The sequence below is a fragment of the Thermobia domestica genome, chromosome 5 (assembly GCF_964235325.1).
Source record: "Thermobia domestica chromosome 5, izTheDome1.hap1.1, whole genome shotgun sequence".
NCBI classification, from domain to species: domain Eukaryota; kingdom Metazoa; phylum Arthropoda; class Insecta; order Zygentoma; family Lepismatidae; genus Thermobia; species Thermobia domestica.
Genome location: NC_137458.1, coordinates 172,509,646 through 172,653,824, shown reverse-complemented (window position 1 = coordinate 172,653,824; position 144,179 = coordinate 172,509,646). Strand labels below are relative to the sequence as shown.

Below are 144,179 nucleotides of genomic sequence, written 5' to 3'. Positions count from 1 at the left end.
ATGCCTAGGGTATGAAATTCCTTCCCATGTATCTGAATGACTAACAGCGTTTGGCCTATGATCGTCGCTGATTTACTCCCAAAAGCAGACGTAACCCGTATATTCTTCGCACTCAAAAATGCGGGTGTGGGGTGGCTATTTGAGACAGTGTCCCAAATTTCTTTCGAAATTGCAGAGCAAGTTGCCCCGGTATCCAATAGAGAATTGACTTCCTTACCAAACAAAACTACTTTTATCTCTGGCAGTGAGATGACGTTATTCGTAGGTAGTTCATCATTACTAGAATCAAATAAATTCTTAAAAATTCCGTTCGCCTCTTCATAGATCGCCCTATCTAAATCAATGTTTTCTCCATTCCTACACAATAATGTTAATTTGTTCTCTAACATTCCTTCACTAAAATGCTTCTTCGCCTTTATTGCTAAACAAAAATTACAGTTTTCTTCTTCTTTTTCTTCTTGAGTTACTAAAATTTCCTTTACTGCGGTTTCACAAGAGTTTTCCTCAAAATGTCTAATTTCTACATTATCTTCTAAATGTCGCACATACTTGGAATTTAAATTTGACAACTCGGGTGTACTCACTTTCTCCAGTTCCATCCTACCGTTGTTCCAAGCATATGCGGACAATCCTCATTCTCGTGATGAAGAAGAAGAGGATTGGTTAGTCCTGGTATTGTTTATGTTTTGGTTGGTAGAAGGGGGCGCCCGGTCATAACGTTCGAGTAATTGAATTTCCTCGTTCTCTTGACGGAAGGAATTTCCTCGTTGTCTATCCGTGCTGCGCATTCCACCCCTCCTACCGCGGGCTACACGACCGTTGTTGTGGGTGGAGTGGGAGTTCCCCCCACGTGACCAGCCAGACGACCCACTTCCGCTGCTCTGGTTGCGAGGCGGGGAGCGCTGGTGGTTGTTTTGGTTCGTGTTGGATTGTCTCTGTCTCTGATAAGGACGCTGGTTCTCTCTCGTTCTGTTTTTCTTTCGAACAGCGTGCTTACCACTATGGCCAGAGGGGTTATTGTCCTCATTTTCCATGATTACTTGGAGCATGTTGACCCCTTTCCTCTGGTTTGTGGGATAGAACTGGTCGCGATTGGTCATCGACGACTGCAGCTCTTGGACCAAATTTAACAACTCGGCAATGGATTTAGGGCGAGAAGAGACTATTGCCCTAAATAGCCAGTTGGGAAAATGTCTAGGAAGTACCTTAAGTAGTGTCGCATCTGACATGCGGGGTTCCAATATGCTATTTTTATGCAGTAAATCTAATAGATATTCTGCCGGTGATTTGTGTACTCTGCTATCAAAGTGGGACGTGAGAATATTCGCTCTTAGAGTAGCCAGCCGCTCTTCGCTAAGATAGCAATTTCTAAATTCATTTACAAAATCATCATAGCAGTTCATTTTGCTTCGGTTCACCTGGAACCATTGGTAGCAGGTGTTCCGGACGGCACGCGGGATAAAGCTAAGTCTCATCTCGTTCGGTACTCCGGTAACCTCGAAATACCGGTCGAGATCTTGGAGAAAATTAAAAGTTTCAGTCTCTGATTCGTTTCCAGTATACACAGGCAGGGTGACATCTCTGTGTATCAGTCCTAACGCAGTCGCAATGCTTTGTCTCGTCTCATGATTGCATGAGCGAGACGTCGACGGAACAGGGTCTGTCTCGTGGGAAGTAGCGAGGTTCCCAGGTTGAGAACCGGAAAGGTCGCGACTCGAGGTGTTTGGTGGAGATGGAGGACATTCTTGGGAGGCGGAGACAGAGATGTTGGCAAGTCTCCCCTCAATCACATCACTTGTCTCCTTCTGGATGGAGTTTTTCCACTCCTCCATTTTCTTCTCAAGTTGTGCACACACATCTTGAACGGTATCTTGCATCTGTTGGATGCTACCGTTACATTCAGATCTGATCTCCTCGAGTGGCGTTTCCTGTTCTAGTTCCCCCCTGAGCCTTGCTAGTTGGGAAGCGAAACTCACTTCCACTTGCCTGACCTGTTTATTCAGTTGGAGTGTGGTCTGTTCGACCCGAGACGAGACCTGTTTTACGCTTTCAGAAAGCTCTGAGTAATTTTCCTCTAGTTGTCTGGCTACGCTTGTGGCATTCTCCTGTAGTTCGTCTAGCCTACTAGAAGTTTCAGCTACACGGGTAGACAGTTCTTCTCGGGTATGGTTAATCTCCCCCCTGAGCTCTGCAGTAGTGAGCTCCAGACGCTCCGTCAGCTGACGCTCACTTTGCTCAAGTCTTGAACTCATGGACTCCAGCTGGAGTTCAAGACGAGCGTTGCTAGCCTCAATGGCTTGCTCTAGCCTATGACAACTTGATTCTAACGTACCATTACTTTCGTCTATTTTCCTTTCTAGCTTCTTCAACCCCTTTGAACTTTCTGCTAATCTATTTTCCAACTGGGTCGCATTTTCTACTATCTTTGATTCTAACCTTTTCTCTAACTGGGTTGTATTTTCTCTTAGCTTTACGTCTAAATCTTCCCTTAAGCTTCTATTATTTTCTTCAAGTTTCTTATCAAATTTCCTTTGACCCTCCAAAAGCTCACTAAGCATGGCCGCAATATTCAAATTACCCATGTTTCAAATAGCACTACTTGTATGTGACCGGCTGGGCTAACTTCTCGGTGATTTTCTCTGATTTCTTCCCTTTCCTCCCGCAATGGTACTTCCGGTTCCCTACCAGAGACTGGCGGGACCGTTTCCACCACTTCAGCGTCTCCCACTACGCTGATGGTGTGCTCATTTCCGCTATGTATTTCTACAAGTACTTCATCTGAGAGCTCGTCAGCTCTCTGACCGAACTCTCCATTCACGACCTGTTTTTCCATACTTTCAACTTTTCGAGTCTGTGCTCGCGTTAAAACCATTTACAATTACAACACGAATTACAAGGTTTCTTCCCCCCAAAGTTCTAAATAAACTGAATTCTCTAACATAATTCAAAATTTCAAGCACAAATAAACACAAATAAATTCAGAACACAAATAAATTTCAAACACAAGACACCTCCGTTCTTAGAAATTTTTTTTCGGGAAGAGAAATAAAAACCATATACCGAAAATCTTTATATAAACCGTATGCTGACCAGGGAGTATATTGAGTATACTCTATGCCCTTTACGCTGCTGGCGCCAAGTAATTTGGCGCAAGAGCGTGAGATATTGTGCCCTGAAGCTGGGCGCCACTTTATTGTGAGGTGCAGGTAAGCTGAGCCGAAACTACTGTTACCTAAGAACACCAACACAAATACAATTAAAATAAACAAAGTGGAGTGGCTGGGGATATTCAAATTTACTAAGATATTTGCAAAAATGTAAATTTCATGACATCTGAAAATGATGTTTCCCTCTTGGAGATAATGGTTCTCTCCTGCAAGAGCCGCCACTCCCTCAAGTAAGTCGGTAGAGCATAAAAGGTAGTTATGAAACTAGAACAGCAGATCTCAGGGTTATCTGCATAACAGCCATGGTCAAGACGCTACTATAGTGAGTCATTTTCAAAATTACCAAAATAGGTTAAAAAGAAAAAAATATATGCTTTTAAACTTTACAGGTAGCAGCCTGTTATTGAGCTCACTATACTCATGACTGTTATTATGGTTCCTTGGGCATTAATGTTCTCTCTGGGCCCCGTTCAGAGAGCCGGTCAGACATACATACAATAAGGGAAAATGGTTCCTTATATCACTCTCCTGAAAAGCAAACATAATCATTAGCAGTAGGTACTCACCCTGCAGCAAATGAGTTGAACACAGATTCTGGATAGAGATGTAGGTTTTATTTCCATATAAACCCACATGAAGATGGATGATGTTGAGTAATACTCACTCACATATACACACACATTATTTTCCTGTAGTAGTGCAGCACTATTAACACTTACACAAATATTTATGTTATATTTTTCTTTATAGAAAACACTTCCTTTTTAGATTTAAAAATAACCAAAGTGGGAAGGATGAAATATAGATAAATGTAAGGTCTGTTTAACCTTCTGAAAATAAAATTAAAAAAAATGATATATACAGATATCTTAACTCCTCATTTCTCGAAGTGTATATAGTCTCTGAACAGTCTCAGAGGAGTAACCAATTTCACACAAATTATTATATGTTAGCACCAATCTAATGAAGAAACACAAATCGAAAATGTGTAAATAGCATGTCTATCTTGTAGCACTGTTCCAGAGTTAAAATAGACGATTGAAACACGCACAGTTCTATATCCACGTCACAAGTCCTTCCACATTCTTATTCCACCATGGAGGGAAAATGTTCTTCACTCTGTTAAACGACTGGATAATGATGTATCCTGATGTAGGCATCTAGAATGTCCATGAAGCCATTCAAAATGATGCTTATAGCCTTGTACATAAGTCCAAGGAAGGCTCTGTGTAATAGGCGATACAGGCCTTGTTAACAATCTCTACTAGAGATGTGTTACTTTACTTGTTTTCCTACAATACTTAAATGAAAATTCTTCCCCATATTTTAGAGTGGGGTTTGATAAGATATCCACTTGTCAGTACGTGACGGTTAGGACAATAAAAAAAAATCAAGTTATAGTAAATGGCCTCTATGGTTAAGTGCCATGATCAACTTCAGTAAGTTGTAAATCCATTCACAAACGTTTCAGATATGTGCTCTGGTTAACACATTCTTATAACCACTCGAAATGTTATGTAGAAAATAAGTTCACTACCCACACGAGTTTTTTTTATATGGCTCACAGGAATCCACGGGGAAACTAATGTTTCCACACACCCTGGGTTAGCCACCACTGATAAAGTTAGAGATGATAGTTTACATGTTCACACTACTGAAGCAAGAACGAACTCCCCTTGTTTGCAACCGAAAACAAGTATATCTATTCGACAAAAACCAGGAAACGCAGAAACTCGCTTCGTCAAGAGTCTCTGACAAAGGTTTTTGTCCCTTCAGGCTATCTTCCGGGTGGTCTTTTCTGCAGAACACCAGTTCAGCTGCTCCTGGTGGCAAAACCAACCCTTCACCTCTTTGACAGGTGCTGCTCTATGCACCTGACGGAAAAGTTTGAAACTTTCTGCACCTAGCAGAAATCTATGAGAGTTTATATAAACAAACTGTTTATCATACTTATTTCACACTATTGGAAAAGAAAATTACATATTAAAATACACAGAAATAAAGAACAATATTTATACAGTACATTGATATGTTATTCATACACTGTCATCTCTCCCAGAAGCAGAAATTAGCCCAATTTCCTGCGGCCGCCCTTCAAGCTGTCTGCTGCAATGGCAACCATGTTTACATGGAGAGAGATAGAGGAAACCTATTTATTTATTCTTACTTTTTGATAATTACAAGATCCAAACGTCTTGTACGAGTAGGGATCACGATGATAAAATAAATATTGAATTTTGACGGTATTTCCAAGAACGTTTTTGAACTTAGTACGTAAATATTAATATTACACATAGAAAATAAGTCAACACAAAGTAAACATTTTAAAATGGTGTTGCATCTTGGGAACAGACTAAAGGTTCGCTGGCTGACGATTACCGGTCCTGGGTGAAGAGGGGGTGGAAGTGACGCTAGAGCGCGCTACATAGAAAATCACACCTATAGAAAACTAAAATTTCGCATGTAGAAGAGAAAAATTTTATGACTTTTGAAACAATACAACTGCTGTGTTTCTACCCACTGTATCCACTTCAGTGTGGTTCCACTAAGGAAGTTTGTAGGCTACTTCCTGTGTATAAGGAGTCTTATTTTTCCTTCTTCTGGTGATTTCTATATATGATGAGTTGTGAAGACCTCACATCTCGAAGTATTGGCGACAAGAAGTCGGGAGAAAAAAAAAAACTTCTCTCAGCGCTAGCTCTGTCTTCCATCATTCTGAAATCCATGCATGATTCCTATAGAATCTGCCTATTTCTTCTTTAATTTATCCATTGTATATGAATATTAATATAATTCTTCCTTCATCCCCTTTTAAAACATACATTATACAACGACTCGGTAATTAGATGCAACTCGAAAAACCACTATAACAAGCCTATAAAAGGAATAAACACAATTGAACAAATACAATATAATACAATATTGTATTAATATTTACGTACTATGTTCAGTGTTTTACATATCTTTAATCATAATAACTAATTAATATGCAATGAATATGCTAGAATTTAAGCAATTAATTTTACCACAATATATATATATATTTACATATCAATATGTAAATGTGCCCCTCATCTGCATTTCGATATGCAGATGATGGAGAAGGGCATGGGCCTTCTACACCCTCCTATTGTTTGCTTCGGAATATTAGGAATAACCTAACTCCAGGCCCTAGTCTGCGTCAGGACTATGCATTTCCTTTCTCCTGGCTTAGCCTGTTTCGTGGCTTTATCGGGAATCCCAACCTCAGCCGCTTAGCCTGCTTCGGGGTTCTGTGGTCACTTAACCAACCCACTGCTTGCTTCGGAGCTTTGGACCCCTAACTCCACTCTACCTAGCCTGCTTCGGGGCTTTGCAGAAATCCTGTCTGTGACCTTACGGTCAAGAACTACCTATAACTAACCTTGTAAATTTGGAGAGATTATTTGTATAGTATTTTGTAAAAATACTTTTTATAGTGGAACTTTCATAATAAAAACGGAAGTGGGAGTCGATTCCGGACACACTTTTTATTAACGCACTACCTATAACCTATATGGGACAAAGTTTTACAATATTAATTATCAATCTATCGATATTTTGAATTAATGACATCATATGATTCTGTGCCACATCTTCTTTTAATTATTTGTACTGCACTTTAACTCCATGAGATCTTGTTTTAGGAACTTCCTTGAAAAGACACAGGCTTCAAAATACTCCAACAATCTCGTAAATTTAGATTAATTTAAAAAATTTAACTGACAATCCTGCTCATAATCGCTTTCTATTACAATATAGGGTAAATTTTACTTCAGGCAAACTCAGAGTAAACCCCAAAATTTTATTTTCCCATATCTTCACTTGCTACAAATGAAAGTAAATGTATTCAGCATAGAAGTTAAGTCCAGTACCTTCAAGTTAGTCTTCAATTCCTGCATTGCATTTCAAAATGCGAACTCGAACCTCTGTTCATTAGATAATAATGAACTTATTAAATTGGGGACCGTTTACATATACCGCAGGAATTGCAGTAAAAATCGATAGTGTACCAAAATCACGTTACTGAAACTTTTATCAAATTCCCTGGCGTAGTTTTCAAGAACAAAACAATTTAATTCTAATGCGCGATTTTCGAAAAATAAAATTTTACTAATCTAAAAATTGATGTCTACAACAATCGCACGTTAATGAAAACTTATAACAATTTTTCAAGTACAGTTTCCGAGAACAAAATATCATTCTCGTGCGTAATTTCGAAAAAGGATTATAATTTTAAAAACTGATAGAGTAAAATATCACGTTCCTCAAAGTTCTGACAAATTCTTAGACATAGTTTCCAAGAAAAAATAATTTAATTCTCATGCGCAATTTTCCAAAAATAATCATTTTATAATTCTAAAATTGGTAATGTACAATAACCACGCATTAGTGAATACTTTTAACAAATTCTCGTGCACAGTTTTCGAGAACAAACAATATGATCCTCACATGTAGTTTTTGAGAAATCAGATATTTTGGAAACTCGGAATTAAGGCGCTTGAAGAATCACACCACTGATGAAAATCAAACTCACACTGAATAACAAGCGAAATGCGTAGCTTTTGAGATAAAACTTGTATTTGGGTAAAATTTTAATATTCGAGATTACAGCAAATAAAACCGAAAATAATACTGAAATTGCCTCAAATTCGTTCCGTTGATTTTCAAACGAAAACTTGTTCTGTTAAATTGTTAAAAGCCACAGTAATAAAACAAAGAATAGTCGTTGATTAAAAAATACATACACAATCAGATCAATAATCTACACCGGTATACAAATTGAAAATCAAAAGTTGATTTTTATATTGGTCAACGACCAATCATATAAGAGAATGCTAATAAGTAATGCCATTGAAAACCAATCAAAACATGGAGACACTACCAATTTGAGAAAGAATAAGCTAATGGATGATGTAACTGAAAACCAATCGGAACAAAATTTATAAATGTTACACAAAAATGAAAAATGTTCAATGCAGCATTATTAACTATAAACCTAAACGACGTACAACAAGCAATTTGATTGACTAAGCGTTGTCATGTCGTCACTGAATGCCAGGTTGATTATCTGCTGATATTCAAGTACGTGTCTCGAAAGTTGCTGACACATTAATAGTTATGGCATGACACTATTTTTTAATATATGATTTGATATATGACACTCCTAACAATGTAGCTTACCCATCAATTCTGATCATGATATTATCACGAATTCTTTTTCTGAGCATCATGTCACCCTACTTGCCATTCTAACTTTAAGAAACTGTGACGTCACAAGGAAAGAAGTAATGATCATAAGTAGCTTTACAAAAAATGTCATAAATTACAAAACAATGATGCAAATTCATTGACTTCGTATTTTCAATTACCACATGTTCAATAAGCAATAAGCAAAGAATGTCGACGTTTGCTTTCCTGAATGAAGCTGACAAAAAATGTATACATCTGTAGTAAACATATGTAACACGATTGCAGTTGACTCCTAGAAAAAAAGAAGTTGACATTTGATTTAAAAGATATGATTATCAACCAACACAGGAAGAAGTCTTGTAAATAGTTTTCAATATTTTAAATTTAATCTACGAACGGAAACGATATGAACTGTAGTGAATATCTAAAGAATTACTAACCGGATTCTGGACGCTCCACTCTACCCTTTCCTTTTTATTCTACTCAAAGAATGAATATATCCTTTCAGGGAGAAACATCACACACTAGCTTTTTATTTGACAATTAAGAGGGGTCTATAAAACGTAAGAAACCATCACGAAAAAGGTCAATAACCTACTATTTTTGGTAAATTTTAACCCATTAAGCGGAAGGAGGTGGATTAACCCATCCCTAATTTTTTATGTTCTTTTGATATAACATCTTATTTGTATTTTAACAGAATTGTTTTTATTATATTTACGAAGTAATTCTTGTAACTTATGCTTTTATTATAGTTTCTTTGGTTTTCTAATATTTTTGTCTTTCAATTCTCAAATAATGATATTGTGTACCTGAAATATTTGAAGGAGTAAAATAGTGTAGTATATTTTTCTGCCACGAAGAACGCAACAAAATAATGTAAACAAATACGCGTGATTGAAAAATGTCTGTTAAGATCATTACTCATAAATATCTTTATGTACGTCACATTTGGATTTGCCGGTAGTCTCAGAGATATATCCGAAGTGTGTGTAGTACCCCAGGTTGTCAGGTTCCAGACAAGGAATGTCCACCTATTTCTGCTGGTTGACATGATTGGGATGCTTAAGACGCACCAGCTTCGTACTCTGGTGTTTCCTATACATGTTTTCTCAGTCTGTTTGTGAATCATGCGTTATAGAATATGCAGCACGAAAGCCCTACTTGCTGCTTGTTTGGAAGTTTGAAAAGATACCTTGCTTCCATAATGTTGAAGCTCTTCATGGCCTCGAGGTTCCTCGGAACAGTACCTGACGTCAAAAACAATGATATGGGCCAGTTTCAACAACGTACCAGGCAAAAAATTTCGAAGCATTTGTCATATACAGAGGAATACAGGATAGTTTTCAATTTACATACTTCCCCTAGAGAACTCTAAAAGTTCTATCTGAACACATAAAAGAATGGGCAGGAATGGGAAAGATTCACTCAAAGAAGATTTTGTTTTTCTCGTAGAAGGCACATATGTAGAGTACAACATAGTTATTAGTCTATTTTGTGAGAACATGATATTGTTGATACATTTTTGTGAAATCAGGGTAAAATGGTGGTATTCGGAAAGTGACACAGACTCAAAGTGATTTTCTTGCAACCGCTAAGAACCTCATTTTACAACTTTTGATAAAAGAACAATTTGTCTCCGCTGAGCTCCTTATTCTTTGTTGGTGAAGATGCTGAGGATGTGTGCGCATCTGCAGAATGTCTCGAAAAATCTACGTCTTAGGTAGAGTCTAATTCTCAATCAGGTCAAAACTGATGGATAATATTCCTTTAGGATGACTGTTACGTTCTTGTATTGCTTCCTCCAGTAAGCAACATGGAAAGCTAAAAGTTGTTTGGACAGCTGCGCATTCTCAAATATGTACTTATCGCTACTGTGGTTACAGTAATAGGGCCCTTGGGCTTTCTCCGCTCCCTTCCCAAGTATTCTTCAAGTTTGTTTATGTGATCGTTTGCAGAAAACTCCATGTTCTAAGTGTTTAAAGACAATAGTGTTTTTGAATGTTTTTGGCAAACGAAGAAACACTTATATCAGTCCGCGATATTAAAGTAGGTCGGTAAAGTTTAGAAGAATATAAGATATCATTTGTTTTTTCAAGAACTGTTATACAAATTAAAAGATGCGGTTTTTACTGTGAACACCATGTGATCATTCCCTGCAAGACTATTGACTGAAATGAGCAAATAGGTTTTAGGAACAACCAGTTATGGACATGGTAGGTTCTGGAAAAAAATATAATTAACTCTGCTATTCACATAGGATTCTATTAGGTGTTTCCACACTTTTTATTTTGTTTCAAGTAGCAAGAAGTAGGAAGAACTTGAAACAAGCGCTATATCAATTTTCGCTAAAAAGAACTCTGAACGTAGCGTGTTTTGGTAAAGGCCTTCACATACAGTATGATCTAATCTGGTCTTCAAGCACGTGCCTATACATTACATGTCTTAGAAAACATTACTTTCAGCACTTAAAACTCTTCGAGCACCTATCCGCTAGTTACCACATTTGTTTTATGATTATTTAAAGTGCAACTCCAGAAAGTGAAATAAGTAAAACCTGCATGGCACTCATCCATATTCACTCTTCTAATCTCATAAAGCATAAAACTTAAAGAAAATTAATTATGTACCTCAATTTGGTCCCATTATATAAAAACAAAATTTTTGATTTGTAAAATATTCAAGTCAGTGACTAAATCGGAATTTACACATCTTTGTGATAATGTATTGCTGTAATTGTTGCCTACACGGCGAACAAAATCAACTCATCTCAACATTACAAACATCACGCCAATTCCGAAGTAGTAACTGATTTGCATATTTTGCAAATCAAGAGGTTTTTGTTTTTAAATAAAGGCACAAATTTTATGTATCTTTTTTCAGTTTGATATATTTAGGAAAATATCAGTTTCGTTTATACTTTAATGAAAAGTATAATGGAATATGTATTCAGTCATTATATAAGTTCGTAGACGTAAGTATAAGTTTGTCAAATATCATTTGTTAAAAAAATGAATTTATACCCTAATAATTGAAGTGTTTAGTTTTGGTCGTCTTTATTCTCTATACTTGAAATGTACCATATATTTATTGCATATATTATGTGGGTTATAAACTTTCAAACAAGGTATGATGAGTTATGATTCGACAATAAGCCCTGCAAACCAATATTCTTGAAAAGTTTCCAGTGATTAAAATATTCTTTTAATCAGTGGACTTGCGGACATAAATACATCGGGACATATGTTAAATTTCATATCATACAACGGGACATGTATAAACCCATCAACTATTTGAAGAAAGGATATCAACCTTTCACTTATATATTAAAGAAAGCCTGCGGAATAATCCACCTTGATGCAGATAGCTTTTTTAATAGATAGAATGGTTTCTTTGACGGTTTACTTAATACGCATACAGAAACTAATGTTCGTGCAGAAAGGAAACTGCACACAGCAGAATGTATACAGACTGAGCACACAGAGTGGACATTACGGAAGGAAACTGAAAATATCAGACAGTTTAATCAAACAAAACTATTTCAGGAATATATTGTATTTCGTTTTCTATAATCTAATCTCAATTGTCAACATGGATGATATATAGTCCGAGAGTATTAAACACACACACATAAGCCACAATCACTTTACTTCTTAAAGCGGAAGTCTACATGTTGTCATTTATCTTTATAAAGTAATGCATAATTAAAGTTGTCTTTCGTTATTATTTGGTAACTAATAACATTACCAAATTCTTCATTTAGTAAAATGATTTCTAATTATCACTAATAGATTACGTCAGTACTATTCAACTTGCAAGTGGGTCAAATGATTACGTTGGGTCTGCAACAATCGCAAGTGGATGGGGCCAGCTTTCCGATAGTAAGTACAACTATTTGTATCAAAAAAATAGAAAGAACTACTACTAGATAATGAACCAAAATTATCATTATTGTTTCCTCATTCTTTCAGTTGGGGAGAAAGTCAACTACTTCCTTTAATCTGAAAATTAATTGTCTCTTTCAATCATGACGTAATTTTTACCCTTGTGTACTACTGTGGGACCCCAGCAATATTATATGCAGTTAGCTCTTAAGTGAAAGTGGGTATCTAAAAGCCCGTTCTTGTATGTTTAATATATTGAACAAAATTATTGTTTCCTGTTGTTTTGCTTTTATGTATAATATGATTGTTTACCACTGGTTTCGTAATAGGACCCAAAGGTAATACCCATGTAAGTAATCAATTATTTCACTTTCTTGTTTCTTCTTACCAAACGAGCAAAGTTAATGGTTTATATAGTGCTGAATTGATGGCAGAAACTCCTAACATATTGTTCATTAAAATTACTTCATTGTTGACATAATAAAGTAAGTTGGCTGTGTACCAAAGAGAAAGGTTTCTTACATTACGCTACATCGTTTGTGACCTCTTTTTCTTCCTAAAGTTACTATTTGAAGCGATAGATAACTTGAAACTTATTTATATTTTTGAATAGCTTGTGAATAACAAAGCCTCTAGTTTCAAATGAGTAAAGCTTGTTACTTAAGGCCATAGGCGCCGACTTCGGGGAAGAGGGGGCTGACACTTTTGGTCCCCCCAATATTTGAAAGTAGGGGCCTCACCCCCGCAATATAATCCAGTCAGATGAAAAATTAACAAAGAGCATGTCTGTCTTAAACTTCGTCGTGCCTTTAATTCAATATTAGGAACAGCTTTCTTATTCGATAGAAAACGCTATTTTCGAAACTGTTTAGTAGAGCACTTAAGCTTCAACCAACACTCTAGCAGCTTTGATATGACAAGTGACGATCAATGTGGTGCGCAAACTTGCAATGGAATTCCCAAATTTTCAACTTGAATTTGTTTGAATCTCTTTGGGCAAATTTGACTTAGGTGGTGAATTTCGCAGCGGAACGAAACCTATGGGGGGGGGGGGCGTTCAAGCAGTTGATGAAAAACGGCTGAATACGATGATATAATTATTCATTGCTTGCCCCCCCAATATTTTCTTCAAGTCGGCGCCTAAGCTTAAGGCAACAATTCTAACAAGATGATACTTTGGGTTATAGTTTCGCTGTTACCTTTAGACGATTATAATCATCAAATATTAATTTTATATTTTGGAGGAGTATTATGCCAATGATGTCGAAGATGACAGTCTGAGTTAGAGTGCAATCAAATAAAGTATTGTTTTAAAATGTGTATATATAAAATTTTGACCGAAACAAATATAATTATTAATTTTTAGTTGGGATCTCTAAGGAACCTAACGGTATCTCTTATGCTATATTTTTTTTCGGTAATATACAAGGGTTAACTCAAAATTCAACATCAAACAAAGTCCAACGTTATTAAATTTGCAGTTACAGGAACTGACTACATATTATAAAATAAGTAATAAAAGAATATGAAGGGTTGGATGCAAGAACCAGGTAGGACAATTTTTAACAATTTGAGATTTTCACGTGTTCCGGTAGGAAAAGGAATGGAAAAGGCAAGAATCATGTGGATCTGATGATTATATTCAGTGTTTTAATGCAAAGGATGCACCTACAAAAAGTGATCATCGGGAAGTTAAAGCGGGAAGTAGTCATCCCCGGAAAAATTTCGAAAAGTGGACATACCTGGTTCTTGCATCCAACCCTTCATTATTGTATGAATAGCATTTACTAATACCTAATAGAGAGAATCTTATATGTTTTCATTTAAAATACCTCACTGTGTTATACTTTATTAAGAAAACAATAATGTTACTTTAATAGCATTTTAGTTTAAAACAAAGCAGTACAGTATATTTACGTTATTATTAACCTGTTATTTAAATAATTCAGTGGACATATAATAATATCATAATATTGTATATTGAAACTGGAATTGAAACTAGAAATTTAATAAATGTTTTGACTTTTAGATGCATCAAGCAGTTCAGAGTTGAGGTACGTAGTGCTACCCATTATTACAAATGACTTATGTGCTGCATATTATGGAAGTACGGTTGATGAAGCTGATATTTGTGCTGCAGGACCAGGTGGAGAGGGTCCCTGCATGGTAAGTAAACATATTCTGAAACAATATGCATTTTCAAATATTTAATATCGCGTCGTTTAAAACGTATTCAGCCTTTTGTACTGGATATGACGTTAAAGTCCAAAATTTTAGTCGGAATTGCTCATGCCTTACGTCATTTGACAACTTGTAGTTGAAGGTGGTTCGAATGTTGGAATTCTTGTAATCAGGTGTAAGGGGTTACGGCGTGAAAATAAATGAAGTGTTTGCAGTAGTGTTACATTAAATAATGTTATTACTATAAAGCTGCAAATACAACTGTGTGCAAAACGCAATCTCTACTGCTACTCATTATGATATAAAGTGTATCCGCTTTATAAAATATGTCTTCGTTGGTGTTCTAATTGTCACAAACAGCATTGTAACTATTTATGAATTTTCAAGATTTTGTTTCGAAAAAATTCAAAACAATAATTCAATTTATTTTTCAAATCTAGAATCAAAATAGATACCTAATTCTGAGTCTCAATATCATAGTTTTGAGCCTAAAATGGGATTTCCAATTCTATGATCTACTAGTTGCAATTGAAAGCTAAAAGCAAATTTCATGTCCTGATTATTAACTAATTCAATAGCTTATGTTTCAGAGGGCGCTCCTAAATCTATATTATTAGACTACATCCCAAAATAACACAGATGCAATATTAAGAAATACATAAGCATAAGCTTATATGTAGAACTGATTAGATTTGTACCACATTAATTTCTTGAGTTGGTTAATTTATATTGCATAAAATACGCCATACCGAACAGAACTAGTAGGTCGTTCAGGCTAGGTACGTAAATGCGTGAAAAGATTTCTATGCAACTTTATAGTTGTTGATTGTTCCTATCATAGTGCCAATCTTATGCTAAGTGAAGTAAAAGAAAAGACTAAAATTAATAAAGCTTATTACCAGGTGAACAATATGGAGATGTAACACCGTCATGATATTTCAACAATATATGGCAGGGACACATCTGGCATTGTCATTCACCCAGTACAATGCATGTAGTCATTCGGTCAAGTCAGTGAGAATGTATATGGAGAGGAAGGCACGTGCAAAAGAAATATATATCATACATTTTCATTCTTTCCCGCGACATTCCCTGACACACTTCTGATGGATTTTTCTCGGTTCCCGCTGTTGATGGGAGAGCTGAACTGTCAACTTCACGCACACTCGATGATCCTTGGAAAGTTAGTCAGGAAGAATTTAACAGAGTTTATCAAACAACGCTTTAATGGAGTCCCCTTTGGTAGAAATAAGATCATGGCGAAAGCTAACAGACACGCATTTCACATCGAAGACAGCTGCTGATAGCACCGTAATAATTCTTAAGCTGATGATTGTGTTAAATTCGTTAGTATAATCCTCAAATTACCTTGTGTATAGCATTGTAATCATATGTGGTTAAACATTAAATGAATTTATGATTTAATTTAATGGGTTTCACTTTCATACAAAATAAAATATTTAAAACAAAAAGCAGCACTGTTTTTCTGATAACACTACACTAATGCGGCGTTTGTAATATACAGTATTTCCAAGTAATTTGCCACATTTTTCGCTCTTTTCTGATGAGTTTAAGTATTCTGCTAAATGCATTACTAGTTATAAGAGAACAATACTTACAAATCCATTCACATCTTTGAATAAGTGATTTACTAATTAATTTTAATTTGCTGCTTGACCTCACACAAATTATTCAGATAAATAGATATAACTGAAGAATATAATTTTATTTTAGAGTGAAAGCGGTGGCCCATTGGTGGTTGATGGCGTGCAAGTTGGTGTGACATCGTTCATTGCTAACGAAGGATGTGATGAAGGTTATCCTTCTGGATATGCGCGAGTATCATATTTCAGAGAATGGATTACAAATAACGTCATTGTGTAACAGCTTGATGTGCTGTATACCGAAGGATGGTTACTTTCTAAGATGATGGTGTAAATCAAGATACCAAATACAGTTGCTCTCATAATCGTGCTTGCTTTACATGGTTATCTGATTGTCATCCCTTTACCTGTAACTATTGCGTTCGTTTTCACCTCCTGAACATGAGAAGTTCATCCCTAATGTGCTACTACTTAACTCGCAGTTTCAAGGCAGTATATTGAAAATTATGATTACAAGAACCAATATGAAAGCTTCGCTCAAGTTTAGATTTCCATATGATTTCCTTGTAAAATATTAATAGCCAGTTGAAGTTTTCGTCTTCCATAAAATGAAATTTTATCAGTATTTGGATATGCTAATAATTGAATAATGTAATCATTGGAGTGGAAGTTAATGTTTACGTTTTATTTAGTATGAAATCTGCAATTAATACTGGGTAAGCGTACGTTCTATTTTTTAAATATTTCTCTATGTCATATTGAACATTTTTATATAATGGCTCAAACCATTTTGTATGGAAGCTAAAGCACTTAAACATAAGACCTTAGTATTCTTTTCCGTGGAAAGCATAAACAGATTTCCAATTGCAAAATCTCCCATTAATACGATAAGAAAATGGGGAATTGAATGTAAACGTATTCCTTACTTTGAAATGTTCACAGTGCATCTTCAAATAAGACACAGACATCTCCAACTGTCTGTAATGTTACACAAAAATATCTTGGATAGTAAACAACAAATGACTACTTTTGGTATCATAGTTACAAACACATATAATGCCATGAGACTTCTATCATACATTCACTATAATAAAAGATGAAAAAAAAAACAGTGTAAAACATTCCATCACAAGTAACACTACAGCATTCCATTCCACGGAAAGTAACACCACGATGGTCTAGAAAGGAATCAAAATTCAGAGACTTTGCCCATTTTAGCTAAAGATAGCATACGTACTTATTAATGAAGAAGGTAAATTTTCACGGTATTTAAGACAAGTTTGTTCTCATCATATTGTTTGTGGATTGTTTATAGTTTATTTTAACTTATGCTTTGAACCATATTATGCTAGTTTTATATTATTCTTCGGCTCAGTGGTAGAGCGTTCACCTCTGGTGCTTGGGGTCCCGGGTTCGATCCCAGCCCACGCCAAGTGAACTTTGTGGTGGGCAAAAGCCGTGTGCGTGGGTTTTCTCGGGGTTCTCCCGTTTCCTCTCACTTTATTCATTCCACCATTTTACTCATTACTCATCATCACCGTCTCCTTTAGCCTAAACGGCATAACCGCGGGACGTAAAACTCATTTCATTTCATTCTTTATATTACTCTTCATCAATTTCTCAATAATCGTTTCCAGTATACAAGTTTTCGATTAAGTTTGACTATGTTGAGGGTGATCTCATCACAGATCCAAATCCCATAAGTTCCTACATTGAATCGATTCCTGGGCTCTCGCACTTGACAGTATAATAAATCAATATTGAAGATACCATTTTCTCAGTTATAGAATTTTAAATTTTAAATTCATATAATATTGTTTCCCACTAGAATTTAGAATGAATAGAGTTGAAACAGACTTAGTCAAAGAAATGTTCTTGGACTGTGGGTTACGTTAGCAGCACGCATTAATAAACAACATTATATGAACACTTTGTTTTCTCCAATATTTGTAAGTACGAATACATGATTAATAAACTATACACCCAAACTGCTCAACAATTTCATACGCTACCTCAAATCTGATTTTTTCTAAAGTGATTTCCAGTTCCACAATAGGATTAGTTTCCAGTCAGAAACAAAAAAGTTAGTGGGAAATGATTCTAGTCTACATGAATTGCAATGTATACATGTTTTCTTGGAATAAGTCACATCTTACAGTCACTATAACTAATGTAAAATGGATTAAAACTGTGGAATGAAAGATTGGAACAATTGTTAATAATAACATAGCATTAACAGAATTGTAATGATAATTAACTTAATAATAATATTTAATGAGTAAAATTAATTATCTCAACTAACGATCGTCTCTTCATAAGTAGCTAATCAAAATTTGCATGAAATAATTTAACAAGTTAACAGCTTCTGTGGAACAACACTTTATTGATTAACACGTCTAAGTTGTTATTGTATCAGGCTTTTACATAAAGGACCTAGGTTTATGATAAAGCAGGTCTGAAATTTTTAATATGCTTCAATTTCAATTAAAACTTACTGTAATACGCACGATCTTCTCTTGTAGAGGAGAGAAACGTTGAAATGACTTGGAATTCAGTAGGACAAGAATAAAAACAAAGATTTACAAACTTGTTTCCTTCAATTGTGCCAAAGTTTATATTTCCAGTTTATTTCAATCATTGTCTAATTCATGTATGAACAGTGTTTAATCTTTCTTCTCATATGCAGTTTGCAGATTATGCAAATACATTACACATACAACGAGTTATAATCTCTTTAGTATTCTTTGGACAACATGCTCTAAACCAAGGTTCGTATATACACTACAGGTTGCGCCAGCCCAATCGTTGGATGTGTGACGTCACCGGGTAAGCAGACGCGAGTATTTTCTTGGCTCAGTGAAGCCAGTCTTTTAACAGCAAAATTCCCGTCCAAAGCCACAAAATTTCCCGATGTGATGCCAAATTTCCCGCTAACCTAAATGGATATAGTTTTCATCTAGTAAACAATTTTAAAAAATACCGTTTTAGACTGACTATGATGTACAATGGAATTCATTCTCGTAGTATAAAAAGGTATTATTTATAGTTATGCATGATAAGGTAAAAAGCAAATTTTTAAAAAATAATGTGTACACTTTTTTGTAACGAACACTATGTCGTTCTTTATGGTTTGGAAGAGAATGCTATGTTCAGGAAAGCCAGAATTAATTCCGTTGTTTTGGCCTAACGATTTTTGTGTTGCAGTACATTGCCCGTTCCGTCACCAAAAAAGCAGCGAAAAGCAGGGTATTTTAGAATTGCTTTACATTAACTTGATTTTTCAAGTATTTTTGTATTTTTGAGGTTCATTTGTATCACAAAAGAGCTCAGTGTTAAGGGTCTTAATGTCTCCATTTCCCGTTTCCAGCCTATTTTAAAGAAAAATTCCCGCATTCCCGCCAGTGCTCAGAATTTCGCATTTTACGGGAAATTTCCCACAATCTGGCATTACTGGCTTGGCTGTGCTTACCTCATGACGTCACATGGTATTCGGCATAGTTCGTAATATCAGTTTGCGGCGCCCCCCTGCTCTAAACCATACTGAATAATCTTGAAAGGAGAAATTTTTATATATAACTGTAGAGCTAAACCACAGTTTCACAGCCTAGGCAACTGTCATCAACTACTTGAAATGTTAGATATGTGTTGGGTGACATCTGTCAACACGTTTCTGATACCAGAAGTTATAGCAGTCAAAGTGAATTACGACTGAAGGAGAGACTGTAGAGATACACTATTTATTTAGGTGAATTATTATTGAAATATAACCTCATGAAACTCTTTGTTATGAGGCTAGCAGGTATATAGTGTATAGTAATATTCGAGCGAAGTTTTCACAAGAAGCAAGGTGACCAGAATTTTCACTTGCGAAAACGGGACGAATACGAATCGGCTACGCGGGGGGGGGTATCTGACTTCCAGATTGCATTTTGGGACTCAGAAGTGTTCTCAATTTACAAAATACACAAGTAAGAGTGATAACACACCGTTTCTAACTTTACGTGTACCACACAACAAATAATGGCTTCCGATTGCAAGTTCTACCCAACAATTCTTTTAACTAGTTGAACAATCAGAATTCCCACTCAATTCCCACTTGAACCACGAACACTCAATTCCCATTTGAAAATTCAGAAGTTCTAGACACGGCTGAACCTTGACAACGAGTGTTGGTACGGAAGAGAGTAGAATTTCCATTGACGATTTATATTTTGAATAATAATTACGGGACACCTAGGACATTTTTACTTAAAAACGGTACATTTAGGCGTCCCGTTCGAGAATCAGAAAAAAACGGGACAACGGTTGGAAAAAAGGGACTGTCCCGGCGAAAACGGGACGTCTGGTCACTTGCAAGAAGCGATGTTTTATGCAGGCTGTTGTTCACCAAACTGATGAATTTGATGGTTTTTAATATGCTGGAATACAATATTTATTTATATATTCTATGTCAACAGTACAGAGTACTTGATTCCTATCTCCAAATTTGACTACCACATTCTTCCTTCGATTTCTCAACAACGAGAACAAAATATTTTTTATCGTCTGTCCATTATGACCGGGCCAATCAAGATAAGTAGGTTATTATGCAGTGATTACATTAACAAAAAGGTGGCATAGAACCAGCAACATTGTCAGACAATATTGCCTATCGGGCATTTTCAAGATAGATGTGTAGAGCAGAGATGGATTAACCAATAAGCAAAATAATGACGTGCTTACGACATCAAGGAAAGGGATATCACAGAAATTTTTCATACCCGAGTTTACCGTGGTCCATGGGAAATACGATGCAACACTACAAAAGGCTTACTTGAATCAGTATCAATAAATGGGGCCCTAACGTTAAATGAAAATATTCCATATTCTAAGACTAACTATACAGGGTGTTTCAAAACAACACCGACAACGTTTGGGAGGTGATTCCTGACACCAAGATAAGACGAAAAGTATAGACCAACCTGGGTGAACACATGCTTCCTTTCGGAGTTATAGGCTGCCGAAAACATGAGAAAAATGAACTTTAAAGATCCATAGCTCCAATACTATTGGACCTACCGTAGTCGGGTCAAGACTTCGTTTAGGAACTAATACGTGCGGTATCCAAAACTCCATGTTTCAGAATGCAAAAGTACTCACGCAACAATTTTTATAGAGGGTGTTTTTCTACGGTCATATAACTTGAAGTACTCATCAACTACCTCTATAAAAATTGTTGCGGAAGTATCGCAGGATTCTGAAATGTATGTTTGGATAGGACACATACTAGTTTCTAAGTGAAGTCTTGACTCGACTACGGTAGGTTCGAGTAGGTACGGTTTTAGAACTACAGACCTTTAAAGTTATTTTTTTTTTCATGTTTTCGGCAGCCTATAACTCCGAAAGGAAGTATTTGTGCATCCAGGTTGGTCAATAATTTTTGTCTTATCTTGGTGTCAGGAATCACCTCCCAAACGTTGTCGGTGTTTTGAAACACCCTGTATATAAAATTACATGATCAGACTTCATAAAATAAAGAGTACTTCCGTTTGGCATGGAAAGTTTAAATTTGGCATGAAAGTTGGTTAGCTTTTTGGGACTAACGAACAGAAAAATTCCCAAAAGTGAATATTTTTAAGTTGCAGGAGGTATAAAGGATGATGAAGAAATTCCCATGTTATTTAAATGGGTGTTTTTTGACATATAATATCATATTTTAGGTACTTGAAATTTGAATAAACAATTGAAATTCGATATGCTTGTACGTTTTCGTTATCGTTACCGAAGTAAATCACCAATAGTAAAAATTTCCAAATTTAGAGCGTCTTTATGGGCAATTGTAAAATCTTTTCCATGTTATTTATATGAGACATCTCCAACTTCCCAAAATGTTTAGGCACTTCCTGCAGGATTAGAATAATGGAATTTGGCATGATTGTAGCCTTCGTAACTAACTCACAGAAAAATGGCCAAAAGTGCATGTTTTTAACTTTTATGGGATCTAAAGAGCTTATGAAGAAATTCCTATGCTATTTAAAAAGCGTTTTCTTCGGGCACAAAATCGAATCTTTTAGTTAGTTGAAGTAAGAAAAGAAATTTGAAATTCAGCAAAATTATAGGTTTAAGAAGTACAAGACCGCCGGCCAAGCAAAGGCGGAGTCCGGAGGTGAAGCCTCCAGCTGGCCAGATTTAGAAAATATTAGAACCAAATGCACGGAATTCACTGTTGATGCAAATGGTGATACAGAAGAGGTACGAGCAAATGTGGGAGTCTGGTGTCGGAGCCTCCAGCTAGTCGATATATGCATTAATGACAAGAGAAGTAGACTGTACAACCCTCTACCAAGGTTGACGAAACTCAAGAGAAGCAAATGACTCACATAGCCTAAATTAAAGCAGAGGAAATTTCTATACAGTCTTTAAAAGTTCTATACATCCTGTACAACATTAGCGAAAAATAATATCCATACACATATTTCGTCAAACCCTTATCATCCTTTCCAGGAATAAAAATAATAATAGATGTAATGATAGAAATAATGATCGATAATAGTAATGTAATGATTGTGATCGATAATAATAATGAATTAAGATCTGATAAAGACTTTGTATTTCTAAAATAATATGACAAAACTTTCGAAATATGCATAAAGTGAAAGTGTTAAAAAATAAATATTGCTTTTCGTTTTTCTGCAGATTTTGTTTATTTTTTATACAATCTTCTATTCATGCTTTGTTATTGTTTATATTTTTAATTAAATATATATGAGGGCATCACAATCTTTTAAGTGCTTAGGGCCATGGTATAGAGAGTATTCGTTTGATTTTTAATCGGACTATCAAGTGTAGGATAGGTGTATACCCGGTTTAATACACCACCAACACAAAAATCAATTTATGTGTAACACATTGCTAAACGTTGGGAGGTTACTTCCTATGTCAAATGATAGGAAAAAGCTCGAAGAGGTCCCGTAATGAATAAAACTCTCACAGCAAGAATTAAAGTATTTCAATAGTTCGCAGTACAGATGATAGATACATATGTGAATCGAACAAATGCAAATGTTTTCGTCCGCGAAGTGAAATTAATTTATTGCAACTGTAAAATGAAGTGCTATATTGATAATGTCGAAATTTTGCATTATGTCTCGTTTTCTTTGGACACACTACTACAGAAATGATACATTATGTGCAGCTTTTCAGATAAGTATCTCCTCTCAAACGACTATAAATCCATTAGGTCGGGTCCAGTTCTTTTGCTGGTGCCTCGAATTGTGAACAAATATAACCCAACTTACATATAACAACTCTCACAACTAAAGACATTTAGTAACTCAAAGCAACAATGAACCATTCTTTTGTTGTGGAGTTAATGATGCACAGAAAATGTCTTCATTTGAAATGAATATATATTATTTTAAGTATTATTCAACGAACACCACACATTAATGAAATAATAATTTAATGTGTATATAATGTATTATTTAACTGTATAGTGCATATGAAAAAAAAAGAAAATGACTTATCGTATATGAGTACTATGATATGTAAATTTTTAAGCACCAAGAAAAATAAGATGTGCTACGAAATAAAAGCAGGCTTAAAGGTACAAGCATTTACATTGAGCAGGACTACCCCTACAAGATAAGACAGGACAGAGCAAACTGGAGTTTTATTTAAATGATGATAGGAAAATGGATCTTATGTGTATCTGCTATTCAAGTATTTACACATAGAAGGGAGGAAATCTACACTAAGTTGTAGCATGGAAAACACTGATGAAATCTGGAGTCCGAAGACAACAGGACGCCTGTGTCGCCAACTGAAAAGCCGGAGGTTACGGTCGTTCAACGGTCAACTGTCAGTTAGGAATCCCAAAATAACCTCTTCTTTAACTCGTTTCTCTGTTCCTTCAAGACAATGGGCAGAGAGAGCAAATTTGGTCAAGCCGAAATCAGACAACATCAGATGAGGAAAATGCCGCAAGGAACTGGTATTGTAAGTACAAGAAACGCTGCCAAACTGTCTGATCTTTCTTGTGACCAGTGGCGGTTTTCCTTAATGTTTGTATGTTTGTACAAACCTTCTTCCAATATTTTCAATGTTTATTTGTGCTAAATTAATTTCCGTTTTAGTGCGCTTGAAACAGGGCTGGTTAATACCGCTAGCTTTCTGCTTGGAAGTTTGTCAAACTTCCCAGCTGGGTCACTGCGCGGGATGCGAGGATGCTTATAGTGTCTCATAGGGATCTATATGTTTGCAGATCTTTTGCAACAAAGTCTACCAACACAAACAACTTTCCCAAAATAAAACCCTTTGGAACTGGAAATTCTCCACCGTCTTTCTCCCTGCAATATTGGTTGACACAGTTCTCGCCTGAAGGCCTAGTCCACTCCTCCACACAGAGGGAAAAAAACCTTATGCCTTGCCTAAATGCGAGATTGCCAACTATAACTATAACTATTGTTCATAACTATTGGTACTGTCAACCAAGTAAGGTCAAGGCAGCTAGGGAGACAGTAAAGGCGACTCCGTAAAGAGTGAAGACAGATTAACAATGTCAATATTTAATACACTCGTATTTGAATGAGTAGAAATTTGGCAGCATAGAGACAATGTTTTCCTTTTCATATATGTATGGGTGAATGAGAGAGTTGGAGGCGTATTTCAGAAAAAGAGAGTTATTTAGGGAGAGGTGAAATTTTAAAGCGGACTGCAAGCCCTGTCCTCGCAAAGGCAATATAGGAGAATATACGGGGCAAAACCCTTTCTTTCTTCACTTCCCCCTTGCGCCTACTATCACCTACGCCTTTGACTGCTTAAATAGGGGCTAACACCCCTCTTAAGTATAGGCCTTTGAGCGGGAGTGTTTCGATGATTTCTTTCTGCGTAAAATAAATAACACCGAAAAGAATCATGTATTTTGAATCGAAGGGGAGTATGTTCACGATCAAATTGTCAAATTTGTTTGTACTTTGTAGTGTTGTGTGTTTGTATGTGTGTATCGGTCTTTGTTGTTTATTGGAATATGGTTGCTGTAATTGCATATTTACGTGTCTGTCCCTGATATACGTGAAGTAACAATGAACTCTGTCATATTTCTATTAAATGAGCTGTTATCAAAAGGAACTTTAGAAGCAAAGCTACTTGTGAAAAACATCAGAGGGCCGATTTCGACTCTTAGTATAATGCAAGTAATTGGAAGTCAGGAACGAACATTTACAAGGAAGTTTAATCTCATCCTATACAAACAGCATAAGTGGTTATGTGGATATGAAACAAAAAATGCTTTGTTTTGTTTTCCTTGTTTGTTGTTCAGAGCGGAGGAAGATGCATGGAATAAAAAAGGTGTTGTGGATATCCAGCATTTGCACAATAAAATCAAATCAAAAGAAAAAAAAACACGAAAATTCGTGAGCTTATTTAAAACATGTTAATCTCATTGTGTTGGGAAATGTGAATATTGCTGCTCAACTAGATGCTGGTTATAGGCGGTCCATTGAGAATCGCAATCAAAATGTGACGCAAAACAGATATGTACTCAATATAATCATTAATTTCAGTCTTTTTTGTGCCGCCTTGAACTATCTATAAGAGGACATGATGAAACAGACTCTTCTTCAAGTCCAGGCGTATTTAGTGGATTAATTAATTTCAGTGTTGAACTTGACAGAGCTCTCAGGAGTCATTTAGAGAACGCAATCATTTTTAATGGTACGTCAGAAATCATACAAAATGAGCTTCACCATTGCATGTTAGTAGTATACCATGAAGAAATCGTTATTATTGTTATGATTATTATTATTATTATTTATTATTTATTATTATTAAAATTATTAATATTTGTAATAATATTAGTAATAATGTAAAAACGAGGGCATATATTGTGCACCACCTAAAATTCAAAGCTCAAGCCGCCATTGCTTGTGATCGTGTTGAATCTCGTGAGACCTGAGGCTAATTTTTGGTTGCTCAAGCAACCATCGGATTCTTGCGAGTCCATGCGTCGTCTCAAGTTTCAGCGTGAGCTGAACTTGATGGTTGGTCGAACAACCTTGTACAAACGTAACTGAAAGTGCAGAATTGTATTTCTTATTCCACCACAAATGTCAGCACAATCGACAAGTAATCAGCAGTCCTACTAAAATGGACGTGCCTGCAAGACGAAGAATGATTATTTTTTGCTCATAATTTGTAAGTTATGCTATTAAGGAGATCACCACCCGGAAATCAGTACATATTTTAGCTCACTCCCTTAATTTCTGCGCAATGAAACGTTACATATTATAAATATTGTCCTGTAAGATAGTTATGTTTCAGCTACACCACAAAATACTGATTCATTTTGTTGTGTCTTCTGATATCGAAAAAGATAGCAAATAAAATAAAATATTTAATTAGTTTTACAATGAGCACACAAGATGGCACTCGTTGTTAGATCTTACTAGAAGTGCTCAGTTTTATAAAACGTTTATTTGCATGTGTAAAGTATTTTAAAGTAACGATCTTATTACGAAACAGATATATTGTTTGACAGTTTTTCATGTTATGTTTCATATTTTATTTAAATATTAATTTACATTTAAGGAAATAGATTTTGATAACAAACTTGCGCAGAATGCCCTAATGCGTTGTTGCCAAATTTGAACGTTTAGTGTGGCAGTCATGATAAGAAAATTCCTGGATTCTAGCGTTGAAGTTTGAGAAGCGGAACTTAGCTGTGAATTGCGGGAAAATTCGAAAACTAATTTCTCCAGTAATTATCCAAGCAGAATTCCATCATTACTTCCTTTATTATCTGGCATCAGTAAACACTCTACACTATCTGGCAACGCTACACTATTCAGGCAGCGTTTAGCATAGCACCAAGAACACCTAGTGATCCACCTTAACAAAATGTGTGCATTTTGGTAAAGCGAATGTGTAAAGAATTACCACATATATTTAAAATTCTGAATTTACAAATTATTTGATCGTAATGTTTGATGAAAGTATGTGGTTGCTGTAACAACCAGTAGGTTACTATTGGTAAGGTACAGGGCGACAGGAAATAACCTGTATAAACGTTTACCATAAATTTATTAAACGGAAAAAGTTTAGCTAAAACAACGCGTAATACCAAGATCATGAATATTTAGGTACAATACGTTCAGCAGGTTTCGAAGTGGCTGCCCTTGGTGGCTATACAGAGGTGCAAACGTCCTGTGAAATATTCAGCGATGGGTCACAAGATCCTCGGGCGACAATTGGTTCCACTCATGGCTACACCCCTTTACTGGCTTAGGCAAGCAATGATCAGCTCAATGAAGAAAGAAATGCAGAAACCATGCGACTAGTATGTCAACTGTTTCAAGAATATATTTATTTCTTCACTTACCTTTTCCATTTTTTGTTATTATTTCTTTCATGCTTGAAATAAAACTTTTTTGTATTTACACTGTTTCTATCGGGATTATTACCTTTAATTTGTTTGTGGTGTGTTAATTTAATTTACTGGCTTTAATAGTGTAGAAGTAGTATTGTTTTCCGAGACGGCATATTAAAGGCACCTAATTAGCCTTGAAACAGATGTAATGAGATTAGTAGAATATTGTTATCACGAAACGATTTTGAAAATTTCACAATCTTAATCAAATAGTTGTTAATAGTCCACAGCTCTTTGGTTATATCGGTAGGCCTATATCTTTTTATCGCACAGATAAAGATTGTATTTAATTAAAACTATTATGATAGTGAACGACCAATATGACACTGTGTGTAACGTTATTATGTTAGTTTGACTTGATTCCCATTGATTTTATTGTTTTAGATATGTATTATTGTGAACACTTTAATGTTTTTGCTGCGTCATTCTGACAAATGTTGTCTTTCTTGTCAAACATCGTATTTAGTCTTTGTTTATTTTTATTCGTCATAATTGCTGCCTTTCGACCACTTCCTGCTTTTCTTTCTATTGCTCCGGATTTAAGTATCGCATAAATTGTTCTTTCTGGCACACCTTCAGCAGCAAAGTTTTTTACACAATATGATTTCCTCAATTCGTGATGTTTTTCGTGGAAATTTACAATGCGTGCACGAAGGACCTCTTCCTTTGACGCCATTTTCTACCAATTACTTCGCATATGAAAGAAAGCAAACATATTGTGAATTAGCCAAAGAGTGTACTATCAACATACCAAAGAATAGCGATGACTGTGTCAATAGGTTTTATTTTATGACTCCTCACATTTTGTGCAGATTTTTAGTTGTAACTCGTTATTATGTTAGTTTGACTAACAAACGTTCATGTTAATACACGGCGCTACCTACTGCTACAGTTTACTTACTTGATGCTAATATAAGTCGCCATCTGTGCTTTCAGGTGATAAGCTGTGCGACTAATTTGCCAATTGAAAAACTATTAGTTATGATAATACTAAATATTATTATTCTATCTTGGGTAGCTCCCTACAATTTCTTTATGTATTATATAAAAAGTTGTTGCACATGAATCACTTTAGAATACTCTGCAGCATGCAGCATATAGTTATTTTAAATTTCGACTTACAATAACGTGCTAACCTTGAAGTGTATGCTTTTATATTCTTCCATTGCTTTTTTCTTGTATGTGTTCTTATATTTCTTTCTAAAAATTGAAAAGGAAAATTGAGAGGTAATAAATTGCAATAAAATTGAGAGGTTTTTTTCATTCTTATAAATTGCAATAAAACTTCAAGGTTGAAATAGCAATTTTTTTTTGGAAAATCTTAAACGTAAAAAAACTCTTTTGGCAAACATTTAAAATAAAAGTATTACAAGTAAACACTATAGTATCCAGTAAATACTATAGTACTTAAAATGAAGCTACTTATCACTATTTGTGAATATATAGCAAATGCAATTAAATAGAAGTAACATATTTTACGGACTATAAGACGCATCTAAATTTTGAAACATTTTTTAAATACCGTTACATTTTTACCATTTTTATTATTAGATTGCACGTTTGAAGGGGAACAATGTTTCTTAGTAAGTGGGTTAGCGCTGCCATCGATTTTCGAGCTTGACGTCATGGGCTGTCGAATAACAGATCGACTGGTTAGTTTCGTCGTCGCATGTTAGAGGCACTACAGTTCGCCTTTATTCCAATTTTTTTGGCAGAGATTGCGGTCTGTGTATTCTAGTCTGTGGTTCTGGGTTTGTGATGGCAGAGCGGGAGAGAGACAGCGTTAGCAAGCTTGTGAATCCCAGCAGCTCATAGCGGAGGGGGAATATATTTATATCGAGTGAAATCGCGCACTTGGTGACAAGTTTTCGCAATTTTGCATGGTGTTAGATAAAGACATAAGGTTTTCAAAAAGCAAAGCAAACAAGCTGAGGCTGACCTATGTTGGTCTGTTTGCGTAAAACCAAAATGACCGCGGGCGGACTACGTCTTTCTAGAGCTCAAGTACTATAACTTCCACAATTTTTTTAATCGAGAACTTTCTGATTGAGTGAATATTTAAGTAAGATATTGGACATTTCATTTTACTAAAGTGTATTGCCATAGCGATGCCATCTTTTGAGTACCGCGTCCTTAAATCGCAAAATTACTTATTTTCAATCCATTTTCTTTCTATTTAAAGGCAAATAACTTTTTTTTATTACCAAGTGTAGGCAAAACCACCCTGAAATGGACGTTGTTGGACAGTTCAAGAGCTTTCCAACGAGATATGTGTAATGTTTGTATCTTTAAAATTAACGGAACCAGCCTATTTTATGTGATCTTAAGTGCAGTACTTTATGACTTTAATAGAGCCAGAAAAATTTATCTGAACCTTGCCTTTAAAAGTTCGTGGGCTTTTGCTTGATGACATGTTGGGTGTTGAGAGAAAACATCTTAATTAGAAGCTATCTAATCGTGTGGTATTAGGTGTCAAGTCGAAGAATGTGGTAGTGACCCGGGAGGGGAAGGGGGACCGAAATGGACGCCGGCGGAATTCATTTCTCTAGGTTCAAAGTGAAAGTTTTTTTGCAATCTGGCATGATGTTAGGTATAGAGATAGTATTTTCAAAAAGCATCGCAAACAAGCTGAGTCTGGCTTCTTTTGGCCTGTTTGCCTAAATTCAAATTGGCTGCCGCGCGATATCTTTACCTTATGCTTTAGTTCCACTTTAGCCCTTCATTTGTTCGATTATTACTTTTATAACTGTTTTCGATGAGAAGAATGAATCTTTATATATTCTGAGGTCATTTACAAATAACAAATAACATTTCAAGGGCTTGAAAGACATGACACTTTTACCAACAGAACATCCAAGCATCCATGAAGCTTTCATTGAGGGAAAGTTTATAGTGTAACGCAGTGAAAAAAAGTTCTCTCATGGCTCTTGATGAATGTCGAGAGCATAGGATCCGATTCCTTAAAGAGGACAGTGGAGCTAAGGGCCTGTATGGCAAGAAAGAAGAGAAGAAATTCATTGAAATACCAAACTTGAAGTTCTGCGAATTGTAAAAGAATTTGAAAATCCAAGTTTATCTGCATCAACAAAAGAAAGTAATATAGAGCATCCGGAGTCATCCTATGCAGAACAGAAAAAAATCCTCCCACATTCCAAGGCTCTACTTAACCTAGTGAAGGAAGGAACTGTTATAAATCCTTTGAAAGAATCTGGTTCAGAACTTGTCACATTGAACTCTGGGAAAATAATGGACCCTGACATCACCAAGAGTTTAAACGAAGCTGAAAACATTTGGCGAAGCAATGTTTCGAGATTTCTTGCGTGACAGAATTGAAAACGCCACTCAAGCATCATTCCTAAGCCTAAGTTGTACACTTGTAGCAACCGTCCACCTGCAGATCTCAAAAAGGGTTCTAAGAAATTGGCATTGGCAAAGGCAAATTCAGCTCTTATTACCAAACTCTTTTTACCCCTCTACGCACGATCTGATGCTGACATAGATGACTTTTTAGACATGAGAACCAGCGAGAACTAACATCTTTATGCAGTAACAGGAAACTGATATCAGGCAAAAACTCTACTCTTCTTAGATGTCTGCCAGAATTACCTGCTCCTGGGCACTCCTTGGCAGCCAAGCAGGAGTCAGTGATTTTGCTAGATATGTCAGCAATAATTCACGTAGTCAAACCCCAGCGTGCTACTGTGTTTGAAGGCTACACTAAAATGCATTTACTGCCACTTTTGGAGAAACAGACAACCGAACATACAACTCGGGTTGATGCAGTGTGGGATAGATATCTGAATCCAAGTCTCAAGTCTCAAACTTGCATAAAACGTAGTGAAACTGGAGGACGTAGAATTAGAGTCTCACCAAATATACCAATTCCTAAGGGAACTGAATGGCAGAACGTTTTGAAAGATTCCCAGAATAAGGCCGAGCTCTACCAGTTCCTTAGTGAAGAACTTGTGAAACACACCAATGCTACAAAGTATTTGTTGCTTACAACAAAAGAAGACCAGGTGCTTAGCAACAGATCGAGAGACGTAACTTCCCTGACTGCATGTCGTCATGAAGAAGCGGATACACGGCTTATGATCCATTTACATCATGTTTCTGAGCAAGGGCATAGAAAAGCCCATATCCGGACAGTGGACACCGATGTTGTTATCCTAGGAATCTACTATTTCAACTAGATGAATCTAACAGTTGTGGATCGGCTTTGGACCAGGAAAGGCATTCAAAGAGATTCCAATCCATTATATTTGTGAACAGTTGGGATTTCAACGATGTCAGGCATTACCCTTCTTTCACGCCTACACAGGATGTGATTTAACGTCGGCAATGATTGGAATTGGTAAGAAGACAGCATGGAATGTTTGGTTTAATTCCCCTGAGATTATTGACACTTGCATTGCCATTACCCAAAAACCAAGTAGCTTTACACTTGAATCTAGTCACATGCAACGTTTGGAGTGATTTTTAGTATCCTTGTACAGCAGAAATTGCAGATTCTGTGAATGAGGCGAGGAAAGTTATGTTCATACACAGCCTGGAAAAGCTCAATTCTATTCCACCGACACAGCATGCATTATTACAACATGCGCAGCGTGCTTTACTTACTGCTGCCTTTATTTGAAGGACAATCTCTTTCGAAAGTACAAGACATCCCTGCCCCAGATAACTGAGGCTGGGAATGGAATACTCGAACTGAAATGTGGATTCCATATTGGACTGACCTACCGGACGCAAGCAAGAGGTGTTCCGTTGCTTGTAAGGGTAATTGCAAATGTCATCGAACTGCAAGAAATTGTGGTCCGTTCTGCAAATGCGAAAGAGATTACATAAACAGTTTCACTAATGCATCAAAATGTGTCCGTGAATAATATTTGTGTGCACCCTTCAGATCGCATAATATCAAATCTTCTGAATGTATAGTGGAGAACTTGGACAAACTATAAATGTAATGTATGAATAACATGTCTATAACGTAAAATATGTGAAAACATAGTTAATTAATGGTATAATAATTGTCAATGGTATGTTAATGAATATTGTGAGCAATATGCAGCTACTCACTTAGATGAAGTCATTATGACCTTAACAGTCAATTTTAATATGGCAAGAAATGCAAAATTAATATTTTATAAGGCAAGGGTAAAATGGATGTGAAGCATAAGATAAGTTTTCGCGCGGCAGCCATTTTGAATTTAGGCAAACAGGCCAAACAAGAGGCCAGACTCAGCTTGTTTGCGATGCTTTTTGAAAATACGATCTCTATACCTAACATCATGTCAGATTGAAAAAAAAAAAAAACTTTCACTTTAAACTAGAGATAGTATTTTCAAACTACCCGGGCCACTACCACATTCTTCGACTTGACACCTGATACCACATGATTAGATAGCTTCTAATGAAAATATTTTCTCTCTACACGAAACATGTCTTCAAGGAAAAAGCCACGAACTTATAAAGGCGGGGTTCAGATAGATTTTTCTGGCTCTATTAAAGTCATAAAGTACTACACTTAAGATCACAAAAAATAGGCTGGTTCCGCTAATTTTAAAGATACAAAAATGGCACATATCTCGTTCGAAAGCTCTTGAACTGTCCAACAACGTTCAGTTCAGGGTAGTTTTGCCTACATGTGGTAATAAAAAAGTTCTTTGCCTTTAAATAGAAAGGAAATGGATTGAAAATACGTAATTTTGGGATTTAAGGACGCGGTATTCAAAAGATGGCGTCGCTATGGCAATATACTGTAGTAAAATGAAATGTCCAATATGTTACCTAAATATGCACTCAATCACAAGGTTCTCAATTAAAAATTTGTAGAAGTTATAGTACTTTAAATCTAGAGAGACGTAGTCCGCCGGAGACCATTTTGTTTTTAAGCAAACAGGCAACAGAGGTCAGCCTCAGCTTGTTTGCGGTGCTTTTTGAAAACCTTATGTCTATACCTAACACCATGCAAAATTGCAAAAACTTGTCAGCAAGTGCGCGATTCCGCTTAATTCCCTCCCCGCTATCATGTTCGTCGCGTCGGTGCATTGCTGCTGCCAATTGAATCCAATGTTGCCAGATAGAGATAGGTTTCCCGTTGCATCGAATATATGACCACTTTACGAGTGGCGGGAATTGCAAATCAAACACTGGACATTTTTATATTAATTTTGGGTATAAGACGCACCTGAATTTTGGAGGCATTTTTTCGAAGAAAAAAGTGTAGTATTGTCCTAAAATACGATAGTAAGTCATCTTATATACACAGACCCAATCTTGTCTAACTTTTCTTGTCAGTCTAGAAGACTCTTCAAATTATATAAAAATTCATGATAACATGAATTCTAAAGCTAAAAGAATACATTTTTACGTATCCGGAGTATAAATACAATGGTTCTCTAAACATAATGTGCAATACACTAAGTAGTACCGTCAATACTTTAAAAATGGGCATTTTTCACACAACATTTTGCATAGCTCTCGGACAACGGGGAGGGGGATGAGTTCTTTGTGCCCAGCGCAGTATATATTTTGTACTTATTCTTCTAATTGTTTCTTTTAGAAAATGTGTTATTGTTCTATACGTTTAGCTAAAGAGAACACCTTAATATATTTCAAATTTAACGTTAGTGTGCATCATAAAATTTATTTTAAGTTGGTGGGCACAAAGTTGGTGGGAGACGTGTCTGACGTTTAGTAGTGTCACTCTAGATGGCAGCATAATAAATAGCTGCTTGTCTTATTCTTTGTACTGTTCACTTCAGTCTCTGTAGACTTTTGTAAGAGATTCTAATTTGTTTCTTTTGGGAGATATATTTAATATTAACAGTTGGGCACAAAATTCGCCCCCCCCCCTTCCTTTGGTAGTCTGCGTTACAAAAAATACCAAGATATTGCGAGGGAGAATGACAACAGGTCAGGCAAGACTTTTATGAAATAGTTTCAAACCACCATTAACAGTTTAGATTGAGTTTAACAGTTATATAAACTGTCCGAGCTCATTATATTGATACACTACCTAAAAGTTACTAGAAACTAGTTATGTAATATACTTTTATATATTAGGTGAAAATGACTCTTAGATTTAATACAACGTATTAAAATTAATAGTTATTTTCCTTTTATGTTACAGGCTATACCATTAGGTTCGCTTGATAAGAATATAATTCATGTCCAGGGCCGGCCTTAAGCCGATTGGACCGATTATTTCCAATCGGACCCCGCGCCTAAGGGGACCCCGCGCTAGTGCCGTCTACTCTGCTGTCCAGTTTAATCTATTTTCCAGTGCCGGTTTAACAGGCAGTGTAGTCTTAGGTTCCAGAGTAAACAAGTGTGTTGTGGTCTCTATTACTAAATTTTGCTCCTAATACATGTAATTAATACATGCCATTATGCTCGTGGGACCCCAATGCTTGCGGGGCCCCCAGCCAAAAGCTATGATACCGTTAAGATGGCTCTGCTACTTTCGATTGTCAAGTACACACAACAGCATATTACAATACAGGTACACCCATAGATTCCACAAGGGAGGGTATGGCCTCTCCCTCACAAGGAAATGAATAGGCCTAGTTTGTATTAAGGTTCCAGGCATAAGCATATTGCCGCAGTAGTTTATTTATTATTTTTTTTACAACTTCTGTTTTAAAAATAGATATTACGTCCAGGGAGTATTGTGTAAACCCCCCAAAACCCCAAATTTTCTTACATACAACCCTCGGCGTAAAAATATTGTTTTCTTTGAATTTGTGTAAAAATGCATATTATATTGGGTGCACACCTTCTTTTATTTTGAACACCCCAGTAAGTAAAAGTTCCTGGCGTTCTTACTGATTATGTAATGTGATACTGACGCAAAAACCGAGATGGTATCAAATAAATCAGTCTCAGTGCTACTTCTTTGCATATCCTTTCTCTTATTTCAGCATCGCAAATCTGTTTTCAACATTGAGCGAGACGGGTAAGCCCGTTCCACTTTTTTCTTTTATTTATTTATTTATTTATTTATTTATTTATTTATTTTTGAGCGATGTTCAAAATATTTATAAAGTTGAAAAACAATGCTGTGTGGGATTAGCAAAGCAGAGCTGTCTTCAACATTGGGAGGTGGGCAGAGGCTTATTCTGAGGGAAAACAATTTCATCTCACTTTCCTTTATGGAAGTGGGACACAAATTATCACATTTCTCTCAAAAAAAAAAAAACACATTTCAAACTGGATTATTGGGAGGGACAGTCCCCCAAGTTCCCAGATTGGGGGACATGTCCTCCTCATTCCCCGGGATTTGAGCCAGTGCTTATTATAGCTATTAAAAATACAAAACCAGAGGAAAAACTTTGCCCTCTCCTGCGAAAAATCCCGTGATTTTATTTTTAAAAAATCGTCAGCAAATCTGAATGTATACTATTTTTTTAGTAGTGCACAATGAATAGGTGGCTGCTTATGAAGGTTTGTCTTCTAACTCGAATAATCCAATGGAAAATATGTTATTCTTCTTCCAGCAGTTCCTTAAGGTTTGTGATCGTCTCATCACCATTTCATTTTGTTTGCAGATAATGATTTCAACCTGATTATACCTTTCATAAGTAGATACCTACGGTATTCTCACTACCGTACATTAGGTTTTCCTGATTTGAGTTCTTTTCAAAAAGATCTTCAAAGATTTGAAGCATTACGTGACCCTCTTGCTATTGTAAAAGTCGAGAGAAATACAAGATGACCTACTTCAAGACGGCGGTCATGATAAGCATACCCTCAAATAAATGTGTACTTCCTCCCGGTGTCAGTTAACGTGTTTTTTTTGTTTCTCATCCCTTTACCCGTTTTACAAATGAAATAAAATTTTCAAATTTTCAAATGTCTTCTGACTCAAGAACAAAAACGCACTTGGTACCTCCTATTCGTGGACAATTTGAGACTGTTAGAACGTGATTTGGACGACTATCTCTGTTGATTTATCACTATGTATGATTGTTAGGTACACCATTACAGTCAGGAACAAAACAACAATCCAAACAATTGAAGCACTCCTCCTTTCCTCCCCAAAGAAGGCAAAGGTGACTTCCTTCTCTGGCAAAGTGATCTCCTCTGTTTTTTGGGATTTCAAAGGTGTGATATGCATTGATTACCTGCAAAGGGGTAATACCATCACAGACAATACTATAGTGACCTCTCGAAAAAAACTTCGAGTCCAAATTCAAGAAAAAGGGACGCAAATGATCTCCAGAGGTGTTCTCTACCATCATGACAATGCTCCCGGCCACGCATCAGCACTTGCCATGGCTACTATTCATGAATGCGGCTTTGAAGTCGTTCCTCATCCACTCTATTCTCCAGATCTAGCCCCTCAGACTTCCACTTGTTCCCTAATCTAAAAAAAGGCTTTGGCAGGACGACGTTTTGCAAGTGATAATGACGTCATGACAGCCGTGGAGGGGTTTCTGTGGTCACAACCTAAGGAAATTTTTTCTACTGGGATAAGAGCACTGCAGCACGGTTGGAGCAAGTGTGTTGCTGTCCAATGGGATTATGTTGAAAAATAAAGGTATCTGTACTTCTTAAAGTTTCCTCAAGGCTCAAAACTTTTCAGTCATTCCTCATATATATATACAGATGGTGATCAGAAAAATAGAAACACCTGTAGTTGGCAACACGTCAGATGTATGGGTTGGCAGTGGTGTCGTGGCGCCCGCAGCGCCGGACCGCTGGTGGTGGTGTGTTAGGTCGGTCTCCATACTACGTCAGGCGCAGTGAAACAGCAGTGTCCAGTGGCTGCAGCATACGGAGGTAGTGTAAAATGGGAGACCTCTCAGATTTTCAAAGAGGGCAAATTGTTGGTGCGCGGTTATGTGGAGTGAGTGTGACGGCAGTGGGTACTGTGTTAGGTGTGTCGCGTGGGACAGTGTCGAAGGTGATGACGGCCTGCACAAAACACGGGAAAACCACATCGGGGAAGCGGAACAGTGGGCGGAAGAAATCATGAGTGACAGGTCACGCTGGGTATTAAAGCGCATTGTCACACAGAACCGTCGTTCCACTGCGGAGCAAGTGACGGAGGAATTCAATCAGCATCTCCCCCGCCCTGTTTCGACAATCACAGTCCGCCGCGAATTACATGACATGAACTTACGGGATCGTGTTGCACGGGCCAAACCTCTCATCAGGGACCATAACGCTCTCGCACGCCGCAAATGGTGCCGCGACCATGCAACTTGGACCGTTGAGGACTGGAAACGTGTGATATGGTTGGATGAGTCATCCTTCACCCTATTCCCAATCACGGGCCGTGTTTAAGTGTGGAGAACGCCCAAAGAATCTTATGATCTGCAGTGTCTCTGCCCAACTGTGAAACATGGCGGCGGCTCGGTGATGCTGTGGGCCGCCATATCATGATTTTCATTGGGTCCTGTGGTCACACTTAGCGGATAAATCACTACCAACGATTATGTTGCAATTTTAAGAGACCACTTGCATCCTATGGTCCGGATGTTGTTCCCGGACAATGACGCCATTTTCCAGGATGATAATGCACCCATTTACACAGCTGGCGTTGTTGCAGCGTGGTTTAAGGAACATCGGGATGAAGTTCAACACCACCCCTGGCCTGCCCAATCCCCAGATCTAAACATAATTGAACATCTGTGGTCCGTCTTGGAAACACGACTCCGGCGACGATTTCCACCTCCATCCTCTCTCACAGAACTGGTCGATGCCCTGCACGAGGAATGGTGTAAAATTCCACTTGCTACCATTCACGACCTCTATGCCTCCATCCCACGTTGCATCAAGGCTGTTCTGAAGGCGAAAGGTGGCCCGACACCATATTAATCTGGTAAGCTGCAATTTCTTTCAGGTGTTTCCATTTTTCTGATCACCATCTGTATATATATATATATATATATATATATATATATATATATATATATATATATATATATATATATATATATATATATATATATATATATATAGTTTTAAACCTGGGGGCCCGCAAATGTCCCCAATCGGGCCCCGCACTACCTAAGGCCGGCCCTGCCCATGTCTACCACGCAAAATGACTTTTTAACACCGCTATAAGACGTTTGGGTTCAACCACATTATATGTCCTACTTGGTACTTCCTATAATGCAAGAGCTGAATTGTAGTTATGAGAGGAAAACTTCGTATTTTAACGCAGTACCATGGTCTTAAAGTCACAAAGGACACTCGATCAATGAATTGAGGGATGTGATTGAAAACTTGATAACCTTCAAAAATTAAATTGTTACAATTGAAGTGCCAACTTAGGTGAAAAATCTTTTATATACGAACTTAGTGCTCGAATTTAGCCTTCTAGTTTACCTTTACTCAATAATCATTTTTGATTAAATTGGTAATAATATTATTACAATGGTTAAAAAATTTTGATAAGTGCATCAGGTATATACAAAATTCTAATGAGGATTATCTATTTTTCGACTACACAGTACACACCTAAATTATCTTGTTAGAAGCTGTATAAGTTTGGACAACCAGATGTTCATTTTGTTGTAAAATATACCTACACGAACAGGTTTCGCGTGAATTACCTTAAACAATCATATTATTACAAAAAATTAAGAGCATTCACTATTTGTTGTAACCAAGTAGTGAAATATGTTAGTTACATGCCACTTTGATGTTATAAATAGGGGCGGCTCCTCCATGTAGGCGAACTAGGCAGCGCATCGAGCGGCAAATATAGAAATGGCGACTCGAGTAATTTTTTTTTTTTCATTCTGGAGATTTTAACATTAATAAGTCGAACAATTATTCCAGGAAGCTATGTAAAAAACAATAAAGGTTGTTACCATATACGGTAGCAAGCTTCACTGCATGCTTGATATAAACATAAATTTCATTTAATTTAATTTAGGTTAGGGCATCTTTGTTTGGGTAAAAGCTGTTTGCAAAAAAGGAAAGGAAAAAATGAGGGCAAACCTAGACATGACAAGGGTTACCGAATTTTCCTAGCCTATAGTGTAAACGTAAAAATAATAATAAGTAGTAGTTTATATATATATATATATATATATATATATATATATATATATATATATATATATATATATATATATATATATATATATATATATATATATATATATATATATATAACTATCGTAAAATAAGTGAACCTGTTTTGTCCTTGTAAAGGTGACAGTGGGATTATACTTCACTTTAACAATCAATACACGATTTCCCCTCATACCTATTCCGTATATGTTGTGTATTGGTATTGGTATACAATCTTCTCCCTCATATCTATTACGTCTATCAATACATGTTTCTTGTTTCCTATACTATTTTTTAGGTACATTTGGATTGTGTGCTTTTAACCTTGACCACTCCAGAGGGTCCAAAGTTGATGGAAGGGAATTTTGGAGGGAATTTTCCCAACACTCTCCCAGTTTGCCATGTTCAAGTATGTTAGAGGTCTCAATACATAGCACCTCTCTAAAGCATGGTTCATGCTGAAGAGAATGAATCATATACAACGACTTTTCAATGGACATTGTTGATGCAATAGCTTTTTCACTGCGTGTCTACGATTTTCTTTATACTAACAGGATTAATGGGCTCCAAGGACTTACTCCTTTGTCCATGGCACCTAATTTTTTTGTACATGTACATATCATTGTTATGTTCATCGAATGGACTAGGTTTGATTAGGAAGTCCCGTTGACAGGTTCATGTCCTTTTGTTATTAGTATCTACCTGGAGCTAGGTTTCAACTACTAACTTGATTAAAGGCCGTATCCTAAATGAGTATGAGAGTTCAAAATGTATGCAGAAAATAAAGCATCTCATGAGTCCCTTATGTTAGAAAAATGAAAATCTGTACATAAACTGTTCATTATAAGTAAGCGGACATGTGTTATAGCGTTTTCCAAAATTTCATTTTAAAGCTGCAGCAAAGGTGTACTTTCTATATTTTTTGGCTGTTGTTTGTGTTAACGTCACGAATAATGGCTTATCCCTTTGAAATAGATCTGAAAGCAAAGTTGGTCCTTGCCTTAAGGTTTCATAACACATTCATTAACATGATTACCCTAAAGGTTAGTTCAAAAATGGAGTATCTTATGAAATACATAACAAAAGGGGGAAGGGGATTCAAATCGTTTCCATAAACCGTGCGAAGAACGGATATTTACATTAGTTCTTAGATATACTGTACTCGAGCAGAAGGATTACTACAAAAATATAAATTTATTTACGAGGTTTTACATGTTTCATAACTCTCATTTATAATTAATGTAAATATGTACTGAATTGTACTCAACCCCGCGGATTTTATCATCAATATTGAAAACGAAGGATTTAATGAGTTTCAATCCTTCTAGTTTTAGTAAAGAGTTAAAGATGAAGTTCAAATTTATTTCTAGTCTATTGAAGAAGACAATATCTCTCTATCTATGACCATTTTAGCTTTGCAGGCATCAACGTTAATCAATGCAAGATATCTTTTATTTCTACCAGTTTCGGCTTGAAGTCGGGTCTAGATAAAAATTCGACTCCTATATTTTAACCCTCTATATTCTAACCAAATTTGGTGAAGATTGATCAAGTAGTTCCCGAGATTTTTTGTCTCTCAGACGAAAGCAAACTCATTTAAAACATAACAGTTTTAAACTCGAGTACTCATTTGAAAGGTATTTTAATCTCGCTTGTCCAACTAAATAACACAGTATTGATAAAAGTGATAGACATACCGCTGAACTGAATATGTGGCAATTATTTCAGCATATATTACTCACTAATATCCAGGCCCGCAAACAGTGGGGGGCTAGGGGCCTGGCCCCTCCAAACATTAACACAAAATGTTATTATCAATGCAAAACACACAATTTAGCTATTGGTAAGAGAATGTTTAATGACTTGGCCCACTTAACATATTCATGGCCCATTCAAACCTCTGTGGCTGGTTGCTGGCCTGTTAATATTATGTGTATGTGTTACTCAACAATTATTTAAATGAATTAGCTACAGAACTCCTGACAAATAAGAATAGTTTTATATTTATTTAATATTGTTTTCTTCTGTCAAAGAAAAAATATATGTGAACATAAAATATGTCCTAAAGTATGCAATGCCTGCATTTTACAACGTGCTATCTTATTTTCGGAGACCATAATTACATTACTACGTAAAACGTGGATTTCTCTTAGCCGAAAATATACTCTTACTGCCTTAGAAAGTTCTCCTTAAGGAATGAGTTGCATTTATATGTGCGGATTGACTGTAGGGGCGCTGACTATACATACAAGGTCTACTATGGCATAATACTACAATACGTTAAACATGAACAAACTTAATACCACAAATCAACTTGTGCTAGTTGGCCCCTAGAAAGCATCAATGCTATCTAACAGAGTCAGGGCACGATAGCGAGGTGGTGCGTCCATGAATGTATGCATAAAGGAGAATAGGGGCAAAAAAAACTTCGTACGGTGTTGCGTGTGGAACAGCTTCATGACTATTTTGTAATCACTTTGCACGTGCCTTAAGATAACACTTCACTTTATGAGATACTACATGGTAAATAGAACAGTTTGTTTTGAGATTTATAAACTCAAGAACAGTTAATTTGTTTTAAAAAATTAAATGTTCTTTGGTCTACTGTAAATTTCAAACAGCACACTGATAACACACGAATGCTTATGATGTCGAGTGTTTGCAGTAATCAAATAAAGTACCTCCATTATGTATGATCAAAAAATTTTGATATGATAACGATTTACAATCTTCCTGCAGGCAAATGAGAACAAAAAGAAAAGAAGGGGACAAAAGAAAAAGAGGAAAGAAACAGAGGAGAGAAAGTAAATAATAATGTAATCTTAGAAAAACAGGATACAAATCTCCAAATAAGAAGTACAAATGTAGGATGTATATCAATCTTGACACAAAAGGAAACGAAACTAATTTATGTTGCAAATAAATTGCGGCAGCATTTTTTCCTAAGAAAGCCAATAAGGCAGCATGGAATTGAATGGAATTATTTAAATAGATTTTCTCAACATCCTAAATGTAGCACTGTACAAAAATATCGTATATATATATATATATATATATATATATATATATATATATATATATATATACGCCTGGAACTGTTTTAAGTCTAATATTAATATGCATAGTCTACTTAAGTCAATTTAGTTAAATTTACAGTACTAGATGAAAGAACTACTTTTATACAATTGCTTTTAGGGAAAGTATAGGCACGGAATGAATTTGAATGGTATAAAATATATATTCAAATACATTGAAGTATATACTTAGGTAGTTTTCAATTTAAAAATGTAGAAGCCATCTTTATTGCTAAGTTGATGGCTTCAATCTGTTACAATACTATTACCAAAATGGCATTCATGTTTCTATATGCCTCACTTTTTAATCGGGACTTAAACCTGGCCATAGTAATCCTTTGATCACTATACAACTTTTTCAACCTCTAATCGAAATTTAAACGTTTAATATCTCCCCTGATGCTTCAAAGTTTGAAAGTAAAAAAACACATTTATTAACGGGAAAACAGTAATACTATGCCTAATTAATTCTCATAATCTCTTTCACCATAATTATATTTGATCATTCCGTCAAATCTATCTCATAAACAAAGAATGAATTAGTTACAACACTATTGTCCTTCAGGCGTTATCTTATATCAAAGCTGTACCAGTTGAAGTTATTTCCTTCGTTGGAAGTAGTTCATGTTGAAATCGACGTTAATGGAAATAAAAATGCAGTATAATAAAGGATATGTAGTGAGTTAATGATTTATAATAATTATTGAGGTTAAAGTTATTATTTGAGTATTTATCGTCTGATATAAGTGAGATAGTTCGATTTGAGATTTGTAAATTTGTGATTTGTGTTTCACATATAGGCTTATTAGGCATACGTTTAATCCTTTATTTGACATTGTTGCTCTCAAGCAAAATCGAATTTTATTGCGCTATCCGCACGAATTATAACTTCAGGGATAATTTAATTTGCATTATTGCTTTCATACAATATCCGTATACATGTTTTCGTGTCTCTTCTTTAGATACTTCTTATTTTCTTTAACAGGGGACAGTGAAATTTAGTATTGTAGAAGCTTTATCTCCTAGTTCCGCGAAGGTTCTTTTCTACTTTTTTTTATTTGTGCGTTCTTGCTCTGTAGGAAAATATTTCAACGAAACTGCTGCTAAATACTGAGAGTATTCTTATTATATTTTTCCATAATAGAACAATGCTGCTCAGTAGCTATACATAATATGGCAATTATGTATGACCTATTTTATGGCAATGTTGCCTTGAAATAAACATCCTGTGTTTGTAACCAAAGTGCAAAAATAAAAATTACGAAATTATGATCAGGAAGACATGGTTCAACCATAAAAGCAAAGCAAACACTTTAATGGTAATAGTACCAATGGTTGCCAGTTATAGCGTTAAACGGGTAGCAGTGAGAGTAAATTTTAAGTGACGAGATATATGATTTGATAAATACACTTAAGATAGACATAAGCAATAACTTTGTCTTGCTGAAATGCTGAACATTACTAAATTTTTTATTCAAGTCTATCCTGTGCAAAACGTCTACTTGGAGCTCAGAATGTTCTGTCCTAATCAGAGCAAGGACGAATACACATGAAAGCAACTGAGATTATAGTTCATGAAAGATGGGGAACTAACATGCTTGATAACGGCAGTACTGTGATTAGATTGGCAAAAAATGCATCATCAACAGACAAGGATGTTTTATTATTCTTATTAGAATTTTCATTAATTGTATGCTATTTTAAATGGAAAAGAGGATACTTATATTTTGAATTATTATCAAAAGTATCAACTATCTTGTTGTCGGTAAACTCAACATCATCTGTGATATCATTTACAGTAAGTTATGTCAAATAATTTATTTTTCATAAGAGTCAAAAATACTTTTGTTTGGAATTAAATTATTTTTCAATCTACAGTGGGCTTTAAATTCTATAATCACTAAGCGTACATTGGACACATGCTTACAAGACACTGAATTGTACATAGGGCTCTGTGAAATGGGCACCATAGTCAACTTCTCATACTTTGACATTTCTCAAATTTTGAACCACCAATCGCAAAGGTACATGTGAGTAACACTTTAAATCCTTTGTGAACAGAAACAAATAGTGGTCAAGGAAAACCAATTGAAATGAAATAAAATCTTTGAGGTTTTTGTCCTACGTTTATGCCGGCTAGGCGAAAGGAGACGGTGATGATGAGAAATGAATGAAATGGTGGATTGAAAAAAGTGGGAGGAAACGGGAGCACCCCGAGAAACTCCCCCCCACACACGGTGTTTGTCCAACACAAAGTTCTTAGCGCGAGCTGGGATCGAACTACGAATCCCATACACCAGAGGAGAAAGCTCTACCACTGAGCAAGCGCGGCCCCGAAAACCAATTGAATGGAACTATTGAATGCATTTTGAGGGTCCGACCTCTTCAGTTTGTTTACCGGAAACTTTTATTTATCGTACTTTTCTCTCCTTTGACTTCCAAATTTGACCTAAGCCTTCTGAAATCTGATAATCATGACCTTCGTCGATAAATTTATTACAGGCATCAATTAGAAGGTGTATCTGGACTCATACACACACACACGCACATACAAAAACACACACACCTCCAAACTATTAGGAATTAAACATAGAATCACTCGCATGGGAAACTACACCAAGGCATTACTTTAATTATTATAACATATTAACATTTTAGCTTAAATATCTTAACAGAATATTGTTGCCTAATATTTGGTAGTAAAATCCTGTTAAATATTGCAGCTATCTTTGATAGCAACATATTTATGGCTGCAGTTCACCCAATAATTTCTTCTTGATTTAGTAAAGAGTAAACTAAGGTGATAGTAAAGTATGGCAGATGATAAGAAAGAGGGTAGCAGAGTGTTTAGATAATATCCTTACTAAAGTCAGGAGCGATTTCTGATTACTTACTTAAAAAATTTTCGTTTCTTCGTAGATACAACACTTATTTGGGAAACATTTTTAGAATGTCTAAGTTTAGCAAAATAGTATGATATAGGTTGACAACTTAATACGTTTCCTCGAACTACACACGGGCGAGTGTCAGTAGAAGTGGCCTACCACTTCAAATCTGTTCCTTCAGGTTCGCTTCATAAAATTGCAATTACAATCATAAGGAATTTTGCTGTGCATTTAAGAAAGTGTAGAGCTCCTTTCTCAGAAACAAAATCATGTTGCACTTTGATTTTAAATCCAGAATAGGACCAGAATGTTTGATTCTTCAGTATCTTATATGATATATAACTATCTTGATGGCTGTACACATAGAGTAGAATATTTTTAGAAACAAAAGCAGGGTTATATACAACAAATAAAAAGTTACATGATCTGTAACATATCTCGTCAACATGGAAATATGCGAGGAACTTCTCTTGGTTATAAAAGATACATCTATACATGCAGTGTATGAAACGTGAATAAAGTTTTGAATTTTGTTTTTAAAAGAAACTCGCGGTCGGTACGCACCTCTGTTGTCAAGTTACAGACGTTTAATTACGCATTAAGTTCGGCAATGTGTTGAATAGTTGCGGCGCTCAAAGTATGTAATGTGCAAATGAAATCACAAACGAATAGTCAATTTGCTCTGTAATTTTAATTAGTCTTAGAGTTAGAAATTGGCAGAATTAACCGTAATTATACGAAAATGAAATACGTATTTTATACTCGAAGTTCAAATTTCAACCGCTTATAATTAACACTACAATTCTTCATTTAAAGTGAAAAAGAACATTGAACCTGAAATTGTGAAAGTCATGCCGCAAATTATTATCATTATTAAACGTTAATGAATATGTGTTTCATAGAAGTACGAAAACTACGTTTCAATAGTGTTTTGTAGAATTCCAAACAATGCTATTCATATCTGTTGTAAGACTACACATGCCATACACCATTCCCTAAGTATGCGGTTATTTTAACAGCATTTCTTGCAAAACCATCAACTTATTATTTTATTAATAAATCACATTGCCCAACATGTGCGAATTACACCTGTTGTAGTATTTTTGCTGGAGAATCGTTTCCAGAATGCAAATGTGTTTTTCTCTGAATACATAAAAACTAGGCTTTACAACTGTCAATGCTACAAAACAAAACGAAATGTTTTCCCATCCGATAAATATGGATGCATGCTGCACATTTACATTAAGAATTACTGCGATTAGTTCCTTTTTCTGTTTATTGCAATTAAATAAGCAATTTATATTTTCTGAATTACGCATGTGGTCATTTAAACTGTTACTAAAATGCAACGTTACGATTTGTCTCAGTGGTTTTATTCTCAAAATAATTCCATAGACAACGCTAACTTTTGTCAAAATAAATAAATAAATAAATAAATAAATAAATAAATAATGTCTCTATCGTTGTTACTTCAAAAAATCTACTCGATCTAAGTTGTGGTTGCATTTCTTTTGGAACAGTCTCTAGTTGTTTTCGCAATGTTGCTGCCAAGTTAAAATAGATTGGCAAGTAGCTTCGTAATTACGTTATAATTTAAACCTCAAGACCGCCCCTACTCCTTAATTGTCAACATTTACTATATTACTTGCCAAAAAAATCTTAGGCTGTATAGCAACGCCTCATTGGGGAGGTACAGCTTTTACCTATGTCGTGGAGTGTACATTTAGTAACATATCAACTTCAACAAACAGAATCCGTTAACTTGGCTAAGTTATCAACAGCTATTGCTTAGTTTAATAATAGTTATGAGGAAACATACATATAGTTCTGGAAAGGCAGATGAGTAATCCCTCGTAGTCGCGCTTTGTTTTAATTATGCTGTTTTCCCATAAGGATAACTATCAAATTGAAATGTGACGTGTTCCATCAGTGACAATAACAAAAGGATAGTTTTCTTTTTATTAGAAATGCAAATATCATTTCATAAAGCTTGTTTACCAACATGGAATGTGCACCATATCAATTCTACTTCCTACAGGTTTTTACTTTCGTGGCCAAAGTTTCTTGCATGAAGGGTATTTTGAAACTCATTCGAAAAAGTGTGTTATATTTAGACCTTATACAAGTGATATAAATACAGTTACAAAATATTCTTGATGTTGATCGAACGTCGAAATTAATCGTATTTGTCACATACATGTAAGTAGATTTTTTTTTTGGCAAGGAATATATCTATATAAAACAAGTTTTGTAATACATATATCTCTGCTGATTATCCTTTCTGTTACCCCAAAATGTTACCGTAAGTCTACGATGTCACAGTACAACATTATTTGTGTATTCTATTGTAATTATAACAAGAACAAGAGACATATAAGCTTACGTGTTATTTGAACACATACTACTAAGAACTGGACATTTTTCTATAGAAATGGAAATTGATTTCTATGTTCTTTTGGTATGCTTCAAACACTGTGTAACAAAATTATTTCTTTAAGTGATTTTTCTGTGTGTCTGTAGCACAATCCCGCTAAATACCAGAGAAGTAAAACTCATTATGTGGCAAATTGCTTTGGCTATATATATATATATATATATATATATATATATATATAGAGAGAGAGAGAGAGAGAGAGAGAGAGAGAGAGAGAGAGAGAACATAGTAAGCATGAAGTGAAAATATCTTACTCAGAAACGGTAGTACGACAGACTGACAATTATATATGAATAGGACAGACTTCTACATTCTGAAAATACAAGTATGGTTAATATCGTGTCTCAAGTAAAGTATACAAAAAGAAATTTATAATACGAGGTAAATTATTCACTTCATCCCACACGTGGGGGTGAAATAAATATACATACGGGGTGAAGTTGTGAGAAAAAGTGTCCGTGACATAATGTAAATAATTAGATACAAACTGCTGTATTATGAGTATACAGCTAACGAAGAACAGCTTCGTGATGTAAAGGAACATAAGCTATTGTTGTAGAAATGCTTAAGAAGGAAATAGACATACAGATCCGAAATCGTGTCCAACGTACCGTCTCGGAAGCATTGAATTGTTCGATCATACAAGAAAGAGGATAATATTTGAGTTCCCAACAGGTCTTTAACCCAGATTTATCCTATACGACACTGTGATTTGAAGGCAGACAAGAAATAAATATAAATATGTTCTTTAGTCCTTGTATACATGGAATGATTAATGATTAATAATATATAGAACGATTAACAGGACTATTCACACCATCCCAAAATATGTTAGTCGCTTCATCCCACATCGACGTCTTTTTTCAAAACGTTTTTTGTATCTTTATGTTTGCAATATATTGAGTCATATGTATATACATGAGTTCCTAATAATCGCCTCATGCTGCTGTGGAAGTATTGGTTACAACACGATACTTCAGGAAAGAATTGCCGTAGTTTCTCACTGTAACATATTAGAATAGCAATAAAAAGGGTACAAATCTACTCACTTTCCCTACTGTCCATGCTTGCTGCATTCAATAGTTCGCTTCTTTCCTGTGTAAACTACCTTTTCGTCAACCCCAGACTCAATACTGCACACACAGGGGCTTTGCAAGGTCAGCGTCGATTATGCTTTGTTGCACATATCATTAAACTGAATTCTATTCACTTCAACCTTACGGTCATTTCCCTTCGAAATACTCTCTATATATTAATTTGAAGTAAATGATTTCATTTTCCACAATACAAATAAGTTCTATAATTCTGTGTGATAAACAGGATCTTGAATTGCAATTTAGAACATTTATCAAGATAAAGGGTGCAGATCGGGAAAATACCTAGAGAAAGTGTGTGAGTTTATAATGTTTCCCTATTAATTCTTTTGCAGGTTACATTAATATCTCGGACTAGTCTCCTGATGTAATCTCCAAGTTTCCGTTTACTATACAGCTCCTAGTATCACCTTTGAGTCATTGTAGATATTGATTAAATATCTCACAGTTTTTTTTTTTCTAAATATGTATCCACGTGTGACCTGAAGACGGCCATGCAGAGAAATGCAAGTAGAGAACATGTAACTTTAGTGATGCTTTGCTGTTCATTAACTTGTATTTCTTCAGATGTCCCAGTACTACATCACAGAAATCTTCTTCTCTGACTAACGAGGAAACTATTCGATATATGAGAGAAACTTACCAAAGTTTCACTTTGAACATGTACAAGCTTTATAATGAATTTAAAAACATGAGGTAATTTGTTCTCTTGTTAGTTAACAAAGATCCCACCCGTGGTCTTAGCCTCTGAGAGTTGGATTAAGATTATTTGTAGACACTGGAAAGTCTATATTTATATGCAATGCTTTTACAAATTGCTTGATGAATTAAATACTTAGGTGCAATAGAGCCATAAGTCTCGTATAGGGATTCATGAGTAATTCGAATTTTACATTTTCTTACCATCCGTTCTTAAAGGTCACACATTTCTCCAAGAACGTCTGATTCTATCACTTATTTCCGATTATGAGCGATTATTATTGTGAGATACTAGTTCTTGCATTTGATTTCGTTAATCTTAGATCTCTGATTTTTTTTAAAGTGTTATGGAAGAAAGAATATATAAAGTAAAATAAAATAATATGTACTCAGTGGAAATGGATAAAATGTTGGCAGCATGCGCATATACAGATCAAGGCAATCATGATATGACGTCAGGTTGACCGTACGCCGGATAGATGTGATTTCCCAACACAAAGAAACTGAATGAAAAGGACGAGACAGTATCTGTCACTTAAAGAGCTTTCATTGTTCACTGTGGTGATTTTACTCAAAATAAATGCCAGATATAACATTTGGATAACTTTATACGGGGAAAATCAGTAGAAAACTGCAAGAAGGTTGGAGTTTATCGATGTGGCCTAGGAATTTTTATCGCTCATAGCACTATTCAAAGTATGGAACGAACCACAGGCAATGCTGTGTGAAGAAGAAGTGGTGGTCGACCATGGAAATTAAGGCAGCGGACGACCGCTACATTGTGCAACAGTCAAGAAGGATGCATATGGCGGATGCAATTGCAAACGAAGCTAAGAGGACTGCAAGTCGTAATCTCAAACTCTACAGAAGTACATCGACCATATGCAATTGGTCTCACTGCCCGACAGCCATTTCGTTGTGCTTTGTTGACATCCGTACATTGGTGGCTACGCTTGCAATAATGCCAGGAACATTGAATTGGACCGAGGAAGTAAGGGATCGCCTTCACTTCTCAGATAAAGATTCAGTCTTTGTAGTGTGTATGGAAGTATACTTACTTGAGAGAAGTGTAAACACGCAAAGTGCTCATAAATTACATCGAATATGATCGTTTTCGTAGTTTGTGTTCTTGTGTAGAAAGACAAACTTTTCATGGGCATACCAACGTAACAATGCTTGAATTTGTTACATTATTGTTCAACGTTTCTGTGGCAATGTACTATTACCTGCGTGCTTCCTTTCAGAGGCGAGGTTGGCACAGACCACATCTTCATGAATGATAATGAGCAACCACGTCAGAAAGAGCAAGTAGTCAAGACTCAGAACAAGAGGATATTCGACGAAAGAACTCACCTGCCCGTTAGCTCAACTTGAGTCTAAGCTAACGCGGGTGGGATACTAAAGACCCTTTCTAATACTTTCAAATGCACAAAAGACCTTCCTTCTATCAACAGTGCTGGCGAAGGCATAGAACTCCATACTACAACTCATTACTAACTTTGTGAGCAGCATACGACAACTTTGCATAGTATATTAGTAGGTGGGAGGCACTTGACACACGGTAGCTACACAGTTGCCTTTCTTTCAGGGTCTCCTGATAGCAAGGACTCAATTTTCCAGTGTCGCATGATACGTATTGCCCCCGTACCGTCCAGGTATTCAAAGTCGAACACGCCTCTTTTACTACTCATTTTTAGGGATGTATTTGTTCTCTTTTATGACCCTTTCTTCAACCCCTAGTAGAGATCACAGAAGAAAGGCATTGTATTTTCCCAAACCCTATGTAACATAGCAGTGCCGATAAAAGAGTACGACACCTTTTTTAATTCTTATGTAATATAGCAGAGAATAATAGGGGTGTACTCATTCTCTTTTGCGATCCATATTTGAACATAGCAGAGCTAATAAAAGAACACGGCTTATTTTTCAAAGCCTATTTAACACAGCACAGAAAACATACGACTATGAACCAGTAGGGGGGTACCTTTTATCAATCCCTATGTAACATACACAGAATATGAAAAACTATGAACACATTTTTCAACCCTTATTTAACATTCCAAATATTACAAAAGATTATGGTATATAATATAATTTCCAACTTCAATATAGCATAGCAGAGAGTAACGAATACGAAAACATATTACAACAGAGCAACCTTTAAACCTCTATTTAGCATATAAGGGTGTACTCGTTCAGTTTTGTGTCACATTTTTAAACCCTTAATTAACGTAGCAGAGATTACAAAAGACAATGGAGCTTCTTTCAACTATTATTACCAAAGGCTACTAGTAGTGGTTATCAACCCACAAGCAGAAACTTCGTTTTTTTAAAAACAAAAACATATTTCGAACATGCTGTTTACAAATATTATATTAGTATATGTGGGATACGCCCTTTTATAAAAATTTTAGTCGATTTAAATTAAACTTGGCATCTAGAGGTTTTCAAACGTACTGATTACGAATATAATATTCATTTTTGCCTAGGCATTACAGTTTATGGAATATACCCCATTCTTTATCATTTTCAATCGATTTGCATGAAACTCGGTATGTTAGGTTTTCCATCATGTTGATTAGAAATATAATATTTATTTTTACCTAGGCCTTACAGTTTAGTGGGATACGCCCTTTTATGTCAATTTCAACTCTTTTGGGTGAAACTCAGTATATAGTGGTTTTCGAACATGCTGATTAGGAAATTTATTTATTTTTACGAAGGCTTTACAGTTTATGTGGGATACGCACTTCTAAATCAATTTTAGCCGCTTTGGATGAAACTAGGTATATAGAGATCTTTGAACATGTGGATTACGAATATGATTCGCATTTTTACCTAAGTCTTATAGTTTACGTGAGATACGACCTTTTTAGTAACTACATCTTCTAATAACGATGTCAATGATAAAATATTTAACCGTGTATAACTCGTGAACGGAATAAGATATTAAAATAGTATTTTCGCATTTAGCAACAGGGCATTGAATACTACGAATTAAAAAGAGCTCAACTCGAGGTCAACGGTCAAATATTTAACGAGGCGTACATCGTAAATGATACAAAATATTGATATTCTGTTTACAGTTTTGGTATAAGAACACCAAATATTTTATGCGAACAATGTTTAACACTTATAAGAGTATGGCACCTATGTATAATCCTATTTAACGTAGCAGAAAGGGAGAGTAAGGTCACAATAACGGCTTTAGTCTTCTTAGGTCCTTTTTCTCTATTATAGTACAAGTTAAGCAAGGAAGACAACCACCATTCTAACAACCCTTATGCTACATACCTAAAGATTATATAATCAATTTAAAAGACTATATGTCCTCTTTTAAAAATGAAATTCCAACATAACATATTCTCTTAAACGTACGTAAATCTTGCAGTATATAAAGATTTTGTTTTTGTATTTGATATGAGGGTATGGGAAAATGATAATTTTCTGTATTTCATGAAACCAACACAGTAAGAAATTTTTATAAAAGGCTATTAAAAAGTAGTGACTACGAACCAAAATGCACTTATGTTCGCTAACATCTCCTAGTTGGAAGTTGCTTAAATATGAACCCAGTAAGTTATAGCGTAACAATTTCAAACTTAAATATTAACTAGCTTAGAACTTTGCTCTACTTTATACATTTTTGTACGAATAAAAACAAATTCAATTGTATGGTGCAAAATTAGCTAGTTTGGAATTTTGCATTATATGTCTACTTCTTTTGCAATATTTAAGAAAGAAAGGTGAGCCACTTTAAAAATTAAGCCACTTTAATTATTTGTAGTGCAATATTTTTAAATTTAAATTTAACTAGGTAAGAATGTTCTACCTTTTCCTATAATTTAAATTAACTGAGGATAATTATTTTAAAAATTGGGTGACCTGTTAATGTTTTGTACCACCCAGAAAAAATGTATTATTTAAATAAGAGAAGAAATGTCATTTTAACTAACTGAGAATTTTATACCTTTTGTACTATTCAAATGAACGAAGGAATAAATTTGAGATACCTATTCAATTTTGTACCAAGCATAAAAAAGTGAACTTCCATTTTTTAACTAGCCCAGCATTTTAATACCTTTTTCTGGTATTCAAATAAATTTAGTAAATTTAGGTGGAAATTTAGGAGTAAATTTAGGTGGAATATATATGTTTGTACCGTCCACCCAAAGAAGTGAAGAATGAATAAATATGGTTGCCGTATTTACTTCTCTACCATTCAGGAAAAAAGGAAAGAAAACCCACTTTAACTATCTGACAATTTTATACCTTGTGTACTATTCAGATAAACGAAGGAATAAATTTGAATGATTTATTCAATTTTTTTACCAAGCAGAAAAATTTGTACAATGAATAAATTTTGGTATACTAATTGCTTCTGTACCAAACAGGAAATTAAAGCAAATAAATGTCATTTTAACTCTCTGAGTATTTTATACCCTCTTTACTATTCAGATAACGACGAAATACATTTGAGTGATCTATTCAATTTTGTATCAAGCAGAAAAATAAGAGAAGGATCATTTTAACTAGCTCAATATTTCTGTATTATTTGTACTTTTCAAATAAAGGAAGTAATAAATTCGGGTGTCCTATTTACTTCTGTATCAAAAAGGAAAAAAAGCAAATAAATGCTGTTTTAACTAACTGAGAATTTTGTTAAATCTAACTGAGAGTTTTACCTAACTCAGATAATGTGTCTGAGGAAGGCTATGTCACATACCCAAAACTGTAACACAAATATATAATCTTAAAATATATACACTGCTTTGGACAGTTGGAGTTTTATTAGCAATCTTGAATTTTCCATAGTAATAATAAGCCTCTTTCTTTAATGGCACCGAATGTCTGTTAATACCTTTTGTACTATTTAGATAAACGAAGAAATAAATTTAGCTGTAGTATTTAATTTTGTACCAAAAAAATAAGGGAAGAAGGACAATTTAACCTAGCTGAGAATTTTATACATTTTTGATCTACTCAAATAAGCGAAGCAATAAATTTGTGTGCCCTATTTACTTCTGTCGCAAACAGGAAATAAAAGCAAAGAAATGCCACTTTAACTAACTGAAAATTTTATACCTTTTCTGCTATTCAGATAAACGTCGGAATAACTTTGAGTGACCTATTCAATTGTGTACCAAGCAGAAAAATAAGCCAAGAAGTACCATTTTAATTAGCTCAATAGTTGTGTACCATTTTGTTCTATTCAAATGAAGGAATAAATTTCTGAGTGCTATTTAGTTCTTGTGTAAGATTTTGTACTATTTTATGTCAACCAGGAAAGAAACATTTTAAACTTAAAGGATCAATTTTTGTGATGCAAATTTGTAATTCAAAATTTTATAGTATGTTTGTACATTTTGTATTACTAACGAAAAAAATGTGACATCAAATTAATGAAGAAGGGCAATTTTGTTACGATGCGCCATTTTTAAATACGATTTTTTACCAACAATAAAAATATTCCGTTTAAATAAAAAACACATTGTTGTGATACTTCGTGTGTAGCAAAAAACATTTTGGTAATAGGCCAAGTTCGTTATGAGCAAAAATGTTAAACAAGTTAAAAAGACAGCCATTTTAAATTTTAATTGCCTCTCCAGTCACTAAGTAAGGCTGGTTAATGAACGCGCGTTTAGCGAATTAATTCTTACGTTTAGTTATAACTTGACGAAATACTGAGACGCTGAAGTCAACTTCCCCCGATACTTTTGCTACAGGAGTAAATAGGACACCCAAATTTATTCCTTCACTCATTTGAATACTACAAAATGATACAGAAATATTGAGCTAGTTAAAATTATCGCTTCTTCGTTTATTTTTCTGCTTGATATAAAATTGAATAGATGACTCACATTTATTCCTTCGTTTATCTGAATAGTACAAAAGGTACAAAATCTTTAGTTGGTTGAAATGATATCTCTTCTTTTTCTTGTTTGGTACAGAAGTAAATATGACACCATACAACGATAACGTTGTATGTATCATTGGCAATCTGTGCTTATTTACAGAAAGGGGATCAGAGGCGAATTATGTGAGCAATATAATGTATAATGAAAAAGAAAGACATGTAGAGATTTCGAGATTATTATTTTGTAATCGGTAGTTAAAATATGAGTTGTTGTTACTATAGCAACGATAAAAATAATTGTACATATACGTACACATCTTAACGAGTAGATAAGTGTGTATGAAGGTCTATATATATTTTATTATATGTGCAGAAAAGTTAATTATATATACTTATCATGGTCAAATATGAAAAGCCAATTAAGAAAGTGATAAAACGCGTTGAGTTATTTAGAAGATTAACTTAAAATACGAACCAGGCCCTTATAAAAAATTGGTACCTCACCACGGGAATTATATAAAGTGTCGAAGGTCTAGTAAAAACGGCATTTCAACGCGATCTTAATATCACAATTTTGCGAAGTGGAAAAGTAATTAAACGAAATATGGCCACGGAAAGTAATAATTTGGTTGACGGAAAAAGTGTGAATCTTGAATTGACTCCGAGGGACAATTTGGCAGACATTCTAAAAGATTTGGCTCAACAGATAAAAAATCAGTCCGAGCAGATGAAAAAGCAATCGAAGCAAATGCAACAGCAAATACAACATGTGAATGAAAAATTGTATCAGCAAATGCAACATGTGGATGAAAAGTTGGACCAGCAAATGCAACAGTGAATGAAAAATTGGACCAGAAATTAAGGCAACTAGCCAATGACTTTGATGAAAAAATAGTAAAGTTGAATCAACGTAATGAAGATAGATGGAAGCATGTGCAACATCAGTTAGATCAAATGAACTTAACGAGTAGATAAGTGTGTATGAAGGTCTATATATATTTTATTATGTGTGCAGAAAAGTTAATTATATATACTTATCATGGTCAAATATTAAAAGCCAATTAAGAAAGTGATAAAACGCGTTGAGTTATTTAGAAGATTTACTTGAAATTCGAACCAGGCCCTTATAACCAAAATGTATTCATTCTACAGTTTTCTTCTGCTTCGTACAAAATTGAATATGTCATTCAAATTTATTCTTTCGTTTATCTGAATAGTACAAAAGGATAAAATTCTAAGTTAGTTAAAATGGCTTTTCTTTGCCTTTTCTCCTGAAAATACAGAAATAAATAGAACAAACAAATTTATTCATTCTGCACTTTCTGGGGGGAATTACTAAATAAACATTCCGCCTAAACTTACTCCTTTGATTATTTTAATACCATAAATGGTATAAAAATGCTGAGCTACTTAAAATGGAACTTCACCTTTTTATGCTTGGTACAGAATTGAATAAATCATTCAAATTTATTCCTTCGTTTATATGAATAGTACAAAAGTATAAAATTCTCAGTTAGTTAAAATGACATTTCTTCTCTTATTTAAATAATACATTTTTTCTGGGTGGTACAAAACATTAATAGGTCACCCAATTTTTAAAATAATTATCCTCAGTTTGTTTAAATTATAGAAAAAGGTACAAAATTCTTACCTAGTTAAATTTAACTTTAAAAATGTTGCACTACAAATAATTAAAGTGGCTTAATTTTTAAAGTGGCTCACCTTTCTTTCTTAAATATTGCAAAAGAAGTAGACATATAATTCAAAATTCCGAACTAGCTAAATTTGCACCATAAAATTGAATTCGTTCTCATTGGTACAAAAATGTATAAAGTAGAGCAAAGTTCTAAGCTAGTTAATATTTAAGTTTGAAATTGTTACGCTATAACTAACTGGGTTCATATTTAAGCAACTTCCAACTGGGAGATGTTAGCGAACACAAGTGCATTTTGGTTCGTAGTCACTACTTTTTAATAGCCTTTTATAAAAATTTCTTACTGTGTGGGTTGCATCAAATAAAGAAAGCCATCACTTTCTAATACCCTCATACCAAATATAAAAACAAAATCTTTATATATTGTACCGTTTATGAGAATATATTATGTAGGATTTTGTTTTTGAAGAAGAGGACATATGGTTATATAATCTTTATATATTCTTTTTATCTTTATATATAATTGATTATATAATCTTGAGGTATGTTACATAGGGGTTGTTTGAATGGTCATATTCTTTCTTGTGTAACTTTTACTATAATAGAAAAATACCTTAATAATACTATATCCGTTCATGTGATCTCACTTTCTTTTTAACTACGTTAAATAGGATTGGACAAAGATGTCATTCTCTTATAAGTGTTGCACTTTCTTTGCATAAAATATTTGGTGTTCTCATATCAAAAACTGCAAACAAAATTTCAATGTGTTGTATCATTTTACGAACTACGCATGGTTAGTTGACCTCTTTCTTTAATTCGTAGAATTCAATGCTTTATTACCAAATGTGAAAACACTATTTTAATATCTTATTCCGTTTACGAGTTATAGACGGTAAAATATTTTATCATTGACCCCGTCAGTAAAAGGTGTACACACTAATTTAAATAGGGTGTATCCAACATAAACTATAAAACATAGGTAAAAATAAATATAATATTCCTAATCACCATGTACAAAAGGTCCTACATACTAAGTTTCTTCCCTGTAGCTAAAATTGACATAAAAGAGCCCATTCTACATATTCTGTGAGATCTAGGTAAAAATGAATATCGTATTCATAATCAACATATTCGAAAACCCCAGCTATTCGATATGCTGAGTGTCACCCTAAATGGCTAAAATTGACACAAAAGATCGTATCGCACATAAATTTCAAGGCTGAGGGAAAAATGAATATTATATTTACAATCAGCATGTTCAAAAAGTCCTATGTGCCAAATTTGATACAAAATGGTTCAAATTGATTAAAAGGGCGAATCCCGCATAAACTGTAAGGCCTAGGTAAAATATATATTATATACGTAATCAGTATGTTCGAAAACCTCTAGATACTGAGTTTCATCTAAGTCGGTTAAGATTGTTATACAAGGGCGAATCCCACATAAACTAATATATTTGTAAATAGCATGTTTGAAATATGGGTTGTAAAATTCGAGGTTTCTGCTTCTAGGTTGAAAACCAGTGCTTGTAGCCTTTGGTAATAATAGTTGATAAAAAGCTCCATAGTCTTTTATAATCTCTGCTATGTTAATTAGAGGTTGAAAATATTTACCATAAAAGCTAACGAGTACAGCCTTATATGCTAAATAGTGGTTTAAAAGTTACTGTGTTGGAATATGTGTTCGTACTCTTTACACTGTGCTATGCTATATACGGGTTCGAATTTCTATTATATCCCATAACCTTATGCAATAGGGGTGCTACGAAAATAGGTGTTCGTATTCTCTGCGTAATCTCTGGTATGTTAAATAGGGGTTGAAAGATGTGTTCATAGTCTTTAGTATCCTGTGGTATGTTACATAGGGGTTGATGAAAGGTAACCCTGCTAATGGTTCATATTCATGTTTTCTGTGCTGTCTGAAATAGTTGTTGAAAATGAAGCCGTACTCTTTTATTAGCTCTGCTATATTAAAATAGGGGTCATATAAGGAAACGTGTACACCCCTTTTATTCTCTGCTATGTTACATAAGGATTAAAAAAGTTGTCATACTCTTCTATCAGCACCGCTATGTTACATAGCGTTTGGGAAAATACGATGCTTGTAGCCTTTCTTCTGTGATCTATACTAGGGGTTGAAAAATGATCATAAAAGAGAACGAATATATCCCAAAAAGAGGTAGTAAATAAAAACGTGTTTTCGGTATGTTAAATTTTCCATAGCTGGACGGTACGGGGGCATTACCTATCGTGCGACACTTAAAAAGTATATCCTTGCCATCAGGAAGCTCTGAAAGAAATTCGATTTTGTAGCTACCGGGTGTCAAGTATCTCCCACCTACTCTTGTTTCTCTGTTTGTCCTCTCTTCTAATAAAATTAGTAGGAACTTCAGATTAAGTTATTGTTTCTGTAGAAAAATAATTTTTATCCTTTTAATGATGCCTTTTTTTCGGTTGCTTCCTGTGTCATACGCTAGCACTAGTTTTTAATTATTTTTCAAGTTTCACCGATCTGTATCACTTGGTTCTGACACAGTATGCGATACTTACTTTTGCCCATAAGTTGTGCATACTGGCGTTATTTAACTCATTTTGCGTAGGAAAGTGAGATGTGTTCTCTTTCTGGCTTTTGGTATCCAGTTCACTACTAAAACTCATATACTTTGTCCATCGTCATGGAACACACATCAACCTGACTCTGTGCATTATGCCACAGAATTAATGCAGATTTGGACATTCAAACATATTGGTCATTTTACTTACCTTTCGTGTGATGAGACATGTTAACAAGGGCGAAGTTGCGCATATGGTCTGTTGATTCACGCACGCCTGAAGTACAATAATTTTTTCTTATATGTTCTTTCTCTTTTCCAGGGCAGTAGAGCTATAACACTCATGGACAATATGCGACTTTCATTTCTTGTTTCGGTTACCCACAAGAACACTAAAATATGACTTGCAGCCTGAACTCAAATTATTGACATCCTTGACTTCGTGCTTTACCACTTTAAAGCTTCGAAATGTATCACACAAACAGAAAAACCAGTCTGGATAATATTACAAAGGATGGGAAGATGTCATATTGAGACAATATGATTTTGTAATATATAGCAATCAAATTTTAGATTGATTTATAATATGCTGCCGGACGAAAACTTTCGAGGTTTGTATGAATTAAACTGGAAAACTGCATAAATCTTCATAACGTAACCCATTGTACACGATGGGAGAATAAAGCTTACTTAACCCTTTCGAGACAGGGTGGCCAAAGTGTCACTAAATGTAGTGACACATACTTAAACCCTCCTATGTGAACACGAATTATATACCAAGATGAGATTTTCTATGCCAAGTATGACTGAACCATAGCTGATGGTAAGCTTTTTCCTGAGTGTAGAATTTCCCTCTCAAATTTGAGCTCAAAGTTAAACATTCGAGAATTTTCGAATTTTCTTATTAGTTTTTCTTCACTATGACTTCCTTCGTTTTAAAGAGATCTACTTAGGACTTGTCAAGTAAATACCTAACTTTTAGACCAATTTGAACAACTCACAATCAGTGTTGCCAAGTGGGAAAATTAAAAGTTTCCTATTTTCCGTCAAAAATTCGAAATTTTCGAATTTTATTGTTATAAATTCGTGCCCATACATAGGAACGCATGTCAACTTAAGCCAGCCGAATATAAGTCCTTACTGAACAAAATCAAGTACAGATTGTTACAATTGGGTAATTAGGTGGCATATGACAAATTCGAACTTAGGTTCTAAATCTTGATGTTTTTACGTTATCATAATCTATTTTTAAAATTACAAGCTTCGTTTTTTAGATATCGACATGATAATTGTAAGATATATTATTTCCATTTTATTGGCTACATTAAAAAACACAAACCATTAGCCTTTGTCTTTGGCCTACACAATGTAAATCACATTCACTTGGATAGTTGTGATTTTTTAAGGAAGAATGAGATACTTTTAAAAATAAAGTGCTTAGTTAATTATATCTCCTCATTACACTTATAGGATATATTAACGACGTGCTCACTTTTATATTAAGATAGTTTTCGTCTGCCTGATAGCAATGTTCTGGTCCCAGAAAATTTCAATTGCCGATTTTAGGTGAAAAATTCGGAAAATGTCCCCCTTCTACTTTACAATTTCTCTTTCATTGGCTACATTGGAGAAACCTTATCAGTATATGCAAGCCTCGTCATTGGTCAATACTACACACCATAGAAAGTTTCAATAAAATATTAGAAACGATGCAGCCCTTACATAACTCTTGATTTTTATTTCTGAGGCGAAAAAAGTGTTAAAATTTCATGTGTACAGTTAGAAGGAATTTTTCTCCCTGTCTTTCGATGGAAGCCAACGACTTAATGTGTTTACTGTACATTGTTGACACACAAAAGATTTTTTGAGATGACTTGCATTCATGTAACAGCGGTGCCAGCCCCAAAAATTTTAAAATTCTGTTAAGGATTTTTAAATGAATTTTTACTCCTGCATTCCCCTCCCGTTTGTTACACTACAACGAATCGCCATAAAATTACCACATTCATCTAGAAAGCAAGATATTAGCCATGTCAATCAAGTAAATTGTCTTTGAGATATAAATCATTAACCTAAACTTTACTAAAAAGCCAAATATAGCCCTGTCTAGGCAATCAGATTTTAGATTGATTTACACTATTCAGCAGGACGGCAAGATGAAATAAACTGGAAAGTTGCGTATATCTTCATACCCATTGTACGCGATAGAAGAATAAAGTTTACTTAAACAGAGTAAACATATTTTTGTTATACTGTCCAATTATTTTCCTACTATTTATACCTCACAATCAAAATCAATAATACATTTTTCAGTCTGTAAGAAAACAGACACCATATTACCTGAAAATGATGTTGACAAGTTTTATTCAGTAACATGTTCTCAAAATTCGATGCTAATTCATCTATGTTCCTTGAATAATGTCAATCATAACTAAATGAGTTCATTCAAAAATTTAAAAATGCAAACGATATGCTCTATAAATTTACCATAATTGCTATTAAAGTACAGTAAATGTTACTTGAAATAGGGAAAATCTATATATTATTCTCTATTTTATTTTAGTTCTAAACAATAGATCCCATCGAAGTGGCTATAATCAGTAGCTATGATCAGATCAAATTGGTGAACTCAACTACTTACCTATATATAGTTAAATGCTAGACAATTGAATGTTCTCAATCTGAAACAAACCACGTGCGAACAATACAAACAAAACACACTTAAACAAAATGTTCCATAAAAGTATGATTAGTTATCTTGTGTAACGAACAAATTCTCATTAAAATCTTAGAGATTAGAATCATATTCTTATCTTGACTACTTCAACTTTAAAGAATGTGAATGATTGCAAAACTTAAAGAAAATATGTAATAAGTCTTCATTTGGAATTAATTTTAAAGAAAATTAAGGTGTAAAATTGAATTATTGTCGTTTAAATAAGACTAAAATCTGACGAAAGCAATAAAATATTATCAGTAAATTTGTTTTCATCAGCTTTTATTTTTATTTATTCACACGTAGTTTCTAACCTAGAACGAAAAAATTTCAAATTGGTTATCACATTATGTACAATTACAAAACACAAACGTAGATTTATTTTTATCAATGTCTCTTCACGGATTTTGATTTCCGAGAATAGGCTGGTTTTTTGACCTTGGTGCAACACAAGCACAATGCCACTAAAATCAGATAAACTCTACTTCTCCATTCCTAAGTCTCCTTCCGTCAGCATCCGCAATCGCAATTTAACAGACGATTGTTTCAACGTAGATTAAGGACATCTCCACTTAAATACCGTTTACTGAATGAAAGACCGTAGAACCAAAACCCAAGTCACTGTTTCATTCAACAGATAACCAAGGGATCCGTGTAGTGTCTAAACTATTTGGTAGTCTAAAATTAACACAATCTAATATTTACTCAACATGCATTTCTCACATGAAACTAAGTAAGGATGTTAGTCATCGTCTTAACTAATTTGTCATCTCTCATAGAAAACCTAAATTTCCACAAGTTCTGAACTCATCATCGATTTAACTGTAAGCTGATATGATTAACTGTAAGTTGGCTTACTAAGTTGTATGTTGGGTCAATCCTGGAGTTTTCCCGTGCGTGGCGGTGAGAGTTTCACTCGGTGTTTAGCACTTCCTCTTATCTAAACGACCATACTACCTTCGAAGATTCGAAAATCTAACCACAGTCGAATTCTGAAAGTACACTATTCGTTTGCTGCAAGTTTATGCTGTTCCGTCATTGCAGCTGACTTCATTAAGGCATGAGCCTTCGTTTCCATCACACACCAAATAGCATACAAGTACACAGAAATTCCATCAAGAATTTCGGGCGTTAATATGGAATAAGAAATGTAGCATGACTTTAATTTGTTTTATTAGGAAAGTTAGGTAAATTTGTATTCTTTTCGCTGTACCTTCCTCACGCATAAGAAATATTTAGAATTTAACATGTGTTACCTATGTTTAATATTTATTTACAAACAACGAAACCACAGTAAACTTCCCATCGATCATTCATTTCAGCTTCTGCTGCGTAGTGGTCACCTAATCACATAGTATTGTTGTAAGTTTACACAATGTCTTTAGTTACAACGCCCTAGTACAAGGCATTGAGAAATGCCATCATTTTTAGCAACAGACCTGTATCATCGTTTGCAATTAGGGGCGGTGACTTCTGATCATTTGTAAAGACAGGCATGTCGACGTATCAAACAAGCATGCCGCTTTATCAAAGATTGTGATATAGCACTCTCTTTTGTGTCCTGAAGTCAGTAGATTTTCCAACCGAAATGTGCTCTGTAATTGAGAAGTAGATTGGGACCACAACAATGAAAATAAACTGTATACAATAAAACATATTTTGGTGAATTGGTTGACCTTTCGTGGCATTTACTGTTCATATTGTGAAAACTGTATCGTCAAAGTAAGTATTCGGCACATTTGTGTAGAATGTCCAGAATACCCATGTACGTTAGCACCTAAAAGAACGTTAATTTCAATGCAATATGTAAGATTTTATTTGATAATTCGGTCTCTAGTGTTTCCTATTATTATTTTCTTGTTTTTGCTATTTATCATTTTTTGTGCAACTTCTCTTTTCATTTTTTGTTTTGCTTCAATTTTGTTATTATTTTGTCCAATTTTAATTACGACTTCACGTTTTAGAAGAGTTTAATCATTAATTATTAATGTACTGTATGTGATGGCCATTGTCCTCATTCTGACGCAACAATATAGCCTCACTGCTTGCATACCCGTTAAACTGCGATCAATTAGTCATACAGTGGGCTTTCATATTTGCAAATTAAACACCGGGATACTCTATAAAATTTTATAATTAATTCATAGTCATGTACTTGCTCCTTGCTGAAGTATCAAAGTTACACAATAAATCAACATTCTTTAAAAGTGAGTGACAAATCATAAATTAATATTATCAACTGAGTATCAATCTCTAATAAAACTTTTATTGTACAAATATTATGAACCTACATTTTAGAAGGAAACTTGATGTTTTGAGTTTCTAAAAATTCCTTCGAACAGGGACACAATAATGTAAATTTGGAAAAGTTTAAGCTAAATAGGTACGTCTTGTACCCCTAGCCATACGGCAACGTTACAGTCATGCGAGCAGTGAAATATGTTTTGAAAACAGCGTGCTACGCATTATAATGATAATTCCATTTGAAAAGCAATACTCAGATTAATCTATTAAACCATCTTTAGATTTTTCTAACCGATTCTGTTTTGTACTATCAGCTAGACAGTTTAGAAAGTTGAAAGAAAAATCAGTATTGAGAATTACTTGAAGATACGGTTTCACCATGCCCTAATCCTTGTCACAGGAGATAAGCTTGAAAATAGCATAATTATATGTAAAAGGGACAACTGGAATTTGGTTCACAAACTTTCGGTTGCCTATTGAAGTCAGTAGGATGTAACAACTATGAATGCAGAAAGTTGGTCAAATTGTCCTATGTGTTTTATTGTTAAGAAGTAAATTAAAGTGCTTATGTAGAATTACCCGTTTGAATTTTAATATAATATATTAAAATGTCAAATTCCTGTTAAAAGTTCCCTATGTTAGTTACTATCATCTCAGTATTTAAATTATTATTATTGTTACGAAATACAGACTGCGTGATTATCGCAATATAACAAGGCTATAGAAATATAAAAATAATGTTTTGAAAGAAATATTACAGAATTTACTATTCATAATTCTGTGTCATTGTCACAAAAGAAAATAATGTTTCTCGCAGGATAGTATTTTTACCGCTTCAAGCAATGGAATATATGAGAATATCAGTTATCTTAATAATGTAATTGACCTTATTAAAACTTTAACAGCTATGCACCTTGGTAAAATAACAAAATATGTTATATTACATTTGCAAATGCAGTTTAAAGAATAAATGACACAAATATTGAAACAAGCAGAGAAAAGGTAAAAAGACTGTAACAGGGTAAGTTCTACACAACAGAAACATAAAAATCATTTGCATGTTTAAAGATTATGGCAGAAAAACAGCACTTGAGTATATAGCTGAGTGGGTAACGTTAGTACCTACCAATCAATTTATTCACGTTCAAATCTTCATCAAGTACACTTTTTTTGTTTGGTGGAAGGGAAAGCTTTCTATCCCGTCTATGCCCTAAATTAACTTTGTGAAAGGAACTAGGGATAATTATTAAACATACTTTACTTGCATGTTTTAATTACATATAGAAACATAGAGGAAGGGGCTGTCAATTGGAGGTGACGTTCGGCATTATACCTATGTGCAACTGACATGCAGAATCTTAAAATATGCATTATTTTGTGATATCTGTAGGTATTACAATAATACAATTTTTTCACTTTAATCTATCATAAAACCCATTGTAGAATCCAATATATTAGTGTCGAATCAATAGTTTTCGGAATCTCTGATCTGAATAATGACAATTCAGATGCCGTTTAAATCTAAATTCAGCCTCGAAACTTGGGGGAGAATACATAAAAATGATCAAAAATGACAGATGCCAATCACTGCATGCCGGCTTTTAGGCCAAATTATTTTTTCTTTCCATAAATTTTAGAAAGAAAGGATAAAGTCAGCGTTTCACGTGGAACGTAAAACTAAAAGATTTCATTTTTTAATTGTATCAAACACGATTCTGCGCTCCCTTCTCGCTAAACCAGTAGTAATTTTCTTTTTCTCTTGTGTGTATTTGTGTCAAAGTATAGCAGTTTAAGATAATTCAAACTCTATAAGAGTAGAAACAAGTGAGGAGTACAGAAAAGGTAAGTTATAGGATTCCCTTATAATCGTTAAAATTTAATCAAGCAGGGCCATAATACTACTCGTGTAGAAAGAGGAGATACTGCAGAGCTCAACCAGTGTTTTGTAAAATCATTTTACGAAGTGTATCCAAAACCGCTATATTAGTTTTAGTATAGAAAGCTAATAAACATAAAGTTATGTTTGAAATTATTAAGACTTGAGAGATTAAGAAATGTCACACAGAGATTCAATCATATGAGTGTTCGTGCTAGAACAGTTAAGATTATTAATTCTAGAAAATGCTGTAGAGTAAACATCTTGGTTATTTTCGGACTTCAGGCGTGTCCGAATAGCTATGTTTGTTTAAGTTACCGGTTCCATTCGAGTAAGAGAGGATATGTTAACAAATTTCAGACACAAGTGACGTAGATAAAAGTCGTGACAGAAACAGTTCAAAATGCAGCAATATTAAATAATTTGGCAAGAAATAAGAGTGTACAATATTGATAGCAAAGACACTTTTGCGAGATGAACAATCCAAACATGATATTCTGAATATTCACTATACAGATTTTCCTTTTTATCAGAAGTAATTTTTAAGTTAGGTTTTAATGATAAATTATTATATGATCAATTTTCAGTGTTGAAAAGATGTTTAGGAAAATATTAAACTAAATTTGAGAAAGTTAAGAGAATGGCATAGAAAAAGTGTTGAAGATTATTCATGCAAAAAGTCTAGTGCCCATGATTTTTTTAATTAATGAAGAGTACATTAAATGAGATACACAAAGATGAAGTTTTGTGCTTAACAAAGAATACCTTGCGATAACCGAGATTTTAGTGACGAATAATCTCTTACTCCGTTAGTAAAGCTTAAAATTTAGGGGGCAATTTCTAGGGTCAAAATGAAACAGAATCAAATGCTTCAAAGCATTAGCATGAATCAAAAGCATGTGATTCGAATCAAAAGGCCGCAGCGTGAACATTTGCCTCGATCTCTGTAAATAAGCACGACCTTTTACTTCGTGCTTGTATTTGCCTTCATCGAGAGCAATTATCGAATCTTTGTGCCTACATAATGCAAACCTTTCACTTAGTATACACATTGAGGAAACAATTTGCACAGGTGAGGTTCGGGTCCTGTAAGGAGTTGCAATCGTTGAAATGATTATTAATGCTTGGATACTTTTCCATACATTTATTTCTGGAGGGATTGAATACGAGTTTCGACATCCGAACTTGTGTACAATTCAATACCTGATGCATCGCGCAAAATTATACCTCACACGCCAGTACACTTTGGTACACTGTGATATTCCTTGAGTAGATGACGGAAGTTTCAGACGGAAGATGACGGAAGAAAAATACCTACAAGTTTGGATGCTTTTATTTATATCGCAAATTTATAACATTTTTCTGGACAAGCCATGGATGGGTATGCTTTAAAATAGTTCAATAAGATTTATCATTCTCAAATTAGTATAAGAAAGCAATTAGAACTGTATCCATGTTTGGACACTTTTACCATTGATATAAGTACTAACGTACATCAAAGATCCCAACTTCGAGATTAATTTTCTCGCGGATCCATGCACAGATATCTTTAAATATAATGCCATTGGATTCAACATTTTTAAAGTAGTAGAAAAAGTACAATTACAAATATATTCAAGCGGGGCAGATTTCCATTGCCACGTGGGGGTACTTCAAATATTCCAACTTTGAGGGAATTTTCCTCGTGAAACCATGGTCAAATATATTAAAAAAAAATATATATATATATATCTATAGAATTCAGAATCCTTAAATTAGTATAAAATATACAATTATAAACTTTCTCAAGTAGGGGCACTTTTCACTAGCGGTATAAGGTCGGGTAAATAAAAAGAACTATCTGCTTTTGCTTCAAAATGATTAAGCAAATACTTCAATGGGAATGAACAAAAAATTGAAGTAAATTAATTTGCTTAATCAGAAGTGAACCAGTTGCTTTCACTCGCAAGCATGTACTCGAACCGCATTATGAATAAAACAAAGTTAGAGCTCTAGAAAAGAAGGAAGTGTTTTCGAATTTTGAAGGGTATATGCTAACATTAAGCACGGGAACGATGGCATATTAAGTGAATTTACGTCTTGTTAAACGCTATTAAGAACGTATGATTACTTAGGAAAAAAATTGAAAAATCCTGCCAAATGGGTTACTTCCCCTTATACTAATTCGCACAACTTCCTCTTGCTCACACATAGTTTTGTTTTTCTAGTTTCTATTTTCGCCGATTTTCTTTTTTAGGGTGCCCTCCGTAATAATTTTCTCCGCTGCTCTCCATAATAATTGTTGGGTTGAGATTAGCTGATATGTCTTCTCCGACTTTTTATGACGGGCTTCTTTTTTGCTTCTCTCTTCGACTGGCTGACTTCTTTAAATACTTGAAATATATTTTACGTTCTTTTTTTTTTTTTTTTTTTTTTTTTTTTTTTTTTTTTGTAAATATCACATCATTTTGAAACCATATTTACTCGTGGTCAGAGTCCAATTCAATTTTCGCGATTACGACTAGCGGATTGAACATCAACTTGAATTCGACAACCTGCTTCTAGAGCATGTATATTAAGAAGAGGTGGGAAATATGGGTTTTTTATCGGCGAAATTTTCAGTAAAAGACGACTGTATTGAAAAGAAAAAGGAAACGCTTTTACTTTTGTGATTTTCTTTTTACAATACCATTTTTCTTTCTTTGTAGTGAACTTCACAATTAAGCAATAACTTAACAACATCCAGGACATCTGACTTTTATGATCAGTCCCGGACAAGTTTTCTTAATTCGTTTTCAAACTGTCATTGCCGTTACTGCCACGAAATGTAAGTTATGCAACCCTTATGTCCCAAATGTCGATTTGGTTGCCAAAGCACCTTATCAAGCACCTAGAGGTTATACATTTTGGTATGTGTATTTTATAATGGTTGTCTAAATTCAATTTGGTAGGCAAGAAAAGTACCATAAGCGAAGAAAGAGATACCTAATCATTTTTGTTTAGCTATGAAGTCTAGTACTATACCTGAATTCCATACGAAATCATTTTATCCTGAGCTGCAGAGTTCAGTTTACAAAATTAAAACCAACAACGATAAGTTGGACATGATATGTTATATTGCGCCAGAATTATTGAAATAAGAAATTCGTGATAACTTTTGAAATGTTCTCAACTTCGAATTCTAGCGTCTCAATAAATGTAATATATATATAGGTATAATAAAGTTTTTGTTAATTCATAAATTCTAAATAATAAAGTCTACTACATTATCAGAATAATTAGTGATAACTTTATTTCACCTTTTATTAAAAGTTTTCTGTCGTTGGAATTTAATATAATAGCCCTATACATAATACATTCTAATAGACAATATTATGGCCCGTGGGATTATTAATGCGAGGTCTCAACCGTTAGGCTTTGTACCCAAACTTTTTAAAATTCCTACATTAAGCGTATAAGGAAAGTAATTTAGGATGGTCGGCCTTAGGATTCAAACTCAATTTTCAGATCATGAAACTCAAATAGGAATTACTCCCTACCTTCTCTCTATAAAACTGCTACAAGAAAATATTAATTACTTTTCTCCTTATATCGCTTTTCCTCAATTGTTGTATAACCTTTCTGTTCTCAACAGGAAGCTACAATGCATCATACTTTAACGTAGGATTTTACATGGTATTTAAATCTCAGTAACCTCATCCAGCCCAGTATAGAAGCTGGTTTTGTCACACTTAAGGTAGTAATACTACATAGTTACGAGAACCTTCGTTTTTGCAAAGTATTATTGCAAAGTGTACTAAACAAGAGTTATTTATAGCAGCTTCGAGTTCAATTAACCGATCAATATTTATACCTTTTTAATATACCTAATTTTTTTTAGCTTTTAATATGATTATATAATTGTTTTGATAGAATTATCTCTCCAAGTCGGTAATATATTTAGCTAAGAAGAATGATTTTTAATGTAAATTTATTGTAAACTTGAAGAAGAAAGCAGAACTACAATTGTACCAGTGTTGCCATATACGGCAAGCGAAATTACACACACCTTCCGTCCAAATTGCACAATTTTACACACAAACTGGAAGACAAAGCACACAAAATTGCACAATACATAACAACCTATATATAAGTACATTATGTCTGACGATGTACCTACATATACGTACATCGACCAGCCATTGTTCAAGAATTCAAAGTTTGATTTATTATTATTATTATCATTATTATTATTATTAAATGCAGAGAAAACAAAATACATGGAAGTGCGACGGGACCGTGATACGGCAAATTGTGGATGCGTTAAAATATTAAATAATACTTTTGATAAAGTGGATGCTTTCAAATATTTGGGATCAATATTAACAGACGAAAATCATATTCACGAAGAAATTAAATGTCGACTAAAAGCAGGGAATTCGTGTTACTATTCGGTTCAAAATCTCTTGTTGTCGCGAATTCTGTCGAGGAATTTGAAGCTTAAAATATATAAAACGATAATCATGCCTGTTGTTATGTATGGCTGCGAAACATGGTCGCTTACTCTGAGGGAAGAACATAGACTGAAAGTATTTGAGAACAGGATCCTGAGAAGAATATTCGGACCCAAGAGGAACGAGAATGGGGAATGGCGGAAGCTTCATAACGAGGAACTACATAGTTTATACGGTTTACCCAACATTGTTAGTGTCGTGAAGTCTAGGAGGCTTAGGTGGGCAGGTCATGTAGCTAGAATGGAAGAAAGTAGAAACGCTTTCAAAGTCTTGACTGGTAGACCCATAGGAAAACGACCATTAGGAAGACCTAGGCGCAGATGGGAGGATAATATTAAGATGGATCTCGCAGAGATAGGAATACAAAGTAGAAACTGGATGCAATTAGCTAAGGATAGAAGTCAGTGGAGAGCTTTTGTGAACGCGGCACTGAACCTCCGGTTTCCATAGGCCATAGAGTTTGTTGGTTAGTTATTATTATTATTATTATTATTATTATTATTATTATTATTATTATTATTATTATTATTATTATTATTATTATTATAGCAAAACCGAAACCTTCTTCCCCCCATAGTCACATAAAGAGTATTGAATCTTTGATTTAACTTCTCTCTTTTTTTTTTCTATTTTTATCCTTTGTTCAATAAGAGAATTTCCATCCCTCTCATTCACTCTGTCGTTTATGTGCTTGAAAGATAACATTTTCCTGACTAGTGCTGAGAAGCCAAAAAGACTTCTTACCCCGTCCTCCTCATGTTTTGGTCAACATCGAGGGTCAACATTCATTAATATTGCTTGGCTTGAACAAAGAGGCTTTGCTTGGAGATGTGGGATAACGAGGCCTTGTCATTTTACAAAAACTTGTAGCTGTCATAAAAAAATCTTGAAAGCCAATCTTTCTCTTTACTGTGTACATATTAGAACTTCTTGAAAGCAAGAAAGGTATTTCCACCTATGCAGCACTGCACTCTAGTGGACAAACAGTGAACCTCCCTATTAAAAACATGTATTTTGGCGCACTCCCCCTCCTTGTCCAAAAGAATCCTTGTTTCGAAAGCGGCGAAACTTGTTTTTCCTTTATGTCAGAAGAAGGGCGATAGAAGGTAGCTAGCAAGACGTCCCAAAAAGTTGCACACCGTTGAACTTCTTGTAAGATGGAAAAAATGTTTTATGACCCTTTCAAGATTATGTGTACATGGTGAAATATTGTAGGGTTTCAAGATTTTTCTTTTTTATGACAGCTACAAGTTCTAACGTGGCAACCCCCTTTAACGGTTGTGATACCCGCTTCTGAAAAACGGGAAGTGAGGTACCAAGGAAGCAAGATTGTTTTATTGCGAAGCCCTGGAGTCAGGCGTTGGCAATCGTAGTTTTTCAAAGGCAATTTCCAGAAAAAATAGAAATAGCAAATATTTGAATGAAAGGAACTTCGCAAAAATCATCAATGATAATTTTGAATTGACCAAGGTGCAAAAAATGCACACAGATTAGGATTACACACAAAATGCACATACAGGGAAAAATTGCACACATTTTATGTAATTACACACACATTGGCAACGCTGAATTGTACTTAATAACAAGGATACCAAACGCACTCAACAGATAATGAAATGACAATGTTGAATCTATTATTAGATAACAAATAATAATCAACAATGGCATTTAAATGTAATCTCTTTCTTCTAGGACGTTGATGATAGCGCTCGCTGTTTAGTATTCTGATATGGAAAATCCAAAATATTAGCAACAACCAATATGATATCTTGAAATTACATTTTACAATGATACCAGAAAGTATAAAAAGGAAATAAGCAAGTAAGGCTGTCTGCATTCCTTTAGATTCACGATGAAGGTTTTCGTTGTTTTTGCTCTGCTTTTGGTGGCAGCTCAGGTAATATTTTCATTTTTTACTGAAAAGTATTCAACTATATAAGAAATGATCCATTACTAGTTGTTGCGGCCTACCTTTCTCTTCTCTCATCTACTTCAATAAAAGGATCACTATTGTGGCGTCTAATTCTGTTCACGCACTAATTTTGCGTTACGAGAAGTCATGTTCTTTTAAACTGACTACACTGCTCTTTCAAACATAGTCATTGAAAGATATACGAAGGATTGTAATCGTCCGTACATCATGTATTATCACACAAATTATATGAGCACGTACGCATTCCAGTAATTTCTTCTTGATGTAGAATGTTTACAAACTGCATATTTTGAAAATCGGAATGAAAGCATTTTTGTTTCTTTTCTTTAGGGGTGTACAACAAAATGGAAATCAGTGGATCTGTGTGTTTTGTTGACTCCCCGTTATCTATATGCGACGAGAGCGTGTTTACTATTTTCTCATACAGCTAAAAATGTGCTCAAAATATAAGGAGAAATGACTTATACGTTAAGTTTAATGCTTTATGTAGTTAGGGTGATGTTGCATGTATTTAAACACCTTTGTTTCATTTTTGATTTGTATGCTTGTTTCGTTTTAATTTTAGTCGCACGCATAATTTTGCGTATTGATTGTTGTCTGGTAATGAATTCCACTTTAAATTTTCTGAATCATATAGTCCCTAAATAATGCTATATTTTTTGGCATGTTGTTTATTTTGGTTCAGTAGCTGAACGTTTCCAATCATGAGAACCAATATTTCGTTTCAAGTGTGTATCACTTATGAGCCTAGTAAGTAAACAGGGCATGTTAAATAATTAGAAGTTGCTGTATTTTGCGTCTGAATTCGAACAAATCTTACTAATACCGTGAGTGTAAAATGTTTACTTTCACAGAAACGAGTTTTAATCAATAAGAGAGAAATTTAGTTCAACCTTTATTTATTTGTATGTTTATTTATCCTTACTTTTGTCCTAGAATGTGGAATACATTCGTATCCTTTAGCGAATGAAGTCATTTTGAAATTGTGAAGAAATCTATATTATCAGGGAACCAAACTTCTCCCTACATACCCAGAGAAAGCACACGAGAATAATGTTGTACATGACTAATTCGCATGGCCTTTGACCGAACTACGGAATGATCTACGACTGGACCACCATGTTCTCATGGATGATTTAATTTAATATTAAACATAGTTGGCATTTTCTAATTACAAAATGAAAATGGAAATGAAAATAAATGAGCATTTAGCTTGAAAGTACATTTTCATCAGTTTTTATGTTTAAGAATTAGCTTAAATTTGCGTGCTTTTGTGGATTGAATTTATCTTCACTTCAAGGAAAACCAGAATTCACTTTTCCTTAAAGGACCGAAACGATCTAATTACATTTCATAAGAAACAAATAATAAGAACTAAGTAATACACCTTAGTCATTTTAATGCTGCCATTTAGAAGTTGTTAGTGAAACCAAACTTCCAATCATCGTATTTTAGTATCAGAATTTCATTAAAGGGCGTTGAAAATTAAATATCTCACTTTGCCTCTCTTACTTCTATACTTCATCCTGTTGTTCTTACTGTTGCGTAGTACTTTAACTTAGATACTATTAGCATGTTTTCTTTAAATTTGAGTTTAGCATCGCTTTCAGCAGCGAGGCTGCATTAGATATGAACATACAGTTTCACGAAGGACCCCGAGCAACATAAGATCTTGCTGCGAATCGAACCCGGATCTCCCGCAGGAACTTTAAGCGTGTCTTAGTTATATTGCTTAATGATCATTGCGTTTCCAAACTAACCAAATATATGGAAATGTTAATTCGAAACTTTTACTAAAGTTAGTTCTGAAAACGAATACACTTGTGTTGAGAAACTAGGAACGAAAGTAGCTCCCATATGCTTTGTTACTCCCAAGTGGCATACGTGCATTGCATAAATAGTAGTTGAAACACAAGAGTCACATTAGATAGTTGTGTTTCAACATTGTAAGATTTTCGTAGCTGATAATAGATTGTGAGGCGATGAAGTATAGCCAGTGGCAACGACTGTGTGTTATTGAGTCAAAAGGAACAGTTTCGTAGAGGAGAGGAGTAAATTGAAAACGTCATAACAATATATTTCGGAAAGATGGTGACATGGGTGGACCACAATTGAAGTGGTATGTGAGTGTTACGCACACTAGGACCTTCGTGATGATCGTTTCGCCAAAATGAACGAACCCTTTCTCGTGAAGCACTACGATACAAGAGAAGCCATTATTCGTGGCATATGGTGATCGCTGAGGTACACCGAAAAAAAAATGATGTGCTGATGGTATACGATGCCTTTCATATGTGTGTCAGAAAGTGATTGGTATGAAAGAGGATTACATTGAAGAAATGTAAAGGCATTCTTCTATGCATAAAGTCAGGTAAAAATTACAAGAATGTTGTCGTTATGTTTTATCCAATCCTTGTACGTAGAGTGGTGAAACTTGAACCATACACAGAAAGTATTTTTGCAGTATGATAGAAAAAAAACTAAAGAATTAAATATGTGATTAGAGTAAAAATGCACTTTTATACAGAGTGAAATACAACAACTCATGATGCTCCCTGATCTTACAGAAGTAATAAGCTGATCCTTAAAGAAACGTGTAATCACCAAGGACAGCGATGCACACTCTGCAATGTTGTCCCATTCTGCTCAAAAAACATGGTAATAAATTGTTCTGATGTGGAGTCTAATTTCTTTGTCTCAATTGCTGGATAGTCCTTGGTGCATCTGGTCGTACTGCGAAACGTTTCTTCATAGCATCCCATGAGGAACAGACAGGTCAAACCTTTCGCCGAATATTCTCTTGTTCTAGGAGTTTCGCCTCCTGTACTGTGTGTTGTGGTCGCGGATCATCATCCATAAAAATGAAATCGGCTCTGACTATTTCATTGGAAAAACACAAGTGGAAAATAAATACAGGGTAACAATAATGTTGACCGGTGAGTGTACCGGATTCAAAAATTAAGAAGTCGGTATACCTGTGCCACATTATGCCTTCCCACAAAAGACTACCGAACCATCAACAGAATCTTGTTTAACAATGTTCCATTTTTTTATTATGTGTTCCCAACTCCTTTTAAATGAGTGTAGATCCAGAATCACTATTTAGACTGAATCTGCTCTCTTTAGAGAAGAAAACGAGACCTCCTCTTGACTGTGAACAATCAGACAAGGTGTTAGGAAATAGTATTAACAAAAGAAAGGAGTTACTATGAATATAAATAATGTGTAATTGAGTTGCTATAGGAATGTGAGCCATAAGGGATGAAGTTATGCGTATGTTTAAGGGAAGCTAGAGCCAAATGTGGTATTGATATTTGGGACATCTTAGGTTGCAGAGACAATAGTGTCTATTAATGTTTTAGGTTGAAGAGCCAAGTGTGGCTTCTAATATTTTTAGGCATATGATAGAGCCAGGTGTGGCTTATGTTATTGGACTTGTTTTGGGGATACAGAAAGTTTCCTGTTTATTAAATGCGGTGGTATAAGTCAATTAAAGGTAGACTGTGAACAACAAGTGGTATAGTCATTCATATATAGACTGGCAGATTTGGAAAATTAACTGAAAGTAAATATTTTGTGCTTGTAAAAAATTAAACAATAACCTAATATTGGCACACACTGACTCGTTCCTTTCATTCAAATTCTTTATGAGCGAGTAGCAGAATCATGAGGTTCTGTGGTCGCCTTGATTTCACGTTAAGCAACGTCCTGACCTTGTGCACGTGTGAGAGTCATCTGAAAACATGTTCTGATATTTATTTTCATCGGCTACCCAATACTTTATGTTACTTTACCCGTATTGTTCTTCAGTTTTCCAAGCCAGTGTTGTTTGAAAATTACGACAAAGTTTATAATGAAACAGAATAGTAATAATAATAATGTTACAATACTATTATTGAAACCTGGTTTACTGAATATGTGAACTCCCTATAGCCAGTGGATAATAAGTACAGTGGACAACAGTGAACTCCTTATAGCCTCACATTTTAACATTTGGAAGTTAATGGGAGTGTAAACTACTTAATGATCTTGCTACTAACTGAGAATAATATGGGTTGAGGTTAAACTTACAAAAGGTAAAACGAAATATTTATTGGTGTAGACCACACAGAAACTCCCCTCTTTCTGTGCTTGAGTATTGTAAGGACTCTATGCTCACAGAGCTTAATAAAAGTGATATTGTTCTTTTCGGTGACTTTAATCTATCAATAGATTGCTTTAACCCTAGGACGGGGTAGATAAATGTCCTAGCGACAACTGTTTTTTTTTTTTAAGATATGTTTTTACAGGTATTAGGAGTCAGTCAATTTAACCTATTTCCTACACATCGCGAAAGTGTTCTTGATTATGCAATATCCTCTTTAAATAATATTGTCTTCAAGCCACGTAGAAATCTGTTTTCATCTGATCATGAATCTTTAGGCGTCGATACTCCTTTAGTAAGGCCGTCTTCAAATAATAGCAACTTTAAGTCTAAACAATATATTTAGTTATGGAAGAAAGCACCATGAAACAATATACATCGTGTCTTAGACTTAATTCCCTGATGTATACTGAATGATAGTAATATTAATGACGCTGTGTCACTATTTATGGATACTATTTCTCTGGTTTTTATAGACTTTTACCGTGAAGTTGAAACGATCATGTCAGTTCCCTCCGTGGATCTATGCAGAAGCTTGATTTGTACTTTGAAATGAACACCGAGCTTGGATGCTATGGAAGCAGTTTCCGAATGAACAAACCTATAGTTCTAACCTTAGAGGGCATTCGAAATATTTGATTCATTTAAAATATAAGGAATATGTAGAAAACCTATCACGCCAATTCATTTCCGAACCCAATTACTTCTGAACGCACATAAATTCTAGGAAGCAATAACCTCGAATCCCGCTGGAAGTTGACTATAATTTTGATACCTTTGTGGGAAAAGATAGAGCTAAGTTATTGCTTTCAATGTGCCTTTCTGCAATAGCTTTTTAAGCTTGGGACTCCTCCTTTTTTTACCTAAGATCCAGCCTGTGAGTTCGTACTCCCTGTCTGTTATTACTACCTCCCCGATGAAGTGGAATCAACTCTTTCCTCACAATCTCCTGGTCATTCCTTTGGCCCTGACAATATATATGCGGTTTTCCTTTTAACACAGCACACTCACTCGCTCTCTCTTTGTCATTATTATTCAGAAGATGTTTCTCGGAAGATACCTTTCCAAATTTCTGGAAGACTCCCAATATTATACCTATTTCCAAGTGTAGAGATAGAAATCAAGTTTCGTCTTACAGATCAATTTCTCTTCTCTCTTCTGTGTTTATTCTCTGTGTTGATTTCATAAACACAAAGTCGCTTCTTTATAATTTCTAAGATAGTTATAACATTCGTGGCAAGATCCTCTCTTCTCTAGATAGTTATCTCTCAGGGAAAGAACTGCATGATATTTTCCTGGATTCCTGTCTACGTACAGATCTGTCTTATCCGGAGTGTGCTTTTCCCATTCCTGTTCTTGCTGTATATAGATGAGACCTAGCATCTTTTCAACCTCCTCTTTTAACATTTTGCTCTTCGCCGATGATTGTCAACTCTTTAGAGTTACTAACATCATAGATGATGCTTCTTCACTGCAAGCTGACATATACATGTTAAATAATTGGTGCTCCAACTCGAATCGGACCTTAAACCCCAACAAATGTTCTACCCTTTCTATATCCTTAAAAAGTGTACTTTGTCATGATATATAAGGCCAATAATGTACCTATTAAAGGGTTTAATGTCAAAAAGATCTAGGTGTTGTCATTCGCGAAAATCTCCCCTTTGCAGATCACGTCATATCGGCCTCATCCAGAGCCATGAATCTACCTGGTCGACTTTTTAGATTTCCTGAAATACAAAGTATCTCTGCTCTTACGATGTTTTACAACGCTTTCCCATCGATCATTGAATATTCTTCACCTGTGTAGCATATGGCTGTACTTACTAATCTATCTCGCATTAATTTGGTTTGAAAGTTATTTTTTGCCATAGTTAGGTTTATAATTCCTGAGTTACGTGATCACTTGAGAGAGCAATTAATGTCTTTGATAAATTTACGCACCCCTGAGTAACGACGCAGCTAATTTACTTATACAAGATCATCAATGGTAAAGTATATTCTGAATTGTTATTATCGCACATTAACCTTTGTATTCCTCCGCGCCGAACTCGCTCTAAATTTACTAACCTTCAAGACTCCTAGGTTATCAATTATTAAGCATTCCCTGTTTTACAGACGAGCACAATATTATAATACAGTTTCAACATATTACAACATTTTCACTATTGAATGAAACTTTAGAAGTCAGCTGAAGAGAATGTTGTAATTTAGAGGTGAACTTCCCTTTATTTATGTTTTTTTATATATTTATATTTCTGTTTTCAATGCTGTTGATGTTCAGTTTCAGTCAAACGGTCTTGTGCTGTATAAAACTTAGTGAATAAATAATTAATTAAATAAATAAATACTAATAATTGTACTCTAATCTTTTAACAAACTCTTCAGTAAAACTATTCCAAACATGAGATCTTTAAATATTTTACAAGAATGGGTAACCTTTATATTTCTAATTCTTTCTAGGCTGCCCCTGAAAGACACAGGCGTTTTGAAACTAAGATGCCCAAACTTCCACTGTTGGACACTGCACCTAGGAGAGGTAAGTGAATACAGTGAAACCTGTCTATGTTAGCCACCATCGGTTCCATCGAAAAGTGGCCAACTTAGACAGGTGGCCAACTTACAGAAAATAAGTGTGATTTGTGTATTTTTAGAATAGGATTTCTAGTATTACTTGATTGTAAAATTTTAATAATCAGTGGCACGACAGCTACTTATAAATAATGTATATAGAGTAATCATAAAAATATACAGTACTAGAAAATACAGTATGCAAGAGCGCCGATTTGTCTGTACATTTGGGTGGCCCATTCAGATGGAGAAGGTATATATATGAAGATTTTAAGACAAATTGCACTCAAATTATACCAAATATTGTATACTCATAAATAAAATAGGGGCCACATGAGCTTTGGGGGGCCCGGGCCCCCTCGGTCCCCCCAGGATCGGCGCTCTTGATAGTATATGTGCATACCTTTCTCTTCCTGAAAACTAGTCTGGTACATTGGATTATTCGGATTGAAAACACAATAACACAAACAACCATGAAATAGAAGTGTATGTACGCAGTTTATTGAAATTGATATTATAGCACACTGAGTTATTCAGATTGAAATCAAGAAAAGCTAAGTTATAAATTGAGAAATTCATATGCAGTTTATATGACTTCTTTTCAGTTATTACTGAATGGTAGTTCATTCTAGACATATTTGCTTTATGCACATTCTAATATTGTAGTTAACTACATGTTGTTAATGAGCTAGAAGTATTTCCCTCTTAGCAAAAGATGTTTTGAGAAAATCTTGAGGGAATTCATATCTCAAAACCTCAGCTACCTTTTGACATGTAGTCGGGTGCCAATAAATGACGATTGACCTTTAACCTTGAGAATTTTCCGGAATTACTAAAGCTTCCCACTGATGAAAGGAGCCGACATAGCTAATGGTTTTAACAAAACAGACGGGGTAAACAAATATGTACAATCATTTCCTGAATTCCTGTACGTGCTTTCTCTTATTCACATCTTCCTTCACCACCGTTTTATGAGGGTAGTGTTCTGGCCATTGATCTCCAAGAACAAATCGTGCGAAACTATGCTTCTTTGTGTCCAGTCACAAATACAGAACATCTGCCTCTCATATAGAAATTCGAAAGAGTTATGAAGAACAAAACTGTATTTTTCGTGGCCAAGATACGCAGGTAAATTTATCATTATCATCATAGGGTAAACATTGCTTCAATGTGGCCAACTTCCAAGATAGACAGGTGGCCAACTCATAGAGTAGTAAGTAACGAATGTCTTATGGGAAAATACAGGTTCAAGACGAACTAGGCCAAGATAAGCAGGTGGCCAACTTAGAGAGGTGGCCAAGTTGACAGGTTTCACTGTATTTAGATCTTTTGAATACTTGGAAAAAATAAATATTATTACCAATAAGGTGGTAGGGCTTGCTTCTAGCCAGCTATGTAAATACCAAGAGAAGTATTGGTTCGGAAACGTTAATTTTGTTTTGAATGACATTTAGTTAATTTGATATTAACTATGAATCGATATTTACTAATACTTTTCCATTACATATTTCCTATCTGATAATTTAAGGAAATAAATTAATATGACAAGAGTCCTCAAATATTTTACTTAAAAACGCATAAGTACGGCTATATTATCCTTATCTATATTTTTTCTCTTTTCTCATCGGAAGAAAGAGTTTGCTTGTAGCTTATATATAAAAACTACGTACCAACCTAATTACATACTCGTACTACTAACATTGCTGGAGACCGGTCATATAATTGATGACAAAATTATACCTTTTGTACTTTGACCTTATACAGCATTTGGAAATGAAGTTAACAATGGGATTTCCAGATGAAACATCCCTCGGAATCAAGATCACTACCTAATATACGGGACTTTAATAATACCTTCTTTTTTGCCCTTCTTCTTTGCTTATGATTAAGGGCCGTACTGGCTTGGTGATAGAGCGTTCACCTTTGGTGCATAGAGTCTTTGGTTCGATCCCAGCTCGCGCCAAGTGAGCTCTGCCGTGGAACAACACCTTGTGCGTGAATTTTCTTGGAGTTCTCCCGTTTCCTCCTACTTTCTACCTTCCACTATTTCATTCCTTTCTGATTTTTACATTCTCTTTTAGCCTAGCCGACATAAAGCGTGGAACGTAAAACTTACAGCTACTGTCGCCTCTTGCATTCATTGAAAATCAGAAAGAAATGTAGTGGTTGGTTTTGGTTTAGAAGTTTCAGAAAAGTGAGAAATTAACTGGATCCAAGCAACATTTTGTTACAACATCACTTAGGAAATGAACAATTGCCTTAAATTAATTTACTGTTTCATTTAGGTGATATCGTTATAAATACAGGCAAGTTCACATGGACGCTTCCAAAACAAATTACATCCTAGATAATCTACTATGGCTCATTTTAGATAAGCGTATAAGTAATCAAAATGAACCCCCCTTTCTCCATCTCTACGGTATTTCAAAAGGAGGAAACAAGTCAATGATCTTAACAGCGAGGGAAACTTTTCTCATAATCTGGGCACAAAAGTAAAGGACGTCTAACCTAGTGGGCATTTTCGACATGAGTTGACATACAGCATTTTCGAAAAGTTTAATATCTACATAATACAGAACTACCGTATGCCTCCGAATTTAGGTCTCCCTTGATTCACTAGAAAAATGTAGACACTACGCAATCTTTTGTGCACCGGCATTGACACTACATTGACTTATATGAAAGTCGCTAGATGGCACGAGACTTAGAACTTAAGTTCACTACAACTAACATTACAAAACTTTTTATTTATTAACAACTAGCATCATCGCTGCGTTAAATTAACAAAAAATTGTAATATGTTCCGTTATTCAGTCACTTTTTACTAGTACTAAAGCGCTCTCTGATATCGGTCATTTTCGATGATTTTTATATTTCTCTCCCCTCCTCCTCCCACATGTAGCCATACTGAATTTAGATTTAAACGGCACCGGAAGTGTCACTGTTTATCATAGCAATGTCGAAAACTATAGATTCGGCAGTAATATCGATCATTTTCGATGAGTTTTATGCATCTCCACACTCTCCTCCCTCATGTTTTAGAGCACGGCGTCGGAAGTGTCATTATTCCTATCATGAACATCTAAACCCATGGACTCAACACTAATATTGCTCATTTTTGATCATTTCTATATGTATCTTTTTCCTCCCCTTCCCCCAAGTTACGGTGCTGAATTTGGATTTAAACAGGATCGGATGTGTCACTATTCATCTCAATGACCGCGACAATTATAGATTCGACTCTAATACTGGACATTTTCGATCATTTTTAAATGTCTCTCCCCTCTCCGCCTCCTCTCCTAAATTGCACCGTCCAAATGATATAATAAAAATCATTCCAGGCCCAAACCTCATTCATGTAGAAAATTTGGTCGAGATTGGTCGGGTGGTTCAAGAATGATTAAGTTTTCTATATATAAAACTGCCTCCTCCCCGAAGTTCTACCTCAAAGTGAAATGACAAATGCACTTGCCAGGCTCAAACCTCATCCATGTTGAAAATTTGATTCAGATCAGTCTGGTGGTTCAAGAGTTATTAACTTACGAGCATAGTCACTTGTACTTTTTATTTACATTGGTTTCTGGATATCTTCCCCTCCGCACCTAAGTTGCTCCAACAAAGTGAAATGACAGAAAACATCCCAGGCACGGACCTCATCTATGCTGTAAATTTGTTCGAGATTGCTCGTTGGTTTCAAGTTATTAAGTTTTATTAATTTTTTATATCTCCCCTTCCTACCCCACCCATAAGTTACACCAACAAAATGAATAGATAGACACACTCCCGTGCCCGAACTATATCAATGTTGAAATTTGATCGAGATCGGTCTGGTGGTTCAAGAGATTAGGAGTCAGAAAGAGTCACAATTTTTATATAAAAGATAAAGCCGGAATATGATAAAAAAAATAGGTATTTATAAAAAATAAACTCTGAAATCTGCATTCTGTTAAAGTTATTTGTATGTAGTTAAGATAAATATCAAGTTTTGCAGAGTAGGGTATTGAACTTCATGCTTATAATCTTTGTTTGCCTTTCACCATTATAACATATTTTTGAGGCAATTTAGTACACGGAAGATAAAGTCATCGTTATCATTAGTCTCTTGTTCTTTCATTCATAAGTGCTGGTGTCATTATGGTACTTTCGGATATTGTTGTGTTTCTGAATTGATGACATTCTTCAGATTCCTACATGGAAGCTGTTTGCAGCCTGAAAAAGAATAAGAAGCACGATATTCAGGAGTGCTTTTCTGTCAAGATAGAAATAAGATATTAATATTTGCCACCGAACGAAATCTAGGGACGTATGTCAAGCTCCCGGGTCAAGAAATAATGTACTTGACACGACAACAAATCTGCAATCAATCAGATCCAAGCATTGGTATCAACAGGAATCAACATACTGTGTTGGCATAAATCATGGAGTAATTCCAGAAATCAGAACCGAAAACTGTTTTCTGCAATATATTTTTATAATCTTTAAGTTTTACGTCCTTAGAGCTGGGATTGAACCAATGACCCATAGCACCGGAGGTGAACGCTCTACCACTGAGCCACCGCGCCCCCTGCAATAGATTTGAGGTGTAAAGAGAACATATACACTCTGTAAAGAAAAAATAGCGACACCTCAATTCTTAAACTAACTTACACAGAAAACCACAGTTGCAGCCCGTTAGAAGAGGAATAGAAGGAAATGAAGAGTGGGATAGTTCATTTGCGTTATCTGTGACACCTGTGGTGTAGGACATCGCTTGTCAATTGTTTGTGTATCACTAGTATTTTTGATAGATGGCACTGAGTGCGTCTCGTAAATTATTGTAGTAAGAATTCTGCATTGCATTTGTAATGTGTAGGCTGAGGTAAATATCATTTTATGATTGTTCTTTGCTTTCTCATTGTTTGGACAGTGTGTCAAGTGGCAAAATTTTTGTTGTGCAGTGTTGTTTGTGTGTGATATTGTTGCTACATGTGGACTGTAAACAAATAAGATGGGTAAGAAATGTGAGTTGTGGCAAATCTCTAAAAGAATAGATGGAATTCTGAAAATCCATCATTCTACGGCAGGAAGAGTAATTCACAAGTGCAAACAGCATAACAAATCGTCCCTTCGTCAACAGTGTGAAAGAAAAAAGAAAGCATCACCCAGAGCAGATTGCTAAATGAAATCAATAGCACCGCAGATTTAATGAGTGATTTCCCAAAAAATCGCTTTTGTAGTTTGACATGATCTTGGAACTGCAGTTACTTGTACAACTGTATTGTCTTGACTGTATGAAGAGGATATTACAAAGAAAAAACCGCGTAGAAAGTCGAAACTGACAAAACACAGAGGACTTCAACATGTAGTTTTGTGAGTCGATATACAACTTGGACTTATGACAACTGAAAGCATGTCGTTTTCTTCATTGAAAAGAAGTTTAGAATAGTGGGAAACGATAGTGGTGTGAAGTTGTGGATACGAACAAGCAAGGAACTTGACAAGGATTTTGTTTAAGAGATTCAAATATTCAGTTACTGAGTGATGATATGGGCATGGTTTACCGTTAAAGACGTCAGAACGACGGATATATGTGAAGGATCGTTTGATGCACGAAAATATCATCAAATTCTGGCACGTAAAGTTCTTACAACAGCTAAAGATGACTTTTCTGGAGAAGATATGGACTACTTCCTTTCCCAGGACGATAATGCTTCATGTCACCGAGCCAAAATTGTTAATACGTGGTACAAGAATATGACTATTTAGAGACTCGTGTGGCCTACAAACTCACCCGACATGAATCCAGTTGAAAATTTGTGGATCAATATGAGTAGAAATTTCAATAGACAACTATCTCAAATAGAATGGAATTCAAGGAACAGATAATCCGGGTGTTATTCCGTGATATCGAGGTTGCATTTTGCAATAGCTTTGTTACCAATGCGGGAAGCCCATGGTGCACATACAAAATACTAGTTTGGTGTATCGTACTTCTCGATGTTTGCACACAATATGTCTTACCCTAAAGAAATTCCATTTCTTGTTTTCTGCTATTGTTGTTGATCTTTTTCAGTTTTATGAATTACTCTTCCTACAAACGATTTTGCTCAAAACACACATAGCTACTTATATATGCATATAAATTCACCAAATTCATGTCAAAAGCCTGAAACTCTGGCGCAAGTATTAAGAATGAACTGCTCATTAGGAATATGCCTTGTAATATTATCAGGAATTCATGTAAAAATTCATATTGATTAAAGTATGTTGAGAAAACCATATTAGAGCAAGTGTCGCTATTTTTTCTTTACAGAGTGTAATCAGAACCAGCGAAACTTTATCAGAACTTAAAGTGTATGAAATTTACGGGCACTGTTGTTTTCAATACTGGGTTTCATAGAACAAAAATGGTAAGAGATATCGAGATGCGCTTTTTCTTGCGATCAATTCAGCTCGTAAAAAATAGGTTCTAATCTCCGCCTTAAGCGTTTATTCAAACCAAAACTGGTAGAAATTAACGATTCTCGGTTTCAACCTTTATCGCCATGCACACAAAATCAGTAAAGCTAGTAATGGCTTTTTGATACGGATTCAGCGCACAAAGAAAAGGTTCTATCTTTGACCTTATTAATCTATTCCAACTAGTAGTTAAAGATGTACTACTTTTACTGTGAGAATTCAATCCGTGTTGTTTGAATGTTTGCCCTATTTTGACTACGTGATACGAAACTCACTTGTTATTATTTTCTATCCACATTAAACAGTCAAAGAATAATAATATTTTATTATCTGCTGAAAATGTGATACAAAACTTACAAATTGCTACTCAAATTTAAATTTGCTTCGCAATTTGCGACGCAAAACCAAAATCGGAAACGTAGATCTATCTATCTATCAATATATATATATATATATATGCGTGTGTGTGTGTGTGTGTGTGTGTGTGTGTTTATGTTATGTTTTACTGTCATATATTACTTTCAATTAAAAAAACAGACATGCCTTATTTCGACTTTAAAATAAAGTAACTTAGGTTCTATATATAGTGGATTGCCAACAACTGTCTCTTGCAGTCCCGTAACATAGGGTTAATTACCATATGTTTCAAGTTTTGTACATATTCAGACGGAAGTGATTTATTAATCCCAATTTTAAAAAGTTGAAAATGTAGAAAATAAAATTGTTATGTGGACTTTAATGACTTAAACTACACAAGGCATCGACCTAAATTCCAACGAAGAATCCGAAGTGCAAAGAGCACGATAAAATTTTTAACGTTATATCCTAATTCGGTATGTTGAAAATTAATCTCTTGAAATAGAGAAATATAAGCTTCCAGAATACTTTATCAGTAACAACTTTTTATTTACTTTGAAATATAATAGAATAAACGATTTTATAGCACAATACAAATAGTATGTGATGCTAATATTCCTCATTTTCTTTAGCTCCTGGCAGTAGAATTGTTAATGGAGAAGTTGCAACTCATGGACAGTTCCCTTATCAAGTAGCTCTTATTCTCGATTTGGTCGGTTTTTGCGGAGGTTCTCTTATTTCAACTGAGTGGGTGCTGACAGCTGCTCATTGCGCGGACGGGTAAGTACACAGACCAGTAAGTTCACTTTATTTACTTATCGATAATTTTGAAAATTTACTAGTTGAAAAGAACTATAAAGAACAAAGTAAGTATAACAACATATATCAATTCATCTTCATTTATTTATAAAGTGAAAGACATTTGTTGGCAAAACATTTCACAGTAGAGCAAGTGCGCCGATTTCTCTGTAAATTTGGGTAGGCTCATTGAGATGCAGAAGGTATATACGAGAATTTTTACCCACAAAACCCGAACATTGTTCAAGTAAGAATTTTTGAACAAAACTTTCATGGTTCACTAAATGAGGGTCTTAGATAACAGAAATGTCCAAAAAAAAAGTGTTTTTGAATGAATTGGAAAACCAATGTGACACCTGTGACTCAGCGAGGAACAGACGTAGTTTACAACTTTAATTTAGTACATAAACAATTACTATTTTAAAAGAGTAATTATTGCCCCTTTTAGATACAGGAAAAATAAATTATTAGGGAGTTAAGTACTTACTTTTCATAGGAATAAATAAAATATATCCGGAAACTGAAAGGCGCTCGAGAACTCCATGAGCCGCATGCAGCTACTGACAAGAAAAGTTGAATAAAATTGCTAAAACCTAAACAAAAGGAACGAAACAAAGCTTGCTACAAGGTTTTATGTGTGGCTTATAAAGTACAATTATGGTATTTGTGTAAAACGTTTCAAACTAACTTTATAAGGCCAACAAGAATCAATGTGACACACTCGGGATTAGTGGGTTAAGACAAATTATGCATTCAAATTATGTCAAATATTATATATCATAAATACAATGCGGGGGCCCACATGAGCTTTGGGGGGGAAACGACACCCCTGGAATCGGCGCCCTTGCACTAGGACATTCTCGTACTCTCTGATAATATGTCTTGACATCTATAACTTTTTCTTTTCCATTTTTTTGATTATCGAGCTACGATAGGAGAGAACATGATGAAAACAATCCAATAGAAGATTTTAATGGGTTTACACGTTTCATAGCTCCTACTACCTATAAAATGATTGTTGAAAATCTATCCGCCTTTCGTCCCAATCTAAATAGGTTTACTTGCCGAATGGCTATACCGTCCAACTTTCCGCATTAAATTTTAAAATTAAGGCTCTAATAGAATTCTCTAGGAGTTTTTTTGTACTTTTTCTTACTACCCCCAGAAATAAGGCTAGATTACTGAAGAGTGTAAATGAAAGATGGCTATCTTCTCGAAAACTGCAGTAGCAACTTCATTTGTATACAATGCTTCATATTTAATTAATAAAGTTATACTGTACTGTAAGTCATTTCTCTGGGAAAAAAAATCCAAAGAGAATAGTTTACTGTTGGTGATGAGTTGTTTTGAAGTTTTTTCAGAAATGACTTAGACGATTTTGTATAAATTTCACAAATATATTTCGTTATTAACCTGGCTATATAACACAACTTGTTCGTTCTGAAATAATCCAGAAGGGATAATTTATTTCTGGGTTGAGTTTTTTGGTCAATTTTCTGAAAAATGACTCAGGTGATTTTGTTCATATTTCATAATAACCTAACAATCTTCCATAACTCATTCGTCCTGAAAATTTCAAAAGAAATAGTTTATTCTTAGGGGAGAGACTTGCGATTGATTTTGTCAAAAAGTGCGACGATCCACAAGTGTTTCTCCCTCTTTGGGTTTTTACTAGTTCTATAAGCTGATTTTCTCAAAAAACGCATTAGCCAATATTGTTCACATTTCACATATAAATATTTCATATAACCTATAATGTTGCGTAAATTATTTCTTATGGAATTATCCTGAAAGGCTAGTTTACATTTGGGGAGGTTTTTTGAGGATGAAGATTGTAGAAAACGCTTCCCAATTTCATCTGCATTTCACAAATAATGTCTTAGTAGCAACTACAGTATAAAGTGATTTAGTTTAAGAAATTAGGTCGAGGCAGTTTAATGCGGCAGCCTGTATCTTTTAACAACGTCTTGGTTTCTGCTGCTCTTGTCTGACGAACTTAAGTCTTTGCATGATATACTACAAACACATCGACATGCTATTTCTTTATTTGCGTAAAAAGGGTGATAAACAATACTACATATTTATGTTCTTCTTTATCTTCAATAAATTGCATCCATCAAGAAGCACTTGTATCTTTGCTAGCACTAGCGCCGTTCCCTGATTTTCATGTTTAACATATTAATAAACAAAACCCTACGATTAAAACAACAAGAAATCAGTAAGAAATCAAAGGAAAATAGAGTTAAACTCATAATGTCATAATTCTAAAGGAATAATACCAAGTAGTTTTATCGGACTCAACATAACATTTATTGCCATCTTACGTGATCATGTAGTTTTCATGATAAAGATTCATCTTTTATTCACATTTTGGATCGTTATGGTGATACCAAATCACTGTGTATAGGCTAATATTACAGTATTTCATTTTAGAAGATCAATAACAGTTTTATACTCATATTTAATACCTAGGTATATTGCTGTTGTTGTAAATTATTAATAATGTTAAAAAGTAAGTACCCTTGGCTTAGATCTAAGTGTACGAAGTAGCAAAACCTGAAGACCAGTCTAAGAACAAGCCTAATTCCTGTTACTTCAGCAGTTAATACTGAACACAGCCGATACAAACTAAATCCTGAACTATTCTTTTCGAGACAAAGGCACAGCAACGGAATTATCTTCTATGGAACTAACCGTATACAGCACACTGAAGTCGGAGTACTGTTTTGTTGACGTTCCGAACTTAAGCTGAAATTTCTGATTGCTTGAATACTGTTAAAGGTGTGGCGTTAGACAAAGGTCAAGACTGAGTAAATATCCATTCTAGAAAAGAAAACATATAGCAAGCAAAGAGACGGTGTCTGAAATTCGTCAGTACTGAGGCTTTCGCATGGCTCGAAATACGATGCACACGAAGCTCAAGGAGGTGCTATATATAGGTAGTAAATCTTATTACCATGGAAGAAGAAGTTACAGGGATGGTAAGAAATACATCGCACATTAACTGTATAGTTTGTGGTAAATCTCTCACAACGATAGAATAACGATGGTTCTTTTGCTTGTGCAAGAAGACTAGGAAATGGACTAGTGCTAGAAGCATCACAAGCTAGCCGAATTTTCGGGAGACGGTTAATTAAATTTTGGCCAAATCGTACGCAGATTTAGAGAAAAGATGACAAGTATCGGTCTAGTATGTTGCCTACATCTGCCGGATTATTCTTCGGAACTCTGTTCCCTGTTAGAATAGCGATACTAGTACTGGAACGTTGGGCACTAAGGGCTCGAATCCAACACAAGATAGCAGTGAGAAAGATATGACTACTGAGAGACGTTGTGTATTTTTTCCAACTTTTGACACTTCGAAAACTTAATGAAATATCTAGCATAGGCACAAAAAATGCGAAATTCATAAAGATACTATTAAATGTGATTAAAGTACAAGAACACTTTGAGAAGCCAGAATACCTTCACAGATTTCTGCAGATCAACATCAAATACGATTACGCACAGTGGAACCAAACGTTTAGATTTCTGACAAAACCCAGACAATAAATTCCAAAACTCATCGAAGGAAAGCATGACAGATATTAATGATTGTCCGTAGTATATAGCTCTGCATGGTTGAATATAAGAAGCATGTGCATGACTTGCATAGCATGTCTAAATGTTGTAGTTTTTATTGTTATTGCTCTTCACTGTTTTTAAGTGCGTCCTCCGAAACAAGCTTCCAGTGCACATATTCCATTACATCTTTTTAGTGATATTTCCGCTTAAAGTCGTCTTCATACTAACTTAAATTATCGTTTTTTGACTTTAATTATCGTGTAATGTAATTCCACGTATTTTCCTCTAGTAATTTAAAACAGAACGTTAAAAGAAGAAAATTTTCATACACATTTTTCTTTGTTTGAGATTTCTTTTATAGCTGTGCATTTCATGCTAGAAAGAAAAGTGTAGCCATTTTGTATAATATATGTTTGTTCAAGAAAAAGCTAACAGAAACTACGCATATTTGTATTCTTTCAATACCTTCTCATTCAAGGCAAATTCAAGACAAAAATGTTCATTTTGATATCACGAAGCCAGGATTGGATGCACCAAAGGTAGCAACATTTTATGACGCCTCTATGCAAATAAAAAAATAGTAAACCCACTGCAAAAGGGAATAAAGTCCAGTTTTTGGTCATCTTGGCATATATTATTTCATATTTAAAAGTAGTCTTTGAAGTCCCTTTCAGTGCTTAAACGATTCATATCTTAGATATTATCAACAGTTCTTATGATGCTTCAAAAGTGTTAATTTAACCATGCACTGAGAGTACTGTATGAACATTGAATCATTTTTCATAACTTTGATAGTTGAACTTAATTACAATGTACTCTGGACTTGATTACATTTCGCCAAATGTCAAGAGAAACTTATGGTATCGATGTTGATGTAACTAAAAGATTGAAAATTGTACTACAAGCTATATATACTGATCACGAAATATATGTAGAAAATTATCGCACTGTAATTACATATGTGCTGGTTGCAGTATGGAAATCATCAAAGAAGCCCAGGAAACAACGATAAAGGAGTTCAACATGTACAACGAGCAAGTCTTGCAAAAAAAATCCAGAGGAAAAGCAAATGGTGGTATCTGAATTTCTTACTTACTTCATCAGACGCGACGTTTTCAATCTCTTAGGAAACCCTGAATGAACCAGCTTTAACATTTGAAAGAGAAGTGACGAGATGTTACTGCCATTAAATGTGAATTCAATTTAACACGGAATTAATATGTCGAACTATAACTACGAAACTGAAATTACAGTTGCAAAGAGTTTATACTTTGAACAATTAAACAAGCGTTAAGTTTAAGCTTTGTTCAAAATCTTTAAAAATGTGATTTATATATATATATATACTGTATTTTCATTATCATTTAAAAAGAAATTAATCTCAAACAATTTTTGGACTAAAATTATATCTGGAACGAAACCATAGGAACCGAAGGCAAACTTGATGGTCATTTGCTGAAATAGATCTACGGCAGCAAGTACATTGTTATCATTAGCAGGATGAAATTCACTGAGCTGCTGGAATGTTGATCAATCAGCACTCTTCAAGTTGAATCATGGAAGTCAGTATGCATAATTAATAGGCAGATCTTCAGTGATCACTGCAATATGGTGGCTGCCACAGAGACCTGGATTTACTCTCCAAGTGAGGAAGCTCGAAGAAAAGTAATGCACAGAAAAACGTCAATGCATATAGTGGATCCAGTAGGAAAATTAGTAGAACGACCATCATACCACTCGCATGAAGGAATTAAGTCCTCTGACAGGTCAAATTAATCAGTGCACATAAGAGTTTCATAGGTTGTGCTATGCATTGAGTACTCCTAAATTAACAGCAATGACTGAGGTTAATTTTAAAGCTGAATCAAATTGTCCTCAACAAGGGTAATATACAACAAAAAGGGATCGGGCGAGGAAAGAAAGCTTGCATTGCAACTGTTTACAACGTTAGTAGGCCGCGAATGGAGGTCACAGACTAGAGGAATTATTACATCGACAGCATCATGACCTGTATATTATGTAGCAGGTAAAGCAGATAGCTAAGTTACAAGTATCTAAATATTATCTTCCTTCAAGCAAATAACAGCTGGGCTGTGACAAATAACAGTTATTTTAATTCCTGAAGACGACTACTGAACCCGTTATAATTCTACCTTAGAAGCGATGATAGTTAGAACAATTACTGTTTATGTCGAACCTTTCGTCGTAAGTCAATGAATATTCATTGGTATCAAACAGATTGTTCTCCACCATATCAAATTTTTTTGAAATCAAAGGTGGCTATCGAACTGTTCGAAATTTTCGTCTCTTCTGTAAGAGGACAGAATTTTTAAGGCTATGAGAACTTGGTGCCAGCAACATGTGGTAAGGGACAATGTGGTGTTGTTGGCTTGAAACTATTATTACAAACACGAAGATATTTGCAAGGATTCGAAAATAAAATAATAAACTGGAGCTAAAGGAGACGGTGATGATGAACAATGAATGAAATGGTGGAATGAAGAAAGTGGGAGGAAACGGGAGAACCCTGAGAAAACCCACGAACTCGATGTTTGTCTACCACAAAGTTCACTTGGCGGGGGCTGGGATCGAACTCAGGACACCAAGCACCAGAGGTGAGCGCTCTACCACTGAGACACCGCGGCCCCTTAGACCTTCTGGAATGGCCCCGGATAAGAGCACATAATTTAAATGTATCTCGAAAAATATGGGATGAGAAATGACTGTACCAAATTTTGTTTTGATAGATGGAATAGGTATGAGAGTAAAGGTTGTATACCAAAACGCTTTGTGCGTACGAAAACAAAAATACAAAGAGAATATAATATAAAAAATATAAGGGCAGTTTTTGAATCTCACAATAAAATAAATATTATTCTAACTGAAGTATTAGTTTGATTTTTGTTTAAACACAATCGTAAATATGGGATCGAATAAATAAAAATGTTATTTTCTTCTTCAGAGTTTTTCTAGCTGAGGTTTACATAGGAGCTCAGAATGTGGAATCCTTGATAGAGGAAGGAAGAGAGATAATACTTTCAACTCAAGTAGTTGTTCATGAAGGATGGGATCGTAACACCGTTAGCAATGACATAGCTCTTATCAAGCTCAGAAGACCAGCAACTCTCAGCAGTAAGTTATCTTATTTTCAATTGATCAATTAATCATAATATTGAATTTACTATAAATGATTTCATTGTTTCACTTCGTAATGATAAAAGAAAATATTCATACCGTTTTGTCTCGCCTGTAAGTGTCAAACAAAAAAATAAAAATAAATAAATTCTCAGACAACTTTGAATAATACACACAACCTACAAGAAAAGAAACTGCATTTAAATACAGATCGTACATGTGATATGTGGTTTTGTTTTCTTTAAAGTACAAGAGATAAACAGAAGTTCTTCGGTTAGTATTTACTGTATATTATTACTACAACTTGCTCGTACACTGTTTCTCTAATAGTGCACGACTTTCCTTAGGCTTTCTTAGTTCTCACTAGCAAGCACAATTTCTGTTCACAAAAGTTAAATTGCAACTCACGAAGTTTCTATTACTTATGTTGAAAGGGCAAACATCTGTGTATAAGACTCAAAATGAACAAACACCAACCAAAAATTTCGGCATTTATTCGTTGTATCAAGGATAAAAGTATATAAAAACTCAAACATAGAACTCGAGTCCCAGTGGGGGTTCTGTTTTTTGATTCTACCTGTTAAGACTATTGTGAAATTGTTTGAATTATGATATATCAATTTCAATTTTGTTGTGTCAGGAATAATGGATATAGAAGGCCATGTGATAACTAAATTACACCTGAAAGCAGTGTGTTTGGTCATAGGCACTATAGGTTACAATGATTAATTGGGATTAAACTTTTAGTTGGATGTTTTTCAAGTTATTTCCAATTTTAATATCACAGATTCTGGTGTCCGAACCCAGCATATGTTTTATAATAGCTGATGTACAGAATGTCACATATGAACAGGATCAAACCAACTACCAATAATGACCTATGTTTCTTTTACATTGACAACTAAACTCTATTGTAGTGAAAAATTTGTCTTAAATATTTCCTTTAATATTTTCCTACACTAAGAGCGATAATTAGCTCAAACTTATAACACGCTTATGACCTCCAGTCCATCTCTTAAGAGCGTATATAACCTTGATTAAAGCGAGTATTTTGGTAGGAATTACACACTTTCTAAACAGAATTTTAGTCGCAGGCTCTCCAATCCCTTCTCTACAGTTCCTTTAATTTTCAATGACGCACTGTGAGTAATGGGCACACATAAGCGCGGCAGTGCTACATTAACATAATGCAATAATGTTTATAAATGCCTAAATGAATATAGTTAACGTTGATTGTCCTCTTGATGATACACAAAAGAAAATCAAAAGTCATAACAAAAGTAAAAAGAAATAGTAATTCTTTCCATACTCAGCATGACATTGAAAGAATGTAATTTAATTATAAATAAAATTAGAAACTATACATGGTACAGAAAACATAAAAAAGTTAACAAATGCAAATGGTAAATCATTTCAAGTACATAGCATGCTAATGATAAATCATAATACAGTGTTAAAAACACAAGTGCAAAAATAGTGCATCATTAACCGTGGGCTGTAGGCGTGAAACTAACGTGTGTTCAACACTGTATTTTGAATTATATTTGTATGCTGATGATTATTGAACTACCATTTCTTTGAAGTTTCGTTATAAATGGTAATCAAATAAATATTTTATGGAGACACATAATTAGTGCATATCCAGAATGATTTTAAAGCCTTTCGTTTAGAGGCATTGTAAATTAGTATAATTGTATTGTAAGAATATGTTATCATCATCACCTTTAAGGCCAATCTGCAGCATTAAGCTCGCTTACTTGTGAACATTACTCCATTTTATATGTGTCAGGAACCAATTCTAACAGACGTCTATGTCTGTCAATTGCGAAACGTAGTATGTCACACTGTATAGTTTCAGACATCATAAATATTTTATCTATATGTAATATACACATTTTATTATGATTCTACTCAAAAGTTCAAGTACCTTCTTCTTTAATACAATATATATATTAGAGTCCACTATAGGCTACACCAAGCAAAAATGGACTGCGCTATGATACTAAAGAATATGACAAGAGGTGCAGAAAGACAGTGTAGAATAGTAGAATGCGAAACATTTCACATAAATTACAAGGATAAGCATTAGTCACAAATATTTAAATTACACGATTATAGCTCTCTTGGAAACACAGTATACAATCGAATAAAATTGAAAATAATCTACTTATATTATATATTCCTAAGATGCATGGAGTTTCACAATCAGAATTTTTAGATATAGATGAATATATAGTAATTCGTAGTTGCAGAACATTATAGTATGGAAAGCGTGCAATAGATATTCAACAACTTTTGTCAGTGGCCTATTTATAACCTAGTGTTCAAATTCAGAAGATGAGCGTAAAAAAAATTGAATGTTATAATAAGAATGTAATGTGCCAATGCAGCAACTCTCCATGATCTTATTGTCTCTCTCTCTCTCTCTCTGTCTATCTATCTATCAATCTATATATATATATATATATATATATATATATATATATATATATATATATATATATATATATATATATATATATATATATATGTGTGTGTGTGTGTGTGTGTGTGTGTGTGTGTGTGTGGAAACTGAATAAATTGGACCATGATCCCATAAAGTTCAGTCAATAATGGTTCAATAATGGAAGTTTCGTCATTGTCCATATATTTGGACAGAGGCACTTACAGCAGAAATAAAAATAGAAATATAACCAGTTCCTACATAACCGTTGACTGATCATCGATTATCGTTGATCGGTGTTATCAATCGATACGTGAGCAATCAGTTGATGTGGATCTAATAACGATGTACACAACATTAGTATTTATCAGATGATTTTGTCTTTCAATTATTTCTTCACAATATTATCACAAATGGAAATAATGTTTGCTAAGAACATCTGAATGTGAAGCTGTATCCATAATTTTACTTTTTAACTGCAATGAAACTGCACTTTTCCGTTGTTTTTTTAAATTTTAATGATACTATTAAGCTCGACAACATGTTCTATATATATGCTTTGAACAATATATATTCGTATTGTAATTTTAAATACATATTTTACATAGATTACATCGCTACTGTTGACCTCGCAAGCGGATCAAACGACTATGTAGGCTCCACAGCTATTGAAAGTGGATGGGGTAAACCTTCTGACGGTAAGTACAACTATTATGTAGCATGTGAAAATTAATGCAAAAATAGTTGAGATGTTGTGCGCACTAACAAGAAAAAGTTTTTAAACCTCGTGTCACTTAAGTATTTTATAGAAAGTTGAATACTTTTACTCACGTGTATTATCTCTCGATTTTAGTTTCCTTCCTATCTAGGAGATTTTTAGTTTAGTTTCTGATTAACGACATAAGCTACATGATCATAATTGAACTGAAAAGAGCAAAATTAAAAGCAGTATAAGAATTAGAAGTCGGTAAGAACATGAAAATGGGAATGAGTGATCCCTGATAAAGATAATCCTAATGAACTGACAATTGTTTGCATTTCAATTCAAACAACAGAATCATATAAAAAAGAGTTGAATCACGGTGCAAGAAATTGAATTGTGTGTTTTTAACTAAAAAAATCAAATAATTATCAGATGAATACCTACTTCGCAAAAGCTAGGTATACCCATAACAATGGTGTATGGTACATTTCAAGTAAAATTTAAGAATCTAGATGTAAAATTAGTTTTCTTCCTTGTTTAATTACTGCTATTATTAGAGTTATTAAACCTTATCCTACATGACAATATAAATAGGATTCTAAGAAAGTAGAACACTTTTGGAATTACATATATACAGTAATTATATCCATTAAGAATATTATGTTCATTATTAACCTCGTATAATCATAATATTTTATGGTAAAATCATTTTAAATCTTATTTTAGATTTTTAAAAAAATGGGATTCACAGTTTGCTTGTAATTTTCCTCTTTATTTCAATTCCAAAAAATCAAAGTGACTTTTCTAATCTCATTTACGACTTTTATGATTATAGTTTTGCAAACTAGTAAACATACTGGTTATTCTCTCTCTTGTAAAAAACTCAAAACTCGAATAGGATTGAACTCTAAATTTGAAACTGCTTTATTTAAAATTTATCGTCAAAAGACATTTCTCTTTAAAAATTTGCAATTACGTGTTTCAAGAAACAAGAAGAAGTTTGAGAGAGTTTTGCAGTTAATCTATATCAAATTTTGATTGCAGAATTTTACTTTTATTGATAATCATGAAGAAAACTCATAATCAAATGTGTCTTAGATGACATAGTTGATCCACAGATACAATTTTCATCTTTTAATGTTCACATACGGTTTTAGTAGTTTGTAATGGAAATTTAATATTTTTCAGAAGAAAATAATTAGTCTGGATACAACAATTTCATGTTTAATACACAAATTGAATATGTGTGTCTTTAACCCGAGACAGTCCAAGGGGTGCCTCGGAGGCACCCTGGTCAAATTTTAATGCCATTTTTCTTAATAGGTATTTCGTGCCGTATCCTGCGCTCTAGAATTCTTTTATCTCTTTGAAATACACCCTCTGATTGCGTTTCCTAAGCTCAGAAAAAATAGGGTTACTTTTTATACTAACGTAAAGGCCCAAAAGGTGCCTCAGAGGCACACTGGTCTACTTTTACTGCCATTATTATTAATAGGTATTTCGTTCTTTTTCCTGCGCTCTAGAATTCTTCTATATCTTTGAAATACACCCTCTGATTGCGTTTCCTAAGCACTTTTTTTTACTTTACCTCAGACAAAATTAGTTTTTTATACTAACATAAAGGCCCAAGGGGTGCCTCTGAGACTCCTATTGAAGTATGTACTTTTCTAATTGTTTAATACTGTTTATTTTTATTACCATTGACAAATGATTTCATAGCAAAGTAGTGACTAGCCTTTCCTATTAATGATGGAAAATACAAATGGTCGCGCTGGGTTCAGGTAGCTTGTATATGCAGCAGGGAGTCTCAGAGGCACCCCGTCTGCTTTTTAAGGGTAAAATTAGCATGGGCTTTCTCGGGTTAACATAACAACTATTATTTTTGGAAATTAAAAACAAATATATAAAGGTTTTACTTGATTTGAGTGCCATTTAGTTAAACTAAGCTATGTGAAGTTGCGTCACTTTCTTACAATATTTAACTTTTGATGCCGGAATCTCATATATTAATACGTTATGAGAAACAATGACACAATATTAACCCAATATAATATATAAAATTTCTGTGATTTGTAAATTTTGAACTAACGTTAACTTCGAAAGTTTTGGGAATACTCTAAATTTTCCCATAGATCGTTGATAGTAACTTTGTTTATGCATTTGTTCTTCCAATTCACGAGATCAACTATGCGTATTTTGTAGATGCTCTCAGCATTAGTCCACAGTTGAGATACGTAGAGTTACCCATTATTACCAACGATGAATGTGCTGAGTCCTATGGAGACATCATCGATGAAAGCAAGATTTGCGCTGGAGCTCCAGATGGAAAGAGCCCCTGCAATGTAAGTAGTTAAACTGTAACTTCGCAATGTAACATTAATTTTATTGCTAGGACTTGTGCCCGAGACTTCTACCCTCCGTAAACTAGAGGATAAATCTTGATTAGTTAAAAATCTAATTCATTCTTTATCTTGTAATACATAGCAAAGAACATTCAAGTTCAGGACCAGTATTATACAGTTACCAATATATATATATATATATATATATATATATATATATATATATATATATATATATATATATATATATATATATATATTGAAATGTTATAGTTAAGAAAGCAATGAAATTTTCATACAGAATTGCTGTAGAAATACACAAATGTTAATGATCAAATCTGAGTATGGTTTAGGCTTTTGTCCTATTATGAAATAATTAAACTAAAACAAAGTAGCTTATAAGTGTAACAATGGTTATAATATGCAAATTGGCTAGATGCTAGCGTCGTCTATTAGTATCAGCTAGGAATATAACTTGGGTAGTGACACCTATTAGCTTGGCCATATATTATTAGTAATTAACCTCACGTACAGACTAACATTTTTTGTATTATAAATGCTATATTCTCAAAGAGAAAGCTTTCCAATTTCCGCTTAATAACATTTAGGATATACTTAAACTAAACAAAAACAAAGTAGCTTATAAGCACATATCATATGATAACTAGTAAACCAAGGATGATTCAAACGAATTGTACTAGAATGGTATATATTTCTTATAACCTATACAAATTGAAATATTTAGAAATTGGTACTATTTATCACATTATATATGAACTAACTTTCAGAAAATGCAGATTAAAGAGCACAAATCTCCGTCATTTGCGGATTCCAATAACAGTAATTCTTTTAAGTGCATGTACGGAGTTAGAAAATGTATAAGCATCTGGAACAGCACTTTAACACATTTCAATAACTTTTATTTAAGGTTAGAAATAGTAACTTAGAAGGCTGTATCACGTCGTTTTAAACTTTCACCATAATTTGGAAGACTGATAAAATAACCCTTAAGTCACAAATGAATAAGATAAATGAACATTCAGTCACTGAATGTGATTTGGTAAGTAATAAACCCACAATTTAATGAGTTGGAACCCAACCCTCATAGATAGTCATGAACAACAAAGGAATTTACTTTCACTATAATTTACAATAGGGTTCGTAAGTTATTATGACTATTACAATCAAAGACAGCTGAGGATACTTTACGTATTTCCGAAACGTGAGGATCCCTCAGTTTTGATCTGTAATACAGCAAGATCTTAATGAAATGATACCAAGTTATTACAATGATCATTAAAATATTTTTAGCATTTATATGAATCTTCCGGAACGTAAAGATCTCTTAATGAACAACAGTCTGTTATACGGTATACAGTAAGAATATTCTTGAAGGATAGCATTATTATGTAGTTAATAATTTCAAAAAATAAACAGAGACATGTTCAAATTGAGTCACTCCACCATCGATGCAAAGAATATCAAACAAATCTTGTTCTTCGGTATTCTTCGTTTTCAGAATGTAAGGACATTAACAATCCATTGGATTTTGTAAATAAAATCTGACCAAAGCAAATCAGTTTTAGTAAATAATAATTGGTACATATTCAGATAGCGGGTCTGGTAAAGACACAGATACATTGCAGAAACTGTAACACTATTATTTATTACAAGTGATTTACTTTTCTCAGATTTTAGTTATCATTATGATAATGCATTCCTAAGCTAGAATGAACGGCACTTAGGTGGATACTTGTGTTTCTGTCTGTACCTTTATGTTAAGCTGTAAGTGAAGTTGTATGTTAGTCACAAATAATGCTGAAGGTTAGACACAGTGTGTTTTCTCCTTTGTGAAAGGAGTCATACTAGTGAATTCAAAATCTTTCCATCACTAATTATTAGTTTCTAACATTCCATTCTGTTCTAAGTGTTAATAAGGCTATAATCAGGTGTGCAGAAAACATGTTATGGAAATGGCATGCTTGATATTTTTACCAAGAAAATTAAACAGTTCAAACATATGTAACATATTTAAATTCTCATCACAATACGCGTATTTTTTTTAAATATTACATACTGTAAGTGTCTAGCGGAAACAATAAAGAACTTTCTAGGAATAAAGTACAGAGTAAATTACAAGGCCGAAAACAGATCTGGAGGAACAGATTTAATATTGGAAAGGTAAAAACAGGGAATGAGTATAAAATTCGGAATTAAAAACAACGGTAAGTAGCCTACTTTAACTGAATATGTAATGGAATAAAGTACATGGCTAACATAACTTCTCATTGTTATACTTATGTATATTGTGTTATTGATTTATGTTTGTGTTTCGTTAAAATATGGTAAAATACAATACAAATATCCTAATTAACAATTTGATTAAAATTGGAATTCTAAGTCACCATCATCATCATATACATTGTCTAGTTATATTACTTTCCTCTTTCAGCTATATACATATTTACAACTAAAAGTAGTATTACCATCCAATTCATAGAAATAATAAAACTTGGATCATACACTTAAGTAACGGCAAATTGTTACCCTAAAATAATTGACTCGAGTGTAAACACAATTTTCATAATATTTCTAATCTGCTTTATCTTGTATATTAGATTAATTATTTAAACTATTCACTTTAGCGACACTGTCGTTGAATGCTGTATTGACAGCTCTTACTCGCGTTTTCTGGCAAAAATTAAACCGATGACCAAAAAATAGCAAAATACTTTTTTAAATCTAAAGGGAAGGAAAAAATAGAATATTGGATCATACTACACGTTCTCAAATTGTGAAGAATAATTGTAAGAAGGAATCAAATCCAAGATAAAAAAACACAGACCAAACCAGCAAACAACGAGACAAGAATTTCCAAAAACAAGCAGATAATCGACTAGAACAACTACTTCACAAACGCACTCCTGTTTCTTAAAAAAAAGTCACATAGCAAAAACGAGCACAACCACATTTTCAGTCAAAGTAGGTCACTTAAAATGATTTTTAATTCCGAATTTTATTCCGTAGTTTTACCTTTCCAATTTTTTAAAAACTTTGTTCCTCCACATCTCTTCTTTGGCCTTTTGCTCCCTGAACTACATACCAATTAACAAGTAAAGTTGATTGGTCTAAGTGGGCAGCTTTGCAGAAACAAAAACTTTCAACAAAGGTCAAAATAACCAAAAATTATATCAAAAGCCAGAAGTGAAGTTAATTTTAAGCAAGAAAACACAAAATAAGGCAAAACAACTCAGTAACAGAAGCTTGTAACACAACTTGCAACAAGAAATCAAGACCTCGCAGCCCACTAAGATCATCCAAGCGACCCATTTCATTAAACTCGAAAAGAAGAACAAAACTTATTTAATAACTATTAACACTCTTTGGACAGATTATTATTAAAAGTATAAAATTTTATTATTTTTGCATTTAATAACCGAACTGTTTTCGAACCACGCTACACTGGAACCACAGGAAGGTGGAAGCTACGGGCAACCAGAACCAGGACTCAAGGCGAAAGCCATGCCTTTCTCAATAACGTCGACGCTCAAGTTATCACCTGGGAGCTTCCGCCGACCAAACGATAACTTGCCAGCTCTCAATACCACTATTATTTTCTTTTGTTGTTTCTGACATTTTTAATAAAAAGAAGACCAAATAAATAACTATATTCCATAGAATGAGCGTGCAATGAGTTTGTGATTTGGTTTCAGGTCTTTATGCACCACCAAGGTTACAAACTACGAGAATTACTAATAGCGTTGGTTCCAAATTCAGTCCAATTAGTGGATGCATAGCCCGTTATGCAAGTTCCATTCTCGCAGTGTATATCGTTCCAAACTACACCTTTCTCCCCTCTAACACTGCTAGATAAAATACCTATCTAACTATGATATCGTTTCTAGCTAGTAAGCTGAAGAGATATATTTTGATATTTCAATAAGTGCGTTTCATAAGTCTAACATTATACTATGATAATATCAATACTGATTTGGTAGTTGAATATGTATTGTTATATAATAATTTATTTTCGTTATTTTCATTTTAGGGTGACAGTGGTGGTCCATTAGTGGTTGATGGCGTTCAAGTTGGTATAACTTCTTTCGGCAGTGATGCAGGATGTGCAAGTGGTGCACCTTCTGCATACACAAGGGTATCATATCACAGAGACTGGATTCAAACTAACAGCGGAGTATAACATCTTTTGCATAAAATATGACACTTTTTATTAAACCACATGTGTAAATTTCAATGAACATAAAAATAAAAATAAAATCTAAACAGACGGTTTGTTGTATGTGCCTTTCATATACCTTATATAAAAATATAAACAAAAAACAAAATTATGCTCGGTTTTGTGTATACTGGCAACGATGATTTCTAGGGATTTTTTCAGTAGTACAGCACGATTGCGGAGGGAATTCAGTAGGGAAGTCGAGGAGATGGATCAAGGAACTGGATACTGAACTAAAATGTTGCATTTATTGGTTAAAACCTAGTGTGTAGATTGCCTGCCAAATATAAATTAGCTTCTGTAACTAAGATGTCGTACGAAAATATAGAATTAAACAGAAAACCTCTTATGTTAAGGTTCGAAGCGATACGCACCATGGTTATGAAGATTATTTCTTAAGAAAAAAGAACAAACACAACGTAGCCTCTGTGGTTAGGTGGATAGAGTGGCGACTCGTAGTTATTTTATTACTTTGACACCACATCGGATCCCATCCTATCCTATCCCATTCTTTTTTTTTTTTTTTTTTTTTTTTTTTTTTTTTACAAAACATTATAATTTTCATGTTAATAAGAACCGAAGCAATATACTAAGGACAACTTATTGATATCCAGGACTACAGTATTATTGGTAATAGCTATTGTTTTCAGTTCATGTTGTTGTATAGCTTCTCTCACCCTGTTTCCTTGGGAAAATAACAATTTTGTCTCCAACAAAATGTAAAGGATATATACGGACAGAAAAAGACATTTTAATATCAAACGTGATTTATCGTGATGAAATGGACTAGTTTGCCATTATTAAAAAAAAAAACTAAAGTAAATTACTGGAGTTGACTTCCCTTTAGCTTTTAGCTAAAAAAATATTTTTTCTTTATAAGACTATATTTTATGAGGCAAGGTGTGTGATCATACCCACAAATTTAGCTAGGGAGTGAAAGATAATCGTTTATACAAACATTTTACAGGTTTAGGTGCGTGAAACACCAATACACCATTGTCTCGCTTATCCGACCATCCTTTGTTACACATACCGTATGATCCGATATATCATTGCAGAAAGCACCAATCGGCAAGAAGAACTGCAAGTTGTGGTCTTAATCTATTTTTCAAGCTCTGGAGTATTTCGCCTAGCGCGCCCGTCTACACGTTGACTCATACATCTATCATTCAGTGTAGACACGTATCGAGGTTTTCTATTCGGAGGGGGCCCAACACGAATCCTCGTAAGCACGTAATTCTAATGTTTTAAAAATATCAATATCAATAATAATAATAATAATAATAATAATAATAATAATAATAATAATAATAATAATAATAATAATAATAATAATGCAACAGTTCTGTATTTCTCTTAAACTTTTTCCTACTTTTCATTTATAAACCGGTTTACTTTGGAAACTGCATTATAGCACAAACAAAATGAAACATATTTTCGAGAGAAATGTAACTAAAGAAAACTGTCTGCTACGTATATCACATAACAAAAATAGCAAGAAGACATTGAGTGTATCGTTCTAATATATTAAAGTTAAAAACAGAACGGAAACAAAATGTTAATCCTATTTAATTCCTGTTCTTTAATTCCAAATGGTATAATGGCATTAATGTATGTTCTTAGAATTATAACAAGACAACAGCACATTGCCCAAAGTTTGGACACTGACTATTAGTAAACTGATATAAAAGAATCTCAAAAAGGTAAAAGCATGTTTATTAAAAAGTGCTTGAGTTTCGGAGGGGGACAGCCCTCAGGCCCTCACGCTGGATACGTCCCTGATTCAGTGCAGTGCAGTTATTTGTTATAAAACATTATTATTAGATGTGTAATATGTAAAATTATATCATAAGTTTTACTTTTAACAGGTCTTTTCTTAACACATCCATATTATCCAGCGTTCTGACTGCCTGTTTATGTCGGATAAGCGAAATTCTACTGTATTTCCAAAGCTAGCATATACATGAACTAGAATTGTATTGTCCTAGAACAGACAATAGTGTGAAATGCTTATATTAAAAGGCTGGAATAAAAAAAAAATAAATACTGTTTTGGTAGCGTGAGAACAAATTAAAAACAATTCAATATATTTCCTAGGTATCATCTTATTGTGTCGATATGTATTCTTTTTTTAAACATAGTTTTAAAAGTCATACCATTCTCAATATTCCTAAGGAAATCGAAAGAAAAACTCCTATGTGCCTCTTGTGGCAAAGCGGCTTAAGTGCGTGGTCTGAAACGTTAAGGTATAGATAGAGTACCCATACTTCAAAATGCAAATCCGGGACGCTACTAAATTACGAGAATCTTTGAAATGCTTAAAATTGAAAGAAGTGTTGAATACTAATTTACTTTTCTCCATTAGATAGAGTTGTTCAAGCATTACGTTATCACATTTTTATTCCTTTCACTAGACCTTCTTCCAAGGGCGCCGATTTCTCTGTAAATTTTTTTTCTGGGAGGGCATTCAAATGCAGACGATATATATTAGGATTTTAAGGCAAATTGCATTCAAATTATGCCAAATATTGTATATTCATAAATACAAAGGGGGCCTACATGAGCTTTGGGGGGCCCAGCCCCCTAGGATCGGCGCCCTTGCCTTCTTCCTAGTTAAGCAAACGCAAGCAGATGATTTATTCCCTTCCCCTGGTAAGCAAAATTGTTTTTGTTTGTCAAGATTTGTTGTGTTTCGTGAAATAACAGCAGGAATTTCCAGATTACTTAACCATCTAAATGAATGTTTTCACTTAGAGCCATCCCGTCGATTCGCTTTGCCTAGGACTAAAATAAATTAAGGGTCAATAATGAAAGAGACATGTGGATCGAAGATCTTTCTTTGTTCGAACTTTGATTTTTTCAAATCCATGATGGGAAATTATATTATGTGTACAATTGTCGAAATTAATAGTATACAATCGTAAAAATATCTTACAAAACGATGGTTTATTGCAAAATACTTTGACTCAAAGAATAAATTACAAGTAATAACCTTGTTACTTTTCCTGAAGAGTCTAAGTCTTGAATGAGACAGAGGCTCTTCAGCTTAGTGCTTGGAAAGATTGCCTCACTTGTTCTACCTTCCCGTGACTCAGCCTTGATTCGACTTGATCCTAAACGGATTATTCAGAAGTCGAAGTCGGAAGATGTTTCCCATTTTTCCCAAACACTCTTGGTCGATTACAATCTGCCTCACTTGTGAGGGGACAACCCCATGCCGTAAGCGTCGGTGGACTACCGATAGGCAACTAGCGACATGTCCCCAAAAATTGGTGGTCCCGCAGCCAAAAATTGGTCCCACTTCCGTTTTGAAAACTATACCACCACTGGCAGAGAAGCGACGGAACGCCAACGAACCACAAAATTGTTCCCCTAAAATACGTTAAATCGCCTTTGCATTAAGGTGAGTCTACAAACATTTTTAAAAAAAGTAAAAATAAAGTGCCCTGAGCTGGGCGTGAACCACCAACCTTAGGGTTATTAGGTGCGTGTTCTTCCGAATTCGCCACGGAGGCGCTTGTGAAGACACAGCTTGTAGAGTGATAAATCGTTGAAGTACTTTTAATATTTCTAATCAGAGTGCTCCATTAACCGTGTATATTTGACGATAACTGTTTGGAATCAGATCAAATGCACTCGTCATGTAATTTTATAACAAAATGGCAAGCGTCTATTTACTTTTTTCATAGTTCTCCCATATTCACTTGCTAGTGATCGGCGACAGTTGCCAACTAAATTTATACAATTATACGCACCCATCTCAAGATTTTTCACTTCATGACGTAAAGGCAGGAGTTACTCTTGACCCCCGGAGCTCAAGTATTGTCCTTATAATAACAATTCGTCAGGGAAAAGTAATATATAATAATAACCGCATGCACATGATTGGGATAGTTCGTGTTGGTCCCTTTGCGATTCTCCGTGACAAATCAAAGGAGCGGGGATCAAAATGAAGTCCTCGCTGTTACGTGGTGGTAACTTCAATATCCCCAATTCTAGATATCTGCTTCTACTCGACGAATCCCTGCCACTAGTGGCACACTACCGGCAATCCTTCGACGCGTCGCTATATTGACGATCGCCATTTACCAGCAAGTGGGCCACTATGTGTTGGCGACGTTTACGGCATGGAGAAGCTAATAAACAAACAAACCAATAAATAAATCTAAAACCTTATAAAAATGTTTTCCCAAAATTTACATCTATCAAAATCATTTGTTGGTATTCCAGAACTGCAAATTCACCTGTATTCATAATTTACTTCTATCGTAGTTTTGATATGAGAATGATGTGTCTGAAACTGTAACACAGGTCATTAAGACTTTTTTTTTTGCTTTAGTCAAATTTAGCAGTTTTACTTAGCAGTTAGTCGATTTGGATCTGTGATTTTCGAGTTTTAGAGATTTCCTTAAATTTTTCATTTCTACAACAGTTGGTAACTAACACCATTAACGTATCTCTTTCGATATTTCCATAGGCAATGGCTTGGTCACTCCCAGTATATTTCATACAATGAACTACGGTGTCTTACTCCATTAATCCGAACTACATTTAATATCCAACAACTCTGTGCATTTTCTCTTAAATCTGCAAACTTTCTACTAGGTTAAAACTGAGTATTTTCTATTTTCTTCCTTTCTTGCTAAAACGAAAGAGTTCTTTAGACAACCTGAAATGATGACTCTATATTACATTATGTTGCATAGGGCATTTTATGTAGCATATCATTTGACAGTTGGACACTTTCTTCATATATTGAAAGCAACAGGGATTAAGTCCTTCTACACTTACATGAGAAGTAAACAAACTCTTTTTAATTCGTGGAATTGTGCCAATGCACTAGGTCCAGAGAGTTTTTAATTTAAGATTATTATTATTATTATTATTTTATTGACTTAGGTTTTCCTGAATATTAAGCAATATTTCACAAAAAGCTGGTATTTTTAAACAAATGTGTTCGATATCAAGTTTTCATAAAGTAGTCACTCTCTCCTATAAATAATTTCAGAGGGGCCGCGGTGGCTCAGTGATAAAGCGTTCACCTTTGGTGCATGGGATCCTTGGTTCGACCCCAGCTCGCACCAAGTGAATTTTGTGGTGGACAAACACCATGTGCTTGGGTTTTCTCGGGGTTCTCCCGTTTTTTCCCACTTTCTTCATTCCACCATTTCATTCATTTCTCATCATCACCGTGTCCTTTAGCCTAGTCGGTATAACCATGGGTCGTAAAATTTAAAGATTTGATCTCAAATAATTCCAACCCAAACAGTTGCAGGAAGAATGTCATTTCGAATAAAACAAACTACTCTATAAAATTCTGAGTACATATTATTATTTTTTAAATATACAATTCTAGCGGACCTTATTTCTAAATCGAAGGGTAAGAAGACTAAATTCACTCTTATTATTACCCAGGCAGCAATTTAAGCTTGCTGCAAGTTGCCACAAGCTTGCTGTGGCAAGGTCAATTAGCTTGCCGCAAGCTATACTATGCAAGCCAATTAGCTTGCTGCAAGCTTGTGGCAAGCTAGTTAGTTACATCTGGGCAAGGCTTGCGCAAGCTTGTCTTCACAAGTTAAACACAAGTCAAATTATCTCAAACGCAATCCAAGTATAAGCGTATTCTCATCAATGGCAAGCTTTATTAAGCTTATTGCAAGAAAACACGCCAAACAAGTTATATGGAATCTTTCAGTAAGCAAATTTAGATAAATAGTATAATTTAACTGTCTGACTAAATCTATGTTACAATATGTTTTCCCCTCCCCTTCCCAATTATTGAAGCAAATGCACAACCGTGAAAACACCCAAGTCTCGGATCCGTTTCTGCAAAACATCAAAATGAGCATAATTATTACATTTTAGTTGTGACAAGCAACGCTTTTTTTTTAAGGCTAGCCGGAGGCTAGCATCCTTTAAGAGGGCTACACCCTCTTTTAGGGAAGGGAGTTGAGAGGAGCATTATGATAAGAAGGTATGGGTGGTTGGGCTATGGGCTGTTATTTATTTATTTATTTATCTTTCTCATTTAACTTATTAGTGGAAAGACATTATGATCTTTGCGATCATAAACATACTTGTAGGCAAACTGGAAAATAAATCACAATTATACGTAAGAACAAAATACTACATAGAATATAATATAGGAGATACAAGATACATAAGACTACATACAATATATAATATAGCATGAAAGGTGAAGAACATATACAATATGGGAAGCGTGAGAGATCAAACGAAACCATCGAAACTGAAGGTATAGGTAGGCAATACGTAAATCATGATGAAAATGAAAGATGAGATGAGGTGCACTTGACGCCACAACACGACACAAGAGTTGTTAGAAGTACGAATGCGGTTATCTTCTGCCTAGGGGCTGCTCTAGGCCAATGGAGACATGGTGAACCCTGTTAATAAAATGGAATCACTGTGCATATGATGGAAAGATATGCGGTAGATGAATATGCAAACGATAATCTTGGAGAATCTGTAGATCGAGATGGTCGGGAGGGACTGTGTAACAATATAAAGTGAAGAGAAGGTGAAGTGGAGTATAATAGTACCATGCAGGAGATGATTGGAGTGCAAGATGATGCATAGTTTCAAATAATAGAGGATGGTGATGTGTGTAACGTAGAGTGATGAATTTGAGGCGGAGAGTTTCGAGATGGTAGGTAAGTGTAGGAAATGATATTAAAGAATATAGATCTCGAGTTGGACTCGGGAGAGAAATGTGGAAGGCGATGCGGAAAGCGTGTCTCTCAAAAATGGCTAATTTCTGATAGTGTGAGTAAGGAGCGAAAATCCAGGCTGGAAAACCGTAAGTAAGAACTGGGCGGAGGAAGGCCTTGTATGTGTTGAGAACTATGTGAGATGAGAGACCCCAGGTTGTGCCTGTTAGCCGTTTCAGGAGATTGAGGCGGTTGTAAGCTTTAGTTTTTACACGGTTGAGATGTGGTTTCAACGTTAAATGATGATCGAATAGTATGCCTAAGTATGTAACGGTTCGGGTTGGAGCGATGGCTGTATTATGAACATGGAGTGACAAAAGAGATGGATTCCGGCGGACCTTGGTACGCTTACGGGGCGGTATGAATACAATGGCTTGGGTTTTGGTGCCATTAATGTTTAGTTTCCATTGAGAACACCAGTGCGTGAAGCGATTGATGGCTATTTGTAACGAATGATTGATGTTGTGAATAGTTTTGCCAAGTGCGAGGAAAGCTGTATCATCAGCGTACTGAAACAGATGGACGTCAGGAGGAAGATGTGGAAGGTCTGGAACGAAAAGAATATATAATAGTGGGGAAAGGGCGGAACCTTGAGGAACAGCGCACATGGGAAAAATAGGATGTGAGAGCTGTTCGTTAATGGAAATATAAGATATACGACAGACAAGAAAATGATAAATGAGGCGAATGTATGCCAGCGGAAACTGAAATTTGATAAGCTTATAGATTAGCGCCAGATGCCAAACCTTGTCAAAGGCTTTCTCAAGGTCGAATAGGACAAGACACGAGGGTTGAATGGAGTTGTAATGGTTGGTTATGAGAGTGGTGAGTCGAAGAAGCTGATCATTGATGGAGAATGAGGGACGGAAACCTGCTTGATGAGTCGGAAGAAGTTGGCGGTCTTGTAAATATGGATGAAGACGTTTCACAAGAATGCGCTCGAATATTTTGCTCAGTGTGGATGTCAACTGGATAGGTCGATATGAAGAAACATCGGACTGCGGTTTACCAGGTTTAGGAAACATGAGGGTCTTAGATACTTTCCAGTCCTTGGGAAAAAATCCTGTGCGTAAGATAAAAGTATAAATGAGTGCCAGAAGAGTGAGAAGTATAGCGGGGCTTTCTTTAAAATGCCGATAGGTGATCGAATCGAAACCTGATGAGGTGTTGCGTTTGCGCTGAATGACACTGGTGATTTCTGAGACTGTGATGGGATTGGTAAGAGCATGGTCGGGGACTGTATGAGAGATATGAGGTTGAAGTGAAGGACGGTTAAGATCGACTTGATTGACTGGATGAGGAATGTCGTCAGACTCTGAGGGTGTGAAGATAGTTTGGAGGTAGTCAGCAAATGCATTTGCTTTCTCGCTGTCGGAATGTAATGGTGTATCGTGTAAGAGAATCGGATATGGAGTCTTGGAATGTTTACCACAAAGAGCATTGAAACGTTTCCAGTAGCGAGTAGGATGAGTTGTATCAGAGAGTTGATTACAAGTTTTAACCCATTGGCGTAATTTGTAAGCGGAAATATAGTTTCGGACTGTGCGTTGAAGTTGATGATGAAGTCTTAGAGCTTCTGGATTTCTGGTGCGAAGATATTCTCGGTAAGATTGGCGTGATCGACGGACTAATGCTAGATACTGTGGTGGTAGTTTTGGACGGTATGGGATTGATTCGGATTGAGGGATATAAAGTGCAGATGCCTTTTGAATGGAAGTGGTTATGATATTGACCTGTTGTGAAAGTTCGTCTGGTGTAGTAGGAGCTTCGGAATCAGCCAAAGTGTTTTCGAGATACGTACGATATTCTGGCCAGTTGGCTTTATCGTAACGGAGTGATATACGTGGTGAAAGTGAGGATTTGACAGAAGCCATACCTGAATAATAGATTAGCTTGATGGGTGCATGATCACTGCCCATTAAGTCTAAAACATCAATAGTGCAGCGATTAATGATGGTATTTGAGACTATAGCTATGTCAGGAGTGGTATTACTTATAGGGCGAGTACAGCGAGGAAGATTGAGAAGACTACCTGTTTTATGAACTGTGATGTAGTCAGTAAAAGAGGATTTATCAGCATGTGAACGGCTATGAAAGTTGACATCCGCCAAAATAATGAAGTGTTTATACGTATTTGAGATGTGAGAGAAGAACGCATGAGGTATAGGAAGGCCGGGGCGCACATAGATAGTGGCAAGAGTGATGGCGATATTATGGAAATACAATGTGGTGATAAGACATTCAGGGAGATGTAAGATGGGGCATTTGTGAGAGCGGAACGGAATGGTGTGACAGAAACCTATTGCAGCTCCACCATTGGCTCTGAGGGCTGGCAAAGGGCTATCGTGGCGAAGTAATGTGTAACGTGATATGGAGCAAGATAAAGTGGGTTTGAGAAAGGTTTCATTCAGGAGAAAAGCTGTTACTTGTTCTTCTAGTAAGAGTGTTTCGAAAACTACTTTATGCTTAGGAAGGGATCGGATGTTGAGAAACAAGAAAACTATGTCCATATTTAGTGCAATTATACTGATGTTTCGAGACGAGTGGTGTGAAAATGAACATAGTGATTAGAGTAGGTTGCGTATAATGATACATGAAACGTAGATTTCGCTGCGGCAATAATTTGTTGTAATATATGCTGGCGGTGGAAAGGGTGAATATTTTGCAAAGTAAGAGAAAGAAATTCTAGTAACTTACTAACTGTAACGGGATCGTCAACGGAGTGATCAGTGGAAGTGGATGATTCGGCGGTTCGCAGAGGAACAACAAATTCGGGGTGTGATTCTTGAGCAGAAGGTTTACCTTTACATTTATAACTATAAGCTGGATGGGGTTCGGTGCAAGTAGGGCATTTCGGGGGCTGAGTCATGTTTGTGCAAGCACGAGTTTGATGAGATCCGGAACAAAAGCCGCAAACGGTAGGATTTTTACAGGCTGTTGTGGGATGCGAATTGTATTGTTGACATTTTTCACAGCGTAGTGGTAAAGGTGCGGATGACCGGGAAGGCTCAACACGGTGTCTACGTTTATAAATATATGCTCCATGAGATAACAAATTGTTGATCGTGTCTTGAGAGGGCGTGAGTATTCGCACCATATAGGTGGTACCGGCATTGCTTTTTATGCGAACAGCTTTATGAATAGTATGCCCTTCTAACTGGAGCTCTTCTTGAACCTCCTCGTCGGTATACGTCGGGTCAACCCCACTAATTACAACAGAAAGTAGTGGAGGCCGCTTCGGTGGAGGCGCTTGTTTCCGTTTGAGAGAATTAAGGGATGTAAGGGTGGCTTGTTTCCCAAAGATTTCAAAGGATGCTTTATTTCGAACTAAGATCGCGAAGTTAGGATCCGGCGATTTAAGTATCATGCCGTTGCGTGTTTTGATGACTTGAGACAAAGGGGCATTTGGCAGATACTTTCGGAGCTGAATAGTTATGAATTTCTCGTTACTATACTTTGTATCAAAATTTTGAAGGAGAAAAGAATGAAAAGAATGAACAGTTGATGAGGAAGATGAAAGATGAGATGAGTCCTTGACTGTTGGCTGAGCTTCCATGTCTGAGGTATCTGAAGCATTTTCACGATGTTGTTTCTTCGCCGGCTGGCGAGGCTGCTTAACAGAGTCAGCATAGAGTGTTTGACCGCGTGGAGATCTGGATCTCGTGGATACATTTGAACTTGTGGAGGCAGTAGAACTGCCTGATTGCGTACGCTGTCTGTTGCCCAAATCCTTCCGCTTGACCACCTTCGTAGCCGAAGCAGAGGGAATGGCAAACACAGGAGGAAGGCCAGGATGGCGACCATCCACTGAAGATCCAGCGGTACCAGGAGAATCAGCCATAATGGAGAGCCTTCAGCCTAAACAATGAAGCTGTGATGTATGAAGTGAGATATGCAAGGTGGGACAACCCGTTTGGATAGTTGTCCAGGTGGGGCAACTCCCCTGGCTCGATCTGTGGATCCGGCTGCCCTTGGCTAGATAAGTCTGACAGACGGTTCGTGAGAAAGAGACAGTAGGTGAGTCCCAGGATAAGGAACAGGAAGGTTTCTCCAAAAATCGTCATCATACAAGTAGCGACGCTTGAGAGCGGAGCTCTGGGAAAGTATGACAAGCAAGGCTTTTTTTTTGCTAGCCGAGGCTAGCACCCACCCAAAGGGTTACGCCCTTTATTCGGGATGAGGGAGTGAAGGAAGTTGGGGATGTTACAGAACATAGAGTTGGTTAATAGAGGGTTTTATTTATTTGTTTATCTTTATTTCAATAAATCCAAATTATGGTCATTATAGCCTTTTGGCCATAATCATTAGGAGTGGAAAGTGAGACTAGTACATTAGGATTTGAGTACAACTATTACAATACACAGATATACAATACAAATTAATATATACAATACAAAGTAACAGCGATATTATAAAAAAATGACGATCTTGTGATGAGATGAGAGTGAGGTGCTATTGACGTCACAACACGTGGGAAAGGTTAGTCTGACGAATGCAGGTTATCTTCTTATCCAGGGGCTGCTCTGGATATAATGGAGACATGGGGAGCCCTGTTAATACGGAAGGATTACTGTGCGACATATGATGGAAGGATGTAAGGTGAGTGCAAGTCAGTGATGTAATCTTCGATGAGGGGTAGAAATGGACTATTGGGCGGGAGAGTGTAATGGTAAAGAGTGTATAATATAGATAACGGTGTATGGCGTAAGAGAGCAGAGGTCTTGCGGAAAGTAGCATCACGATGCATGGTGTCGAATAGCATAGGATGGTGTGTCTGGAATTGCTTCGTTATATAGCGAAGTCGCAAGTCTTCAAGGTGGTACAGAAGGTTGGCGAAGGGGGTCCGAGCATATAGGTCTCGTGTAGGACTAGGAAGCCTGATGCGGTAAGCAAGACGTAGGCCATGGCGTTCTAAAATGAGTAAGCGTTTGTAAAAGGAAGTTGGTGCATCGACCCAAGCTGTATATCCATACGTCAAGACGGGACGCATGAAGACTTTGTAGGTATTTAAGACGGTAGTTGCTTGGAGACCCCAAGTGGTACCTATGAGGCGGCGGAGGAGGTTAAGGCGGTTTGTGGCTTTGGTTGTAATACGTTTAAGATGAGCATTCCATTTGAGATGTGAATCGAAGGTTATGCCGAGATATGTAACTGTTTTACTTACGGATATGGTGAATTATCGACTTGGATGTGGAACCTGGTGGGGCTACGATGAATACGACTGCGAGTACGTGGAGGAAGAAAAACAAGTGCCTGAGTCTTATCTGCATTGATTTTGAGACGCCAGTGTTCACACCAGGAGTAGAAAGAATTTATGGCCTGTTGGAGAATATGGTTGATCTGATGAATGGTGTTACCAGTAGCTAGGAATGCTGTGTCATCAGCGTATTGGAAGATACTAACATTTAAGGGAAGGCGAGGAAAGTCCGCTACGTATAAGAGATAAAGTAAAGGTGAAAGGACGGAACCTTGTGGAACACCTGAATTAATGAAGACAGGATGCGAGAGATGATTGTTAATGGAGACATATGTTAAGCGGCAAAAAAGGAAATGAAAGATGAAGCGAATATAGCAATAGGGAAGGCGAAAGAAAGAAAGTTTATATAAGAGGCCTATGTGCCAAACTTTGTCGAATGCTTTTTCTAAATCAAAGAGCACAAGACAAGAAGGTTTCGAGAGATTGTAATGATTAGTGATATGTGTAGTGAGACGAAGAAGTTGATCATTAATACTGAAGGATGGTCTAAAGCCTGCTTGATGAATGGGGATGGAGTCATGAGTAGTGAGATGAACATGAAGGCGGGAGACTAGTATCCGTTCAAGGATTTTGCTGAAGACTAAAGTGAGTTGTATAGGGCGGTAGGATGAAACAGATGATTCTGTCTTACCGGGTTTCAGAAACATTAAGGTTTTAGAAGTCTTCCAGTCGGCAGGAATAAATCCTGTGCGGAGAACAAAAGTGAAAATTAGGGAGAGTAAATAAAGCAGGACATAAGGACCCTCTTTAATATGTCGATAGGTGATAGTATCAATTCCAGGAGCTGTATTGCCTTTACGAGCAATGGTGTTATGAATTTCGTCAACTGTGATGGGAACGGTGAGAGGTGAATTGGGTGGGAGAGTGTGATTGAGATTTGGTTGTAAGGCAGGGGCATGAAGATTAAGATGATGAGCAGGATGGAGACGATTCGGTGCGGCAGATGGGAGTGGGGTGAAAACATCCTGAAGATAATGTGCAAAAGCAAAAGCATCGGCTTTCTCGGTATCAGTATGGATAGGAGTGTTATTCTCAAGTAACGGATAAGTAGTGCTAAAAGATTTACCAGTTAGTCGGTTAAATCTCTTCCAGAATTTTGTGGGATGCGTGTTTTCTGCTAAGTTATTACAGGTTTTGATCCAGGTTCGTTTCTTGTATGCGACAATGTAATTATGAACAGTTCGTTGGTATTGACGAGATAATCGAAGCGATTCCAGATTACCGATACGTTTGTAGTCCCTATAGAATTGTCGCGAGCGACGAACCAGAGGCAAATATTGAGGCGGTAATGTCGGTTTGTATGGATGAAGAGACGTCTGCGGTATATATTTAGAGGAGGCTTGATGGATGCTTTGGGTGATCGTGTGAAGAGTGTCGTATAGATCTTTTTCAGTGGTGGGAGTAGGGATGTTTTCTAAGTGAGTGGTGACATAAGATCGATAGTTCGGCCAATCCGCCCTGTCGTAACGAGGTATGAGTCTGGGAGGTATGGCGGAAGGAACTAGATGATGCTGGCCGTGTGGAGTTATGGTAAGTGTTACGGGCACGTGGTCGCTGCCCATGGGATCAAGGACAGCCACTTGTATCTGGGAGAGTAAGCTGGATGAAGTAATAACGATATCGGGTGTAGTGTTACTGGTAGGTCGGGTAGGTTTTGGAAGGTGATGGATAAAGCCAGTAGTATGGGTTTGGATATATGTGCGAAAGTCAGATTTTTGTCTGTCAGAGCGACTGTGGAAGTTGATGTCAGCCATGATAACATAGTTGCGAAAGGAGTCGGAAATAAACTGGAAGAACTGCAAAGGAATGGGACGTCCAGGTCGGATGTATATGGTGGCCACTGTTACATAACATTGTGGAAAATATAAAGTAGTGATCAGATGTTCAGGCAAAGATTGTATCCCAGAGCTATGGAGTCTATGGGGAATTGAAGGAGGAAATCCGATAGCTACACCACCGTTGGCGCGACGTGAGGGCAGGAGGCAATCGTGACGGAGTAGATGGTATGAGGAAATTTTGCAAAGTGAGGCAGTAGTAAGATAGGTTTCATTTAGTAAGAAGCAGTGAATGTGTTCCTCCAAAAGTAATTGTTCAAACAAGGGTTTATGTTTAGATAATGAGCGAATATTTAGAAATAAGAAATTAATGGCCATAATCAAAGTGATAAGCAGTGGGAGTAGCAAGATGTTAAACGGCAGTCTCATAAGGAGTTGAATGAAAATGAACATAGTTGCCAGAGTATGTGCCAGTGAAGTTAATGTGGAAGATGCTTTTGGCAGCGAGATGAATTTGTTGAAGGATATGTTGTCTGAGAAACGGATGGATGTTTTGTAAAGATACTGTGAGGAATGTGAGGAATTGATTGATCGTGAGAGGTTGAGAAGCTGAAGCTGGAGCAGGGGTATTGTCTGGTGATTCATGCGGACGAATAGGTACAATGAGTTCGGGTTTAAGAGGTTCTGCTCCCGGTTTCGCCTTACACTTATAGCTGTAGGTGGGATGCTGCGCGTTACAAGTCGAGCATTTAGGAGGGCTTTGAAGATTCGTACAGGCCTTTGTTGCGTGAGGTCCTGAACAGAAGCCGCACTTCAATTGATTTTTACACTCAGACGTAGAATGTGAATTATACGACTGACAGCGCTCGCATCGAACAGGCAGAAGTGGCGAGGAGCGAGAGGGTTCAACTCTATGTCGTTTTAAATAGATATAAGCACCGTCGCTAAGAAGATTGTCTATCGTGTCTTGAAAATTCGTAAGAACCCGTACCATATAGGTAGAACCATTTGCGTTCTTGATACGAATGCACTTTATGATTGAATGTCCTTCCAGCTGTAATTCTTTGGCGATTTCCTCATCGCTGAATTGTGGGTCCACGCCTCGTATAACAACAGAAAGTGCCAGCGGTTTACGAGGAGGCGGAGGCTGCTTTACTTGTTTAGGAGTTAGTTTCTTGAGATCAGCTGTTGGTCCGAAAATTTCATACGAGTAGGTATTACGTATGGTAGAAGCTAAGTTCGGATCTGGTGAGCGGATAATGATACCATTCTTGGTATGGATGAGTTGTTTGATGTTAGTTCGAGGTACATATTTCAAAATTCGTAGATAAAGTTGACGAAGATCCTGGTATGTAGCGGCATAGTTTGTTAGAAGGAAGTCATAAATAGGCGGTTTAGAAGATGCCTTGAGCGGCGGAAAGTCTGCGTCCATGAGTTCATTAGAAGAACATGATGATTCACTCAATGTATGAGGTCGTTTTGAAGCCTGCGTGACGTGGTTCGTATTAATAGGAGCGGATGCATTGGATGGCAAATGTGAAGTTCCTGTAGTATTTGAATGGACTTCTTGCCGATCCTTCCGCTTATCCCCTTTCGCTGATGGAATAGAGGGGCCCTGAACAACTTGGTGTGGTAATCCGGGATGCCCTGGACCTGGTCCGGGATCCATTACGCAAGCTTAAAAGCCGCCAGATGAAGTAGGTAAGGTAAGTGTATATGAAGACCACCCGTTCGGATAGTGATCTAGGTGGGCCTGAAGACGCTTGGCAACTGCGTAGGTATCAGCTGAGGTGGGCTTGATGAGTCTCTCAGCAGTTACACACAGTATGAAGTTTCTTCGACCAGGAATTTGGAAAGGATTCTCAAAAGACAACTGTTCTGACGTTTGGTACGTCACAGTTGATACGGTCGATATTGCTATCGACCCAGAAGATGACGCCACACAAGCAAGGCTGTTTTTGTTTGTTCGTTTATAGCTAGTCATAATGACTAGCACCCTTTTAGAGGGTTACGCCCTCTCTTAGGGAAGAGTGTTGCTGAAATGAAGATTTAAGGAATATTTTGACGGTCTCAGAGAAGATCTTTAATATAATAATGCTAATTTAATATTGTATAGAACTGGAACAACAGATATATGAAAGTAATAATGGGTACCTAGTGAGAAGGCATATCATACATAGATAGATTGTGTATGATGAGGCGAGGCGTGCTATCACATCACTACACTAAAAGTGTTAGTCCGACGGATGAAGTCATATTCTCGCCTAGGGGCTGCTCTAGGCTTCAAAGTAGACATTGGGAGTCCTGTTAGCAGCAGATGGATTCAACGTGAAAATGATGGAAATATGAGTGGAAGATGGTCATGAACTTGATAATCTGTGAGGAGCTCCTGGTCTAAGGCATCAGGAGGTAGAGTGTAGCAGTAGAGAGTATAGAGTAACGATAGCGGTGTATGGCAATATCGAGATGGAGAAGGATGGAGAGCTAAGTGGTGCATAGTATTCAGAAGTAAAGGGTGTTGGGTGTTATAACGAGAGCATATGTATGTCAGACGTAAAGTTTCAAGATGAAACTGAAGTGTAGGAAACTGAATGCGGTCGTACAAGTCTGCTGTGGGACTAGGCAGTTTGATTCGATATGCAATGCGGAAAGCATGTCGTTCTAGCACTAATAACTTTTCATAAATTTTGCGGGTAGTTGCAATCCATGCAACGTTTCCGTAAGTCAGCAAAGGCCGTAAAAAGGCCTTGTATGTGTTCAGAATTGTGTTCGCTTTTAGTCCCCAGGACGTTCCGGTGAGCCTTTTTAATAAGTTAAGTCTATTGTATGCCTTAGTTGTGACTGTTTGAAGATGTTGTTTCCAAGTGAGATGTTTATCGAATGTGAGCCCTAAGTAAGTTACAGTTGATCGTGCCTGAATGGGAGTTTGGTCTACTTGTAGTGAAAGGCAGTTAGGATTTCTTCTGACTCTTGATGTTCGTTTCGGAGGAATGAAGACAATGGCCTGCGTTTTTGTGGCGTTGATCGTTAGCTGCCATTTATCGCACCAGCGGAGAAAATTGTTAATAGCTAACTGTAGAGCAGTGTTGATGGATTGGATAGTAGATCCTAAGGCAAGAAAGGCAGTGTCGTCGGCATATTGAAATAGGTGAATTTTATCAGGAAGTGGAGACATATCAGCAACATAGAGAAGATATAGAAGTGGCGACAGAGCCGATCCTTGAGGTACCCCACAGTGAAGGAAAATAGGATGTGAGAGGCAGTTATTTATTGAAACATATGATAGACGGATGATTAAAAAGTTGTATATCAGTCTGATATAAGGGACAGGAAATCGAAGATGAGTTAATTTGTATATAAGTGCGATGTGCCATACCCTGTCAAATGCTTTCTCGAGGTCAAATAATACAAGACATGATGGTTTGACCGAGTTATAGTGTTGTGTAACCATGGTGGTTAAACGAAGTAGTTGATCGTTGATCGAATAACCTGGGCGAAATCCTGCTTGGTGTATGGGAAGTAACTGGCGTCTTTCTATGTATGCATGCAGACGTCTTACTAGAATACGTTCTAGGATTTTACTAAAAGTAGACGTTAATTGAATTGGGCGGTAGGATGATAAGTTGGCAGGAGGTTTCTTTGGTTTTGGAAACATTAACGTCTTAGAAGTTTTCCAGGTGACAGGAAAATAGCCAGTTCGCAGAATGAAAGTAAAAATCGTGGCTAACAGAGTAAGCAATATAAGCGGGCTTTCTTTTATATGGCGATAGGTTATTGTATCGAACCAGGTGCACTATTCCTTTTGTTGCGTACAATTGTATTGATATCTTGAACTGTGATTGGCTCTGTTAGAGGTTCATTTTGCGGAAGAGTATGAAGGTCATGAGGTTGTAATGAAGGAGAAGATGGATTGACTGTGTCAGCTGGATGTCTATATGAATATGTGGAACTGAGTGGTGTGAAGATGTCTTGGAGGAAATCAGCAAAAGCGTCAGCTTTGGCGGAATCTGTATAGGTAAGTCACCATTTAATAATGGATATGGTGTTTTAGCATGTTTTCCGCAAAGAGCATTAAAACGTTTCCAGTACTTGCTAGGATGAGTGACGTCAGAGAGTGAATTACAGGTTTTAACCCAACACCTTAGCTTGTAAGCACATATGTAATTCTTGACCATCCTCTGAATTTGCCGGTGATGACGGAGTGATTCTGGATTTTTTGTACGTTGATAGTCACGAGTGAGTCGACTGCGAGAGCGAGTGACAAATGTGAGATATTCTGGTGGTAATGTTGGTCGATAAGGCGTTGATGTAGTTACTGGTATGTAAAGTGAACTTGCTTCTTGGATTGAAGTTGAGATGGTATGAATGTCATGATACAGTTCGACTTCTGATGTAGGAGGTTTTAATGGCTCTATTGCTGCCGATAGATATGTTCGGTATTGTTCCCAGTTGGCTTTGTCAAAACGGACGCTAGTTCTCTGAAATTCTGGAGAGGGAGACGTAGGATGAGTACGCAGGAGCAGTTTGATCGGAACATGGTCACTTCCTAATGGATCGAGAACATCAATATGGATTTGCGAAACGAGATTAGCAGAAGTAATGACAATATCTGGTGTGCTTTGTGATTCAGGCCTAGTGGGTTTTGGAAGATCATGAATGATGCCAGTCGTGTGAGTTGTGACAAAGGTTTGAAAAATAGATCTGTCTCTTTGTGATCTGCTGTGCATGTTGAAATCGGCCATAATTATGAATCTCTTATATTTATCGGAAATGTGTTGCACGAATGCAGTAGGTAGCGGCTTTCCAGGTCTGATATAAACAGTAGCAACAGTTATGGCTATATTACGGAAGTATAAAGTAATTATAAGATATTCAGGCAGATCTGGCACCCTACAAAAGTGTCGTAGTGATGGGATACGTGGAGAAAATCCCATGGCTGTTCCTCCATTTGCACGCCTCCTAGGAAGAGTGTTATCTTGTCGAATTAGTGTATATCCAGAAAAGTGACAAGTCATAGAGGGAGTGAGAAAGGTTTCGTTAAGGATAAACACTGTAGCTCTTTCCTCCAGTAACAACGCTTCGAATAAAGATTTATTCTGCCAAATGGATCTAATATTGAGAAATAAGAAGACTATATCCATGATGAATAGGTTAGATAGTTTCCAAAGGTGCTGTATGACAATAGACATTTTGACCAGAATAGGTAGCATGAAATGTAACATGAAATATTTCTCTGGCTGCGTGGGTGATTTGTTTTAAGACATGCGAACGATGAAATGGCTGTATATATTGAAGAGTGAGCGTTAGAAAAGCAAGCATATTGCGCACTGTTATAGAAGAGTCCAGTGATTGTGGAACGTCTGCAGAATAGTTATATGTACGTAATGATGCCACGTACTCAGGGTGAGCCTCGATAGGGGCAGGTTTACCCTTGCACTTGTAACTATATGTCGGATGTTGTTCGTGGCAAGTGTGACAATTCGGTGGTTGTTGTAGATTTGGACATGTACGAGTGGAGTGTTCACCAGAACAGTAGCCGCAAACAGTAGTATTTGGGCATGTAGCGGTAGAATGTTGATTATATGCCTGACATTTCTCGCATCGAAGTGGTAGTGGTGCTGGTGACCGTGAAGGTTCAACTCTGTGTCTTCTGTTATAAATGTATGCCCCATTAGTCAGAAGCGAATCAATGGTGGTTTGAGGAGTTAGTACTCGAACCATGTACGTGGGGCCTGCAGCGTTTCTAATGCGCACAACCTTCTGGAGTGTGTGTCCTTCGTAGGTAAGTTCCTCCTGAATCTCGTCATTGCTATAAGAAGGATCAACACAGCGAATCACCACGGAAAGGAGGGGAAGACGGCGAGGTGGTGGTATTTGCTTGCGTTGAGATGCATTAAGGTTAGTAAGTTTAGCATCTTTGCCGAAGGTATCTATAGGTACTTTGTTCTTTATAGTGCTAAGCAAGTTTGCATCTTCTGTTTTGAAAATGAAGCCGTTCCTAGTCTTGACTATTTCTTTGAGTGAAGCACGAGGAAGGTACTTGCGCAGTTGTAGAGCAACTTGTTTCTCAGTCGAGAAGCGTGAATCGAAACTGGTCAACAGAAACGAGTAAATTGACGGTGATGAAGAGCGAGGTAAACCTGGAACCGCAGTAGAATCTGTTTCCATGTCCGTAGTGTTCTCCATTCTATCTGGTGCAGTGTGTGCTTTCTTTGCAGGTGGTGAAAATTGCAAGCGGTTAGAATAGCTTTGCTTGATTGAAGAGCGGGAAGCCACAGACGTAACAGAGCTTTGAGATGAGCTTCTGGTACGACCAGAAGTGGTTTGAGACTGCACCTTGCGTTTTTCCACCTTAGTGGAGCAACCAGGAGGACCAGGGATGATACTTGGTAAAGCGTGTTTGCTCAATGTGCGTTTGCCTTGATCGATGCCATTGTCCGCCATAGTGAAAACCGTCTGGTGGGCTAAGCCCGAGTATGAGATGATGCCGAATAAACCGTAAAACCAAGAGGAATAGCAAAGTCGTCAATAGGTAAGACCAGTTAGGTGTGTTAGCCTCCGTGGAGGCTTAAAATCAAGTCTACGGTTGTTTCCTTGAACCTCAAGGAGGCAAGTAATCCAACCGTATTTAGAAGCTCGCGATTCAACCAATGAGATGGAAATACTAGTGACTTGCTTATTTTTCTCCGCCAGCTACGGATACCCTATTTTTTTTACCTGGTTAGAGATTCCAGGTGGCCAGTTCGCAAGCAAGGCTTTTTTTTTATTAGCTAGCCGGGGCTAGCCACCCGCTCGAGGGTTACGCCCTCCATGGGGAAAGGGAAGTAAAGTAAAGGGGACAGGTGGAAAGGAATGGGAGATGGGCTAAGGGATATTCAATAATGTTATATAACTTTATTTCTAAATAAATAAATATATATATATATTAGGACATTACGATCTTTACGATCGTAATCATATGTAGAGGAGAGGAAAATGTACAATGAATTATATACATTAGTAAAAGTACTGTAGATAGGTTGCATGACAATGAGGGGATTAGTGAGATAGTGATGAGATGAGGTGCAGTTAGACGACACAACACATAGGATAGTGTTAATGGACAGATGCCGATTATTCTTCTCGCTTGGGGGCTGCTCCAAGCATTAATGATGGACGGTGGGAAGCCCTGTTAGTGACAGAGGAGTTACTGTGCAGAGGATGAGGGTATGATATACGATGGAGGGTGATCGAGAAGAAATGTTCGGGTGAGTGGAAGATCTGGATGATTTGGTGGTAAGGAATAATGATACATCGTGAAGAGAAGGGAGAGGGGGGAATGAGTGATGGGGTGAGCGATATCAAAATTGGTGTGAGCATTGATGGTATCTACGAGGAGTGGATGATGAGAAGAGAGACGTTGCTGGAAGTATCGGAGGCGGAGTTTTTCTAAATGGAACCAAATGTGGGGAAAAGTCATGCGATCATAGAGCTCTGCGGTAGGACTGGGAAGTTTGATTCTGTAGGCAATTCTCAGTGCATGACGTTCGAGGACTTTAAGTTTTCGATAATATGAGAGGGGTGCCGAGACCCAAGCAGGATGTCCATAAGTAAGCACCGGCCGAAGAAAGACTTTATAAGTATTTAACAGTAACTCGGCAGAGAGACCCCAAGTGGTGCCAGTAAGACGTTTTAAGAGATTGAGTCTATTGTATGCCTTCTTGGTGACGTCCTGGAGATGAGCTTTCCAGGTGAGGTGTCTATCTAAGATGAGTCCTAAGTATTTAACGGTGTTAGAGATGGTAAGACGGGTGTCGTGAACTGTGATCTGAAGTAAGGTTGGATTACGGTGAATTTTGGAGCGTTTCTTAGGAGGAAGAAATACTATAGTTTGTGTTTTAGCGGCATTGATCTTTAGTCGCCATTTATCGCACCAGAGAACAAACGCGTCTATTGCTGGTTGTAAGGCTTTGTTGATTTGGTGTATAGTGCTGCCAGTTGCCAGAAATGCTGTATCATCAGCGTATTGAAAGATGTGAACATGTTGAGGGAGGGGAGGCATGTCGGCTACATAAAGTAGATATAATAATGGTGATAGTGAGGAGCCTTGAGGTACACCTGAGTGCAGAAAGATGGGTTAAGAGGACTGTTGGTTTATGTAAACATAAGCAAGGCGGCCGAACAAGAAATTATAAATAAAACGGATATATGCGATGGGAAGGCGAAAGTTGAGCAGTTTGGAAAGCAGACCCTGATGCCACACTTTATCAAATGCCTTCTCTAAATCAAAGAGTACCAGACAAGATGGCTTAGCGGTGTTATACTGATTATGGATATAGTTGAGGAGACGCAGAAGCTGATCGTTGATGCTGAACTTTGGGCGAAAGCCTGCTTGATGGTGTGGTAAGAGATGGTAATGAGAAAGATGAACATGAAGGCGTTTGACAAGGATTTTCTCGAGGATTTTTGTAAAGACTGGAGTGAGTTGTATCGGCCGGTAGGATGAAACGTTATCAGGAGGTGTATTGGGTTTAAGAAACATGAGAACTTTGGATGTTTTCCAGTGAGCGGGTACAAAGCCGGTGCGGAGGATAAAGGTGTAAATGAGGGCGAGAAGAGTCAGCAGAAGTGGTGGACTTTCTTTAACATGTCGATAGGAAATGTTGTCAATTCCAGGAGCGGTATTGCGTTTATGATTGATGACATGAGTAATTTCTGTGACAGTGATGGGGACAGTGAGTGCTTTATGAGTGGGTAGGTTGTGTGTCTCGTTGGGTTGAAGATGTGGTGAATTGAAGTTGAAATGGTCTACAGGATGATGATGAAAATGCCGGGCGGATGGTAGAGGTGTGAAGATCTCCTGTAAGTAGGAAGCAAAAGCGTTAGCCTTTTCGCGGTCTGTGTGTAATGCCTGATCGAGACTTAGAATAGGATATGAGGTTTTAGTAAATTTACCAGCTAAGGCGTTGAAACGTTTCCAATATTGCGAAGGGTGCGATGTGGTAGAAAGGGTATTGCAGGTTTTAATCCACTGTCGTAATTTGTATGCTCGAAGGTAATTACATACTGTGCGATGCAGGGCTCTATGATGCTGAAGAGCTTCACGGTTGCCAGTGCGAATGTATTCCTTATAAAACTGACGGGAACGTTTAATCAGAGGAAGGTAGTGAGGAGGGAGTTTAGGACGATGAGGTGAATATGTGGTATGAGGGATGAATTGCTCGGATGCAAGTTGTATATGAGTGGTGATAGAGGCGAGAGTGGAGTATAATTCATCTTCAGTAGAAGGGGGAGTGATTGCGGAAAGGGCATTGGTTAAGTAGGTTCGGTAGTTGGACCAGTAAGCTTTATCATAGCGAGGGATTAGGCGTGGAGGCGGCGAGTCTGAGATAGGAGGAGAGGAAATTTTTAGAGTGAGTTTAATGGGCACATGGTCACTACCGAGAGGATCGAGGATGTCGATGATGATGCGGTGGGAAAGTGATGAAGATGTGATAGCTATGTCAGGAGTAGTGTTAGATTCGGGACGAGTTGGTTTTGGAAGTGGATGGATGATGCCTGTAGTAGAAGTAGTAATGAAATTGTGAAAAGCTGTCTTATCTCTGTCTGAGCGGCTATGTATGTTAATATCAGCTAAGATCAGATAATGTCGGAAATGATTAGAAATATATTGAAAGAATGCGAGAGGAATTGGATGACCTGGTCGAACATAGATAGTTGCGACTGTGACACATAAGGATTTGTAATAAAGAGTTATGATTAGATGTTCAGGAAGGTTGGCAAGAGATGGAGAATGGATACGGTACGGTATGTGAAAGGAAAATCCTATTGCTACGCCGCCATTGGCTCGTCTTGCAGGAAGGTTGTTATCGTGTCGAATTAGGTGGTAGCCAGGAAGTTTGCAACGGAGTTTCGGAGTGAGAAGGGTTTCATTCAGAAGGAATGTGTTAACCTGTTCCTCGTGTAGGAGTTGTTCAAAGATGAGTTTATGAGTTAAGAGTGAGCGGATGTTAAGAAATAGAAATGCAAGTGCCATAGTTAAAGCCATGACCAAGACGAAGTTAAACAGTTGTTGCAAGTGGAGATGCATGAAAGTGTACGTACGGGCCATTGTAGGTTGAGTGAAAATCGAGGTGAAAGATGTTGCGAGCTGCGTGCTGTACGTGTTGTAACATTAATGGGCGTGCAAAAGGATTAACGTTTTGAAGAGTGAGGGTGACAAAAGCTAATAATTGATGAATGGAAACAGAATGATCGGGCTCTGAAGATGTCTCGACGGTTTGATTTTGAGCATCATGAGTTCGCAGCGGTACCACGAGTTCTGGCTTGTCTTCTTCTGGAGCAGGTCGAGATTTACACTTGTAGCTGTACGTCGGATGTGTGCGTTCATGACAGGTGTTGCAAGTTGGAGCTTGTTGCAAATTCGGACAGCTTTTCGTAGGATGAGGTCCAGTACAATATCCACATTTGAGGTGATTGGAACAGCGGTGAGTAGGATGCACGTTGTATTCCTGACAGCGTTCACATCTGAGAGGAAGTGGTCGTAGTGAGTGGGATGGTTCGACTCGATGCTTCTTCTTGAAAATGAAAACACCATTATCCAGAAGGTCGTTGATAGTATCCTGGGAGTTGGTAAGAATTCGAACCATGTAGGTAGGTCCCTGATTGTTGCGAATCCGGATGCATTTTTTAAAGGTGTAGCCTTCTTCTCGTAGTTCAGCCTCTATTTCATCATCGGTTATGGACGGGTCAACTCCTCGTACCACGACGGACATGGTGGGTGGCTGACGTGGTGGCGGTGGTTGCTTGTAGCGGCTGTTGGTGAGAGAAGTTAAGGTTGCAGTTTTCCCGAATATTTCAAAACTGTGCTTGTCCCTGATGGTTTTTGCGAAGTTAGCCAATTTTGATTTGATGATGATTCCATTTCGTGTTTCCACTATCTGTGAAATCTCGGAGCGTGGACGATACTTGAGGAGTTGCTGGAGCAAGAGCTTCGAATTCCTGTACTTTGGATCATAGTTTTGCAGTAGGAAGCTGTAGATAGGCTGCAGAGGAGGAAAATCGTCGTCGATGATAAGGCGATCGGAATCAGCGTCGGAACTTGATATGCTATGTCTGCGTCGGTATGTTTCTTCTTCGATGGTGGTGAACTAGTTGATGGTGCTTGGTTCTTCCCGTGGATTGGAGAACGAGAACGCTCGGGACTTGGGTCGGTGGACGTCTTATCACGATTTCTCCGCTTCTCGATCATCTTCAGAGGTGGTGGAGGAGGTTGTCCAGTATCCATGAAGCGATGAAGATAACCGATCTGAAGCAAGACCCACGGAGGATGAAGATGAAAAAATGAAAATGAGGTTCAAAATATGCACTACTTGTGCACTTCAGCTAGCTTCCACTTGGGAGAATCCCTCAATCTCTTGCAGCCTCTCGCCTGCAACTGTGTTCGGATCACCGTGCGTCCACACGTATGCGATAAACACAGCCTAGACTTGGCAACAATGCCTCACTACAAGAGCTGTACTACGCCAGCTGGGAAAGTATGCAAGCAAGTTTTTTTTTTTGTAAGTTAGCTAGCTATGGTGTAGCTAGCACCCATTGCGAGGGCTACACCCTCTATTTGGGAAAGAGATTTGAAATTATTATGGCGAAAAAAAATCATTTTCTGTTGGGCAAAGAGAAATTTATGAACTGTATTAAACCGCCATAAGTTTTATTTATTTATTTATTTTATTATAGGTGAGGAGGTCCTGTTAGTGACAAGCGGGTTTACTGTGCATGATATGAAGGTGAGATATGGGCCGGTACGTGTGATGTGCTGAGGATACTGATGATGTTATAGTCCGGATGATTTGGAGGTACGGTATATTTATATAATGCGAAAAGCAGTGAGAGAGGTGTAGACGTGTGTTGATGACTGTGAGTGTAGGGAGCGTCGCTGTAAACGCAAGCAAGGCGCCGTTGCTTCTTACAAATATCTAATATGTTGCTATATTAGCCGAGAGTATTTGAAATTTCTACGTTTTTATATAAAAACGCAGAAAAATGTTTATACTTTAAACACAGCGTTCAGATAAAGTTTATACTGTAAGTGAAACTTAAAGTTTATATTAAAATATCTGCAACAGTTCTGTATTCTTTCGCAAAATAAGTAGGGTCAAATATTCTGCCATCTATGTTCACATTTATGCTTTATATATAAATACTATAATTCGTTATGCCTCATGGTTACCGAAATATGAGAAAATAAAGAGTGATATTATAGGTACGTGGGACTAGAGTACTAGAGTACTAGACGGGGCACAATTAAAAAATAATTAAGTTTGTCCTTTATTCAAGCTGAATGCTAACAAGACGCTAACAACGCGAACACTACCTTGTCGCCGAAAGTTAAGAGGTCAGCGTCACGTGGTTTTTGAGAACAACTGAAAATCGAACGCGCGCTGGCTTTTTACTTCAATCTAAAGAAAAGCGTCTCGCAAGTGAAGCATGGGTTGCCCGCACTACAGCTTACGCTAAGCAGAAATAAGCTTTTGTGTATAAGCCAAAGCGAAATAAAATCAAATAAAAGCGACAGGCAAGCTTGCGGTAAGCAAACATGCTGTCTGGGTATAGATTAATTTCAATTGAAGCAGTTAAAATAGTTGGGGAAAAATTAGAAAGCCATACCCTATATTCCAGTGTGCCACAACCGGATAACAGGCACAGTGGCGTGCCCAGCAAATTACAACAATATTTGTCGAGTTTATTTTATTTATTATTATCAACGATTCTCCCATGGATCAGCTGTCTGTATACAGTTAAACAAACAAGTATCACGTTGAGGGAATGAGTGTAATTATTTACTTTAATAGTAATAGAAAGGTATATTTTCTTGTATTTTCTACCGGGAATAACTGCATCCGGTCTAGAAAGCTGGGGCTAACAAAGAAGGAACCCAATGTGCCAAACACACACCACTCTATAGTCATGAGTGCCACAAGTCCTTTTCTACGTCTTGGTACACTAAAGGTTGTTGCCTTCAAAGAGAGAGAGAGAGAAATAACTTAAGTCTATTGCACTTCCATGCTTAAATAAATACATTATGTAAATAACTGTTTCGTTTTCTGTTTTTATTATTATTATTATTATTATTATAAATTTTTCAGGAAGTTGACTGCTATATGTATGCACACTGCAGCGCCTCGTGTATGATTTTCCATACATAAACTATATATTCCAAGTTTGTTGTGTTCGTTCTATAGGTGTGTTTGTAATTAGATGCATATGGCGTAGAAGTCAAAATTTAATGTCCACGCTACGTATATGCAAAACCATAGACAAAGAAATTTATGAACAAAGACATTTATGGCGCTAAAACAAAGGGCAAAAATAAAGAATTACTGGCGGATTGTTGCCCGTTGTGCACAGGTATTAACGGTTAACAGTGTTAAATTTAAACACATAGTTTTAATTAAGCACGAATTTAACTTATAGAGTACAGTGCGGAAAGGCTGAGGAGTTTGCTAGGATCGTTACAATATCGAACCCCGTAAAATGTACTGCAAACCTGTCCGCAAGCTCCCCGTAATGTTCAACAGATGTTGTGCATTAATGCTCATTTCAATGCAAACCTATATAGACCTACGCACTTCAATACTAAACGAAGGTGCAGAGACTATTCATGAGTTCCAGTATTAAACTCTCTCACCCAATGTATTTTCCTAACATGTCTCGAAGCGATTATAATATTTTTTGGTATCTCAATCACTTCCTAGTAGGATAGCTTTAACTAGAGACCACTGATTAACCTGGTATTGGATGTTTCACTTTCTTACCTTTGGAGTTGACAGTCATGGGTTGGACTTTTACACGCAAATATCTAATATTAACAACGTTTCTTTTAGAATTTCGTAATATTGTATTATTTCTTTGTATTATTCATTAGCTTGGTTAGACTTGTTTAAACACTTTTCTCTTTGCACCTATTCCTTAACGTTGGATAAAAATACACTAGCTCTCATCGGGAATCAAATCCAGAACCAATGCACTTGAACCATTTGGCCACAGCAAGACACATTTAAAAAGAAGTTTCGATTTTCTTAGGAAAATTGTGATTGGGTGTAACATTTAAAAATATATTTAAGAATGGGTACGGATGAAACGCACTGAATTTTCTAGCTCGAATTTCTTAAACTGACTCGTGTTAGGCTGCAGCTATTACTGAAAGATTTATTTGGGAAATGTGAATAAAATAATGTGTTTTAGAAAATTTTGTTCGAAGCAACTTACTTCCAAAAGTAAAGTACCCATTCGTCATATTTCTGTTAGAAATAACTTATGCCATACATTAGAATTATTAAGCAGATAATTGTATGTGAACTATGAGCAAAAGCGTCTGAGTACTTTCTGAGAAAATCGTTAAAAAAGTCATCCCCAAGAATAAAATATCCCTTCTATATCTTTTCAGGACAAACGAGTTATGCTATTTATGAAATACGAACAAAATTGCCAGAGTAATTATCGACAAAATCGTAGGGTAAAACTTGCTCCGAAAAGTAATATACAACTTCTAGCTTTTTAGGATGATGGAATTATACCATATCGTTAGGTTATTTATGTAACATTTATTTATGAAATATGAACAAAATTGGGCCAGGCGTTAATGGGAAAATCGTCGAAGAGTAGGCTAAACTACCTCTTCTGAATGTTTACAGGCCGAACGAGTTGTGTCATATTATCAGGTTATTAATGATACATTTATTTATAAAATGTGATTGAGAAAATTGTTCAAAAAAATGCATCCCATACAGTAAATTACACCTTACGTATTTTTTCAGAGCAATGATTCATACTATATTTGTAAAAATACAAACAAAATCTTTACAGCCGTTTTTGAGACAATTTAATGATTTTAAATTTTCATCCTTCAGTAAACTACCCTTATTTTTAGGTGTCGGAGGATATAGAATTCGAAACGATAGTGTTATGAACACAAATCTCCGGGTGTAGATGAAATTCCGGCTGAGTTGATTTTAGCTGGGGGCGAAAATTGTGGAACAAGATACACAAACTCATTCTCCTTATATGGAACAAGGAAGAATTGCCACAAGAGTGGAAAGAATCAATCATTGTTCCAATTTACTAGAAAGGCGACAAAACTGTAATAATTATCGAGGCATTTCTCTTCTATCAACATCCTATAAAATCCTTTCAAATATTCTGTTAGCAAGACTGACCCCATACGCAGATGAAATTATTGGAGATTATCAGTGCGGATTTAGATGAAATCGATCAACTATCGACCAAATATTTACCATTCGCCAAATACTCGAAAAAAAGTGGGAATACAATACCCCGGTACATCGACTATTTATTGATTTTAGAAAGGCGTACGACTCGGTTAGGAGAGAAACATTATACAACGTCCTTACAGAACTTGGAATACCGAGAAAGCTAATTAGATTAATTAAGATATATTTAAATGAATCCCAAAGTAAAGTCCGGGTAGGAAAATTTTTGTCCACGAGCTTCCACGTCAAAAATGGCCTGAAACAAGGAGATGCGTTGCCGCCATTATTATTTAACTTCGTTCTGGAATACGCTATAAGGAAAATCAAAGATAGCAACCAGGGCCTACAGTTGAACTGTATTGACCAGGTTACGGCATATGCTGATGATGTAAATTTAATAGGGGATGGTAGGAGAACAATAGAAAGAAATGCAGAGATCTTATTAAACTCTTGCAGGGACATGGGTTTAGAAGTAAATGCAGAGAAAACTAAATACATGGAAGTGCGTCGGGACCGGAATACAGCAAATTATGGATGCGTTAAAATATTAAATAATACTTTTGGTAAGGTGGATAGTTTCAAATATCTAGGATCAATATTAAGAGAGGGAAATTATATTCACGAAGAAATTTAATGTCGACTCAAAGCAGGGAATTCGTGTTACTATTCAGTTCAAAATCTCTTGTTGTCGCGAATTCTGTCGAGGAATTTGAAGCTTAAAATATACAAAACGATTATTATGCCTGTTGTTCTGTATGGCTGCGAAACATGGTCACTTACTCTGAGGGAAGAACATAGACTGAAAGTATTTGAAAACAAGATCCTGAGACGAATATTCGGACCAAAGAGGAACGGGAATGGGGAATGGCGGAAACTTCATAACGAGGAACTACATAATTTATATGATCTACCCAACATTGTTAGGGTCGTCAAGTCTAGGAGGCTTAGGTGGGCGGGTCATGTAGCTAGAATGGAAGAAAGTAGAAATGCTTTCAAAGTCTTGACTGGAAGACCAATCGGAAAACGACCATTAGGAAGACCTAGGCGCAGATAGGAGGACAATATTAAGATGGATCTCGCAGAGATTGGAATACAAAGTAGAAACTGGATGCAGTTAGCTAAGAATAGAAGTCAGTGGAGAGCTTTTGTGAACGCGGCATTGAACCTCCGGGTTCCATAGGCCATATAGTTAGTTAGTTTTTTTACGGTGTTATAAAAACTTCATGTCTAGAATTTGGTCCAGATAGTGGAACAGTATGGTCTCTATTTGAATACATGAAAAAGCGTGACGAACCGACAGACGAACAGATGGACAGACTTCAAAATTACTTTTTCGATATGTGGGGGCGTGAAACTTGCATTCATTGAAATCTCGAATTCGATTTTTATCAGTACTACTACAATTTCTTCTTTCGTCGCTCGAACGTGAAAACGAATAGGAATACAACGACACGTAAGGTGATAATTTGTAATTCCCAAAATTTAATGAGTTAAGTTTAATGTGTTGCCGTGCTAGCGCCAATTATAAATATTTTTTTAAAAAAAATCATTCCTATAAATCAAAAAGGCCATCTAATCAAAGTAAATAATTTAAAAAAAATAAAAATTAAAAATAAAGTAATTGTTTTTAAGCACTCAGGTTGTTAAATATATAATTTGCTTGTAGTTTACTTATTGTATGTTATTTGTTTAATCATAATACATAATACTCGTAATTTTATTCTCACGTTAAATTCTTAGCCGTAATCGCTCGTAACTTTACAGTGTATTATAAAGATTTATAAATTTTTTGTTTTAATTTGTTTTTTTTTTTATTCATTATCTTCACTGCAAGCACTTTTCTATTCCCCAATATCTTTTCAGCGGCCGGTGAAAAGGGGAACTGCTTATATAGTTTATAATGACCTTTCGTGGGTGCTAAGAGCCACAAAGCCGAAGTTTAAAGCAAATGGTTAAAAAAATGTCGTCTGTTAGCAATCCAAAATAAATCGTCCTATTCCCAATAAACCCACAAAGGTCGGTCATAATTTCTTGCAATTGTGGATATGAAAAAAAGAGAGAGAGGAAGAAAATCAATACTCTAAAAAGAAAAAAAACTCAAGCACACACACACAGAGACAAACGATAATTTGACATCAGCTTTTTCCTTTCTTCCTTTTTTTCACGTCAACAAGCATCATTCGATGTAACGTCATGTCGATATAACAAGGGGTAAACTTGGGAAGACTGTCAAGGTCGCGTATGTTATTTTTCTTGTTCTTGACACACAAATCCGAAGTGAGTTGTCTGCTGTTCAAGAACAGGCAGGTAACATACAAGACCATAAACTGAAAACAATAACTGTTTGCAATAGTACACGTATTCTAATACTGAATAAATACGTCGATTAAAGCATACTATCAATAAGTTATTTCCTTATTATACTGTTTCGGTTCTTATTAACATCAAAGTTATACACTTCCAATAATGTTTTGTTAAAAAAAAATGGGATGGGATAGGATGGGATTCGATGTGGTGTCAAAATAATAAAATAATCCACGAGTCCGCCACTCTATCCACCTAACCACAGAGGCTACGTTGTGTTTGTTCTTTTTTCTTAAGAAATAATCTTCATAACCATGGTGCGTATCGCTTCGAACCTTAACATAAGAGGTTTTCTGTTTAATTCTATATTTTCGTACGACATCTTAGTTACAGAAGCTAATTTATATTTGGCAGGCAATCTACACACTAGGTTTTAACCAATAAATGCAACATTTTAGTTCAGTATCCAGTTCCTTGATCCATCTCCTCGACTTCCCTACTGAATTCCCTCCGCAATCGTGCTGTACTACTGAAAAAATCCCTAGAAATCATCGTTGCCAGCATACACAAAACCGAGCATAATTTTGTTTTTTGTTTATATTTTTATTATTTTATTATATTTTTTGGAAATATCTCCTTAGATGGATTGCTCTCTATTATCTCCACATATTAATAACTCAATTTTACCCATAAACGTAAGGAAAAAGGAATAAATACGGAAAATCGTGAGTTACAATATACGCGCAATTTTTTTTTGCGCATGGGAGTACATAGCGCAAAAGCATAGGCTTTATGGTATCCATAAAACCTCATATTTGAAACTACAACTAACTTATATCAACTTCTCTTCTATCCCATAATGTCCCTAAGCTAAAGTATTTACACCATTCTCTGTTATATATATCTTTTATCATAACTCGGGTCTAATGCTAACTTATTAACAGCTATAGTATATACATCATGCTTATGACTATGAATGAGGTATATATCTTTATATCTTTTAAAACTTATTCGTGAAAAACAGTTTATTTTATATTTAATTGTTTTTCCAGTAGAGAATTACAAGTCATTATTATTTTTTTTACATATAGCAGAAGAATATTTTAACAAATAATGTAATTAGTTTGTAAATTTCTATATAGAAATATCAATAGAATAAATGTTTGCATATACAATAGATCTACCCAGTCTATTTTATAGGCAAAAGAATAAGGTTTGTTAACTGGTATGGATCATCTCAATATCGTTTTCGATATAGCAGCAATAGCATGCTGAACATTAAGTGCGGCTTTTTGCCCCGCTTTACTAGAGGAGAAATATCTCCTCCAGTTCCCTTCCAGGCGGCAACGTACCAAGAACTGACGAAACGTTGCCATGTTGGACAGCAATTGATATACGTTGTATTAAGAAGGATGCTGAACGAACATCTCCAGAAACGATAGATATGAGTATGCCTACCTCTCTGATAAAATCAAGGCTTCTAAAACCCCATGCTCCACTGGCCTCGATGGCTATTGGAGCAAAAATAAATTTGTTGAGGAGATTGTTGTATTTCATTTCCTTTTCTGCTTCTCTACGTGTAGCAACTTCTCCAGCATTCATAACAGTCAATGGGAGGCTTGAAGGGGCAAATGTGCCCGAACATGTAAAATCCCATACTAATGATTTGCCTCTCATCCAAGCTATTAATGTCATGCCCTCAGGTCGTTTACATCAGAACGACAACAGCCAGACGGTTCACGAATGGAAGAAATTCCTGCCGTTGTGAGAGCTCGCAAAATGATGTCATTAACAGATGAATGTCTGGTGTTCCTCCCAATGCTCTTCACTCATGAGAGGCCATGCAGGCCGCGTTTGGTAACTTGATCATCGCAAGCTAGACAGCGATGTGGCTCACAAACAGCGATGTGGCGATGTGGCTAGTCTTGAGGCTACTGCGATTCGAAAGGTTTTATTAGACATGTGAAAACCTAATTGTTTTTAAATTATATGTTATATTATATTATATATATATTATACAGGGTTTTCATAAAGTCTGGACGGATTTAATTCGCTTATAATTTACATAAAAATGCTCATATTGAAATCAAATAAAGTGCAAACGGTAGCGGAAGGATTACATTTTTACCTCTAATCTGCACCAGCTCAGTTCATTCACCGCCACACCTCCAACTGGGCGCCATTCACGTCCACACATTCGCGTAGGTGGCGCTGGAATCCACTCACAGCGGTCCACCGTGTTTGATTCGAATGCCAACCACAGACGCCCTGATTTTGTCCTTTAAGTTCTCCAAACCACTTGGCTTCTTTGCATAAACTTCCGTTTTCACATGACCCCAAAGCCAGAAGTCGCAGGTGGTAAGGTCGGGTGATCTTGGCGGCCAAGCGGTCGGGCCACCGCGGCCAATCCATCGGTTAGGGAATTTCTCGTCAAGGAGCTGTCTCACCTTGATTGCATAGTGAGGGGGTGCCCCATCCTGTTGGAACACGTTGTCGTTCTGGATTCCACGGGCCTCCAGTTCCAGAATGAGGTATTTATGCAACACATCCAGGTACGAATCTCCATTCACGGTCTCCTCTTCAAAAAAGAACGGTCCAATCAGATGATCATAGGACAAAGCGCACCAAACGTTCACTTTAGGGCTATCTCTCTCATGTGTCTCAAATTCCTTTGGGTTTTCCGTGCCCCAAACGCGACAGTTGTGCCGGTTAACCTTCCCGGAGACATGGAAGGTTGCCTCATCTGAGAACATGATGGCTGAAAGGAGAACGGCTGAAAGGTGAACTGCTTGAGCATGGCGTCACAGAAGTTGAAGTGGATGTCCAAATCCTCATCATGCAGATCCTGGACTATCTTGATTTTGTAACCTTTGGCCTTGATCGTCTTCTTGGCTATCTTAAACACGGTTATCTGTGGAATTCCGAGTTCCATGGACCGTCTAGGAATCGACTTCTGTGGGCTGTTGATGATGCTTTTCCTTACCCTGCTCACTGTTGCAGGCGATGTTGGCGGCCTCCCCTTCGAGGACGGTCCAGGACGCTTCGTGTCTCCAAAAACTTACCATGCCACTTTCGGATTACATTTTCAGTCGGTGCCGGCTTTTTCAACACTTTGGTGAACTTTCGACACACCAGAATTGGTGATTTTAGCTCTGCGTACCACAGAACACATTGCGCTTTCTCTTTCACAGACGCCATCTTTGATACGGTAAAAAAATAGTCTTCTCAGAGGAGTTTTCATTTATTTATTTCTTTAAAAGACACACACACCAATACAGCTTACAACTTACTTTTAACAGTCAACATTGAAACAACAATCGATGGAATTTGGTAAGAAACTGACCCTTGCCCTCTTTCTAATATTTTCCATTGTTTTCCCGAATATGCTATTATTCATATAGTGAACAACGTGTCATTCTTTGTTATAAAGTGTGGTTAATAATTTAATAATTTTGTTTTGATCCTGGTGGGCACATGTTTTCTAGAGCTAATGGTAGATCTGAGTGCTTATTATGTAGATACTTTGGATATTCTAAATCAACTTCTAATATATAACTTACCTCAGAATCATCTACAACAAAACTTTATGTCTATGTAAGGTTTAATCCATCTAAAGTCTTTATAGGGCATTTTTTTACTCATTGCCCAACCATATAAATTAATTGCATTTAAATATGCTAGATACTTTGCACATTCGTTTTTATTATAGCTTTTCATATATCTGTCGCTTGTTTTTACACATCTTTTACTACATTGTGAGATTCCACCTCTTATACCTTTCTCTATCTTTAATATCTTATCATAATCCATCAACATCTAGATTATTTTTTATCATCTTTAACATTGAATCCCACGATAAGCCAGGAGCAGTGAAATACCAAGCAGGATCTAAACCATAAGCTGATACATATACATCTGTAAAGTTCTCAAACACATCTGCTAATATTAACACATCCGTTTTGTTATAAAGTTCGGTATATTCTGCAAGGTTTTTAATATTGAATAATTCACAAACCTTTTTCGCATGTTCATACTCTTGATCACTTATATGAGTTTGGGTGAGCTTATTAAAGAACATTTCTTTTGGCGGTAGTTCTGTTTCTTTTAATCTTTCAATTAAGTCAATATAATCATACGGATAGACACCTTTTTGAATTAAGAACTTAAATAGATAATTAAGAAAGTATTCTGTTGTCTGTCTATATTGTTGTTCAGTAAGGTTATTAGCTAATTCTGCTAAACTCTTTGACATAAATCTAAATGAATCTAGAAATCGTAAATGGATCTCATTCTTTTCATAAACTTTCAGTACTATTTCAAGTATGTAATATATTTCTCCTCGTTATCTGCAACTAGTTTTATCTCATTCGTATCGTAAGCAAGCTTTTTAACAAAGAGATGAGTATCATAACCACTTAAGTTGTGAATAATTACTGGAATAAAATTAGGGTTTCTATAACTTAAATTACAATAGCAGTGAGCTTAACCTCTAAACCTTCCACTTAAATGTCCATGATCTCTTACCTTTCTTTATTTTTGTTTATCTTTTACAAACATTTTCTTATATTTCCATTCATCTATCTTGTCGCTCATATCATCTTTATATTTGTAGAATAGTATATTCTTTTTGAATGTATTTATTTCCTTTTCAACTGCTGGTGGTAAATTACTTAAATTTCTCTCACATTTGTGACAAGTGTCTGAGCTGTTGTATATTTCTTCTTCCTCTTCAGTTAGAATATCCATTTTAACTTTTTGATTGTATATCTTCTTTATTTCTATTGCTTCTTTTTGTAACAATTCAACAAATATTTTTGCTCCACCAACACCAATATAACTAACATGGCTCTCATAACTTCCATTTGAGTACTTAATATAGTAACAGAAACTGATTGGAAATATGGTTTGGTATTTTACTGTTTTAAAATAATTATGTTCTATTTTCATTTTACATAATATACATTCGAAATCAGCATATATTGAAAATGGTACTCTTAAACATGGATTATAGTTTTGAAATTCTATTTGACTATCATACAGTTTCGGAAGTTGTATTCTAACAGCTTCATGTTCTTTATAATGTGGATAATGTAGTAACTGCTTCTCATTTCTAAAATGTTTTATTAAAAATATCGCAGAAGTACAACTTCTCTTCACGTTTTGTTACTTGGTTTCTTAATAATCCTAATAAGTCTTTAATCCTGCAATAATGATTGTTTCATCTTTGAAATATAGCAGATTGACATTTCTTTCTTGCTTATGTTTCTTGATTTGAATTGCATATATCTTATGTTTCTTATCATAGCTATAAATGTTAAATGAAATGTTATTTCTGTTTTCAAAGTTTACTATGTCTTTTAATTGTACGGGGAATTCAATTCCATCACAATACTTATGTTCCAATTCTTTAACAAGTTGTATATGGTTGGAATGTCTTTGTGAATGTGATACATAGTCTATAGAATTTACGTAGCTTGGCACTGAATATAAGAAACATTTATTGCCTTTCTTTTGAACATTAATTACTGCTTTCTTACCTTTAATTGGTTTAGGAAATTCAATATAGGAAATAGCTCTTAATGGTACATATTTGTTTAGTCTGATTTCGAAATGTTTAATTTTCTGCAATGTCCATGCTGATGCTCTACCTTGAAATTGTTCCATTTCTCTACAAAGTTGTTGTTTAGCATTATATATGTATTCATCTAAGTTTGTTGGTTGTAATATTCTCTCATTTGACGTTTTAAAATTAAATTTTTGTACTTCTTTTTCTTTGATATAGTCACAAATGAAAACAAGATTAACTTTAATAGGATGGAACTTTAACTCTTCTTTGATTTTGTTAGTAGCAACTCCATTACTTACATCCCGAAATATTTGTTGGGTCTTTATATTCACCTATGTTATCGTCTTTAATGGTCTGCAATTTCTTTTTAAATGCTGTTTCTACTTTAATAGATATGGGTACTGTTATAGTTTCTTCAGTTACTTCTTCAAATGGAAACAGTTTTAAAGCTTCTTTTCTATTTAGTCTTTCAGGTTTTGTTTCTTCAAAGATGTCTTCTTCAAATGGGAATATTTGGGCTAACTTGAATCTGTTTTGTTCGTTTTCACCTTTATATTTTTAATACGATCAATACCTTGTGCTTTTCTTAGCCGGAAAATCATCTTATCCCTTTCTCTCTACATATACTCTTGAACTCTACTATAGTATGTCTAACTAAAGATTTCTTCTTCTTGTTTTGTTCTTGCACATTTTAATTGATTTCATTTTTGTTATACCGCTACCATTAATACGATTTATAAAGTCTGCTTTACTCTGTCGGGAATAACCACTTATAACCTTCTCTTTACATATATTCCTTAACTCTGCTACAGTACATTTAACTAAATACTTCATTTTCTTGTTTTGTCCTTGCAAATTTTTATTTGATTTCATTTTTGGGATATCGATTCTATTAATACTTAAGCTCATCTTCTCGTTTTGTCCTTGTAATTATTGATCTTATTTCATTTTTCTTTCTTAATAGTACTGATCCTATTCATATTAGAGCGGCTTCTATGAGATTATCATTATAAAAGCCATAGATAATTACATTTTAAACTATATACTTAAAAACCTACTTCATCATATGACTCTGACAGTTCGTTTTCTTAATCACTATCCCAATTTAATTCTAGTTCTTCTTCTCTTTTAACTCAATTTTTTTAGCAACATCTTCTTTTCTTTTAATAGTAGTAATCTTTCTATCGGTGCTGCTAGAAGCTTAAGGTCTTCGTGAATAAGTTTAAGTTAATCATTTATTAAATCGCAATTCATATCCATTATTTATTATATTGAAAATCTTTTAAAATGAAGTTAACTAAAGTTTCCTTACAGAACATCGTAATCGAACATGTCACTTGCTAAACAAATATTATTTCTTACATCTGTATTCAATCATGTGTTTTATTACTTAGATGATGATAATGATCTTTTCATGAATGTAGAGTATGATACAGATAACATTTATTATAACCCAGATGAACATGATAATTTAGATGATAGTAATAGTGAAAGAGCTACTCCTGATTTGATTACTTTCTGTGTTGCTATTACTATGCTAGATCATTTGTTTAAAAAGGCTGTTAAGGAAGATAACGAACGCCTTATACAAAATATTATTCAGAAGTATATTATGAACTTGTCAGAAGAAACATTATATACACTAACAGATAAGCAATGATCTTATATGCGTTTTAGTGAAAATGTTACAGAAGACGTCATACGTAAATATAAGGATAAGATCAATTGGGAAGACCTAACATATAAGAGAGTGCTGATAGACTTAACTGGTTGACTATAACTTAAAATGACTTATGAGAAGATTTCATAACAGACTTTGCTCATAAGGTTGATTGGGGGTTAATATCAAATAGAAAATTATCTGAAAGTTTTATAAGAAAGTTTGCTGATAAGGTTGATTTTGACCATGTTAGCTCATATTCACGTTTATCAGAAGATTTTATTAGAAAGTTTGCTGATAGAGTATGTTGGATGTCGATTTCAATAAGGCAACATTTATCCAAAGCTTTTATTTTAGAATTTAAAGATAAGATAACTGGCGAGCTTCTATTATTATATAGCCACTATCTTGATTAGAGTATACCTGATGATCCGAAACCTGCAGAACCTCTTTCGCCTTCGTTATAAAATTCTGTAACTACTCCAATTGATAATGATTCATATTTTATTAAAACTAACTGTACAATCCTTTGAAATTTTTAAAAACAGTTTCACCATAAGGAAGGAAGTTTAGAAATCTAAGCATTGCGTTAACTCCAAATAGTTCACAGATAGACCATATTATCGATGTTCTCTTCTTAATTACTACCATAACTTCTCCATGATATCCAATGTCTTCAACACCTGCACATACATCTATATCTTCGTTTACACTTAAACTTGAACTAGAAAAAAAATTCAAAAGTATCCATTTGGTATGTAAATCTTAACTCCAGTTTTAAGTAAATGAGTATGTCCAGGTTTTATTCTGAAAGCCTCGTAAAAATAGAGATCATAGCCAGCAGAATCTTTTACCATAGCTCTTGCATAGTTTTTGCATTTAAACAAACAACTTGGAGAGACATTATACAGTATTCACTTTGATGAGATAATTCGTAAACAATTTCATTTTCGATAGCTTATATACAAGGGTGAATCAAAAAGTAAGGTGAATTGTTGATTTACAGAAAAGCGTACAGAGATACTCGATGAAGCTTTATTATGTTTGAAGTATGGTATTACACTATTATTCGAAGAAGGAACCGTAGTTGTCTAAACGTGGCACCAAATCATCCATGCCCTGTTCAAAGAAATGTGGTTCCAGATTTCCTAACCAGATATGTGTAGCCTGTTGTGCCTCTGTCAGTGTCTGGAAACGCTGCCCACGGAGATGTTGCTTCAGGGGGCCGAACAAATGGTAATCCGACGGGACTAAATCAGGGCTATACGGAGGGTGATCGAGAATTTCCCACTTGAATCCGCGGAGATGTGTACGGGTCCGTTCGGCTGTATGTGGACGTGCGTTATCATGCAGTAACAACACGCCCTCTCGGAGTGCCCCCCGCCGTTTCTGCCGTATGGCTGTTTTCAGCCTGTCCAGGGTTTGGCAGTAGGTGTCTGCATTAATGGTCGTACCCTTTTCCAGAAATTCAACATGAATAACACCGAGACGGTCCCAAAAGACAGTAGCCATTGTTTTCTGGGCAGATGCTATTGTCTTGCATTTCTTGGCCTGTGGTGACGATGGATGTTTCCATGTCATGCTCTGACGTTTAGATTCAGGTGTCCATAGAGGTATCGGAGTTTCATCGCCCGTTATGATGCAATGAAGGAATGAATTTCCTTCGTCGGCATAACGTATGAGGTGGCTCAGGGAAATGCCCATTCGCTGGTTTTTGTGTTCGTTACTCAGAAGCTTGGGTACCCAGCGCGCGCACACTTTTGTGAAGCCCAGTTGGTCATGGACAATACCGCTTACGGAACTATAAGAGATATTCAATTCATTGGCAATGTCCTGCAACCGCACTCTTCTGTATTCACGAATCATGGCACCGACGACAGCCACATTTGTGTCGGTGATGGACGTTGATGGTCTGCCACTTCTGCCATCATCTGTG

General features: G+C 35.8%; 3 protein-coding genes across 4 annotated transcripts in view; 2 read left to right on the top strand and 1 right to left on the bottom strand.

Moving 5' to 3' along the window:
- Positions 1-9,522: 9,522 nt before the first annotated feature.
- Positions 9,523-16,327, top strand: LOC145685320 (chymotrypsin BI-like). Its single transcript, XM_081757695.1, has 4 exons — positions 9,523-9,667; positions 12,170-12,259; positions 14,292-14,428; positions 16,178-16,327. The coding sequence occupies exons 1-4, from the start codon at positions 9,523-9,525 to the stop codon at positions 16,325-16,327; spliced, it is 522 nt and encodes a 173-aa protein (XP_081613821.1).
- Positions 16,328-23,831: 7,504 nt separating this feature from the next.
- On the top strand, positions 23,832-103,754 carry LOC145684731 (brachyurin-like). Of its 2 annotated transcripts, none has more exons than XM_081757106.1 (7): positions 23,832-24,024; positions 79,581-79,656; positions 87,116-87,263; positions 93,808-93,977; positions 97,032-97,121; positions 99,329-99,468; positions 103,517-103,754. In XM_081757106.1, the coding sequence occupies exons 1-7, from the start codon at positions 23,947-23,949 to the stop codon at positions 103,664-103,666; spliced, it is 852 nt and encodes a 283-aa protein (XP_081613232.1). In that variant the 5' UTR covers positions 23,832-23,946; the 3' UTR covers positions 103,667-103,754. The 2 variants fall into 2 exon arrangements, with proteins under 2 accessions (XP_081613232.1, XP_081613233.1); XM_081757107.1 differs by lacking the exon at positions 23,832-24,024 and adding an exon at positions 72,787-72,937.
- A 39,554-nt stretch (positions 103,755-143,308) lies between these two features.
- LOC145685319 (histone-lysine N-methyltransferase SETMAR-like) overlaps positions 143,309-144,179 on the bottom strand; it is a 1,056-nt gene continuing 185 nt past the window's right edge. The window contains exon 1 of the mRNA XM_081757693.1: positions 143,309-144,179. This exon is cut by the window's right edge and continues 185 nt beyond it. Within this exon, the coding sequence (XP_081613819.1) occupies positions 143,309-144,179 (871 nt within the window).

Excerpts from the sequence above, each read along its gene's own strand:
- LOC145684731 (XM_081757106.1), top strand. The coding sequence starts at position 23,947 with ATGGGCAGAGAGAGCAAATTTGGTCAAGCCGAAATCAGACAACATCAG. Across the intron at positions 79,657-87,115 it reads GGACACTGCACCTAGGAGAG|CTCCTGGCAGTAGAATTGTT; the intron begins GTAAGTGAATAC and ends CATTTTCTTTAG. Across the intron at positions 99,469-103,516 it reads ATGGAAAGAGCCCCTGCAAT|GGTGACAGTGGTGGTCCATT; the intron begins GTAAGTAGTTAA and ends TTTTCATTTTAG.
- LOC145685320 (XM_081757695.1), top strand. The coding sequence starts at position 9,523 with ATGCAGCACGAAAGCCCTACTTGCTGCTTGTTTGGAAGTTTGAAAAGA. Across the intron at positions 9,668-12,169 it reads TATGGGCCAGTTTCAACAAC|ATTACGTCAGTACTATTCAA; the intron begins GTACCAGGCAAA and ends TATCACTAATAG. Across the intron at positions 12,260-14,291 it reads ATGGGGCCAGCTTTCCGATA|ATGCATCAAGCAGTTCAGAG; the intron begins GTAAGTACAACT and ends TTTGACTTTTAG.